Source organism: Trachurus trachurus (genome assembly GCF_905171665.1).
Source record: "Trachurus trachurus genome assembly, chromosome: 9".
In the NCBI taxonomy this organism is placed as follows: Eukaryota; Metazoa; Chordata; class Actinopteri; order Carangiformes; family Carangidae; genus Trachurus; species Trachurus trachurus.
In genome coordinates, this window is record NC_139895.1 from 5920130 (window position 1) to 6064308 (window position 144179).

At 42.0% G+C, this 144179-nt stretch overlaps 1 protein-coding gene across 1 annotated transcript; it reads right to left on the bottom strand.

Annotated features, from left to right (window-relative positions):
• Nucleotides 1-39203: 39203 nt before the first annotated feature.
• Nucleotides 39204-82397, bottom strand: LOC310991896 (spermatid perinuclear RNA-binding protein-like; the record flags this gene model as incomplete). Its single annotated transcript, XM_083979827.1, has 17 exons — nt 39204-40835; nt 41678-41728; nt 42561-42684; nt 43720-43860; nt 44837-44971; nt 45897-46046; nt 46938-47146; nt 52210-52278; nt 54121-54214; nt 57370-57467; nt 64160-64271; nt 64361-64456; nt 65171-65340; nt 72233-72377; nt 77806-78007; nt 81300-81568; nt 82368-82397. 17 exons carry the CDS (start codon nt 82395-82397, stop codon nt 40750-40752), a joined length of 2181 nt encoding a protein of 726 aa, XP_083835953.1. The 3' UTR covers nt 39204-40749.
• Nucleotides 82398-144179: the final 61782 nt, after the last annotated feature.

A 144179-nucleotide genomic window follows, 5' to 3' on the forward strand; every position in this document is an offset into this window, starting at 1 on the left:
AAAACTTTGTGCTCTCCTCCTCACACACACACCGGAGGCCAATTACACCCTCACCTATATCACCTTCACCCAACACAATACCCCCCCTGGTGGTCAAACAGAGTACAGGCAAAATGGCTCCTACATTCTGTATGGAGCTTTAATTTGAAATATAAAACTCTTGGCTTCCTGTTGTGTTTAAGCAATTAAGTATTGAACGCACTGTGCAAAAAGGTATGGAAAGCCAAGAAAGCAGCCGGAGTCTGTCAGTATTTAGAAAGTAATATCAGCTGCTTTGACGCCTTAAAAAAGGTTTCTCATCACCAAGTTGTCACACAAGAGACATCTCATAATGGGTAAAAGCAAAGAGCTTCTCCAGACCTTGAGAAACTGTACACAAACATCTACCTTTATACTGTATGGAGCTTTAACACAAACATCTACCTTTATACTGTATGGAGCTTTAACACAAACATCTACCTTTATACTGTATGGAGCTTTAACACAAACATCTACCTTTATACTGTATGGAGCTTTAATACAAACATCTACCTTTATACCGTATGGAGCTTTAACACAAACATCTACCTTTATACTGTATGGAGCTTTAATATAATCATAATTGAACAGACGTCTGTTGTATGGTGCTGTATTGTGGTCACACTGATCCAGGCAGCATCTGATCACAAGTTCACAAGCCCACTGGAGTCTCCTGTTTGTCTCACCACACACATGAACACACAAACACATGAGTTGCGTCATCATTATTATTGTTGTTGATGTTGTTGAACGAGCCGACGAATAAACCTTAATTGGCCACCAACCTCCACCAACCTTAGCATCCTGCCAGATGCTGTCCATCAAACAAAGACGCAGAGACAGGAAGACAAAGACCCGTCTCTTCCTAATCTAGATAATAAAAAGTCCATGTAGATTTGGACTTTTTTTTTTTTTTTTTACGACAGAGAAGGACGACGAAACAAGATCTCACTTGGTCTCAAATTAGCTGCTAATAAAACGTTAACAGTCTGGACAAACGAGTCTCTGTCCAAGTGTCGTCCATCGGAGACAGTGTCAGACTTGAGATCATATAACTGGTCCTGTTTCTGGTAAAACATCCAGAGTCTCTACGATCCCGTCAAAACCAAATCAACCCGTTTATCTCTCCTCGTTAGTTTCTATGAGCTGTGGATGACTGGCCTTGATTAATATATGTTAGTCAATGTTAAGTAATATTGTGTAACAGCGGTCATGTGCTCCTTCCACATGTCTCGGACTTTACTGCCAAAGATTGTTAAAAAAGTGAAGAGACGCTTCACTCTGACTTTATTTGGTGGTTTTATAGAGGAAGGATCAGCTGATTGGATGGGATGTCCTACAAAGGAGAGTTTGTCCCGATCGGATCAATAATCTGAGCTCGTTAACATCATCAGTGGTCATCTGTCATAACAATTAAAGGATAATTACCGTTTTTTTTTTTTTACATTCTGGGCCTTATTTCTAGCATAAAATACAATAATTTACTCACCCAGATAACTTTGGTGTCATTACAAGTCATACAAATCTTTATTGGAAGTTCAACATTTTACTGTTTTGTAATCAATAACTTAGATTATTGATCATGTCGTCAGTGCAGCTCTGCAGTAAACTCTGAATCAAATTGATATAATTCAACCAATGACAGGACAGCATTTCTACATGACACCAGACAGATTGGAGTTCACCGGCTTTTGCAGTTTGATAAGAGATTCAGTCACTGGATCAATACTGGATTCAATAAAACACCAATGAACCCCAAGAGAGTTCAGGTTTCTTTTAACCACCGAACTGAGTCTAAACGCTGAAGAACTGAGGACCAGAATAAATGTCCTCACTTTGTGTGGCAGTCAGACCTACAGCGGACAGAAACAGAGGTTATTATAGCAGCATGATGTAATCCCTCAGTGTGTGTGTGTGTGTGTGTGTGTGTGTGTGAGAGACCCTGATAACCAGAAATAGAGACAATGTAAACACTGATGACTATCGCTGCCAAAGAACACACCGCTGCAAAAAATATCTGCCGCCAATGTGAACGTTTCTCCTCAACGTCAATAAATCATAAATCACATGACGTCAGACATCAGAGACGGCGTTAACCATCACCGTGAACCAACAACAACAATAACAATGACAACAACAACATCACACTGACTCATGTGGGTCCAGACTAAATACAGGTGACGCTGCTCGACCGGATGCATCCCATCTAAGTTCAACGAGTTCAAATGAGTTTGAACCTGTTGAGAAAGTTTTAACGTTCTGGCTTATTTTACTCTCTACAAATACAAATGAAACAGTGTGAAGGATCAATTAAATGTTGTGTTTTAATCTGTGATCTGTAAACAAAGTGCTTTAAATCAAAGTAAAATATATCTCAACATTATAGCTGCAATGGAAAACAAATCATTATCTCCAGACGTAACAGGAAGAAGACCAACAGAGATCACATTGATTTAAAAACTACTAAAAATTGGTAAAATACAAAGGATTTACGTAAATTTACGACTTTATTCTCGTAATGTTATGACTTTTTTCTTGTAGGAAATGTACGACTTTATTCTTTTAAATTTCCGACTTTATTCTCGTAAATTTAGCCGAAGTCTTTGTTTTTTTTTCTCAATGTGACCCTAATACTTTGTCGTAGTAATGTCAGTATCAACAGCTGCTTAGCCTTCCAGTCTTGTAGAAATGTTGTAAGATGTTCATCTTCAAACTTCAAAATAGCAGGTACCAGGTACCAGGTACTAGTGGAAAAGCAAAAAAACGAGCCATGCCGTACCGTAATGCACTAGTGGAAAAGCGCCATAACCTCCGCTAACATTAGCATGCTAACCAGCTAGCCCTGGCTCCCCGTCCATCTCCTCACTCCACTCAGATAACTTTTGCGTGTCTTTTTGTGACTCCGCCTGTTTGTAGCTCATGAACAATATATATCGATTATGGGATCAAATAAGGGTCGATAAGATTTTGCGCTTGTCTTGTACACTGATGTTAGCATGTTGTATCATGGTTGTTAGAGCCAGCAGAAGTTGCTGCTCCTTGATTTGATGGTAGGTTGGCACATGGGTGGGCAACGTGCTGATTGGCTGTTCACTCAGGCGTCAAAACAGGGTCAAAATTCATACTTTCAACTTGAGTTTTGTAAACTTGTAACCTCAGGGTCGCACTTGAAGTTAATTGGGAGATCTGTGTGTCCATCAATTATTTTTTTTTGCACGTGCACAAAATATTCCCAAAGATACCAAACGTTTTTACGAATTTACCAAATACTTTTACAACTACAAAACTTTATTATATATACATGTGAATATCATTGTGGCTACAAGTGCAAAATCTTATTGACCCTTATTTGATCCCATAATCGATCAATAATCTTTAAGGAATTGCATTGATCATTGATGGTTATGATGATCATGTTTTGGGCGAAGTGCAAAGGGAAGCGACACAGATTTGTTTGTGGACAGTTTTATGAGTTTAACGTTCAAACATTTTTTGTGTGTTTCTTTGATCTGACTTTATTCCCATGCATTTTTTTTTTTTGTGGAGGCATCAGGTCAACTTCCTGAACTCCCTCTCTGCTCATGAGTCTCACTTCCTGTCATTCTTCTCCACCTCTCTCTCTCTCTCTGTGTGTTTCTTATTTTGCAGTAAATATTAAAGTGCAGTAAACAGCTCCACTCAACCTAAACAACGTCTTTCGTATCCTGTTTAGTTCTTGTTGTTTGTTTTTAATATGAAACTATTTAATTCAGTGTTTTAATCACCTGTTTGTTTTGTTTTGAAGATAAACTCCCATGATCCTTCACTTCATCTCCAGAAAACTGACTTCATTTATTTGTCTTCACTGACAGGAGGTTGATGGATGTCGTGTTGCTCCACCACCTCTCTGCTGGTTTGGACCTGAATGGTTTCATGTTGTGGTTTCACATGTGCACGGGCGGACGTGACCTGATGTCATGTGACTTCATGATGGCGGCGGCGGCGGCGGCTCAGCGACAGGAGCTGAGGAGGGACTTTCTGAAGGAGATTACATTAGTGATCAATTTACAATGAATGAAAGGAATCCATGTAAACACACACACACACACACACACACACACACTGCACTACGCCACTCATGAGGACTGGCAGCAGTAAAGCAAAGTCTTAAAGTGACAGGAACCTCAGATTGAAACTGATGAATGTCACAATTATCATGTGACGTGGGAGGCGGTGCCATGGTGGACGGTAGAAAGTGTTGAGTGATACAGAAGACGAGAGAGATTCTACAGCGAACAACAAAAAACAAACAAATTATTGCAACAGATGAGTAGATATTCTAAGCATTTCTATTGAATGCTGCTCTCTGATTGATCAGTCGATACGATCTACGGCCATTTCTAGGGACGTCGCTCTGATCAAGGAGCACAGAAAAGAGAAACTATGCAGGATTTTTACTTTATGTTCCATTTTTACCTTCATTAAAGGGATAGTTCACCCAAAATTGAAATTTCACTCACTATCTACTCACCCTCATGTGGACTAAGGGCTGGGAGAAGTTTCAGAGTCCTCCGTGGCTTCTCTGAGTTACAGGGGGTCTCGGCGTAGCAGTGCATGTCCATATAACGGTTGCAAATGGATACCAACTGTCTTTGTAACAAAAAGACACACCAAAAAACATCCAAATACCTCCATGCTGCTCGTATGTAATGTCCGTCTCAGAGAAGCCACGGAGGACTCTGAAACTTCTCCCAGCCCTTAGTCCACATGAGGGTGAGTAGATAATGAGTGAAATTTCAATTTTGGGTGAACTATCCCTTTAACATTATGTTTCAAATGAATTATTTATTTATTTATTTTAAGTATATTTTTGGGGCTTTTTTGCCTTTACTTGATAGTACATAGTGAGATAGACAGGAAGGGGGGAGGCAGAGAGGGGGAATGACATGCAGGATTCGAACCGCGGACGCCTGCGTTGAGGACTGTAGCCTCTACATGGGGCGGCCGCCTTAACCACTGCGCCACGCACCGCCCCCAAATGAATTATTTAACACGTTTATTTCTCCATAACAAACTCCAAACTATACATGACCCCTTACTTAAATTGACGTCCACTGTTCTTCTGCCGTCCAGCGTCATGGCGTTCAAATTTTGCGAGTGGAACGTGACGTCACGTGCAAAGGGTCAATAAAATGAGAAAAAAAAGTCAGTGATGTAATCAGTGTACCTCCTCTGTTTGTTGAAACAGCCACAACATTGATGAAGCAGCAACGTTCAGAGCTGCAGTTCCTCTCCTGACCACTAGAGTGAGTCTCCAACAGTGAGCCAGTCTCCATAGACTCCCATGTTAACTCATTGAGTGCCAACCACGTAATTTCTCGTTTTTCGTTCCCATGCGTTGAGTGCCGAAAACGTAATTTTACGTTTTTTGCTTTTTTTTTAAATTATGAAAATAGACACTTTAATACACATTATATGTAAATTTGGGGACTCTACGACGAGGAGAACTGAAATAGATGACGATCAAAGTCACATGACAGCTCATGATCTGGAAGTTTTTATCATAACTCGGCTTCTGCAAACGAGTTCTGCATGCAGATGCAGCGCAGCTGCTCTGCTCTCACCCGCGCTGCTGCTCCAGCTGCTCGAGCTGCTCGGAGCTGAACCAGGAAGCTCTCAGCCGACAGTCCGCCCGGTCTTCATCTGGAGCAACACCGTGTCCTCCCCAAAGTCCTCCCGCGGTAAAATCTGATGGTCTCTGGACCAAAGCAGACCGGCATCACCGACCCGTACCACAGAAGGACCGCGACCACCGGCGGGACCGGTCTTCCCGAGCCGCGGTGGCCGACTGACCCTCACGCTCCGCGGGGAGAAGCTCTGACACGGCACGGTGCGTCTGTGTTATTGTTGTTTAGTGGCGCCCCCCCCGCCCCCGATGGTGGTTTTGTGAATAGAACAACAATTGTTGTATATATTTATCTTATACGAGCCCTTTGATCCAGAAATGCGAGTGTCAGAAGAGCGACAGACACAAACAGCGCACCTTTCATAAAAGACGCTCTATCTCCTTTTCTAGAAAAAAAGGAGGGATTTTGGTGAAACCCAGCCATGTTTAGCTTGACTTTTCTCAGGAACGGAGGCACGTAGAAACAAACGGTTTGTGGCCACTTGAAGCATTAAGGTAAACCTTTCAATTGAGCCACAGTATGTGTTGGTGGCAATAATATAGAATACACTGTGGCTCTACATAAAAAGTCAAAAATGGTCTAAATTGCCGGTACACTTGACTAAAACTTTGGAAAGGAGCGCGGCACTCAATGAGTTAAAATGTCCTTTAAAGGTACATTGTGTAGGAATTACTCCCATCTAGCGTTGTGGTTGTATATCACAAGCAACTCAATCGTATTTCCGTGGTTTCCTACCGTCACGCTGCCACTGAATGTAAAAACATGGCGACACCACATGGCAGCAGCACCAAGCTTACCCGCTCCATGGAGATATGAATGATATGAACGGCTCATTCAGAGCTGAAAGGAACACTTCAGTTTGTTGATGGGGGGATTACTGGTTAATGAAAAACAGACTTTTGAACCAAATAATAGATAGATAGATAGATAGATAGATAGATAGATAGATAGATAGATAGATAGATAGATAGATAGATAGATAGATAGATAGATAGATAGATAGATAGATAGATAGGTAACAGGAGAAGTTACACAATGTCCCTTTAACTTTACAGCAGATATCAACATGTTTACAGCCTGAAACAAGACAGTTTTGGTCCAAACAGATAATTTTATCATTAAAGTTAACAGTAATCAAAATAGACGTGAGCAACCAAGCGACAGATCAGAATAAATTATATTCAATATAAAAATTCATGTCAGTGCTGATTTAGTTATTTAGTTTCATGATGAGGTTATTAATCAAACAGCTGCTCTGTTGTTTCTATGTTTATGTTGCTCCGTCCACATAAATGTTAATGCAGCAAGGAATTGTGGGACGCAAGGTCCGGTTTGAGAGGAGATCAGACAGGAAACGGTGAAGTTTGTTTCCTTGTCACCTTTTAAAGCTAAAAAAAGCACTTTTCAACCACAGCTCAGGTGCTGCACATCTCTGTGAACATCTGGCCCAGGCCTGGTGTTATATCTGCACCGCCATGAGCTCCGTCTCACTTCATCACAGCTCCTCGTCTGCAGGTTCTTTCATCTCTGGCTAGAAGAAATGAGATTTATCTGAACAGCTTCAGGTGTGTGAGTCAACATCTGAGGAGAAGAAGAAGAAGAAGAAGAAGGAGTTTGAGGTGTTGTTCTACAGCAGCGTCTCCATCCGTTTCCCTGTCAGACCCTGTTAGCATTCTTCACATTCAGCAGCAGCAGCAGCAACATCTGGCTGCGGCTCCCAGCTTCACTGAGGCGCGTTAACGACGCTAACAAACCATTTTAGGAAAACTGAAGCATGAACGCAGAAACTTTTAAAGTTAACGTGTCATAAAAACATTCCAAACATCTGCGTTCACTGGATTTACAGTTCAGACCGACGGACTGAGAGCGCTCAACACACACGGCTGGTTTCTCCTTCGACGACATCACCTCTTATCTGCAGGAAAAAACAAACAAACACTTCCTGGTTCCATCTTCTATCTGCCTCGTGTAAACGATTGGAGTTGGAGGAGTTTTATCAGTGGGACAGAAGAAACATGAGCGCTGGTCCTGGGTCAGTCCAGGATGCAGACTGAGGACCGGTCAGAGTCTATCGCTGATTTACGACACTACGGTTTACGGTTACAGAGAGAGTGTGTGTGTTTGTGTGTGTGTGAGAGAGAGAGAGAAAGAGAGAGTGTGTGTGATGGGTGTTTCCTTAGATCAGAGCTGCTCACACAGACACCATTGGATTTTGGACATTTAGACGTTTTATTACAGAAACAGTTTGAAACCCATGATGACCAGACTGAAGATGAATGATCCCCCCCCCCCCTTTTTTCTTTCTTTTTGCTGGGGAGACCATCGAGGCCCCCGGGGGCCACACACATAAACACAAATATAGACATGGGCCTTTTTTTGCTTTATTGTTTTTTTTTATGTCGCTGTGCGTTCATGTGGTTCTGTTTTATGAATCTCTCTGACTGTGAGAAGCCGAACCATGAACATGAGCATCGTTTCAAATCCCACAATCAGCCATTAAAGGAGACATATTCTGCCCCTTTTCCACAAATTAAAATAGTTCCCAGGTGTCTTAAAGACATGTCTGTGACATGCTTCGGTCAAAATACCACAAGGATCAAACATCACAGCTCTGTTCATCCTCTCTAAACAGCCCTGTTCAGAACGGCTGGTTTCAGTGTCTGTCCCTTTAAATGCAAATGAACCACTGCTTGCTCCGCCCCCTTCTACTGGTACCAGGTAGGGGTGGGATTATGCAAATTTGAATCCTAGTTACATCACTGAAAGACAACTGAGGGAACAGCTCGTAAAACCACATGGATTTCAACCTAGGGAGCCTGAAAATTACAGATTTCTTTTGTCAATTCTCACATTTTGGGGCCAGAAGACAAAACAAACACCTAAATATATGTTAAAGAGCCTTTAAAAGGTGATATTTCCATAATATGTCCCCTTTATCAATCAATCAATCAATCAATCAATCAATCAATCAATCAATCAATCAATCAATCAATCAATCAATCAATCAATCAATCAATCAATCAATCAATCAATCAATCAATCTTCCTTAGTAAATCAGATTGACGAAGAGGAAACAATAATTTCATGGAAGCAGAAACACATCAGTGTTGTTTTACTCCTGACAGACTTGAACACTGTGATGAGTGAATATTAAAACAGTAAACCAGTTAACAATAACAATTTAATATACAATCCTAAATAATAATAATTAAATAAACATTTTATTTGTATAGCGCTTTTCAAAGACCCAAAGATGCTTACAGTACAATGACGGCGACTTACAGTAAAAACAAGAAAGCACAACAGTGAACAAAGCAATGGTGGAATGTAACATAGATAATATTAGCACAGACAAAGAGGTGGTGGAGAGCTCTGAAAGTGAGGAGGAGTGTTGTGAAATTGATGTGTTGTTTGACGGGAAGCCAGTGGAGTGAAGAACGGGAGTGATGTGTTCACGGGAGTAAGGAGGCGGGAAGCAGAGAGAGTTTTGGACCGTTTGGAGTCTATGAGGGAATGGGAGGTGATGCCAGAGGAGGGGAGTTGTAGTTGGCGATGAAGGTGAAATAATACAGATTAACATTTTTAGTTATTTTCCAGTTTTAAAATGTCTAGGGATGTCATGATTATAGATTTTCTTAGTACGATTATTGTCAGAGAAATAATCACGGTGTTATGATTATCACAATTATTATGCATCAATACATTTCACAACACTATGAATGTGTAAAATTAAAGCAGATATCAGCTTCACGGCCGTTTCGGCTAATGCTGCGTTCAAGGCAGGCTTTTGAAACCGTAAGTTACAGCTTCAAGTCACAACTACGACTTGGTAGCGTTCCAGGTAACCCGTAGCTCGTGTTTTTACCATCCTGTTGTCTGTGAAAGTTCCCTATAACGGCCACGCGTAACTTCCGACCCGTGAACTCGTACCAGATTGAACTGCTGACTTCACAGGAAGGAAAAACACAAAGTACGAGTTTCTTTGAACGCACCATGAGTTAGCAGCCCCCGCCCTTGTCAGGCATCAATTGGTCCTCGTGCTACGTCACCACATTCACGCGCATCCCTTGGCTGCACACACAGCCCTTCATGCCGTTCTCTCTCCTCATTGGATAACACTTGTATCCCACAAGGAAAATTTTCTCCTCGGGTTACAGCAGAGCAGAGTGACGGAGAGACTCGTGTTTAGGCTGAAATACTTCATGTAAGTGATTGCTGACGGAAAATAGGACTATTTAGGACTTATATTAACAAAAACATTCCACTGATATCTGCTTTAAATATAGTCAAAATATAATTACATTACTAATCTCTTAATATAGGACCAGTTATTAATCCGCCAGGGGGAAGTGTTTGAAATATTTAAGTCATTAATTGTCATCTATACCAAATGTTTAAAGGTGTACAGAAAAGAAAATTGAATTTAAGCCCACCCTGGATCATAAAATTAATGTAATAACTCATCTTTCAGACGTTGTAGGTCAAACTTTGTGCAAAATTCTATTTTTGAGTAAATCCGGGATGAAAGTGTATTTTTTTTTTCCGCATTGGATAATGCAGGCGCACGGATTATACGTCAGCCTGTACACGATTCACCAGCCACTGATATTGGATCCGTCATCCGTCATTCAAACGTCTGACACACGCACACACACACGGAGCTCGGGCTCGCCCCAAGCTTTGAATATCCCGCCCGCTCGATAACGACCAATCAAATTCGTTTTCCTTACTCGGGTAAACTCGTGTTGCAGCTCGTGACAACTCGGCGCGACAAACAGGACAAACGGCCATTTCTGTACACCTTTAAGTTTATTTTATTAATTTCTTTACAATTCAAATGACACACTAACATTTAACTTCCTACCAATTCAGTGTTACGTTAATGATAAATGGACCAGCATCTGTGCATGTACCTTTACTTTGATGTTTCCAACATAATCTTTTTCGGAAAGTGACGGTATTTAGGAATCATTACGATTAATTAATTGTGGCGTTTAATACCGCGATTAATTGTGAAAACAAGAAATCCTGACATCCCTAGTCTGAAGACGCTCCGGCCTGCAGTCGACTATACGCTGTACTGCGCGTGTTAATGATTTGTGATTTCTAACATCATCCCAGATGTTTCCAGTTCCCAGAATGACGATGGCAAAGGAAACGTTGAACACACACCAAGTTATTTCCCTGAGTGTAAAGTTAATATGTGTTGCATCTTGGTTTTGTTTTTTCACTTCACTTCACTGTAACTTTAGAAAACACATGAAATCTGTCTGAGAAAGTTCAAGTGTTGGTGGAAGTGAGTGAGTAGGTATCAAACCTACGTATCCAGATGTTTCAGACAAACTGCTCATGAACAGTAATAATAATATGATATGATAATAATTTTATGTGTTTTTTTTTTTTTAACTAAGTGATAAAGTACTTCCCATAATATCATCAGTGATGATAAATATAAAATAACAGAAGTTCATTAACCGCTGGTGATAAAAAACAATGTGACGCTTGAATGTTTTTCTTTAAAGAAGTCTGATCTGTGTGTCTGTTCTCTGACTGTGATGGATCATAATCCTGTTTCTCTCTCTGTGACTCAGAAACAACTTCACAGTCGCTGTAATTTGATTTTTATTGAAATAACTTTATTGCTATGATAACTCACTGTCAGACCTTTTCATCTGACGCCAATATTATCAGGTCACAATCTCTTGGCTTGTCTAAACTCTAAACTGATGATGAACTAACGCCCCCAGGCCAATCGGGTAGGTGGTTTAAACCTGCCAGACGGCCCTTCAGAATAAAAGCCCCGTCCCCCCACCACCACCACCACCACCACCACCACCCGGGGTATGAAGCTGTATTAAATTTAAATTCCAGCCGGAGCGGGCACGGCCCTCGGCGGACACGCTCTGCTGTTCACAGGCTATTTGGGTCCGACCAAACAAGGGATGAATGGACACAGCAATGAAGTAAATTACACAACAACGTCACCAACTAATTCCTGGAATGTAATGAAAATCTGGAACTGATGATAATGAATAATTTAAGAGAAACTGAGGGGAGAAAGGGGTGGGGGGGGTGGGGGGTCGGTCTTTTCCAAGGAGGTTTGGACTTTATTCAACACTCAAGTGGGAACTGTAGGGTATTTGGATGATTACCAAATACTGTAACTCCCACTGTGTTTTTCCCAAAGATCGTAAAAAGAATGGACGTAGCAGCCATTGGTTTGGGGAGAGTCTGTTTTGTGCCTCTACTACTGGGCATTTGAACTGCGCCATCTTGCATTTTAGTGGGAGTCTACTTTCCATATTTGGGGAGGTGCGGCGGTTTGTCGGCCGAGAACCCGCCCACTGAACTCGAAGCAACCAATTAATGGCCGGTAACTGTCTGCAAATCTGTCACTCAACGTAACCACGCCCCCATTTCTGTACGAATTTGAAGCCTAAACTAGCCTAGAAATCTAGACGCACCCTAGCGGCTCCGTCGGTGGGTCTAGAAACGAGCCATAGGAACTTTTTGAGTCTCGAACACCGTTTGTGTTGACCAATCACAGCGCTCTATCTGTTTAGAGAGTCGTTGGGCGGCTTAACGCCATGACGACATACATTTTAATTGGCTTGTCAGGCTAACGTCATCCTGCTCTTTGCTCTGATTGGTCGTAGCGCTACCCTATTGGTGCAGAGGCAGTTTGAAAGACAGTCTTCATCCCGCCCCCTGGATTGAGCCGAGGTCTACCGCTCGTTGCCAGACTAGACATGTTAATGATATAGTCTGGCTTGTCAGGCTAAGCCTAAACAACACTAAAACAGTGGTACAACCCCCCACAGTGTTCACGGAGGTGGAAACTATCGATAGAGACCAAAAAAATAAAATGTACCAGGCTGTAAATATGTTTTTTTAAGCTGTAAAGTCAGGTATTTTAACATGGGGGTCAATGGAGAGTTGCTCACTTCTGGTACCAACCCCCAGAGAGATGAACTGCAGCTTTTTTAACGCGGAAGTGGTCTTCACTTGTAGAACCCACAACTCCCCCCTTGGTTTTTCCTGCTGAGGTCGTCTGGACTAAACACTGGAAATAGCAGAGGTGTTATCTTTGGGTGAGCAACAACAAAAATGTAAAATTTTTGATTTCATGATGAGCATTTGTGTGATGAACTTCACATCTCTACACATTTCCTTCAATATGGCAGATAGGAAAGTCGTACATTTCTTGATGAGCAATACAGAAAACTATGAACGCACAAAAAAATAGCTTTAACAGTGATTCCTCTGGGTGGTGCCCACCCCATCCCACCTGTAGACACACCCCTGGCTGGGTAATGAATTTGGAGCTTTTGGAAATTGGTGTTGTTGAGGCATTTTGTCCATGATAGTAGGATGGAAGATGTGAAAACATTACAGCCTCCAGCTCTGAGTGACTTCAGACCTGTAACTGGAAAAAAAACTAAACACAAACCGAGTCTGGCCTCAGCGCTAACGAGAAGACAACATGCAGCTTCTTGATGGATGAGGCTGTTGTGTGGCTTTGGCAGACTGCAGCTGCCACGGTAACGGTAACAAAACTGTTTTCACTTTGAATTAATTTGAATAAAAGTCGTAATAACATCATCGTCGCAGAAGAATCACAACCACTCCCTCCCTGTTGTGTGTTTTCTCTCCTCCGTCTCTCTGGCTCAGACTTTTCACATCAGGATGTGATGTGATGATGCTGCTCTGAGAGTTTCAAGGACCCTGGGAGATTCAGACGTTCGTAAGCGTAGTGTAACAGATAGGCCTTGTTTCCACCAACACACTGAACCATCAGCTGCTCGTCTGCTGCAGATATAAATAAACCCAAATAAAACACAAACATTTTTTGTTTTACCGTCATCGTTGCAGAAGACATAAATAGTCAAATTGCCCAGAACATGAAGCAAAAATAGAATTCAGCAGAATAATTAATGTCACAGACTGAAGTTCATCTTCAGGTAGGGGAGAGTGGGGTAAGATGAGCCAGTGGGTAAGTTGACCCACCCCTTGTTTCTAGGAAACTATAGGAAAAAGTTAGCATGTGACCAAATATTTGGGAGGCAGGCATCATTTCATGGAGTCTGTGAAGGTTAGAACCACGTGAGTAAATTGGTTTAATATTTATGACCCAAAAATCTTTTTTCACTCTCGCAAGTGAATTTTGTCGATCATAAGTTTTATGAGAATTGTATTTAGACTAAAAGAGATTATTGTAAATTTGTTTTATACATGGGTTGTGGTATCTATGAGCTACAACATGAGGTAGTAAACCTAGCATGAAACTGCACCATTTTAGCTGTGGGAGCAATGAACCCAAGCTAAGGTAGCTGTGGGGTAAGTTGGTCCATTTGGCCAGGGGTAAGTTGAGCCACCTATCCTATACACTTAATGAATGTATTTTGGCTGTATATGTCCAAATGATTAAATCAAGATTCTGTATGTTTGTGATAACAGTAAGTATGTTCCTATAAACAGGAAAAGTTGTTTATAGTGTGCCAAACTTTACTTTCAAAGAAAAATATCTGGGATTCTTCCCAAGATGCCATGTAATTCCAAAAATCCCCAAATCTCAGTGAGTTGGTGGCTCAGCAGGAGGTAGGTAGTTCGGAGGTTGTTATGGAGAAATAAACCCCGACAGGTTGTATGGTATGGTTTCATACAACCTGAAGGGGTTTATTTCTCCATAACAACCGACCAACTATACATTATCCCGCTTAGAACACGGCTTACAACTAAATCATTCAATAATGTAACACAAAATAATTATTAAAATATATTTTATTTGTGTAAAATTATGCCGTTGCTAGGGACGCCACTCTGACCAGCGCAGCACAGAAAAGAGAAAGTATGCAGGATATTTACCTTATGTTTCATTTTTACCGTCATTAAACAGCTTCGGACTAATTGTGATGTTAGATAAACGACTTGTAACCTGTTACAGGGAGAGTGGAGGCTCCTTATTTCCACATCGTGGCTGAAAAGTAAACTTGTCGTGTCACAGCTCCTCTCCTCTCTGTAGCTCCGCGACACAAACGCACCCCATAATCTCTTGTTTATGACAGGTACGACTACACAAAACACATCGTAACGTGTATGGTAATCCATCGATCCACTGATTGATTATCAAAGGCTTCAAATGCACGAACGGGAGGAGGCTCAGCAAAACAGCGGCCGTGACCGGACATGCAGAGTCGGCCGTTGCTATGGAGTCCCTAGCAACGGTCCGCTCAGCGGTGGTCTATCGAGAAATAAACACCGCAGAATATTGGTGATTGACCAATCAGAATCGAGTATTCAAGAGAGCCGTGTTCTAAATAAATATAAATAAATAAAACACATGGACTATATATATATACTGTATATATAGGATATATTATCATTGATAAAAAAAAATGCATTTGTGTTCAAAAGCATTTTCTACCGGGTGGAATTGAACCCGTGGCGTGCCGGCCAGCCCCAACCTGCGATTCTTTTTTTTTGCGGCCGCATCATTAAAGCAGAAGTAGGCGGAATATTTGTGTTAATATAAGTCTTAAATAGTTCTATCTTCTGACAGCAATCACTTATATAGAGTGTTTGGTCTGAAACACGGGTCTGTCAGTCCCTCTGCTCTGCTGTAAGCCGAGGAGAAAACTTCTTGTATACTTCCTTGTATCCTACAACCTTTATCCAATGAGGAGAGAGAACGGCATAAAGGGGCGGTCCTCTCTGTCTGTGCAGCCAAGGGATGCGCATGAATGTGGTGACGTAGGGACGAGGACCAATAGATCCATGATGAGGGCGGGGGCTGCTAACTCCATCGGCTGACAAGAAGTTAGCCAAAACGACCGGATCGCTTACTTCTGCTTTAAGTGGCCTTGGTGGCGTTTGTCCATATTGCCCTATGGTCAGTCTGTCAGTGTCTGCAACCTGTGCACGCATTCGGAGCATTCATGTGCATTTATAGGACGCATGCTTACAGCACTGTGGAAACCCAGACCTCACAAGAAATACTATTGTTAGGTCGCTGATTCAATTTCACCCTGACAAAGTCCTCTATGTTGGTCGAAACGTTGGTTTTTAAACCTTGAATAAATATATTTTTGCATCCGAGGCTACGGAGTGTGCCACATTCTCCTCTTTTTCCTATAGGTCGCTGATTCAAAACAGCTGTATGGATGGACTTAACAGAGCAATTTACCTTACCCATCCATAGCTTAGCCTACTAAGTACACGTATGTGCGGCAATTTTTTTCACTTCTCAGCATGAGAGATGTCATGTGTGGCGTGTGAGCGTGTAAATTGATTGACATGTGTGTGTCTCATGCTCAGTGTGTGAGACTCAGACTTCAGACCCCTGGTGTCATGTATTTGTGTTTTTGCTGTTTTGGGGGAATGCGTCATGAGGCTCCTTGTTTTGTTACGGAACATTATAACGATTATCCTAGAAAGGACGAATAAACTAAATGTCAAAGGTCACGACTTCTTAAAATAGAGTTTGGCCATAAAATCTTTCTGTAAAGTGAAACAGGACGAGTCAGCTGAGTTATACAACCATGAGGTGGTGATTATATAATGAAAACTAATTTGAGCAAAAATACTAACATTAGCATGTGAGTGAATTTAATCCCATTTAGCCCGGATTTAATTAGTTTAAGACATAAAAAATGTGAGTGTGATTCAGTTTAAACATTTGTCTTCATTTTAAACTTTACCTTCTTGTCTCGTCTTGTTCAAAAACTGATTTTCTATCGTCTTGGTAATTGTCTTTTCATTTGCCCACATCACTCGTTACTCAGACGTCTCTGTCAGACTCAACTCGGTGTTGATGAAGATCCTCCCTCATCTGTTCCTGGAAATATGAGATGGGAACTGTTGAAGGAGCTGAACTGTTCCTCCACTTTAACGCTCCGAGTGTTTCCTCGGGCCTCGTGTTCAGATAGGATCGCAGCCGTTAACCTCCAGAGCTGACCATACACAAAAATACAAAACAGGTTCATTTACTGAAGGAGAACAAAGATCCTTTGTGCAGATAAGAGCAGTTATCTAACTCTGAGTAATGTGTCCACACTGTTACATGTCTCCTGGATTTATCAGTGACACACACATTTCATCTTTACAAACAAGTTTACGATTGTAAATATGATAATAATGAACTTTATTAATAGAGCATCTTCCATACAGTTTGTAGTTCAAAGTGCTTTACAGTAAAACATTGTATATTAGAATGATTTAAGAGCCAATGGAAACAGATAATAGAACTGCAGGAGGTTATCAAATATGTACATTTAAATAAAAACTGGAATCATAAAAATGGAAAATACGAAAAAATGAATTAAAAGATAAATAATTAAGATGAAAAAAGTTCACTGAGCACAGCTCACACCTCCCATTCACAGGGACTGAAAGATGAACTGATTTGATTTTAGGAGTTGTTGAGATGTTCTCCAGGAAATCCTTTTCTCATTTGGCAGAAACATCCATGTGAAATCAAGGATGAACTGTATCAAAGGTCACAGTGACTCAAGACTTCACAAGAAAAAATGACAAATTTCCACATAAATGGTTCAAACTGTCATTCTGAATAAACAGGGATATGAACTGGAACTAGTTTGCGTGGCAGAGGGATTTGTGTGGCGATGTAGTCGGTCCATAAACTGAAAGTGTGTGTCTATGACATTTAAACAAAGGAGAAGAGCTGTTGTGTAATCAGTTAATTTCTTATTTAGAGCATAACTTTACCTTTGAAATGTGTTGGTGGAAAACAAGTTAAAATAATAAAACCTCAGAGTCGGAGGCCGTAAATAACTAATCGGATCATGTTGAGAGAAAACTGACCTTTATCTATAATCAAGAAGCGTGTCTAGAGATTTAAACAAAGTGAATCACGTCACAGTTACACAAACCTACAGATTTAATATTCAAAGAATTCTGAGGAACAAGAAGAAGAGAACAGGAATCTAACGTTCTTCCTTGAATTTCCTTTCCTATGTCCTTCCTAATTTGTTTCCTACCTCCCTTGTTCTCTCTCTCTGTCCCCCCTTAAAGCAGCAGAGTTGGATTCAATCTATTATTCAGCTTCAGTGCTGCTGCTCACAACCTCAGCATCAATAATGAAACCAGCAGCTAATTAATCATTGAAAACAGCAGCAGCGTAAACTGTGGACCGCTATGGAGAATAAGCTCTGTGTGTGTTATGTGGGAGGCAGACATCTTTGAAGCTTTATCTCCTGCTGTTACAGTATATTAGTCATATCAGTGTCTCTGCTTCTCTGCAGCTGTAAAGAGATGTAACAGTTGTGTTAAAGGTCAAAGGTCAGAGCTATTGTCACAGGGTGACTATGCCCATGTGTGGGACCAGTGGGGGGCGCTGTTTGTTGATTTGTCTTCACAGGCTTTTGGCGTCAGGACTGCCCCGGAAGAGGTCCGGGAGACTGCTGGTGTGCGGTTGGCGGAGGAACAGAGGAGGCGGGGTCTGGACAGGTGAAAGGGGAGCGACGGGAAGAACACGGCAGAGACGAGACGGGACAGGAGCAGACAAAGAGCGCGACGCGACTCACGGAGCAGGACGACGGAAAGAGAGCGGGATCCAGCCTACGGCCGGACGACAGAGAACGCAGCGGCGGAGCGAGCCACAGACGGCACTGGTCGGCTGCAGGATACAGGGGAGACGCAACGCGGGAAACGTGGAGGGGTACAAGTGAGCTTTGCCCCTCCTCCGAGCTAAGTACCGCTTTTATTCCACTCCCCTCATCACTTGTTATAGCCTACAGACGGGAAGACAGAGAAACCCCTTGATTTTGTTTATGATTGTTTGTTTTGGACTTTACTTTCCATGTAGCCCATTGTTTTGGTTTGACTTTGATTTATTTAATTATGGCTACATGTTGATTTAGTTTATTATTTTCAAAAGGGGTTTCTCCGGTTTTTTACCCAGAGTGTTGACTGGTTATTCTCTGTACTACATGATAGTTGGAGGTGACGCCGGGACTGGGCCCACGCACCTGAAGAGGAGAGGACACGAGCTTGGAGTTGAATCGTAACTGGACTGCGCTCTGCCACCACCTGCTCCCTCTCGTCATAGAGACTCCATGGACTCCTTTTTATTGTGTTTTTATCGTAGTCTCAGCTTGCTTCTAATATAGCCCTGTTTTAATAAATATCTTCCATTGTAACTACAGCCCGTGCTTGTTTGTGGCCAGTGGCTCCCCAGAAGAGACCACATTTATTCAGTTTTTATCCTTATTCTTTATTCACAACTTACAACTCACACCCGTTACAATTTGGCGTTGTTGGCAGGATCTCTTCTGGGTTGAGTAGCTGGCCCATCCAGCATGCAGGGTGAAGCACAGGCCGCAGGGCCTCATATGATGATGCCGTTTTTTATGGGGGGCCCTTGGATACAAAAGTTTAATGGTGAAGGCTCAGAAGTTAAATTAGGACAATGGAGACAACAAGTGGAGACTATGGTAAATTTACAGCCCATCAGTGACTCACAGAAAGCAGATTTTATACTGGGCTTGTTAGATGGAGAAGCAAGAAGAGAAATTCTGACTCTAGAGAGGGCATGTAGAGACACACCAAGGAAGATATTTGATGTATTGACTGTGTTGTATGGTGATAACACTCATGTCTCCACCCTCCGCACACAGTTTTTTAACTGTAGGCAAGAACCTCAACAGACCCTGAGATCATTCTCCCTACGTTTGAGAGAACTTTTCTCCAGACTGAGGCAGAGGGAAGATGTCGGCCTTGGGGAAGGAGATATTCTGTTGAGGGATCAGTTTATCATGGGGTTGAGAGAAGGCCCCATTCGACAAGAGCTACGCCGTCAAGTGAGGAAGAAGCCGAGACTCTCCTTTGATGAAGTAAAAATGGAGGCAATGGCACTGGAGGAGGAACGGGACGAACAATGGCTGCCGACCACCTGCTTAGCAGTACACAAACAGGTACCCCACACTTCATCCCCTACAGTGGACTGGAAGCAAGAGCTGCGGAACGAGATCCTCCAAGAGGTAAAAGAACACATGTCAGAGATGACAAAGACAATTTTGGCAGAACTCAAAGACAATGTCAAACCGACCATACACACACCACCACTTCCACACTCTGACACACACACACCCAATCCTAACCGGGATGGGTACAGAGCTAGAGCTGTAGCTGGCCCTTCAAAATATAGATGGGACTCCCAAGGGCGTCCGATTTGTAATTACTGCAATGAACCTGGGCATTTCAGCCGCAATTGCTCATCTAGACCTACTTCTCGGGGTTTTTAGCTTCTCCGGCCGCCGTGGGTCAGGTATCCGGATCCCCCAAAGCTGACCCTTCCAATCATGATGTTAAAATCTCGGGAATCTGCCCACAAGTGACTGTTAAAGTAGATGATGTAGACGTACAATGTTTAGTTGATACGGGGTCCCAAGTTACCCTCTTCAGTGAGAGCTTATGTGATAAACTCTTTAAAGGTAAAAAACAGAGAGGAGCACTGTCCTGGCTCAAACTCAGGGCAGCAAACGGATTAAGCATTCCCTACACCGGTTACATTGTTGCAGACTTTCAGGTTGGGGGAGTCCAAGTCCCAGCCCGCGGTGTAGTTGTAGTTCAAGATTCCTTCATTGGTGACAAAAAGGCCATTTTAGGCATGAATGTGATTGGCGACTGTTGGGAAGAACTTTTTAATAGACAACACCCAAACTCACACCAAACTAACTACACTTCTTTAGAGAAAAGTTGGAATGAGGTTTTTGTTGATTGTCAACGTGTCCAAGCTGCCTCGACCAGAGAAAATTGGCAGGGTACTGCTCGATTGGCCTATCGTTCTCGCATAACGATCCCTGCACAAAGTGAAGTGATGTTGTGGGCAAAAGTGCCATCCCATCCCTACAGACGACAGTGTGCATTGGTAGAACCCTTAGAGGGAGCAGAGGGCATTGAGGTAGCAAGGACTTTAGTTACTCTAAGGAAGGGTAGGTTCCCTATTAGGGTAAGAAACATCAACCCATTTCCCACAGTCCTACACAAATTTCAGAAAGTGGCTAATGTCTGCTCTGTACACCCCGAACAGGTTAGGACAGATACAGAAGTATCCCTCATCGAAGTGTGTCCAGGAATTCTTGAAGTTAACCTTGTAAATGTTGAAGATGAGGTCACGCAAGCTAAGGTAGAAAACACTGAGTCCCCATCTCTTAAGAGTGATTGTTTGACTGCAGAACAACAGCTTCAGTTGGATCAGCTAATCCAAAAGTGGGACCATGTCTTTTCTAAACATGAGGAGGACTATGGCCGCACTAATGTAGTGAAGCATAGGATCCCCACAGGTAATGCAGAACCTATTAAGGAGAGGTATAGGCCTATACCACCTACACTCTACAAAGAGATTCGGGGGTTGCTACAAGGCATGCTCACAGCAGGTGTGGTGCGAGAGAGTAGTAGTCCCTGGGCTGCCCCAATAGTACTAGTGCAGAAAAAGTGCGGAGCATGGCGCTTTTGTGTAGACTACCGCAAACTCAACAACATAACACACAAAGATGCCTTCCCCCTCCCCCGCATTGAAGACTCTCTTACCAGCCTCACACAAGCTGAATGGTACTCAACTCTTGACCTAGCCAGTGGGTATTGGCAAGTCGAAGTCGAAGATAATGACAGAGAGAAAACAGCATTCACCACCCCTTTTGGACTTTTTGAGTTTGAGAGGATGCCGTTTGGCCTTTGCAATGCCCCCGCTACTTTCCAGAGACTCATGCAACGCTGCCTAGGTGACCACTTGACTGAATCCGCCCTTGTGTATTTGGACGATGTAATTGTGTACTCTAAAGACTTTCCAGCTCACCTGAAACATCTAGAGGAGGTCTTCAGGGCTCTCAGTCGCTACGGCCTCAAACTCCGCCCCAGCAAGTGTCAACTATTCCAAAAAGAAGTCAAGTTCCTAGGCCACCAAGTTTGCAGCCAGGGAGTTGCGCCTGACCCAGAGAAGACCGCAGCAGTCCAGAACTGGGCTACCCCTGCCACCATCAAACAGGTGAGATCATTCTTGGGATTTGTTGGCTATTATAGACGTTTTATTAAAGATTTCTCAAAGATTGCCAAGCCACTAAACGAACTGCTGAGGGGAACAGGCCGGGGCAGGGGGCGACAATCCCATTCAATCCATTGGACTGAGGACTGTGAAATGGCTTTCAAACAGCTAAAACAAGAACTTTTGCAATCCCCCATTTTAGCTTATGCAGACTACACCCAGCCATTTATCCTCTACACAGATGCCAGCAACCTTGGGTTGGGTGCTGTTTTGGCACAAGAACAAGAGGGGATGGAAAGAGTCATTGCATATGCTAGTCGAAGCCTCCACCCAACAGAACGTAATGACGCTAACTATAGCTCTTTTAAACTTGAGTTGTTAGCACTGAAGTGGGCAATGGGGGACAAATTTAAAGATTACTTGTGGGGTGCTAAAGTGACTGTTGTGACAGATAATAACCCACTGGTACATCTACAGACAGCAAAATTGGGGGCTGTAGAACAAAGGTGGGTCGCTCAGCTTGCCAATTTTGATTACACTATTAAACATCGTCCTGGGAGGGATCATACTAATGCTGATGCCTTGTCTAGACTTTCAACTGCCCCGCCAGGTCCAACGGAAACTCATAATGGGTGTGAAGAGAACCTGCAGGTGAGAGTGGTACAAGCCCCAAGCAGAGAGGAGGACTGCTTTACAAGCTGGGGGTGGGATCCTGATCGCTGGAGGACAGCACAAAGAGACGACCCCACTCTCCGTCAGATTGGTGACTATTTGGAACAGGGTGAGTTACCTGCCACAGCACAAAGACTGCTTCTCACACAACCTGTAAAGAAACTATTGAGTCAGTGGAGGCGCTTGGCGCTGTTTGAAGGAGTTGTGTGTAGGAAGATTCATGATCCATCAACTCTCGAGACTTTGAAACAGGTGCTAGTCCCGGAGTCCAAGATCCAGACCCTACTGGACACATGTCATAAACAAGCAGGACACCCAGGAACGGAACGTATGCTGTCACTACTGCGGAGGAACTTCTATTGGCCCCAGATGGAACAGGTTGTACAACATTACACACAAAACTGTCCCCGCTGCACTCTTCATAAAGCTAGAGCCAATGTTAGAGCCCCCCTCGTCCCTTTAACCCCAAAAGCCCCCATGCATATCGTTGCCATGGACTTCCTTACACTCAGTCGCCCCACAGATAGATACCAGAACATCCTTGTTATTACTGATTTATTCACCAAATATGCATGGGCAATTCCAACCCCTGATCAGACTGCACTGACTACAGCCCGTGCTTTGTGGACACATGTGATACAGCCCTTTGGCTGCCCTGAGACTTTCCATTCAGACCAAGGCCCTAATTTTGAGTCTAAACTGGTGAAAGAGTTGTGTCAAGTGTATGGTTGCCACAAAACCCACACAACTCCCTATCACCCTCAGGGAAATGGGGCTTGTGAGCGTTTCAACCAAACGCTCCTGTCGCTACTAGGGACCCTAGAAGCAGAACAGCACAGTAATTGGGTGGAATATTTGCCGGGTCTGATTCAATCTTACAACAATACCATCCATAGCTCCACCAGCTACGCCCCGTCTTTCCTCATGTTTGGCCGTCACTTCAGAACCCCGATAGACATGATAACAGGAGCACCGGGCCCAACTAACACAGTCACCACAGCGGAATGGGTGGAGAGGCATCACACACAACTTCATTATGCCTACAACAAGGTCACAGCCCACCTTCACAAAGCAGCTGCAAAGAACAAGAGACTTTATGATAGGACTGCTCAAGATGCCCCATTGCTCCCAGGAGAGCGTGTCTTGGTCTTAGACCAGAGGAGACGAGGAAAAGGAAAACTGAGTGACAGGTGGGAAAACCAACCCCATGTAGTAGTAACACGACCCTACCCCGACCGCCCAGTCTACACAGTACGGCCTGAAGGCAAGGCCGGCCCAGAACGTGTCCTCCACCGGAACAGTCTACGCCCCTGCCTCCCTGCATTAGTTCCAAGAACAGAGGAAAATGCAGAACCCAGGACCCAAGGTTCCCATGAAGACAGGCCCCTTTGGGGATTTGTACTCCCCCTCCCTTTAAACCCTGTCGGTGCTGCCCAAGAAGCAGAGAGACCCGCATTAAGAAGATCTCAGAGGGAACATAGACGTATGCCTGCAAGGTATCAAAATTGAGTCGTTCTAGGGGACTAGAACTGTTTAAGATGGGGGGAGTGTCACAGGGTGACTATGCCCATGTGTGGGACCAGTGGGGGGCGCTGTTTGTTGATTTGTCTTCACAGGCTTTTGGCGTCAGGACTGCCCCGGAAGAGGTCCGGGAGACTGCTGGTGTGCGGTTGGCGGAGGAACAGAGGAGGCGGGGTCTGGACAGGTGAAAGGGGAGCGACGGGAAGAACACGGCAGAGACGAGACGGGACAGGAGCAGACAAAGAGCGCGACGCGACTCACGGAGCAGGACGACGGAAAGAGAGCGGGATCCAGCCTACGGCCGGACGACAGAGAACGCAGCGGCGGAGCGAGCCACAGACGGCACTGGTCGGCTGCAGGATACAGGGGAGACGCAACGCGGGAAACGTGGAGGGGTACAAGTGAGCTTTGCCCCTCCTCCGAGCTAAGTACCGCTTTTATTCCACTCCCCTCATCACTTGTTATAGCCTACAGACGGGAAGACAGAGAAACCCCTTGATTTTGTTTATGATTGTTTGTTTTGGACTTTACTTTCCATGTAGCCCATTGTTTTGGTTTGACTTTGATTTATTTAATTATGGCTACATGTTGATTTAGTTTATTATTTTCAAAAGGGGTTTCTCCGGTTTTTTACCCAGAGTGTTGACTGGTTATTCTCTGTACTACATGATAGTTGGAGGTGACGCCGGGACTGGGCCCACGCACCTGAAGAGGAGAGGACACGAGCTTGGAGTTGAATCGTAACTGGACTGCGCTCTGCCACCACCTGCTCCCTCTCGTCATAGAGACTCCATGGACTCCTTTTTATTGTGTTTTTATCGTAGTCTCAGCTTGCTTCTAATATAGCCCTGTTTTAATAAATATCTTCCATTGTAACTACAGCCCGTGCTTGTTTGTGGCCAGTGGCTCCCCAGAAGAGACCACATTTATTCAGTTTTTATCCTTATTCTTTATTCACAACTTACAACTCACACCCGTTACACTATCACCCAAACAACCAACCAACCAAAGAGCCAACCTGCCAACCAAACAGTCTGAAACAATCAATATGTTTTCAAAATGGCTGAATAGTTTTCTCTGTAATAGAGCTGATGCAGAATAACATTGTTCCAACACACCAAAGTGTTGAGTTGATAAATGATGCAACTTTAAATTAGCCAACCAACCAATCAAACAGCCAACCTGCCGATCCAGTCTGCCATCCAGTCATCCCATTAAGCTGGCCTGCTCTCCCACCAGAAGCTGACTTCATCAGCCCTTAACGTAACCCACATTCTGTGTTATAAACCGTTTTCTTGTCTGTATACAACATCTATTGCACATCTGTCCATCCTGGGTGAGGGATCCTTCCTTTCCTTCCTTTGAGTTTTTCCTCAGTCCATGTGAGGGTCTAAGGACAGAGGATGTTGTTACGATGCCATGTAAAGCCCTTTGAGACAAACTGTTTGTAAAAACGGGCTATACAAATAAAATTGCCTTGCCTTAATCAAACAGCCAACCTGCCAATCAAACAGCCAGCCTGCCAGCCAACCAACCAACCAACCAACCAACCAACCAACCAACCAGAGACCAGCCAAAGAGCCAACCCGCCAATCAAACAGCCAACCAACCAATCAACCAACCAGCCAGCCAAAGAACCAATCCGCCAATCAAACAGCCAGCCAGTCAATCAAACAGCCAGCCAGTCAATCAATCAACCAACCAACCAACCAACCAACCAACCAACCAACCAACCAACCAACCAACCAACCAGAGAGCCAACCCGCCAATCAAACAGCCATCCAACCAACCAAAGAGCCAACCCGCCAATCAAACATCCAACCAGTCAGCCAAAGAACCAATCCGCCAATAAAACAGCCAACCAACCAATCAAACAGCCAACCAACCGGCCAACCAACCAACCAACCAACCAACCAACCAACCAACCAACCAACCAGAGACCAGCCAAAGAGCCAACCCGCCAATCAAACAACCAACCAACCAATCAACCAACCAGCCAAAGAACCAATCCGCCAATCAAACAGCCAACCAACCAATCAACCAACCAGCCAGCCAAAGAACCAATCCGCCAATCAAACAGCCAACCAACCAATCAACCAACCAACCAGCCAAAGAGCCAACCCGCCAATCAAACAGCCAACCAACCAATCAACCAACCAACCAGCCAAAGAGCCAACCCGCCAATCAAACAGCCAACCAACCAGCCAAAGAGCCAACCCGCCAATCAAACAGCCAACCAACTGACTAACTAACCAACCAATCAAACAGCCAGTTCAGCAGAGAGCTTTGTGTTCAGACTGATCAGGATTAAACATGAAGTTCCTCTGTTCAAACGTCTGAAACAATCAATATGTTTTCAAAATGGCTGAATAGTTTTCTCCTGTTTAACAGAGCTGATGCAGAATAACATTGTTCCAACACACCGAAGTGTTGAGTTGATAAATGATGCAACTTTAAATTATTGTCTCTTTTTGGACTTTTACTTGGAAACTGTAACACAACACAGACACCAACATAATATATTAAATTTGAATGAACTGATTGTGATGTTCAGACGAGGAAGAAGAAACACCAATAGAATAGAATTATTGATAAAAACAAAGAACAAACAGCAGACAGAAGGACATGATTAACAGCAGAGGTAATTAGACTGAACCTGGAGCTGCTCTGGTTTGTTGTTGGAGATAATTAGATTTGAGTTTGTGACGTGAAGTGAAATTCAATCTACAGTGTTGTAGATCTGTAACCGTGGCTCCAAATTAATTACTGGACTGATTGTTCAAACTTCAGAGTCACTTGACTCAAATATAAAATCGTGGAGCCCAGAGACTCAGTTACATAGTTTTATGGTCCTCCTGCCTGAGGAAGAGCCTCCGTCCTCATCCTCACTGAGGAGTCTCAGTCCGAACAAACTCAACATACACAGCGTTTTGAAGTTTACGACTCTGTTAAAAACTTTTTTAAAAACTCAATACAAACTATATAATGGATGATTTCCCCCTCTTTTTGTCCGTGACCGTCTTGTTTCCACTGCCAAGACGGGGGGTGGGGGATGGGGGGGTCGGGATGATTTTGGGCTCCGGCTGGATCGAGCGGCCTGCGGCTGCTGCACCACAAACGGCCCAGTGTTGGGGGCAGAGACAGCCGCTCTGTTATCGGCCCGTCTCATGATCTGCAGGTGCAGCAGCAAAAACACCAACGGTCGAACCGCAGCGTGCGCTCACGCTGCAGCGCTGACGATCTGATGATCTGCAGCATCACATGCGACTCCGATCTGAGTCTGAGCTCCGTCTGCTGCTCGGTTTTTCCACTAACTCCTCTATAAAACCTCACTTTTAGCTTTAAAGGCTGCAGCGGCGTGGTGGAGAACAGATAGCGTTTCATCTTTACACTCTGTAAATCTGATCCAAACACAGGCCCTTCAAACCAGGACACATTTCCCAGAATGCACCGGGATAGGAGCTAGATGGTTAGATGTCAGTATTTTCACTGGTAATGACTTCATGTCTGGTTCAGTTTTGTGTCGCTGATTCACACAACGGTTGAATATTTTACATTGTTTCATGTTGACTATTTATTCACTACACACTAAAAAATGTTGGGTTATCTCTGTAACCCAATTTCTGAGTTATTGGTGTTGAGTTAAATTTTTGGGTTATTTTTCCAGAGTGCAACCCATTTTCAGGGTTATAGGGCTATGAATTTAACCCAATTCCAGGGTTGTTCAAGTAATTGGGTTATTTTTCAGTGAGTAACCCATTTGTTGGGTTAAGGGTTGGGCAATTCTGTGTGTCTCCGCCCGCCACCACAGCTACCTGTGAATATTCATTAGATTCACATGACGTCACTGTGTTTCTGCGCCGCCATATTTGTGTCCGAATCAGGGCAATCTGGGCACAGATTACTGCATGTCACGTTACCAGAACAAGTGGAGTAGTAGGAGGAAATCAGCAAGAGACCGAAAATTGACGTTATTTGAAAGATGCCAGGATTATTGTGCTGTTGACTGTGATAGCAGTCGCCAAAAAAAACCCCGGACTGCAGTTTTATTCCATCCCAAAAGACGTAAAGTTATAGACGGAATAAATAGTTGACTGCAGGCAGTCTGTGGCAGCATGGGCTGTGACAAGTCTCACAAAGAGAGGGGATTCACTTTTTTTTTTAATAACATGGATATATTGAATTCTGCATTTTGATTACTTTCTTATTAATTCCTCACTGATTCTGCATTTAGGGTCTTTTATTTCTGTATAACAGACCGTTGCTAAGTAAAACGGGCCGTTGCTAGGGACGCCGCTCTGATCAGCGGAGCAGGGCAGAAGAACTATCAAGGATTTTTACCTTGTGTTTCATTTTTACCAGCTTCAGACTAATTGTGATGTTAGAGAAATGACTTGTAGCTGGTTAGAGGGAGAGTGGAGGCTCTCTGCCTCCCTCACCGCTGCTGGAACCAAACCTGCGATCAGAGTGGACGGGCCAGCGCAGTGTCACAGCTGTGACCAGCTGTGTCTGTGCCACCGCGAGTCCGTGACACAAACGCGTCCCGTGACCGTCATCTCTTATGACAGACAGGTCTACATAAATGCGCACATCGTAACATTTACATGATAATTCGTCAATCTACTGATTGATTATCAAAAGCTCGTTGAAAACAACTACACAGGAGTCGACCGAGAGGAGGGGGAGGAGCAAACAGCGGAGAAGTGACCGGACTAAGGACTTTGATCAACATTACGTCTCAAATTAATTAATTAATTCATAAACTGTGTAAAAGTGGGATAATATAGAGTTTGTCTGTTGTTATAGAGATATAAACCCAGACAGGATGTATGAAACCCTGTCATTTTGTCAAGAAACTGACATTTCCATCCTGCGGTTTGATGCTGTCATATGAGGAGACCTGTCAAATCGGACACAAATATGGCGGCGGTCCCTTCGACGTGACGTCACTGCAACCCATGAATACTGGGTCGAGCAAGCGCTTTATACACGACCCAATAGTTGGGTTAAAAATAACCCATCGTTGTAGTTAGCATAACCCAACTCTTGGATTGAATATTCAACCCAAAAGTTGGGTCAAAAAACAATAACCTAACCTGTTGGGTCTTTATTTGAACCAGCAGTTGGGTTAAAATTGGGTTATTTTTTAACCCAACTGTTTTTAGTGTGTATGATACTTATGATGGTAATGTGTGTGTGTCTGTCTGTCTGTGTGTGTGTGTGTGTGTGTGTGTGTGGGGGGGGGGGGGGGGTTCATGTCATTGTGTTGTGTCGTCCTTTTTTGTGTTGTGTTGTTGTTTCTTGTCATGTCATTGTGTCTTGTTGTCTCCTGTTGTGTTGTGTTGTGTCATTGTGTTGTATTGTGTTGCTGTGGTGTGTTGTAATGTCGTCGTGTCGTTGTTATGTCATTGTGTTGTGTCATATCATGTTGTTGTGTTGTGACATGGTGTTGTCTTATGTTGTTTTGATGTATTGTCATGCTGTGTCGTGTCACTGTGTTGTGTTGTGTCATTGCATTGTGTTATGTTATGTTGTTGTGTTGTGTTGTGTCATTGCATTGTGTTACTGTATGTTGTTGCCTTGTGTGTCTTGATGTGTGGTTTAGTTTTATTGGAGCAGAGGATTCAGGAGTTTCCTCGTGATGAAGATGTTTTCAGCTGAAACTCTGTGAACCTTCGCTCCATTCACTGAGGCGCTGAGCAGAATAAGTGTGTGTGTGTGTGTGTGTGTGTGTGTGTGTGTGTGTGTGTGTGTGTGTGTGTGTGTGTGTGTGTGTGTGTGTGTGTGTGTCTGTGTGTCTGATGCAGCAGACAAAGCAGCCAGTGTGTTTTGCTGCTGCAGCTGATCTCAGTTCAGTTCACAGAGTCGTGTGCTGCCACCTAGTGGTTCAGTCCGACACCTGCAGACATCTCCTCCTCCTCCTTCATCCCTCTGTTTTCTACCTTTGGTTTCTTTTTCAGCTTCCTCCCTCCTTTTTTTTTTAGACATTTCTATTTTTCCTCCTCTTTTTTCTTTGTGTTTTCTTCAGTTTCTCTCTTTCTGTCACCTTTTCTGTTCTTGTTTTGTTTCCTCTCTTCCTGTCTTTACTCATCTGTTCTTCCTGTTCTCTGATGCTGCTTATTCAACATGTCAGAAGAGGAGAAGCTACAGGAGACAAAGAGAAAGGGGGAAAAGAAAAACAAGTATCTAACTTTAATAAGATCATTATAACTCTACTGATGTTAATAATTGAGATAAATATTAAAAATAATAGTAATATTAACTGATGATGTCACTGTTTTTACATGAGTTTGTCCACCAGCAGAGGAGGCTGTGGTCTCACTGCAGAACCTCAGCTGCTCCTCTTCACTTCCTGTTTGTGGAGCCAGAATCAGAACCAGAAACTTTACTGAAATGAGTTGAAGGGTAAATTAGTTTAGTTACATCTCCCCCATTTTAGTAAAGAATAGAGAATATGAATTTGATGAACAAATACAGATAATTATACAATTATACGATGAATATGAATAATATTAAAACAGTGTCCTTGTACTATGATATGTGAGAAAAAGAAAGAATATGTAATGAAATATATGAGGATATGAGTTATAAATAGTTAGTTACCTTTAATCTCTCTGCTTGACCTTTGACCCCTTAGACCAGCTTTGATGTTGTTTTGTTTTCTTCTTTTTACTATTTTTTATGATTGTTTTAATTGTTATTTATTGTTTATATTTATATTTGAAATAAACATTTTGAATTAATTCAATTAAAAACGTAATATTTCATTTAATTATTCCACCAGAAATAAACTTTATTAAAAAAAATCATAACTTTATTTCAGCTTCAGGAGAAAAAACATCTCTTACTCAGATAAAATCACGTGTTTAAGATGGAAAAAAGGTTAAATATCAACGTTATTTAGCAAAAGTAAAGTAAAATAAAATCTCAAGTGAGTCGTCTTTAAAACATGATAAAGTTTAGTTTGACTCAGATCGATAAAAACATGTGTAAACTTTAATTACATAAATGTATCCTCATGAGCTTCAGTGTGAACACGTGTCTGGGCGTCATGGCCGCCACACGTCTCCACCTCAGAGTGAAGTGAAGAGAGTGTGTCTGCGCTGCAATGCATCATGGTCCGGACGGAGCGCTGATGTAAGATGACAAACTGCCATCAGTGAGGGTGGCAGGCAGCATGTGCCCACGTTGCGTAATCCAACACCTTCTGGCTTCGCTGCCGAGACTAAAAATACTGAGAGGATCTGGAGGCTCCATCTGATCCTTCTCACAAAAAAAAAACAAAAAACCAACAACAACAAACACACAAAAAAAACCATCCTTATCACCGTCTGATCTGACTGTGGCGTCCGACCGGCTCTGGGTTTATCTGAACGGGCTCAGACGACTCTGGGCTGGTTGGTTGGTTTTTGCTGACTCATGTTTTGAGGTGTCGCCACGCTGCCGGGGTCACCAGAGGTCACAGCAGGGGCAGTTCTCTTAGCACTGGGGGTAAACAGCAGCTCATTAACCCTCTGCTGTTTGCTTTTGTCACAATTCTATTCTGAATATATAATAATACATACAAATCTATTATATACTGTATATATAGATATAAAGTAAATATTAAAGCCCCAGTATGTAACTTATTTGTCTTTTTATTAGCATAAATCAAATCTGTCTTTCATAAATACGTATTTCACTGAAGTGGAATCACAGCCGCATACAAATGAAAGCTTTCTGGTACCTTAGAATGAGTTGTTACAAGTCGTTACAAATACATAAGTGGGCGACGCACCGAACCGAGGCGGCCATGTTGCATCGCCATTTTTTTACGTTCAGTGGCAGCGTGACCGTAGGTAACCACCGAAACTCAGCAGAGCTGTCACAGCGCTAACTAACTGAAACATCGACTCAACTAGCTGTTTTATTATTATTATATTATTATTATTTTGATGTCAAGTTTCTTATTGGCCGATTGACCCCTCTGACCTCTGACCCCTGAGGTTAAAGGACAATTCCGGGCAAATTTAACTCGGGGCTGTATTTTCCTAACATTTTAGGTCTAAAAGAATGAAGGAAATGTTAGGAAAATACAATGAATTTGCCCGTAATTGTCCTTTAACATGGAAGCTGTAGCTAATAATAATAATAATAATAATAATAATAATAATAATAACAGTAATATTAATAAAAGTCAAAGTTTTGTAATTCACCAAATGTTTTCACTGAAATTCAAACTTTTTCTTCGTCATTTCTTCCCTCAGAGTGAGATTTCGTCACCTGACAGCTGTGATGTGTTCACAGACGACACACACACACACACACACACACACACACACACACACACACACACACACACACACACACACACACACACACACACACACACACACACACACACACACACACACACACACACACACACACACACACACACACACACACTCTAACACAGGAGGCTGCAGGAGAAGTGAAGGTTTATTTCAGACAGAAATTAAAAATCAATATTCCAGTCATGAAGCAACAGATGAAACATCATCATCATCATCATCATCATCATCATCATCATCACCCTCTGACTGACGGACGGTTTGGATGCTTCTTGTTGTTGTGCTGCAGGAGAATGAAAATGTGAAGTGTGTGTTTTTGTCTCCAGGTTAAGATGAGGCGTTCAGGGAACATCAGAGACAAAAAGAAAACCGAGCGTCCTGCAGAGTCACAAACAGCTGCTGGGAAAGGTTGTGTGTGTTCGGGGCCGTTATTTGATTCTCACTGTGTAATCACACATCTTCTCTCTCTCTCTGTGTGTGTGTGTGTATGTGTGTGTGCATGTGTGTGTGTTTTAGCTCAGATGTGATTAGCGCTGCAGCAGCCGAGCGTGACTGGGAGACATCGGGCCGGATGAAGGAAGACCGACGAGCTCAGGAACAAACATCACACACACGATTCTCAAACTCGTCCTCTGACTTCAGTTCAGTTTACACATTCAGTTTTTTCATTTTTTATTTTTTCTGTTACTGATCTGATTTCACACGGGCAAAGACTAAAATCCTGTTTTTTTCTACACAGAGCAGCAAACTGACGAAGCTGGAAGTTCAGAAAGGACAAAACCTGAGAGTGAGAACAACAACAAGAAAAGAAATTGTACGGAAGCCCGAAGCAGCCAAACATTCATACGTTTTATAACATTTTTTTTAATGGTTTTTCCAAGACAACGCAAAAAATATTCTCAACATAAAAAACGAAACTTTATTTTCCTATCAACGATTTGAGTGAAGCAGAGTCAGCGGGAAATACTGATCAGATTACAGTAAAAACCACCTGGTGGAGAGTGACGGTACTGCATGTCGGCTTCAACAGTTTGTTTACAACATGAGTTAGAAATGAATTGCAAATATTTATAGCAATGCATTTACATTAAAAAGTGATAGAACAGGTTCATTAGTAACATTTACTGTTTGTTTGAGGTGGATTTTAATTTGTTATGATATAATGCATGTGTTTTATAACCAGGCAAACGGAGAGGACGAGGATTCAACAGCTCATTATTCACATTTATCACGTTAAGGTTGTTCTGTGTCACCGTATATGAATAAATTATATTATAATATATTATCATGGTATATTTATGGACTGGTGAAAGTCACAGATTTTACATTCAAACATCCCAGCTGCTTCATAATGTCCAAGTTTTCTCTTTTTGTGTATGTGTATGGTTTATTGATAGTTACACACTGTGTAGTTAATGATCAGAACAACTGACACTTAAAGGGACAACGAGGAGTTTCTGAAAGCAAAGTGTTTTCACACTACAGTACATTTCCCATGAGAAATTTTTGGACCGGTACAAGATGGACGAAAGCCAAAATATTTGCCAAAAATGTTTTCATTGATCAAGAACGAAAGTCGGAGGTTGGAAGACGATCAGTAGTTCCGACCATAAACTGTGATTCGGTGGCGTTATTCCCATGACCCGCCGGGCAGTGTCCAGGAAACCGAAAGTAGGAAATGCTGGGGGAATCGATCACTAAATAATAATAAAATAACGATAAAGACAAAATGATATATTTATTGAAAATGGATCCATTAACAAGTGGGTAACGTAGTTTCATCCACATTAATATGAGACTCTTTAAGAACCAAATACAAACTCCTTGTTGTCCCTTTAAAGAAGCTGAAATTTGTCCAGACTAAAAAAACTCAAAACAAACTGAAATTGAAAACTGAATAAAATCTAAATATCTAAAAAATACAATTTTGTTTTGTTTTTGTTTGTCTGTTTGTTTTTCTTGTTTCCTGTTTTCAATCATTGTGTATTATCTTTAAATTTATGAATTTGCATTATTTAATTCCTTTGGGGAAAAAAATGTCATGCACTATGAGCAGCAAACTGAGCATATGAACCTGTCCCATTTCAACTGTGAAAGTGTAATAATAAAGAAAAAAAAATCTAAATATCGTTCTCAGAATCTTTTTTTTATTATCATTATTTTGTGCTTCACCCTCACTTTTGTCTTTATTGAACTTCCCTCCAGTCAAAGGTTAGAGCCACACACATGTAAATTTCCAGGTTGAAGTTTTACATTCAATCAGAGACATTCATCAACATTTCAACAGAGTGAGACGTGTGTGTGTGTGTCTGTGTGTGATCAGTGGTCGTCATAGCGATGTGGTTTCATTCTCTCTGAAGGTTCCTGAGTTGAATATTTCTTCAGACACTCGTTGGACTGAAACATCTGGACCCGGCGTTAAACCTGCTTCTGATTCCTTTAAACTTTACAATTAAAATCGTTTCTCACAGATCTGCTTATCTTTTTTATCTCCTTAAAAATCACATTGACCATCAGTCGTCGCGTCTCTTCAGCCCTGAACCTCGTCTCACAGGAACGTTTAAAACCTGCCGCTCCAAACTGAACAGCAACTTTTATTTTATTGTTGATAAAATGATTCAGTAAAAAACAAAACAGAAAACAAAACAACACTGTAACAAAGTGTGAAAACTGATTTCATGCAGCAGAAACATTCAGTTGGATTTGACCTGATGTTAAACAGCAAAGAACAGATGACGACAAACTTCATTTTTAAGACGATTTAAAATCATTTATAAATATTTTTTTTTTGTTTATTAATTTGTTTTTTTGTGTGTGTGTGTGTCTCGGTGCTTTGGATTGTAAAAGTTCTACTTCAGTCTACTATATGCAGTCATGTTTAATTTGGGATTAAATACCATCAACATACCAATACAGTGTAGTAGACGCTGTTAAAGACAATTTGTAAAATGTATTGATCTCTTAATATTTATAGATTATCATATTATCTGAGAGTGGCGTCGATACAAAGCTACTTCAGTCACTACTGTATTTACATAGATAAGAGATAATTATATTATAAATACGTTTTCTTTCTCCCTCGCTGCAGGGTTTTACATAATCAAACATATTAACATGTTTTTTTATTTTATATATATATATATATATTTATATTTATATATATTTAAAACTCACAAACATCCATATATATATACACAGTGTAGTAAATGTTTGTATTTACATACAGTATAGCGTTCAGTCACGTTGTCGTGTGATCGTCTGGAGTTTTTTCCCGAAGGCAGAGGAAGTATTGCTTTTGAGTTTTATTGGCGTTTTCTGAGCGAGCTGGATGAGACTCCTCCTCCTCCTCCTCCTCCTCCTCCTTCATCCTCCTCTTCCTCCTCACCCAGACTTCGCCCCGAGCCGCTCTCTCCTCCTCCATATTGCTTTCAATATTGCTGCTTTGTCTGAAGTGGAGGGAGGAACGCGGGCGGTGTTGGTGTTGGTGTTGGTGTTGCTTGTGTCTGTGTTGCTGTTGGTGGTGTTGGTGGAGGATAATTGAGAGGCGCTGACAGAGTTTAATAAGGGGCGAGGGATTAAACAGGAGGTCGGGTCCGTTGCTGGATGCACGGTCTCGCGGTACATGATGGGGGGTCAGAAAAGATCCTGAGGGCCCAGGTGGATGATTATCGGCGTGGCGATGGTCTGCGGCTGGTAATAGGCACTGTCGATGTACAGGCCACCTGCAGACGGGGAGACAGCAGCAGGTTAACACACCGGCTCACATCATTAGCAGAGAGTTCACACACCACCTCCTCTTTCTTTACTGTGTGTGTGCGTCACTTCCTCCATTGTGCAGGTCTATAGACCAGAGCGGCATCTGAGAATGACTGAGGCATTCTGGGTAATTTAGGGGCAGCGCCCGGGATCCCTCCATTGAAAAGTTCAGCCTAACTGGCTTAACAAACTAACTAACAAAACGTTGGCTATTAACAGGCTATTTACAGACAACACTCTCAATCAACCTACCCGGGGATTCGACCAAATACGTGTAGATGTCTGGGTAAGACATTTCTGGCCACTGTGTGGAGTCATTGATCATTGTGGGAGGCTAAATGGGCATATATCGGTAGATTAACTGTAGTTTTTCAAGATAGCATGAACGGTTGGTTTCAAGGAGGGTGTCAAAAATAATTATGAGACATAGTGCTACAAAAGAAACAAAAAATAAAACATTAAAATTGATTGTTAGTTAGTCTACGCTCCATCAAAACACAAAAAGCCACTGAGTGCAATTTAAAAATGCCGGGTGCTGCCCCTAAATTACCCAGAATGCCTCAGTCATTCTCAGATGCAGCTCTGGTCTATCCACCACTTTCCGGAGAATGACGCTGGGTGTCGCCATGACACTCCATTCCACCATTACTGTATTGTTGATAGCATAGACTGGTTGATAGACAATGGCCGTGATGACTTTATTTATAATCATCACGTAGGCTAATTTTAATGAGAACAATACGGACGAGGTTTTAGCTATATGTCACATTTTCACGTCACTATATCACCGTTGCGATTACTCTGTTTATAAAGTCTATAAAACGAATTGTTGAACAAACATTTTAGATTAGCTGCGCTAACCGTTAGCTGTTAGCCATTAGCAGTGTCAATAAACAATAACTCAATAAACGGCCCATGAAAAAAATATGTTTTCCAACGGATATCCTAGTTACAACATGACTGAGCTAACTGGAGTAGTTTCATGTCGTGTCCCACAACGGGAGGGTTTTGACAGCTGACGTCCTGATGTTAGCTTAGCTGCTGCTGTTAACTTAGCTGTCAGCAGCAGCAAAGCTAACAACTACGATAACCATGACTAATTACAAAAACGTGCACACAGAAATAGTAATGTTTGTTCAATAATTCGTTTTATAGACTTAACAAACATCAAATTTAGTCAAAACGGTTTTGGCAGCCCGGAGCCCCGACATTTGTTGCCTACACCGGTGGCTAACGCTACCAGTTAGCCGCTCGCTAGAATGCTACTTCCGTTGTGGTGTGTGACGCAATGGATCATGGGAAAATAAAGTGGTGGATAAGAGCTTCCAGGATTCCTCCATCGCCACAGGAACGCTCAGATTACAGCACATCAATAATCACACTTTCATGGAGTCGTTCGTGGCTCATTGGTTACTGATACTGATAGTGCTGCTGCTGCTTCTCCCTTCCTGTTATTGTTTTCGTGTTTGTGCAGAACAGCGATCAATAACCTGACTACCTGAGCGTGATGCAGCTTTAAACAGCTTCAGTAACAAGAAATAATCAATAAACAGAAGATGTGATTTGATTAGAAAAGGTTACAACAGTCACAGTATAAAAACTGTGATGTGAGCTTCATCTTCCTGCCTTCACTGCCCGGGTGTCTGGACTCGATATCTTCAGATCTGCAGCGTTTGGCTCGGGGATTTATAAAGTTATTACACCTATCAATAAAAATAATGATCAACACTTTGAGAGTTGGATTTAACTTCATAAATAAAAACAGATTTTTCCTTAAAGAGCTTCTCAGAGAGAATCTTTGATACGTCTCTGATGTCCGACCGTGTTATGGATCAGGACTGAAACTGATTTACATTAAAAATTAACGGTAAAATGAAAAAGTAGAAGGAATTTCACACAGTCGTCATTCTGTTGATATCACTGATCAATTATTATGAACAGAATTCAAAGGGGCCGTTGGTTTGGATTCTCCCCAGCAGTGTGTGGTGGAGATAAGACGTTGGACATTTACAAAACCAAAAGGCTATAATAGTAAAGTGGAAATTGCAGCAAACAGCCTGCAGCTAGATGGTGAGCATGCTAACTTAAGTAGAAGACGTTGTGATGGAGATTGAGTTAACATGGACATGCTAACATTAGCTATGTAGCGGTAGCAATAATAGACAAATAAATCACTTTAAAATGTCCACAAAAAAACAAAACAAACAAAAGTAAAAGAAAGGACAAAGGAGAGGTGAATAATCTGCAGTAAAAAAAACAAAGAAACAAAAAGCACATGAAAACATTACGAAAAACAAGTTACTCAGCTATTGACAAAAATATCAGTTTATTCAATTAAAAAGAATATTACCTACAAACAGGTCAAAATAAAATCTCTTTGAGGAAAACAAAACAAACAAAAAAAGAAAAGGTTATTTCAACTCAACACAAAATGGCTCATACTCAACAAAAAACTGTAAACTCGGACATTCAATATCCAAACAGAAAAAGGAAAAAGGTCTCAGTGCAACCGATTATTGTAAACCTGGTTTTTTTTTATGTATTTGTTTTTTGTCCTTTTTTTTTTTACTTTAACTTAAAACATTGTTAGAAAACAGAAAGAAAAAAAAGATATAAAACAATGTTCACATCCATGAGTGATCGAGGAATAATTAACTGTTTGTCAAAGAAGCTCTGATCAGTGACATGTTTAGCTCCCTGAACAGGTTCAATTACGTAGTTCCCTAAACAGGTTTTACAGCAGGCGGTGTGTTTAGTTCCCTACACTGGTTTTACAGCACTTGTTCTACAGCAGGTGGTGTGTTTAGTTCCCTGAACAGGTTCTATTACGTAGTTCCCTACACTGGTTTTACAGCAGGCGGTGTGTTTAGTTCCCTGAACAGGTTTTATAGTAGGTCATGTTTTTTAGTTCCCTACACAGGTTCTATTACGTAGTTCCCTACACTGGTTTTACAGCAGGCGGTGTGTTTAGTTCCCTGAACAGGTTTTATAGTAGGTCATGTTTTTTAGTTCCCTACACAGGTTCTATTATTTAGTTCCCTACACTGGTTTTACAGCAGGTGGTGTGTTTAGTTCCCTGAACAGGGTTTAAAGTAGGTCATGTTTTTTAGTTCCCTACACAGGTTCTATTACGTAGTTCCCTACACTGGTTTTACAGCAGGCGGTGTGTTTAGTTCCCTGAACAGGTTTTATAGTAGGTCATGTTTTTTAGTTCCCTACACAGGTTCTATTATTTAGTTCCCTACACTAGTTTTACAGCAGGTGGTGTGTTTAGTTCCCTACACAGGTTCTGCAGCACTTGTTCTACAGCAGGTGGTGTGTTTAGTTCCCTGAACAGGTTTTATAGTAGGTCATGTTTTTTAGTTCCCTACACAGGTTCTACAGCAGGTCGTGTGTTTAGTTCCCTGAACAGGTTTTATAGTAGGTCATATTTTGTAGTTCCCTACACAGGTTCTATTACGTAGCTCCCTACACTGGTTTTACAGCAGGTCGTGTGTTTAGTTCCCTGAACAGATTTAACAGCAGATCATGTTTTTTAGTTCCCTACACTGGTTTTACAGCAGGTCGTGTGTTTAGTTCCCTGAACAGGTTTTACAGCAGATCATGTTTTTTAGTTCCCTACACGGGTTCTATAGCAGGTGGTGTGTTTAGTTCCCTGTACTCGTTCTACAGCAGGTCATGTTGTTAAGTTCCCTACGCAGGGTCTATTAGTTCTCTACACAGAGTCCATTAGTTCCCTACACAGGTTCTGTAGCAGGTGTTGTTGTTTAGTTCCCTACACAGGTTCTATAGCAGATCATGTTGTTTAGTTCCCTGAACAGGTTCTATAGGAGGTGGTATGTTTAGTTCCCTGTAGCATAAGGATTTATTTCTCTGGTGGTTTAGAAGTTGGTTTCCTATCTGGTTATTTCTTTAGTTCCCTGAGTTCCTCCTTCTCTGCAACTGTTCAATTGACTTTGGTTCCCTTACAAACCACTTTTTTTTTAGCTCCTTGTTTATTTACTTCCATACAGTGGTTATATACGAGATGTTTGTTTTTTTGTTTTTGTTTATTCCCTTCAGTAGCTGCTCACTTTTTTGTTTCAGATTTAGTAACTAGGGAACTTTCCAGCTGTGTGTCCAATGTTTAGTTCCCTCATTTTCCTTTAGTTCCCTACTTTCAATGGTTTTATTCCCTATTATGGTCCTGATGTTTTGATTTTCACATTTTATCTTCTGCATTTAACACGTTGTACCTTCTTTTGTGTGTCAGTTTCTTGTCTTTGTTCCCTGTAGGTAACATTTAGCCATGTGTGTGTGTGTGTGGTTGCTGTCTTAATGTGTTTAGTTTACTTTTTCAGTGGATTTGTGTTTAGTTCCCTGGAGTTAACATTGTTCAGGAGGTTTCCTGTCGTAGGAGGTTAATTAGTTCCCTGTAGTCGACAGCAGAGTTCATCAACCTGGAGCAGATGTTTAACTCCCTGCTGTGTAATATTTACCTGACCCGTCTTTTCTGTTTCAGTGAACTCAGTTTTTTTTTCTTGTGTGTGTGTGTGTGTGTGTGTTGCATAATAGTTTTGATGATCAAAGAGCTTATTTGTCAAAGTAAATTAATAACGCTGATGCACAACTTTCTAATGGCCAATTTAATCCGGCTGGTTTGCTGCTGCTGCTGCTGCTGCTGCTGGAGGAGCCCGGAGGGAACAAGCTGCTGATGAAACGTCTGTAAGAGTCAGTGTTGGAGTGTGAACTCAAAAGTCAAAGTCAGGGGGGTTTCCTGTGAGGGAGGGGGCAGGTGGAGGTGGAGGAGTGGGGGGTGGAGGTCCTAATAGGGGTAGATGTTGGTGATGGGGTAAGCTGTGGGGTATCTGATGACTGGGACAACTACTGAGGGCAATCTGGAGGGGAAACCTGAAGAAGAGGAAAGGAAAAGGAAGAACAAAACAAAAAGAAAATAACTCAAATGGGGATGATGATGATGGCGACTTAATGGATGGATTATTGATCAGTTATTTATTATAGACCGAATCGCCTTGTTGTTTACAACTACTTCCGGGTAGAAAACCAGCATGTAATTTGAACAGTCCTAGCAATGAACGAGAGTTTAGCTAGGCTATAGGCTATATAGGCTATCATATTTTTCACGCCCTATCACTGTTTAGACAAATCTGAAATGATTGAAGAAACATTACTATTTCTGTGTGTGTGTTTTGTGTTGCTATGTGTGGTATTTATTCAGTTTGGGGGAATCACAGTGTCTGGAAAGCATCAGTGGCTCAGCTGACAGGGACAGCTAACGGTAGCAGCTAAGCTAACGGCGGTAGCTAAGCTAACAGCAGGACGTCAGCTGTTAAAACCCTCCCGTTGTCGGACACGACATGAAACTACTCCAGTTAGCTCAGTCATGTTGTAACTAAGATATCCGCTGGAAAAAATATTTTTTCATGGACCGTTTATTGAGTCACTGAGTTATTAAAGTTAGCTAACGGTAGCTAACGGTTAGCCCGGCTAATCTATGATAACCATGGCTAATTACAAAAATATGCACACATAAATAGTATGTTTGTCCAATCATTGGTTTTATAAACTTTACAAACATCAGATTAGTCTAAACGGCGATATAGTGACATGAAAAATTAGATAAATATAGCTAAACTCTCGTCCATCACTATTGTTCTCATGCTGGTTTTCTACTAAGTAGTTGTAAACAACAAGGCGATTCATTCTATAGGTTCATCATCAGGATACTGTACCGTAGGCGGGGAGCGCGCCGGCAGGGCTGTAGCCGTAGGGAGCTCCGAAACCTGGAGGGGAGGAGAGAGACACGAGGGATGGATCAGTCTAACCGCTGCAGCAGTGTTAGTCTGATGATCAATACACAACAACTCATCATCTGCAGCTCCATGTGATCAGTTATCAGTTAGATGTGGTGTGTTTAAGCTGCAGCTTGTTAACGGTCAGTGACAACAGACACAGGGACGGTGATGATGCGTTCAGGAGCAGGTGACGACACGTCAACCACCAAATTAAAACTGTAATCAGTAATTGTGATGATGTCGGATAATTAATACAGCTCCTCCTCTTCCCCCCCCCCCTCTTTCTCCCCCTTCTCTTCCTCTCTCCTCCTCCTCTCTCTTCCTTCTCCTCCTCCTCTACCACCCTTCCTCCTCCTCTTCTTCCTCCTGCTATTCCTCTTCTTCCTCTTCCTCCCCCTCCTCCTCTTCTCTGTTCCACCTCCTCTCCTTTTCCCCCCTCTACCTCCTACCACCTCCTCTTTTTTCTCCCCCTTCTCCTCCTCTCTCTTACTCCTCCTCCCCTCTACCCCCCACTTCTTCCTCCTCCTCCTCCTCCCCCTCCTCCTCTTCTCTCTTCCTCCTCCTCTTTCTCCCCCTCTACCCTCTTCCTTCTCCTCTTCCTCCTCCTCCTCTCTCTTCCACCTCCTCTCCTTTTCTCCCTCTTCCCCCTCCACCTCCGCTTCCTCCTCCCCCTCCTCACTCTTCCTCCTCTTCTTTCTCCCCTCTTCCTCCTCCTCTTCTCTCTTCCTCTTTCTCCCCCTCTACCCCCTTCCACCTCCTCCTCCTCTCTCTTCCTCCACTTCCTCCTCTCTCTTCCTCCTCCTCTTCCTCCTCGTCTCACCTGGGGGGATGTATCCATGTGTGGGGGGGCTGCTGATGTACGGAGCTCTGGGGATGACGGGGACCCGCGGAGGTCGGGCAGCGAGGGCCGGGAGGGTCAGCACCGAGGTCACAGGTCGCTTTGGCTGCACACACACACACACACACACAAAACACAAACACAAACACAAACACACACAGTCATTGATTTGTGAAAATTGTTGTTTTGCTAAAAGAAGCTTCTTTTTTCAGAAAATTCAAACTGGAACAAACACCAAACCGGTGTGTTTAGGTATAAATATGTTTATCTGACTCACAGCCAGACTTTAAAAAAAAAGTTTCCTCAGACAGTCACTCGTTCCCTCAATCGATACACATTAAAACACAAACGCATCTGAAAGTATCATTCATTATATCAATTAAAACGTGAAGCTCTTTATTGGATCTGTGAATTGCTCATTTTTCTTTATACAGTCATGGTCGAAATTATTGGCACCCTGCACTTTCTTCTTTTTTCGGATAATGGTCCAAAATTTCTCCCTGAAAATCGCTCCAACTACAAATGTTTTGGTTTTTCAGTCGTGTATTTTCTTTGGTTTGCAATGAACCAACACAAAAAAACCCCGCTAACTGCCACAAGTGAGTTAAAAAAACAATTAAAGGAGCATCACATGCTGGAAATGTGGTTATTTCTTCCAGTTTTGAAAAGATGCCAATTATTTTGTCCAGTTCATTTTTGGAGTAAAATGTCAGTTTTGACATTCTCTACTCAGTTTTTTGTGTTTATTCATTGCAAACCAAAGAAAATACACGTCTGAAAAACCAAAACATTTGTAGCTGCAATGATTTTCAGGGAGAAATTTGGGCGTTATCCAACAAAAAAAAAAGTGCAGGATGCCAATATTCTTGACCATGATTGTCTCAGTTTGTGTGTCATCATTTAATCCTAACACACAGGTTTCTTTATCATCAGTCTCGTTTCTCTTCCAACTGCTGCTGCAAAGTGTTTAAACTGACTTTTATTGTCATTGTTCATAAATAATGTGAAAATAAAATGAACTTAACGATCTATGAAGGTTTGATCGTTCTGAAATCACTGTTGCTGCATAATGTCTTATAGACTCGTATAGGACGCTTCAATCAATCGATCGATCGATCAATCACCCCGTGTGTTCACTCACTGGAGGGTTCGGCCGTTTCTTCTTGTTGCTGGTCGACTTGCAGCCGGAGAACAGGCTGTTGAGAGCGGCCAGCGCCGCGCTCGCTTTGGCCACTTTCTTATTGGGACCCGTTCCCCGGAAAACCTGTTTGTCCACCTCCACCTGTCACACACACAAACACATGGAGACTTAAAGGGATAGTTCAACATTTTGGCAAATTGGCCCATTGCCATAATCCCTATAGTCATAGCAGTAGGTTCGTTGAAGGAGAGGCTTTGCATCTTTTCCCTGTTCAGGTATGGTGGTCAGCTCCCCAGAGGCCGAGGGAACAACTGTTGATGTGTTACCTGTTAAAGTAAAACTAGGGGGAGGAGTTGTCTGGTCGGTGCAAGCTATTTTTAGAACGGCGGAGCAGAGCCGCGAGCTGCTCAGAGCTACGCTACAGAGGTTGATGGGATTTCTTGGTTTCCCGCATCAAACTCATCAAATACACAATCCAACAACTCCACAACGCTCTGGTGGACAAGTTGTGACCTGCACATTCACCACGCTATGAGATAATAACAGAACGTTACCAGACAGAGTTGTTTTAGAGGCAAATTCATGCAAAACTGCTGATGTGCAGTTTTTCATCAAGCAGTCTCTGCATTTCCCTCTAAAACAACTCTGTCTGGTAACGTTGTGTTTTTATCCCATAGCATGGTGAAGAAAAGAAGAAGAAGAAAGAAAGAAATCCCATGAGCCTCCGTAGTGTAGCTCTGAGCAGCTCACGGCTCTTCTCCGCCATTCTAAAACAGCTTGCACCGACAATTAAGGTAACAAACCTACACCTAAACCTACAAACGTTCCTTGGTCAAAGATTTCAGTTAAAACATTTTCCCTTTTTTTCCCCTCCTGCTCGTGTTGTTGTGAAGAACTCAGACTGATCATCAGAGAAAACCTGAGATCCAGCCGTAAAAACTAAAATAAACTGAGTGTTTGTGATTTTTCTGGGATGAAACTGTTTCATGTTCGTTGATCTCTTCAAGTGAAGACGTTTTAAAAGAAGCAAGAACATCAAACACACTCCTCCCTCATCAAGACCCTCTGACTGTGTGTGTGTGTGTGTGTGTGTGTGTGTGTGTGTGTGTGTTTGCACCTCGATGATGAAGCGTTTGTCGTAGCTGCTGCCGCTCTCTGAGATCAGCTCGTACTTGAGGCCGCGGCGTTTCTCGTTCAGCTCCATCACCGGGTTTTTACCTCCGGCCGTCAGGATCGGACCCGGAGCTCTGGACTGAGGACGGACGGACGGACGGACAGGGAATCAAACTCACAGACTGGACATCACAACATCACACATCATAACTCATCTCTTCATGTTACATTGAATGAACCACTGATGATCTGCAGTTTGTTGTTGCCTCCATTCAGACGCCTTTAGCCTCCTGTGTGACATCACAAGCATTTGGCCACAGCGACTTGTCATCAGTCCATTAACCCTCCTGTTGTCCTTCTGGGTCAAGGAAGGAAGGAAGGAAGGAAAGATAAAGGGAAAGATGGGAGGAAAGAAGGAAGGGAAAAAGAAAGGAAAGCTAGGAGGAGGGAGGGAACAGATTGGGTCAATTGGGTCAAAAAGGAAGGAAGAAGTAGGGACAAAGGGAAGGAAGGAAGGAAGGAAGGAAGGAAGGAAGGAAGGAAGGAAGGAAGGGAATAGATTTGTTCAAGGAAGGAAGAAGGGAAAGAAGGAAGGAAAAAAGGAAAGGAAAAGGGAAGAAGAGAAAGATGGAGGGATAGAAACAGATCAGGTCAGTTGGATCAAAACAGGTAGGAATAGAAGAAATAGAAATAGAAGAAGAAGTAAGGAAGGAAGGAAAAAAGGACTGTGGAAGGAAGGAAGGAAGGAAGGAAGGAAGGAAGGAAGGAAGGAAGGAAGGAAGGAAGGAAGGAAGGAAGGAAGGAAGGAAGGAAGGAAGGAAGGGAACAGACTGGGCCGACAGGAGGGTTAAACTGATGAGTGAAGGAGCCAAGTGTCCAGTCATCACCTTGGTGATGTGTTCAAGTGCTGCTGTGACGCGTGGGAATCTCCAACACTTCACAGGTTTGTACCAGCGGCCACTGCCTGTTAATGATCCCAGTGTGTGTGTGTCTGTGTGTGTGTGTCTGTGTGTGTCACCTCCTGTGTGTGTGTGTGTGTGTGTGTGTGTGTGTGTGTGTGTCACCTCCTGTGTGTCCGTGGACGAGGTGATGGAGGTGGAGCTGGAGCTCGTCGACATCCTGTCGTTCTTCCCTTCGCCGTCCGACTTCTCGTCGGCGCTCAGAGAGTCCACGTCTCCGTCGCTGCTGAGCACGAAGCCCAGAGCCTGCAGCGCCTACACACACACACACACACACACACACACTGATTACCTGTGTCAATCTTTCTGATTAGAAATCTAAACTTGATAAACAGGAAGTAAATCACAGTTAATGTGTGTGCGCGACACCTTCAGGGCTACATGTGAACAAATATCCAACCGGTGTGTTTAGCTATAAATATGTCGGTAGCACTTCATAATAAGTGCACGCTATTAAGCATTAGTTAAGTATAAATAAATTCTGAATTCTTCATTTATAACACATTAATACTCATTGGTATGTAGTTTATAAATACATTTAGTGCTTATCAATGATGAGTAAAACATTTTACATACAATACATACATAGCCTACTAATGAGTATTCATGTGTTATAAATGATGAATTCTATATTTAAAGCTTAACTAATGCTTATAGTGTGTATTTATTATAAAGTGTTACCAATCTGTTTATCTGACTCAAGACCAGAGTTTTTCCCAGAACGTCAGTCGTATTTCAAAGGACTTAACCTCAATCGATGAGACACATGAAAACACAAACACTGTTAACAAAACATCTGGAAGTATCATTCATTATATTAATTAAAATGTGTAGCACTTTATTTGATCTGTGAATTGCTCATTTGGTCCAAATTATTGGCACCCTGCACTTTGAATGAATGAATGAATGAAAGATAACACTCCAATATCTCCCTGAAAAATCGCTGCAACTACAAATGTTTTGGTGTGTATTTTCTTTGATTTGCAATGAAACAACACAAAAATAAATGTTAATTGTCACAGGTGAGTTAAAATGCAAATTAAAGAAGCATCACACAATGATTTCTTCCAGTTTTGTGTGTGTGTGTGTGTGTGTGTGTGTGTGTGTGTGTGTGTGTGTGTGTGTGTGTGTGTGTGTGTGTGTTACCTTCAGGGCCACCTGCAGCTTGGCCGTCCTCTTGGAGTTGCCCGTGGCCTGGTACGTGGTTCCCTGGATCTCCACGGACATGGTGAAGACCGGCGCGTGCACCGGGCCGGACTGGGACAGCAGGCGGTACTGGAGGCCCGGGTGGATCTGGTTCAGACGCATCAGAGCGTTCATGGGATGGTTCGGGTCGGTCATCCTCCAGTCCAGGACTGAGGGACGGAGAGAGAGACTTTATTCATCCATAAAGGGACTTGTAGCAGCATCTCATACAGACAGACACAAAAGAAAACAACAACCATTAAAGGGATAGTTCAACATTTTGGCAAATCCCCTATAGTCATAGCAGTAGGTTCGTTACCTTCAATTGTCGGTGCAAGCTATTTTTAGAACGGCGGAGCAGAGCCATGAGCTGCTCAGAGCTACGCTACGGAGGCTCATGGGATTTCTTGGTTTCCCTCATCAAACTCATCACATACACAATCCAACAACTCCACAACGCTCTGGTGGACAAGTTGTGACCTGCACATTCACCACGCTATGAGATAATAACACAACGTTACCAGACAGAGTTGTTTTAGAGGGAAATACAGAGACTGATTGATGAAAAACTGTCCCTGAAGGCAACGTGCATCAGCGGTTTTGCATGAATTTCCCTCTAAAACAACTCTGTCTGGTAACGTTGTGTTATTATCTCATAGCGTGGTGAATGTGCAGGTCACAACTTGTCCACCAGAGCGTTGCGGAGTTGTTGGATTGTGTATTTGATGAGTTTTAATGAGGGAAACCAAGAAATCCCATGAGCCTCCGTAGCGTAGCTCTGAGCAGCTCACGGCTCTGCTCCGCCGTTCTAAAAACAGCTTGCACCGACAATTAAAGGTAACAAACCTACTGCTATGACTATAGGAATTATGGCAATGGGCCTATGGGCCAAAATGTTGAACTATCCCTTTAAATAAAACAGATTTAACCTGTTCACGCAGGCCCCCTAGTGGTTGGGACGCCGGCGTCCCAAATCAATAACACACGAACGGCGTCCTTAATATAACGAAAAGTAGGCATGCTGTAATGAAAACTCCACCACAGACCTTTTAAGGACACTTTCAGCAACAGGTAGAAAAAAAAACGAAGCTTCTAGGTGCTACGGTTTTTTCACAGTCACTGAAAATGTCTCAAACAATATCAGACTACGGCAGCCCGCAAGCGACGTCACGTCAACAACGAAGGTGATTAAAACATATATGTACCATCTGTACACCTCTTCTTTCACCACCAAAAAATCATAAACTGTCATATAAACAAAAGCAAAGCACAAAAATGCAGTTTTTACCCCATCAAAGGTTTAAACCAGCCTGCTCACTCAGCACACACAAACCCGGAAGTCATTTTCGAGTGCCGAAAAAGACGGACAATAATCAATAATAGACCCACTAAAACACTGAATAAAATTACAAGCTTACCCTTTTTTAAAAGCTGAACATGTGCTCGAAAATAATCCATTGATTGATTTTATCCATCGTGACCAGATATTCCTCGGCGTTTTACGTAACTCCGCAGTTCTAATACTACTCGCATTCTCCGGCAGACTGCGCACCCGGTTTTGCGAGTCTCTCGTCGCCTGTCAATCAAAGTCACGGGGGTGAAAACTTTTTGGTCCAATAGCAGAGACTCTAAGGTGTGACCTGATATATAATGATCCCTGATTGGGCAAAGCTTAAGCCTGCACCCAGCTGGTTCATGTGGTTCCCTCTCCCCCTAGTGTCAACATGTAAGCAATACAAGTCGACACAAAAAGTGTGTTTTTACTGCCCCAAGTTTAATTAAAAATAATAATAAAAGACAAAATGAACTATTTCAAATGTCCTTGTTAATTTAAGCCATCACTGATGGTTGTGGGATGTTTACTTCTGGAGTTTTAAAGGAAAATAACAATATAATACAGGCGAAAATAGGTAAATTCATGTTTGGATGGGTTTTGGACACTAAATATTCATCCCCAGAAATAAAATTTTCAAATGGCATTTTACTTATGTAACTGGTGTTCCTAAAACCCATCAAGTGTGTGATTGGCCCCAATAGGTTATCTGTTGGAAAAAAAAAAATCTCACTAAACCCTAATAATTAAAAACTGAGATAAGAACAACATATTTATTTTTCCATGGCAGCAGAACATCTGAGAGGTCCAGACTCAGACATGATTAAAAAGTGATGGATTCTTCAGGTTTGTTCAGATGAACTTTTTCTTTTCTGACATGATGAGATTTTTGTTTCAGGAAACGAGATGAAAACACTTTTTTTTTCTTTTTTCTTCTTGTTCTTGTTTTTTAACTGAATATTATTTCCTTTATTTCCTGGTGTGCAATGAACCCTGGGAAACGTCGCCTTCATCGCTCATGGAGACGAAGAACTGAATGGGAGGAGCCACTGAAACCGCTGAGCTGCACGTTTACATCCCAGGCAAAAACAATGATGCAGGCTTCAAAAATTGTTATCTCCTCCATATCCACAACCAATCGTAAACGTATGATTTACATTAACAATCTATGGAATTTTACAGTACAAGTCTTTAAAGGCCGTTTTCTCAATATGAGTTTTTCCTCAGACTCTGAACCCGAAATCTCCACTTCAGCAGCACTTACAGACACCAAACCTTCCAGTTTTATTCCTGTCTATATTCTGAAGGTTTTTACAGAGGGGATTGTTGATATATCATTCACAGCCTGATTCATACAACATTTTATTTCTAAAAACATGGCGAAATTTGATTTTTTTTTTAGGGCTGGTGACAGTATTTTCTCATTTACAAAGTAATAAAAAAAGATATCCAAAATCCCCTCTGTAAAAACTTCTGACTTTAATATGTCAACAAAATGAAACAAGAATTTTGAAAGAGGCTTTATCCATTTTTCAGATTTCGGGTCAGGAAATATATGCAAATTAGCGCATATTTCATCAGATATTGCCTAATTTACATATTTAAACATAAAATTTGACAAAACTTGTAATACAAAAAATATTTGTCTTAATGTGAGTGATAAACTTGGGAAGTTTCATGGTGATATCTGTTATTTAAATTTGTTACCCTATTCACCTGGGGTGTCTCGATCCCCTTAACTTTTCAACACTGTGATATTATAACCGCGGCACGTGGTCGAGGTTTTGAGTGTTTCCTGCTGCGGTCTCCACGGCGACGGCGGCTTGAGGAGCTTCTGTCAATCAACCGGCAGCGAACGGCCGCTCGTGAATCATCCGACAGCTTTTTTTTTCTTCCTCACACTCACTCTCCGTCTTTTTGTGTTGGATGGATCCTCCGGCGGCGTAACGACCGCGGTTCAGCGTGGTGAATATGTGAAGGTGCTGATGGACAGGTGGAGGAGAGGGGGAGGTGTCGACGCTCTGTATGAACACGTGTGTGTGTGTGTGTGTGTCGGGGTGTGTGTGTGTGTGTGTGTGTGGGAGGCAGTGATAATTGCAGTGTGCAGTATTAATCCCTCTCTATCTCTGCCTCTCTCCTTTGAACTGGAAGCAGATGAGAGTTGCCCGAGACGATCGTCCCACCGAGGCTCAATTTAATTACTGTGACATCCACAGACAGGAGGGGGAGGGGGGTGGAGGGGTGTGTGTGTGTGTGTGTGGGAGTGTGTGTGTGTGTGTGTGTGTGTGTGTGTGTGTGTGTGTGTGTGTGTGTGGGAGTGTGTGTGTGTGTGTGTGGGAGTGGGGGGGGGTCAGCTGAGTTGTGTTTTAGGGGATTTTCAAACATGTATCTTTGAGTTCAGACTAGGGCTGCCACGATTATTCGACTAGTCACGATTATGTCGACTATTAAAATCGTTGACAACTAATTTAAAGGGATAGTTCACCCAAAATTTAAATTTCACTCATTATCTACTCACCCTCATGTGGACTAAGGGCTGGGAGAAGTTTCAGAGTCCTCCGTGGCTTCTCTGAGTTACAGGGGGTCTCGGCGTAGCAGTGCATGTCCATATAACGGTTGCAAACTGTCTTTGTAACAAAAAGACACACCAAAAAACATCCAAATACCTCCATGCTGCTCGTATGTAATGTCCGTCTTGTATTGAAGCCCCGAAATAAGAAATTGTCCTGAAAAAAAATTAAATAAGTCTATATTTCAAGCTTGTTTTGTAGCGTAAGCTCCTCGAAGCTCCTCTTCCCAGTTCATCAAATTTGGACGAACTGGGAAGAGGAGCTTCTGCTACAAACAAGCTTGAAAAATAGACTTATTTAATGTTTTTCGGGACAATTTCTCATGTTGGGGCTTCAACACAAGACGGACATTACATACGAGCAGCATGGAGGTATTTGGATGTTTTTTGGTGTGTCTTTTTGTTACGAAGACAGTTGGTATCCATTTGCAACCGTTATATGGACATGCACTGCTACGCCGAGACCCCCTGTAACTCAGAGAAGCCACAGAGGACTCTCAAACTTCTCACAGCCCTTAGTCCACATGAGGGGGAGGAGATAATGAGTGAAATTTCAATTTTGGGTGAACTATCCCTTTAATAGTCAACGTTGTTTTTTTAACTTTGTTTTTCTCTCAAAACTGCTGCGGCACCTTCCACACGCACCCGCCGCTGCAGCTGCCCAACACACACACACACACACACACACCTGCACTCACTCAAGGCCCCCACATACTCAGGCGTAGCCTACTTGACTCCACGTACGTGTTCTCTCTCTTTTCTCTCTCTATCTCTCGTCCGTCATCAAGCGGCACCGGTGTTTTACTCAGCTGTTTGCACTTTATGCTACAGTTAAAGAATTGTTTGTTGCTACAAGCTGCATATTTCATTAAAGGTTTAATGAACTATCATCTTAATTGTCTTTATTTTTAGTTAGCATATACGTACCTTAAACACTTCAAGCTGAAAGCTAATGATGGATATATAGGAGCAGCTGCATGCTGGTGCGATAAGCTGTATGTTTTACATTCAATTTACGTATTGTATGATCCGATTAGTCGACTAATCGAAAAAAATAATTGGTGACTAGTCGACTTGCAAAATAATGGTTTGTGGCAGCTCTAGTTCAGACTCTGGTTTGTTTTCTCTTCAGTACAAGTACAAGTCTGATCTGATTTAAAAATGCAGGATGGTTGAAAAAGCTTGAATGTTTGCAGTGAACACATCCTGAGGCAGTGAACGCATCGCACATGTGATGATGTCAAACTTGATGTCAAAGATGTGTTTTTTTCTGCACAAATCAAAGCAACAACAACTGTCTGATTGTCTGTGTGTAATGTTGTGTCTGTCACCTTTCATCCTCTTGATGAAGTCTCTGTCGTCCAGTCCCACGTCGTCCCGCAGCCTCTTCTGACACGAGCCTGCAGAGGAATCACAGGTCACGTCACATCATCACAGATCATACGTAGATGAGAGCAGCAAGTGAGGCCACGCCCCCACTCCGGTGAAAACAAACTGCTGGTTTTGACTGGCGGTAAATACAAATCCCGCCGTAGTCCGTCTTGATTTGGCCTGGAAACCTCCTGCAATAGCTGACGTTTGTCAGGCAGACAGCTATATCACGTCGTTTTACTGAAAAAAATAAAGATTTAGGGAATGTATGTTCATAAATCCTACCGGAAAATGAGCCCACTCAGCGGTGAGAGGTGCGGTATATAAAGCTGAGTGAGACCTGTCACTCAACTGCCACTGTAGTGTAGTGGGTAGAACTGTTACCTTGGGTGCAGACGGCCAGAGTTCAAACCCTGTAACATGTGACATTTTTTTTTTCCTTAGCCCATTCATTATGTACGATTTTAGAACGGACCTTCGGAAAATTTTGGAATAGCGGACCTTCGGAATGGCGGTTAGGTTCTTTTAAAGCAGTACTAAAGAACTTTCAGTTTTGGTTGAGTTTGGCGGCGCCTGTGGACCAAAGCGGTAGTGTTTTGCCTGAAGGAAGACTCCATTTCCCATGAACACTAGCGTGAAGCCCTGTAAATATCCTGCATTAAAATTAACAGAAGACATCAAAACTAAGTTTCTGTTTCCAGTGGATCATTTCAAAGTGAAAACACAAACATAATCCATTGCTAAAGTGCTGTTTTGCCTGTTCCCTCCTTGTTGTGACTCGCAAAAGTGAAAGTGAAAGTAAAGTGAGAGCCGGGTTCCTACCATGCTCCTAAAGCTGCTTAGTGCCAGAGAAAGAGATACAGACCCCCTCAGACCACGACAGAGGTGTCATTCAACTTGTTGTAAGTCGATGTATCATCACAAAAGTTATGAAAATATTTTATGAAGGTTGAAAAGTTACTTAGTGCTGCTTTAAAGGGATAGTAGCATTTTCTTTTTTAAGTAGGGTTGTATGATCTACAAATAGCCCCTAAGTACTTCAATTGCAGTAGAAGACTCTCTGCACTCCTCCCGTTAACCAAATGCTGATCGGCGGGCGCTAACCCTGGGCGGAGGGATACGTGAGTTGGTTAGGTCCAAATAAAAACTGTGTTTTTCCTGCACTTTGAAGGGCTGGAAAAAATTATATTATAGCGAACAATGGAACTGTGTATTTTTTTTCACGTAAAACTTCTTTTAGGCCACGAAAATAGGCCGTTTCTTTGGGTCTGTTCACAACACTGTATGTTGTAAATCTCTGGGCAGGGCTATTATGGGCTGGCGTTGCTAACGGGAGGAGTGCAGAGAGTCTTCTACTGCAATTAAAGTACTCAGGGGCTATTTGTAGATCATACAACCCCACTTTAAAAAAAATGCTACTATCCCTTTAAGTTGTTGAATGAACAATATACCACACAACAACTCTTTGGCATTGTGGTTTTTTGTATTAGCGCCTATGGAACACACTGAGGACTTCTCCTTTGTTTTCACCGACGAGGGGGCGTGGCCTTTCACGTGACGTAGGGTTACTGTCTTCTATATCAATCATCACAGGTCACATCACAGGGTTTAACACATCAGTACTTCATCATTACACTTAACACATTCATCCTTCTCCAGATGAAGTCAAGACAGAGGAGAGTGGATGCAGGAAAGGGGGAATAAAGTGTGAGGAGATAAAAATAGAAAACCAGACACACACGTACACAAACTCACTCACAGATGAAAACACACACACACACACACACACACACACACATACAGAGAGACAGACAGACTGTCACACTCACACAGATCCACATGAAGATGAGACAATATGAATAAACACACACCTTCTAACAGCCTCGCTGAGGGTTTGCTGGCAGGGAGAGGATCCATATTCAAGACCTTGTAAAGCTGTCCAAAGGCTAGGAGGCGTAACGCATGCTGAAAGACACACACACACACACACACACACAGCAGACAGAATAAGGGCACATCACTACAGAGCACAGAGAGAAGCCCGTGTGTGCACTCACAGGAGATCAGAGAAATAAACAGGCTGCAAAGATACCATTTATTCTGCGATCAATACGCTTTAATTATCTGGGAAGCTCTCGGCCCCACGTTGCCGAGGAGCACCTGAGTCCTCTGGGAGAAAAGACTCCAAGAGGACGGATAAACACTCGCTGGGCACAAATTAGGAAGGAAGAAGGAGAAGGAGGAGAAGAGGAGGAGGAGGGAAAAAAACAAAAAACAGAAAGAAAAATATTCCCAGATTTTCATTTCAGGACGTTTCATCCGACTCCAGAGAGAGAGAGGGAGAGGAAGCTGCTCTGTGTCTCCGCCCGGGGGGAGACTTTGTTGTGCAGCAGCAGCAGCAGCAGCGGTTATGATGGTGGTGGTGGTGGTGGTGGTGGTGGTGTGGGTGTAAACGAGGAAGAGAGTTCCCACGCTCATTATGTGGCTAATTAGGCTGCCAGTTCGTCAAGCCTCCGCGGCTGCTGCTGCTGCTGCTGCTGATCTGGGGTCAGAGTCTGGGGCTTCTGAGGCCACTCTCCATATCTATTTATAGCAGCGCTGGTGCTGACGTGAGCGTGGGGCTTCTTCTTCTTCGCCGGGCCGGGGCGAGGCGGGGAGGCCGAGGGGACTCGCCGCTTTAAAGGGGGATAGTTCACCCAAAATTCAAATTTCTCTCATTATCTACTCACTAGGGCTGGGACGATACGCTTTTCTCCAGATTCGATTCTTCTACGATTTTTTGGATGGCGATTCGATTTAAATTGCGATTCTACGATATTGCCGATTCTCTCGATTTTTAGTCTTTAGCATTTTTAACATTTATCTGCACACAAATGCTGTAGGAGCCTGTAAATTAACATACTCCATTATAAAGTGAACTTAAACCCTTTTCAAAAACCTGTACTCTCTGTATGTAAAAAAGGCTAACAAATGCACATTGCACAATATAAAAAAAAAATAATAATTCAAATTAAAAAAAAAATAATAATTGATTTTTGAAAAAAAAAAATCGTCAAAAAAGATATTGCAATATTTATGTGAATCGATTTTTCTCCCACCCCTACTACTCACCCTCATGTCGACTAAGGGCTGTGAGAATTCACAGAGTCCTCCGTTCCTTCTCTGAGTTACGGGGGGGTCCGCGCAGCAGTATTTGTCCATATAATGGTTGTGAATGGATACCAACTTTCTTCGTAACAAAAAGACACACCAAAAAACATCCAAATACCTCCATAGTGCTCGTCTGTAATGTCCCTCTTGTATTGAAGCCCCGACATGAGAAATTGTTCCGCCGGTGACACAGGAAGAGCAGTGAACTGAGACACTTGGAGCTTCCGCTACAAACAAGCTTAAAATATAGACTTATTTAATTTTTTCGGAACAATTTCTCATGTCGGGGCTTCAATACAAGAGGGACATTACAGACGAGCACTATGGAGGTATTTGGATGTTTTTTGGTGTGTCTTTTTGTTACGAAGACAGTTGGTATCCATTGACAACCATTATATGGACAACTACTGCTGCGCGGCCCCCCCCCCCCCCCCCCCGTAACTCAGAGAAGGAACGGAGGACTCTGAAACTTCTCACAGCTCTTAGTTGATATGAGGGTGAGTAGATAATGAGTGAAATTTGAATTTTGGGTGAACTATCCCTTTAAATAACCCTCCTTCAATCACTCAGTGGAACGTTAATCGTCTGATTTTCTAGAATAAACGCTGACGAACGCCGGTGGTGCAGCATCGCAGAGACAGAGACACAGAGACAGAGAGAGACGTGTCCAGGCCTCAGGAGGAGTAGGAGGTTTAAGTCTGCAGCAGGTTTTATAGCAGGAAAAAACAGGAAGTGGAAGTTTTATGAGGCTCTGAGGGCTGCGTGTCGAGACCACAGTGAGCGAGCAGCAGCAGCAGCAGCAGCAGCAGCTCCAATTAAAGACTCTCCTCAGATCTGTGAAAAAAAAAGACTTCAGCGCTCCCAGTTTGTCTTGAACCCTCAGAGAAAGTTCTTGTGAGGTTTTGAGTTTTAAATCCAAACACGGCGAGGCGAGACGAGAGTAAGAGAGGCCGGTTAATGGAGGCTGTTAATGTTCAGATGGGAGGATGTAGGCGGGGGGAAAAAGAGCTCCTACAGTCTGTAACGGCTCCTGCCCGAGTGCCTTTGAGCCGAGCGTTAAACCTCCAAACTGCCCCAGTGGGACAGCAGCTAATAAACCAAGGTTATCATCACAGCTTTATTTCTAAGTTGTTAAATGTTCAGCTGCTTCTGAAGAAGAACTGGATCCAAGTCTGTGCAGATTTAAATAAAAAACAAACGTTTATGTCAGAAAGTTTCTCAGCTCAGTGAATATTTAATAGTTGTGTTTCTGTCTGAAATCCAAACATCCCAACACGTGATATTACTATTTCGGGTGTAATAGTAAATTGCAAATTTGATCATCTTCAACAAGAGAACTTTCAGTTTTTCCTCAAACCCACAGATCCCAGATGAAGAAGCGACGTTTCACCAGTTTGGCTCTGGCTGGAGTTCCTCAGGGTTCTGTTCTCGGCCCAGTTGCATTTTCTATCTATACTGGTCTTTTTGGACTGATATAGTCATTAGAGCTCATTAACATTAAAACTATGCCTATTTTTTTTAGTTAAAAGGTACATTGTGTAGGAATTACTCCCATCTAGCGTTGCGGTTGTATATCACAAGCAACTCAATTGTATTTTTCATTTTTCATTCTATCTATACTGGTCTTTTGGGACTGTTATAGTCATTCGTATAGACAACACATGCAATTAATCTGAATTAAACTCAGAGAAATAGTAGAAATATTTAGAATTCATTACATTTAGATTTGAAATAATGGTGAGAAGCCACGTGTGATATTGTGAGGCAAGTAATTCAGATATTTCAAAACCAGATTTCTGATGTGAAAATATTTAGAAATGGATTAAATTTGACTCTTGAGAAACGATCGAGCAGCTAAAATGGAAACTAACCAACAGTTGAAGCAATAACAAAGACTTTACATTGAAAATCTCGTCTCTGCAGAGCAGGAAGTGGCCGATGAAGTGGCTGATGGGTAAACGTGTACTGACCTGGGCGCTGTGAGTGATGGCGTTGGCCTGCTGGGCACCGAGGTGGGACAGGACGTCTGTAGGTTCCCTCTCACACGGGTCGTGAACTCCTGGACCTCCTGCAGACAAACCAGACCTCAGTGTCTCCACATCCACATCCACATCCACACTGATGCTCTAAGGTCAAAGGTCAAAGGTTTCCCAGGTCAAGATCAAACACCGCTCCATGTTTATTTTTATGTGTGACCCCAGGAGATGAATGTTTAGTTTATACACAGAGTGATATTAGTTTAAAATCCCTGCACCAACTTCCTCTGAATGAAACCAAAGTTAAACTTGAGCGTCTTTCATGTTGCTGCGAGGCCTCGGGGGGTCTCCGTCCTAATATGGAGCAGCAGTTACTACACTGCACACACACACACATATACGCACACACTGGTTTATCATAAAACACACTCATTAAAGATTTTTCTTCATCCTCCTGCGAGTGAGAATCTGTTTTCTGTGCTCGTCGGATTCTTAGTTTATTTACTTACTCACTTTAAAACCTTGTTTTCAGTCTCTGGGCTGATTTTTCTTCTAAAAACATAACATCAGATTTTTATTTGTCACCGTGGGGGGAAAGTGGAGCAGAGAGACGCCCGACTCGACGCCTCCTTCAAGTGACAGACAGACAGTTAGTTTCTGTATTTTTACACTCAGATGGCTGTGAGACTGTGGCTCCATCTCAAACCTAACAGCAGCGTTATGTAACGGGATGTCAGGGAGCGGCTCACACGTTTCAAAATGTTTTCAGAAAAACAGAGGAAATGGTTGAAAATCCACTAACGAGACGCTGATATCCAGGAGGTTTAATGTTTACTGTGTTGGAGCGGCGGCTGCACATAATCTGTCCGTTTTTAGTTTTAGTTGATGTGTATGTTAGCATGTTGGTTTAGGGATTTTCAACCCTGTGACAACGACTCAGTCCTCTAACAGTGTTATTTGTCAGATGTTGAAGATTTTGTCTAAAAGTGGCCAAGGTAGCATCACATGACGTTAGGAAATCATTAAATTATAATATTTTTTCCATATGATTGAAAACAGTTGTTACCTGTCATTTGTTTTACAGTATAATGGAGTTGAAAGGTTCAGCTTAAAGGTGTCAATCTCACAATAGAAACAATTGAATAAAGGTCTATGTAAGAAAAGATGTGAACACGTTCTTCTCTTTACAGTAGCCTATGTTCTTCTAAAGACTTCAGTGATGTCACTTCCTCAATGCTGAGGATGTTGAACTGAGCATTTCTTTTGTAATCAGGGGGAATTGGTAGCTATGTTGTTACGGGGTTGAATAACATTGGGGGACATGATAAAATATTGCTATTTCATAAATAATTGATATATGTTTTTCTTATTATGCATTGGTTTGGTTAAAGTAGTCAGGAATATTATTATATTCACAAAAACTAGTTAATTGCACGGAGATGCTGTGGAATTTTTGCTTGAGTAGAAAATGTTTTATATCTTTTAGTTTCCACATTTATGTTTCAAATAAAAAAAATTCAATTTGAATAGCTTGTCTGCATGATTATCATGCAGTTGACAGATATCAGCATTGGTATCAGTAAACAAGGTGGCACGGCCTCTATACTCACTGTACATGTACACGTTTAGAAAAACATTAATATATGAACCTGTTGAATAGCTTAGTATTGATATTTTTATGTGTTTGTCTCTTATCTATCTATCTATCTATCTATCTATCTATCTATCTATCTATCTATCTATTGCAGAATAACAAGCTGGCACTAGGCCTAGTTTGATATAAAACATTTTATATAATATAGTGGGGATCTCTGCTCCATCCCTCCCTCCTTGGCCTGAAAAACGTTGAAGACACCCGTTTTAAATTAAATGAAAAAGTGATTCTGGTCAATGAGGCCTATAAATTTGGCTATCATCTACTCCTTAGCAACCCCATTAAAAAAAGATCTAAACAAGATTTCTATTGTTTTTTGTGTTTTATAATCCAAAGACACATGGATCCATCAATTTATGGCTTGAAAAAGGCAAAAAAAAAAAAGTTAAAGGTAAACCTGAGGGATGTAAAATGCACCAAATTCAGGAAACAAGTCTGATGTTAATATCAGATTAAGCCCATGTGAGCATCATAAAGGAAACGTTCAGGACACAGTGGAAGCTGCTGCTGCTGGTGAAGTCGTATGTTGAGTTTAATCATGGATGATTCAGTCTTTGATCACAAACGGTGGATCATCATTCTAATTGCTGCATGTGGTCAAACACCAACCTCCAGTTTCTGCTCCTTCACATTCAACAACACATTTTCTTTTCCCAGCTCAACAGAAGGTTCCTCCTCCTCGTTCCTCCGAGTGTCTTTTTAATTTCGGTGCCAAACTTAATGATTTCATTTCTCTGCTCTGAGCTCAGAGTCGTTCCTTCTCTCTCTCACTGACGCCTCAAATATATTAATTTCTGTCAGCGCGACTTTCATCGTCTTCTACTAGATTAAAAACGGTTTAATGTGTTGAACAGAGCGACTATCAGAGCGACGACCTCATTCATGAGACACAGTAATAGAAAAACTAAAGACTGACATTGTCCTGTCAACATAAAAGATCTTTTTTCTATTTCACCTCTGAGTTTTAGTTATTGGAGAAAACTGTTGAATATATAATTTCTCTGTCAGCTGAACCGACCAGATCAGTACGTGTGATTAAACTCTCTTGTTCCCTCCGTGTTCCTGACAGAAGGAAGTAAACAACGTGACGCTCCAACCAGGACTCAGTCCACACAGCTGCTCCTGACTCCTCACTGGGGTTTTTTTTTGTTTTGTTTTTTTCCCAGCATGCTCGGCGCTGTGACAACTGAAGGACACCTGTCTGGTTTTACACCACGGCCGTCTCCTCTCCAAGGCTCCTTCCATTGCTTGATTCAATGCACTCGGGTAATTCAGACCCAGAGAGTCAGAGGAAGACACACCTATAAAAATATACACTTAAAGGAATAGTTCACCAAAAATTTAAATTAATTGTTGACTCAGCCTCATGCTGATGAATACTCCGGAGTAGTTTTTTAATCCTCAAAGTGCATCTGGAGACCCGGGAGGCCGGTTCGTAGTCCAACGAAAACTATATATGAGAGTAATAGCGCCCGACACAAAAATGCCCATAAAACTACAAAAAAACCATTTAATATTATATTTTTGTGTAGTTTTATTGACCTTTTTGTGTCCTCCCGGGTCTCCAGATGCACTTTGAGGAATAAAAAACTACTTCAGAGTATTCATCAGCATGAGGGTGGGTCAACAATGACTGAATTTCATTTTTTGGTGAACTATTCCTTTAAGCCCAAAATTATTCATAGCCCTGTCAAATACAAGGAATTTCTTAATTTTTTCAGTTACAGATGAGTACTTCAACTCAGATTTGACATAAATAGGAAATGGAGGCAAGTCTGGAGCCATGATCAATTAATTTAAGTAAAGTTACATTGTTAAAGGTTTTTATTTTAACGTTGAACAAAAATCACCACGTCCAAAATTTTTCATCCTACCCCAGTGATACCAAGACAAATAGACCTCGGATGTTTGAACAAACCGCCCCCTTAAGGGTCTGAAGTGTTCAACATTTTGGCAAATTGGCCCATTGCCATAATCCCTATAGTTTTAGCAGTAATTAATTGTCGGTGCAAGCTATTTTTGGAACGGCGGGGCAGAGCCGTGAGCTGCTCAGAGCTACGCTACGGAGGCTCATGGGATTTCTTGGTTTCCCTCATCAAACTCATCAAATACACAATCCAACAACTCCAAAACGCTCTGGTGGACAAGTTGTGACCTGCACATTCACCACGCTATGAGATAATAACACAACGTTACCAGACAGAGTTGTTTTAGAGGGAAATTCATGCAAAACCGCTGATGCGCGTTGCCTTCAGGGACAGTTTTTCATCAAGCAGTCTCTGTATTTCCCTCTAAAACAACTCTGTCTGGTAACGTTGTGTTATTATCTCATAGCGTGGTGAATGTGCAGGTCAGCCTGCGTCGTCATCCCGGGGGAGACCTCGAGCCGTTTAACTCACCCGCAGGTTTTTAGAGGTTTACCACCGGCTGGTTAAATTATTTTTAGGTGATAAATGTTGGTCTCATTGATGAAATCTAATCTAACTGTGGCAGCCACATTAGCTTGTGTGAATGAAAAGTGAAGCTTCAGGTGTGTGCTGCTGCCTCGGGGCTACGTATGCACAGAAATCACCACATTTACATCAATAAATAAATGTTTTACAATGAACCGATCTGTCTACATTAAATTTAATTTATTAATACAGCTGATACCAAAGAACGTCTGTGTCGATACATCTCTGGGTAGAGCAGAGCAGGCTGGCACGGAGTCAGCCGTACAGTGAAGATGATGACTCCCTGTGGAAAAAGAACGTTTTTAAACGTCATTTTGCAGTAAAGTCGATATTTTTTTTGTTTTGATATGTATTTAATTTCACTGGTGATCATGTATATGTTTTTTCTGTCCTGCTCCCACGTTAAAGCGTGGATTTGACCATGTCCCCATTCATTTAGATAGGGGTCGGTCTTCTTGGGCTTTTGGAGGCGTTGCCAAGATGGCCGCCAAGTGGTACGACCTCGGCCGGTCAGAAAGATCAAGCGAGATGTTGAAAACGATCCAAGGACTTCTACTTCTAGTCTCTACTTCTATTCTACGACTTCTGTGTTGAAGGACCTGAGAGCCGTGAAACCTCAAGCTTTTTTATGGAAGAACAAATGAGTTATGAGTTGTCAAGGTTGCTAGGCAACAGACGCAGCGCTTTTGACACAACGGTACAAGCTGGTGACACAAAGCTGAGAAAAAAAATCATCATCTGTAGTGCAGACGTCTTCATCTACATATACTATTATGCACTTGCACTTTCCACTACAATCCTGCATTTTTATTACCATGGGTTATTTATTTATTCTATTCTCAATGCACTAATTTTTACTATTTTATGTCTTGCTGTTGAATTTCCTTTGGGATAAATAAAGTATCTATCTATCTATCTATCTATCTATCTATCTATCTATCTATCTATCTATCTATCTATCTATCTATCTATCTATCTATCTATCTATCTATCTGTTGTTCCATCTATGTATCTATCTATCTATCTATCTATCTATCTATCTATCTACGTATCTATCTATCTATCTAGTCGCTGAACTGAACTGGGACTCAGCTCATAGGTATCTCACACACACACACACACACACACACACACACACACACACACACAGGCTTGGACACAGGAAGTCGAGGTCAGTGAGCAGCAGAGCGACGTGACACTTTGAGGCTGATCCCAGACCAGGCGATCGGAGCCGAGGCCTGGACAGAGTCGGTCAGACCTCAGGCAGCTTTTTCTGAAAAACATTTTCAACTCCGACATATTTTAAAGAGTCGGCGTCGAGTTCTGCTCCGGTGACGCTCAGCAGAGCCGCTCCGGGTCGGAGTTCACCTCGGCTGCTCTCTGTGGTCCGAGCCGAGCCGAGCCGAGCCGAGCCGAGCCTCTTCTCCCTGAGTCATCTGACAGGTCGCCAGTTTCTCTCTGAGGTCGACCGGTCGTCTGCAAAACTCAGAGAGGAGACGAGGAGCTGGACGGACTCTGAGCTAAACTTGAACTGGTGAAAACATCTGTTCACTACCGTCCATGTGCAGCCTCGAGGTTTAACACATTAACCCTCTATTCAGAGTCTTTGGCGTTTTCTCCTGTATTTAATTCTTCTCTCCTGCTCTCCTTGTGTATTAATGTTTGTAAAACTTCAGCCCTGTGATGCACATCCTTTTGTTTCAGGACAACCTGGGCTTTCAGAAAATATTCATTATGTAGTGGTTTTATATGAACGTAGAAAAAGCTTTATGATCAGAAAAAGGAAGGAAAGATAAAAAACGGAAAATAAATCTCACCTATATTTGTTGGGAACACACAGATAATTATTATAAACTTGTTTTTAGACACTATATAACTGTTCTTTGAGGTCATGGGGATTAGAGGGGAAATAGAATAAAGGGCTCTAACTATGATACAAAATATATTATTTATGTTATTTACAAAAATGCCCCACTGGTCTGACATGAAAACAGTGTGTGTCTGCAACGGGGCAGAGAGACACATCACAGACATTTCCATTGGCTGCACTCACTGGCTTTTTTTGTCTTGTTTTCTGCAGTGAAGAAAACTTTCTCCTTCCATATGTGGGTCATCTCTTGGTCTTAGCTTGTGTAAATGGTAAATCTACGCATTATTTATTGCATTTACGGCTGATTTTTCCAATAATCGTTCTATTTTTAGATAATCAGCTGATAACGTGGAAAACCAATAAAATATCTTTTTTTTTTCTTTTGCTAATTTCAAAGAAATGACATTCAAAAACAATCTTCCAGAGTTTCATAGTCCAGATAATTGAGAAAAGGCAAGTAAATGAGCAGCAATGAGTAAAGAGCATCTGAACTGTTAGATTCTCTGCTTTCCGAGGGTCATTGAATGGTGCCTAAATGACAACAAGGAGTGGGACCATATAGGGTGCGTGTAATCACGTGTGAGTCCGCTGGCCTTTAAACTAGAGACGTACTAAATTGAACATAGTTTTCTCTGGTTTTCAATCAGATAAAAAGAGTGGAAGACCATAATTCAAATGAAACTAGGGTATCATTTTAAAGCTTATTTTCTCTTTTTTTACATTGATGACAAAATCATTTTGAAATTTAGGTCACTTTGACTCATTCTGCAGGAGCAGGTCACATACTGTATTTGTAAAGCGACTGACCTGGCAGCAGAATCCCTGAGGCGATGCACTCCACGACGCGGCGCAGAGCTTCACCCGGACCCAGCGGCCGGTTGCAGGTGGCGATGGCCTTTTCACAGATCAGCTCCAGAGGCTGCAGAACGGACAGGAGGGAAAAACTCCATCAACTTAACGTCCTGGATGCTCCTGTCATTCCTGCTCTGAAGTGTCGTTGTCACCTACCCATCCTTTGAGCGGCTGCCACACCGGCAGTCTGTTGCACATGTCTCTGAGGACCCTCAGGACCACCACGCAGGACTTGAGATCCGTGACTCTGGCCTGAGGAGACACACAGAGCAGCACACCGTCCTGAAAATTCACTGTTCACTGCTGATATCAGTGTCAGAGGGGGAATCGAACACGGTTCACTGGATCTAATTCAGTTTCTTTGAAGAAAATGATCTGACGGGCCGGCGGAGAATTGGTTTTGGTTTGTTTTAGTTCTGGACAGATGTTACAGATGTTACAGTGTCACCATGAAGACTGCAAGACTGGACATTTCCCTTCATGTGTCGAATAAAGTAATATTGTATCTTATTTTAGCGTAACGTATCATATTGCATCCTATCCTAATGCATCGTATCCTATCATATCTTATTTATTGTATTGTATATCTTATCGTACCACATCTTATTTTAACGCATCTTATCTTATTGTATCGTATTGCATCTTATCTTATCATACCATATCTTATTGTAACGTATCTTATCTTATTGTATTGTATCTTATCTTATCATACCTTATCTTATCTTACCGTTTCTTTTTGCATTGTATCGTACCGTATTTTATTGTAATGTATTTTATCTTATTGTATCATATCGTATCTTAGGTAATTGTACCATATCGTATCTTATTGTATCGTACTGTATCTCATCTTATTGTATCATATCGTATCTTATCATATCTTTAACATGAATGAAGTGACCCGTTTGCTGTTGCACGTGAAAGCGCAGGGCATTCTGGGTAACAGCGACACGTTGCGGCCTTGCTCACCTGGAACCACTTGGCGTGTCGGAGCGAAGCCAGCGCCGCCCGGCACTGAAGTCTGTCCAAGACGTCATCATCCTCCTCCTCCTCCTTCTCCTGCTCCTGCTGCTCCTCCTGCTGCTCCTCCTTGTCCTGCACCTCCTCGTCCTCTTCGCCCTGCTTCTCCTTGTCGTCCTCTGGAGACAGGATGAGACCACACAGACTGAGCGTGACCTCTGACAAACAGACACACAGGCAGGTCGACATCTAATCATTATTATTATTATTATTAGGTAAAACCCACTGATCTGACTGAGAGAGGTGTTTTTCTGGGAGAAGGAGGTTTCTCATGCACAAGGCAGGTTTTATCCATCATAACACTGGACAAGGAGTAAAAAAAAAACCGGAGTAGACGTGAGCGCATGCGTCTCGCTGTTTGTTTCCGGCCGGAGCCTCGCTCCAGATGCAGATCAGTGGCTGAAGGCGATGGAGCACGCCACATTAGTGTGTTATCAATTACAACGCAGGACGAAAATGAAGAGCATGGCGACGAGTCGGCACCAAAAGGCCAAATCACAGATTCAGATCAGACACACGCACTCATTACATCACATTATGCTGCTTGAAGACAGGAAGTGGTTCTGGTTTTAAAGGGATAGTTCAACATTTTTGGCAAATTCTCCTCACGCCACAATCCCTATAGTCATAGCAGTAGGTTCGTTACCTTTAATTATCGGTGCAAGCTGTTTTTAGAACGGCGGAGCAGAGCCGTGAGCTGCTCAGAGCTACGCTACGGAGGCTCATGGGATTTCTTGGTTTCCCTCATCAAACTCATCAAATACACAATCCAACAACTCCACAACGCTCTGGTGGACAAGTTGTGACCTGCACATTCACCACGCTATGAGATAATCATTTGTTGTTGTCTTAGAGGCAAATGCAGCCAGAACAGGAGTGATTTCAAAAAAGTGCAGCCAGTTTACTCAAGAAAGTAGTTCCGAGCGCTTCATGTGTCGTTATCTCTGGGCAACAAATTAAATCGAAGGCAACTGGACTTGTATTTGTCTAGGATGACGTTTTTTGCCTCTTATCCAAGAGGCTTCATCAGTTTGCAATGTTTTCCTAGACAAATACAAGTCCAGTTGCCTTCGATTCAATTTGTTGCTCAGAGATATCGATGACCTGGATGAATGAGAATATTATCCATAGACATGTGTCATAATGTTAGGCTACATGATTATCTCATAGCGTGGTGAATGTGCAGGTCACAACTTGTCCACCAGAGCGTTGTGGAGTTGTTGGATTGTGTATTTGATGAGTTTGATGAGAGAAACCAAGAAATCCCATGAGCCTCCGTAGCGTAGCTCTGAGCAGCTCACGTCTCTGCCCCGCCGTTCTAAAAACAACATGCACCGATAAGTAAAGGTGATGAACCTACTGCTATGACTATAGGGATTATGGTGAGAGGAGAATCTGACTAAATGTTGAACTATCTCTTTAAAAAGGCAACTGGCGCCATGCTAGTATTTTCACTCTTGCGGAGGAGGAGGAGGGATGGGGGGGTCGGTCAGATGTTTATGTCTCTCCACACCGGGTTCCTGTGGGGAGGAGGAGGAGGAGGAGGAGGAGGAGGAGGAGGAGCAGACTGCTGCCATGACTGGAGGCGCAGGCCGAGCCATGGGAGAACGACAGCAGAAGAAGAGTGACTGACAGCAGATGACAAGGACAACATAAACATCTGAGAGTGAGAACGCCACCCTGGAAAGAAAGTGAAGGCTGATCGGTCTGGGGAGCAGCTAGAGGAGGAGGAGGAGGAGGAGGTGTTGAACGGTCAGGCAGGACGGACACGAGGGTGCAACAGACTGCGGACCAGAGCCAAGATGGCCGCCTCTCTGCAGCTGGAAACATTGGCTGTTTTCGAAACCGCATACTACCGTACTGCCTACTGCGTTAGTATGTACGGTATACTGCAGACTGAATGTGGGATTCAGTATGCTACTTCAGCAGACCGACGCCATTCACACCGCAGTATAAGTTTCCCAGAATGCATTTCGCATCAACCGGCGAAAAGCTGTTTTATTTCCCGCTTTAGCGCGGTTATTATGTAACTTTATTAAGTTTTAATATTTTTCCATGCGAGAAAGTAACCGTTAAGATCCCAAATATACGGTTAGTTTATCCAAATGACGGCTGTTTAGAAGTTTGCTCCGATGTTTTTCGGAGAAGTGAAGCTCCGCAACGACCGTGACATCACAGAGGCAGTAGCCAATCTGGAGACCTGGTCCGTCCGGCCAACCTTCATCGTCATCCCGGGGGGAGAAAACGATCAATATTTTTCCATGCGAGAAAGTAACTGTTTAGATCCCAAATATACAGCCAGTTTATCCAAATGACAGCTGTTTAGAAATTTGCAGGTCTGCAGAGTTGGTGGGCCGGCCAACCTTCGTCGTCATCCCGGGGGGAGAAAGCGATCACTAATGAACTTATCCGCAGGTTTCTAGAGGTTTACCACCGGCTGGTTAAATTATTTTTAGGAGATAAATGTTGGTCTCATTGATGAAATCTAACAATTGTGGCAGTAGCATTAGTTTATTTGAATGAAAAGTGAAGCTTCATGTGTGTATTGGACAGAAGAGCAGCACTGCCTCGGGGCTCTGTATGTACAGAAATCACCACATTTACATCAATAAATAAATGTTTTACAATGAACCGATCGGTCTGCATTAAGTTTTATTTTATTAAGCTACTATATAACATGGTTACAGTACACGGCAAAGATACTTCACTATACTCTAAACCGTCTTTGGTTACGGTTAGATGTCAGGGGCGCATTGCATTGTGGGATACACTACGCAAACTAGACTGGTCAGATGCATAGGCCTACTGGAGATAATTTCCGAATCGGTACGACATCCGGGAATTTTTTGCATACTGTAGATTTTGCTTTTGTTTGCATACTGCAGTAGCTACAGTATGCGGTTTCGAATAGAGCTATTATCTTTATATCACTCCTCAGCTGCGTCCCAGAGTTTTCCTCTGCTGACAGAACGCTTACACCGAGGGTTCTTTGTTTTGTTTTTTAAAAAGGAAGATCAAGAGGCTTCGGTGGCGACGGCGGTGGCGTGGTGCAGCAGTCTGTTGCCGTAGAGACCGTAGTGAAAAGCTGAACAGGATGGAAGAGGTGGAAGACAAACGGAGGAGCCGACGAGAGACACGGGGGTTTCGTTCCTCCTCCCCCGTGTCGCTCCTCCTCCTCCACGACCAGGAGCGAGGGACCTCCTGCGTCCTGCCCCTGGGGATTCTGGGTAATGAGCTGCACGCTGCTGGAGGAGGAGGAGGAGGAGTAAACTTTTTTTTTTTTTTTATCTTGCACTCTTTGCTGCTCTCTGAGTTGTGTTTAACTTTGGAGGGAAACTGAGAGCTGGAAAACAAATCAAACTGGGAACTGAAGTGAAACTGAACAAAAAGACGTGAGACGACTCAGAAGTAAAAAGAAAAAGAAAATGTTTTTTTAGGATCCTCAACCTGGACTCAACATTTTAAAAACTGTCAGTAATGATATTAAATGTAATCCTCAGAGGAGTCTAGGAATATTCAAATAAGCCTACAATATGGATAATATTTACATTCTCCATTATTAGGGCATTTAAAATTCAATTCAAATGTCAATTAAATTTTATCTTATTACTTCTGTATCAACGATAAAGTCTGTGACGTGCAGACTAGTGTTGTGAAAACACTAATGATCTATTAGGATACTCTAATTTCAAAATAAAAATGTACCACTATTTTCTAGAACTTTTAAAAAACTTTTTTTGGAGAAATTGTACCACTATTTTCCAGAGATTTCTCTACAATTTTTCCAGAAATTCACGCCATTGGCCCTCATTTGAACGTAGATTGACTAAAAAAGTAATGTTCTTCAATCTCAGAACAAATATGTGTATTTCTGGTGTTTGCATCAAAAAAAAAATTCTCTCTTTAATTTAAACAAATAAAAAAAAATAAAAAATTATACATTAGATCCAATTTATGCTGACTACAATTTTTTTTTAACAAATTAAAAATGTAAAATTGTAAATTAGATCCAATTTACATCAATAACAGACTCCGTAGGAGTGATAAGAATCAGATTAAAATATATGAATTTATATTGTTTTTAAAAACTATTCACTCCAGATGATCCAGATGTGCAGATGTTGGGCGTCTCCCAGGGGCAGGGTCATGACGGAGGCTCCCCACTGAGGTCTCCTTGACATCATCATCATCATCGTCGTCATCATCGTGAGACTTTTGATTAGCGACCAGAACATCAGATCAATTCAATTAACACCTTGTTTGTTTTACAACATGAAATTATGGGATGTCACTCTGGGCCCCAATAGAAATTGACTGATCGACTGATATTGACGAGTAATTAAACACTAACAGAGCACAGAGGCATCAGATGTGGAGCAAAGGGGCTTCTGGGTAATGTAGTCTTTTTGTCAGTGCAGTGCAGACATGGACCAGAATTTCATGGTGACCAGACAGAGAGGAGGAGAGGGGGAGGAGGAGGAGGAGGAGGAGGAGGAGGAGGAGGAGGAGGAGGAGGAGGAGGATTAGCCCCTTGTACCCAGGGTCTCCTGCTGCTGGGTGTGTACAGGTTGGGGGGGTCAGGTGGTCGAGGTGTCGGTCCCCACGGCGACGCCCACCTGTGGAGCTATACGGCAACAAAACCAAGAGTTAAAAAAAATGATGTATAAAGTAAATAATAATAATCTGCTTCCAAACGGTGTCCAGAGGATGTTTCAGACTTGAACCAGTAGATATGAACTAAGAGGGACTTACGTATGTGTATACAAAAGTAAAAGTATGAACAAATAATGTGAAACAAAGATGTATAACGATTAAAGGAGTCAATCAATGGAATAATCTAGAATTAGAAATCAAACTGTGTAACACACTTAACAGATTCAAAACGTTATTAAAAAATACTATTATTAATAAATATAAAACTGATTTATAAATTACAGTGTGCTGTATGTAACTGCTGTATGTAGAATATGCAGGTTTTCTTTTTGTTGTTCTGTAAAAAAAATTTAAAATGAGTGAACGGAAAATGTTAATTTAAGAGTAGAAGGGTAGGCAAAATAAGATGATGCTTCAGCCTACACCTTTTCGGTCAAAGTGAATTGTATTGCTTGTTGTGTTTTTGTTCTGATTTGTTTTGTTTTGTTTCGTATTTATACCTTTATATTTGTCTATTGTATTTGTTTTTATAAGACCGAAATAAACCCACTAAACTAAACTAAGAGTGAGTGAGCAGAGGCCACGACAGGAAGTAGTAGTACATGTTAAAAAGAAAGGAAAAAAAAAAAAAACAGGGAGGGGAGGGGGGAGGAGAAGGGAAAGGGGGGGGGGGGGTCATCTGAGAACATGTTCAAATAGGACTCACATGTCAGACGGTCAGTGAAGTAGCACAAATATTATGGTCTGGGCTGAGCTTTTATGGAAACAAGATGGTTTTTCTTACCTAAACAGAAAATGGAACAATCCACTGGAGCCTGACCCCCCCCCCCTTCCCCTCCTCCCCCTCCCCCCGCTGTAAACCCAGAGTGGTTTGGCCTGAATAAGCTACTTAAACGTTTTGCTCGGAGCTTTTTGTGTAAACAGCAGCAGACGAGCAGCGATTGTTATTCTTCATGGGATTTTACGGTGTAAAAAAAAACCTATCGTAAACAAAAAAAGGATGAGACTGTGTGTCCTCAATCACATCAAAACACAAATACGTGAGATTTCCCATCAGCCAATGCCTCATTATCTTCACCCCCTCCTGGTTGGAGAGTGAGGGAGCTTCTGTGGAAACTCTTTTTAAACGTGGCACAAAAAAGAAAAAAGAAAAAAACTTGTCGGGTTTCAGGTTAAACACTCAAAAATTCAAGATGGCTGCCATGTCTGGTAAGGAAAATATTATTTTTTCCCCTATTTTTTGATGCAACTGTGAAATCGGACTGTGAAAAGTGAAACTAAAGAATATTTCAGCAGTGACTAAACTAGCCTAACGAGTGATCTGTCGACTTTTAAAGACATTTGTTTATTTACTTGAATTATAACCAACCTGTGAAAAGTTAAAATTAAAGAATATTTTAGAAAAACTATTAGTTATGACTAAAAAGAAACGTTCTCACAACCAGGCTAACAAACTAGCCCGCGCACTAACGTCTAAAGTCTAAAGAGATCGAAGTTAAGACAAGTAATTAATTCAAATATCGACTTTTAAATGAGTTTGTTTACTTACTTTCATTATAATAAAACTAGGACAAGTTTAAATTAAAGAATATTTTAGAAAAATTATGACTCAACGACAAAATAACATACCTATAATGACTAGCAAACTCACTGAGCGCTAATGACTTAATCTAAAAGTTTAGACACAAACTTCCGGTTCATTGTTGAGCTGTTTTTTTCTAATTTAATGTGTTTTAATCATCAGATTCAGTAGAAACTGCACTAATTAAACTCTAAAAAAATAAAATAAAAACGGAAATTAAACCGCAATGAATCCGACGTCTTTATCTTTCTGAGGTTTAATCTGCTTTTGAAACCAGAAATGGTCATATCATGTGTCTTGATGTGTCTGGTTTTTCAAAATAAAAGCCACAGAGAGTTAAAACAGACACTTCTATGTGTTTGTGTTTGTTCTCTTCAATCTGAACCAGGATCAGTGAATCGTTCCTCGCCACTGATGCAGGATGATACATGACGACACCTGAGACTCCTTGTCCCTCTGTGGAAATCAACCCTGTCCGTCCATCTGCTCTTTCCACCCCACCTCTCTCTCTCTCTCTCTCTCTCTCTCTCTCTCTTAGATCCGTATCGTCCCCGTTCTCCTCTCAGCTTTCACTCCTTCACCGTGAATCATCTGTTTTCCCATTTCCCCCTGAACGCCTCCCAGTTCCAGCTCAGGTTTCTCAACACTTTAATACCTTTATACATTCCTGAACCCACTCTGTTGTCATGAATAGGAAGAGAGGGATGGTTAGATGGAGGAAGAGGAGGAGGAGGAAGAAGAAGAAGAAGAAGAGGAGGAGGAGGAGGAGTCAGTACCTTCCTCTGAGCTGCTGTGCTCCTCCCTCATGGTTAAGGACGACAGCGTGATCTTCAGAGACAGTTGAGGGTTTTTGACGCTGCAGACTCGGATCGCCGCCTCGGGAACACACGACCGGACCTCGTACTTGTCCTCGGTCATCGTCTGCAAAGAAATAAGAATAATTTTTAAAATAAAAAATGCTGCAGTAAAAGAAAAACAATAAATCAATCAATCAAATCACATTTTATTTGTATAGCACTTTACAATAGCCAGACGGTAGCCAAAGTGCTTTACATCAAAGCAATAAAACAATACATAAAAACACAAGAAAGTGCCACAGTGCTGCAGGGTGTTAAAGGTCCTCTAAAAGTGCATACAGTAAAACAGGCAAAATAAGTACACCTAAGAGCAGGACTTCCCTATAGTCAGAGTTAAATGCTAATCTAAAAAAGTGCGTCTTTAACTTAGATTTTTTTTGAATAAAATGAAATAAAAATGAACTTTCACAGTGGAAACAGTGACTGTGGACAACGAGCTAAATCAAATCAAATGTTCACAGTCATTCATACATTTATCTATCTAAATCAGACTCATATTAAACCAATAAACAAATATAAACACAGTTTCATCTGAGATGTAAATATTGTCTCTTTTACTTATAAAGTCATCAAACACAGAGAAGGAACCAGACATAATATACAGTATATAATATAATAATACACAGACATATTTATTCATATTTATAATGAATTTATTATTTATTTCATTTCACTGCTGTGACCGCCCACTGACCACTTTCATTCCACCGGCCACTTTATTTAACTATATGTGTATTATGTGTATATGGTATCATTGCTCAGTTGTTGTTGTTGTTTTCTCCGTTCTGTATTTTATATGTAGTACTGTAGTACAAGTGAGTAACAAAAAAGTCGTAGTCAAATTCCTTGTATGTGTGTGTGCTGCATGTACTTGACCAATAAATCTTAATGAGACCTAAAGTGTCAAATCTTTAATCTGATTGAAACAGTTTGATTTGATTTGATTTAGGGTCAATGTGCACTTTTAAAATAAAATTTTTAAAAAGAAAAATACCTGAAAAGATGGGTGCACCACATTTACAGCGAAGCTAATTACCATCAGTTTATTATGAGAAGAAAAAAACGCTGGATTATCACTTCAAAATGATAATCTTTAAGATTTTAAAGCAGTTCTAACACATGTTTATGTTGTATTCTTATATTTGTGCATCTTATTCTGCAACCGTGATTTACCATCTCAACAGCACTGTTATTTAATCCGGAACAGCATTGAGTTTATGTTGTGTGTTTTTGTTTTATATTTCATTGAGGAAGTCTTTTAATTGCCTTGTAATTTGCTGCACCACAGTGACAATAAAGTTTGTTCGGTTCAGTAACTTTAAAATGAGATCTACAGAAAGTTACTGGATGAAAACTTACTGCATGAAAATGAAAACTAGAATAAAAACATTTTAGTAAAACTCTGTTCAGGTGCAGCTCTTCCTCTGTGTGTTGTTGTTTTTCCTCAGGACTGGTGTTGCCTTCACTGACACGTTTTTTTTTTTTTTTTTTTCGTCTCCCTCCATCACCCTCCGCCCGTCACTCTCTCTCTCCTTCTCTCTGAGCTCGGGCCAGGAGATGAGAGCTTCAGACAGTTTCCTTCCTCGGTGATGAGGCGACGCCGGCAGCTAATTAACAGGAAGCTCGTTCAGGATCGCCGTGATGTTGCGCTGCGTTTACAGACGAGGCAGCGAGGGAGTGAAGTCTTTCAGTCCTCAGACCACTTCCTGTTCCCATCAGCCCCTGGAACTGATCCTTGATTCATGTGAAGCAACGTTTCATCTCTTCAGTTGTTTCGCTGCAGTCGAGCTCAGACTCTTCTTCCTCTCCTCCACTCGTCTCTTCATCGAAGCATCACTTTAATCGGCTTGAATTAAAACGTCAATAAATAAAGTGATATTTTTCAGATGAAGGCTTCACCGTCTCTGCAGGTGTTCACACAGCTGCTTCAGTATTTTCATTTTAATTGACTGAGCTGTTGTGTTTGTGTTGTGTTCAGGTCCAATGTGGAAAATCCTCCTGTTCATGTCATGAACTTTTTAATTAGAAGCTGATTATCTGATTTCAGTCTCCTCATCTCAGTGTGAAGACGTCGCCCACAATCTTTTATATTAACATGTCTATTACAGTAGCTATTCTTTCTGCTATCCACCTTTTTCCAAACGTCAAAAACGTGTGCCGGTTTTGCTCTTCCGGTGGAATTTTATGTTTATGTTTCCATGGTTTCGGTAGTCGCGGTAAATGCATGGATTTTTTTTTTTTTTCAATGAAAATCTGTAAAAACGCATGGATCATCACACCAGCTTTTAACAATGGATATCACACAAATAGACATCCGTTTTTAAAAAGCCAACGTTAATAGGTCCATGCGTTTACCGCAACTATGACAATGACTGAAAACCATGGAAACGGAAACGTACAATTCCACCGGAAATGCAAAACCGGCTTCCTTCGGTTTTGACCATAGATGACGTTCGGAAACTTGTGGATAAATCTCTTAAACACAGGCCCCGCCCCTTTTAGGCAAGACACTATAGGCAAGAACACAGTTTTTTTCATGCACTGATCAATTTTGAGATTTTGGGCTATTTTTCTTCCTCAACACGCATTCTTTCAGAAAAATAGAAAGGAATGGTAGAAAATCCACATTAAGGTGGTTATTTCACTTCATTTTGTCTCTTCCGTCTCCTAAATTGTCGAATTTGGTTGCGGATACGGAGGAAATGACAATTTCCTCCGTATCCGCAACCAAATTCGACAATTTAGGAGATCGTAAAAGTACAATTTACATTAACAATCTATGGAATTTTAGAGTACAAGTCTTTAAAGGCCGTTTTCTCAGAAAGAGTTTTTCAGACTCAGACTCTGAGCTAGAAATCTCCACTTCAGCAGCAACAAACCTTCCAGTTTGATCCCTTTCTATATTCTGAAGGTTTTTACAGAGGGGATTGTTGATATATCATTCACAGCCTGATTTATACAACATTTTATTACTAAAAACATGGAGACATTTGATTTTTTTTAGGGCTGGTGACCTATTTTCTCATTTACAGAGTGATAAAAAGAGATATCCAGAATCCCCTCTGTAAAAACTTCTGACTCTAATATGTCAACAAAATAAAACAACACTGATTACTCAGAACGACCTCAGAGCAGCTCTGCAGTGAACAGACAGTGAATTGTCAATAAAATAAATAGAAATCAGTAACAAACATTATTTTCCTCTGGTGGATCGACCAACGCAGGGACGGCGTCTTCTAAATTAAAAAAAACGTCTTCACTTGGTTTGTTATCGACCCACAGAGACGACGACAATGAAACCACTGCTTCTGCTTTCTGTGGTTTATGTGTTTCTTAAAACTGTGTCTCTCTCCCCGCAGGACGATGCCTTCACTGTGCACCGTCCATGTTTCACCCTGTCATTATCCTTTGGTTTTTCTTCATGTGTGCCGTCTGTTGTTTTTCATGTGAGGACAAATAAAGTTTCTTGAATTGAACTGAAACTTGTTGAATCACAGAGACATGTGTGGGTTTCTACAGTGGCCCAGAGCGGACAAACCAAACACTGGCTCCAGAGAGTGTTTTACATAGACCGGTGGTTCTCAAACTTTTTCATATCAAGGACCCTAAAATTGTCACAAATTTGACCACGGACCCCCATTGGACAAAATTTTGAAGCAAACACCAGAAATACACAAACAATCAATGTACGTTTAAATTAGGCGTACATTTTTGAAAGATTATAGAGAGATTTCTGGAAAAAAGTGGTACAATTTCTTCTATAAAGTTGAAACATTTTTAGAAAAATAATGGGTAAAAATTCTCACAAAATAAATGTAAAAAAAATAAAAAAAATAAAAAAATTAATTTTTTTTTGAAGAAACTGGTAAAATTTCTCAAAGAAATTCTAGTAAAAGTGGTAAATTAAAAACAAAAAATCAAACAATAATAAAAAGAAAAAGTGGTAAAAGTAAAAATAGTATAGTAAATACGTAGTAAAAAGTTTTTTTTTTAAATGGAGAAGAAACTGTTAAATTTACTCAAGAATTCTAGAAAAAGTGGTAAAATTTCAGAAAAGAAAAGAAAAGAAAAAAAATTTAAACAATAATCAAAAAAGTGAAAACTTTCTAGGAAAAATTGGTAAAATTTCAAAAAAGAAAAGAAAAGAAAAAAAAATTAAAACAATAAAAAAAAAAAGGGAAAACAGTCTAGGAAAAATTGGTAAAATTTCAAGAAAAAGTTGAACCTTGTCAACCCTCCCACTTTGAGAACCATTGACATGTAGTTTTGTTGTACAAACTGGGTATACTGAAATATTTATGCATTTTCAGTGGCTATACTGAGTGAGTATCACACAGCATCATCACATAGACTACACCACTGGTTTGCACTATATATTTTTTTATTATTTCCATGACGATCACGTCTTTGTCTCTTTTTCTTCTTTTTCTGCTGTTTTATCTTCACATGAAGACGTTCGTCCTCTGTGGACAGAAGTTTTCACTCAAACACGTCTTTTTTTTTTTTTAAAACAAGGTCGTGTCCTCTGTTGTGCTTTGGTGTCGTCACGTCAGATGCACCGCAGCGCTGCAGAGGTGTGTGTGTGTGTGTGTGTGTGTGTGTTCTTGTACATGCTACGTTGTGAGGACTGGAACGAGTTTTCAACCAACAGACTGAGGACATTTTTGGGAAGTGAGGACATTTTGGCCAGTCCTCACTTTTTCAAAGGGCTGTTTGAGGGTTAAGACGTTAGGTTTAAATTAGGTTTAAATTAGGTTTAGAGTAACGGTTAAAGCAGAAGTAAGTGATATATTTGTGTTAATATAAGTCTTAAATAGTTATATCTTCCGACAGCAATCACTTACATAGAGTGTTTGGACTGAAACACGGGTCTGTCAGTCACTCTACTCTGCTCTGAGTCGAGGAGAAAACATTTATCGTATCCTACAGTTTTTATCCAATGAGGAGAGAGAACGGCATGCAGGGCTGTGTGTGCAGCCAAGGAACGCCGTGAATGTGGCGACGTTGGGACGAGGACTGTTATGGTGCGTTCAAGGAAACTCGTATTTTTCCGACCGTGAAGTGGTACCAGTTCGATCTGGTACGAGTTCACCGGTCGGAAGTTACGAGTGGCCGTTATAGTGACTTTCACCGGTAAAACAGGTCGGAAAAACACGAGTGGGTTGCCTGGAACGCTACAAAGTCGTAAGTTGTGACTTGAAGCTGTAATTTACGATTTCAAAAGCCTGCCTGGAACGCAGCATTAGCGAAAACGACCGGACCACTCACTTCTGCTTTAAGTTTAGGCATTTGTTTTGGATGGTTAAGGTTAGGGTAAGGGGCTAGGGAAAACATTATGTCAATGACATGTCCTCACAAAGATAGATTTACGAGGATGTGTGTGTGTGTGTGTGTGTGTGTGTGTGTGTGTGTGTGTGTGTGTGTGTGTGTGTGTGTGTGTGTGTGTGTGTGTGTGTGTGTGTGTGTGTGTGTGTGTGTGTGTGTGTGTGTACCTGGATCTGCAGCGGTAGGTTGGCGCTGACGGTGAACAGCAGCAGTTTGGTTGGTTTGTCTCTGCACATCAGCACCAGCTGCAGGTCCATGTCTCCTCTGACCAGCAGGCCTTTGGCCACCAGGCCGACCCGCGTCACGCCGCACAGCACCGACAGCGCCGCCGCCGCCGGGGCAGACGCCGGCGTCCCCGCTGCCTCGGGCCTGAGGACACGTGGAGGACGGCCAGCGTCAGACAGGTGACAGGTGACAACACACAAACACACACATACACACAAACAGCTCTGGAAAAACTTCAAAATGATCCATTTCTCTGGTTTTACTATTTGTAGGTAGAGGTCTGCATAACGATACGGTTCGATATGATGCATGTTGATGCATCATATCCACGGTTTTCTATAGACCAGAGCAGCTTTTTTATGCAAATGAGAATGACCGATGCATTCTGGGTAATTTAGGGGCAGCTACCGGCATTTTTACATTGCACTCAGTGGCTTTTTGTGTTTTGATGGAGCGTAGACTAACTAACAATTAATCTGAATGTTTTATTTTTTGTTTCTTTTGTAGCACTATGTCTCATAATTATTTTGACACCCTCTTTGAAACCCACCGTTCACGCTATCTTGAAAAATTACAATTAATGAATCTGCCGGTATGCTCCTTTAGCCTCCCACAATGATCAATGACCCCACACAGTGGCCAGAAATGTCTGACCCAGACATCTACACGTATTTGGTCGAATCACCGGGGAGGTTTTGGCTCAGTGTTGTCTGTTAATAACCTGTTAAGAGCCAACTTATTGTTAGATAGTTTGTCAAGCCAGTTAGGCTGAACTTTTCAATGGAGGGATGCTGGTAGCTGCCCCTAAATTACCCCGAATGCATCGGTCATTCTCATTTGCATAAAAAAGCTGCTCTGGTCTATGTTGCCACATTTTCATTTCTTTTTCATTATTTAACCCTCTGTTGTCCTTCTGGGTCAAATTGACCCAATCTGTTCCCTTCCTCCATCCTTCCCTTTTTCCTTCCTTTCCCCCTTCCTTCTTTCAACAATCCTTTTCCCTTCCTTCCTTCCTTCCTTCCTTCCTTCCTTCCTTCCTTCCTTCCTTCCTTCCTTCCTTCCTTCCTTCCTTCCTTCCTTCCTTCCTTCCTTCCTTCCTTCCTTCCTACCTTCCTTCCCTTCTTCTTCCTCCCTCTTTTGATCCAATTGACCTGATCTGTTCCCTATCCCTCCATCTTTCTTTCCTTCCTTTTTCCCCATCGCACTTTCGTCCCTTCTTTCCCTTTTTTCTTCCCTCTTTTTCCTTTCTTGAACGAATCTGTTCCCTCCCTCCATATTTCTTTCCTTCCTTCCTTCCTTCCTCTTTTGATCCAATTGACCTGATCTGTTTCCTCCCTCTATCTTTCTTTCCTTCCCTTTTTCCCTTCCTTCTTTCGTCCCTTCTTTCCCTTCTTCCTTCCTTGAACGAATCTGTTCCCTCCCTCCATCTTTCCTTCCTTTTTCCCTTCCTTTTTCCCTTCCCACTTTAGTCCCTTCTTGAAAAACAAAATGTAAATCTTGGCATTCTGCTTTAAAATTAAAATAAATCACTGTCTCTGTATGTGAACAACATCATCAAACTTGAAGGGATTATTTGACTTTAAAAATTGATTATGTGACATAACTGCATCAATCCCATTAAGAATCTTGATGCATCTTTGAAATTATTAATTTCGGCACCACTATCTATGTATGTTTTGTTTTATTCTATAAACTAATGACAACATTTCTCCCGAATTTGAAATAAAAATATTGTCAACTGGTCAAAATAACAAAAAACGTTCCAGTGTTTTCAGACCTTGAATAATAATAATAATGCAAAAACAACACATTCATATTCATTTTTAAACAAAACAACAATCATTTTTAACTCAGGAAGAGTTCAGAAATCAACATTGGTGGAATAACCTCATTTTTTAATCACAGCAGTGGTTTTTATAATCTTCATTAAACATGATTTGGTTCAGGTATCACCTCATCACTGCCTCATTAAGCAGAGTGAGTTGTGCTTGTGTCGAAATTCAATAAACAAGAAGAGAAGCTGATTTATTAAAAACAGTTTTGGAGTGTTCTCTTCATTTTTTTTCAACGTAACGCTGAATGAATGAATTGGAAAGATTGGGAAACATTTATTTTTGATTCATTCCTAAAGTATATATTTTGCACTATTGTTGTCAAATGCTGGTGAACATGCTTTACCATTGTCCATTTAACTGTTTACTGAGATATTTGTAAGATAATCGGCCATTCCAATGGACTCGGAAGAAACGTCATCTAGAATTAGTTTAGGGCACAAAGTCCTGTTACACTGATGCTGCATTCACCTGCAGTCGGGCAGACGGCCGTCGGTAACAAACCAGTTGTCATTTTAGTCACAAAAGTCCAGAGAAAGACGGTAAAACAATACGACATCGCCATGACAACATATTGTCACATGTATTGTTTTGCCTCGTGCTGACGGACCACTTGTTTACATAGAGGCTTGTTTATGCCGTTACGTGCAGCGGCTGTCGTCCGTCTGCTGTCTGCCCAATTTCACGTGAATGCAGCATGAAAAATACGACTGAGTTGCTTGCGATATACAACCACAACGCTAGATGGGAGGAATTCCTACACAATGTACCTTTAAAGAAATTGTTTGACTTTGAAAATCGATTATGTGACACAATGCTAGGGCTGTTCGATTAATCGATTTAAAATCGTAATCGCGATTATTTGGAATTGTAAAAATTGATTTTTTGAAATCGTAAAAATTGATTTTTTACTCCAACTAGGGTAATTACGGTAAGCCCCCGTTCATGAATCTGGGCTGTGCTGAATTATGGTAATGACTGCTGCCTCCTTCCTCCCATCACGCTCTCCCACTGCTCTCCCCACACACTGTAAACAAGCATGTCGGCATTTTGCTAAGACCAGCGAGGATTTCGTTGGCAAAAAGACCAACAGCCCTTTTCCACTACACAGTTACAGCTCTCACGTTTATAGATATAGATATAGATAGATAGATAGATAGATAGATAGATAGATAGATAGATAGATAGATAGATAGATAGATAGATAGATAGATAGATAGATAGATAGATAGATAGATAGATAGATAGATAGATAGATAGATAGATATTTTTTATTTATTTTATTTAACCTTTATTTAACCAGGCGAAAAATCATTAAGAACAGGTTCTTATTTGCAATGATGATGAATAGATAGATAGATAGATAGATAGATAGATAGATAGATAGATAGATAGATAGATAGATAGATAGATAGATAGATAGATAGATAGATAGATAGATAGATAGATAGATAGATAGATAGATAGATAGATAGATAGTAAATCAGAATCGAAAATCGATTTTTCAGAGAATAAAATTGAGATTTTATTTTTGGGCAAAATCGAACAGCCCTACATGATGCCAAGATTTACGATTCTTTTTTTGAGAAATGAATGCAACCTACTTCGTCTCGGCAGCATCTTCTTCCTCCTCCTTCTCCTCCGTTGCCGTCGTCGTCGTTGTTACCGTGGTGGCGTCTGCGGCCTCGTTACTGGTGGACGTCTTCCCTGAGGACGAGTGGAGGCCGTCCATCCAATCAGAGACCTTCTTCAGAGCTCCCTCCACCGTGGACACCAGCGTCTGCACCGCCTCCAGCTCCTCCGGCGCCGGGTACACGCTGGCGTGCTTGGCCATGACGTGGCGGTCGTCGTTCGCAAACGATCGGAACGACCTCTGAGAAGGGGAGAGAGAGAGAGAAATCATTTTTATTTGATGTCGCTGTTAAAGGGATAGTTCACCCAAAATTCAAATTTCACTCATTATCTACTCACCCTCATGTCGACTAAGAGCTGTGAGAATTTTCAGAGTCCTCTCTCTGTCCTTTCTCTGAGTTACGGGGGGGCGGGGGGGGGGGGGGTCCACGCAGCAGTATTTGTCCATATAATGGTTGTGAATGGATACCAACTTTCTTCATCCAAAAAGACACACCAAAAAACATCCAAATACCTCCATGCTGCTCGTCTGTAATGTCCCTCTTGTATTGAACCCCGGACATGAGAGCAGTGAACCGAGACACTGGGAGCTTCCACTACAAACAAGCTTAAAATATAGACTTATTTAATTTTTTTCAGAACAATTTCTCATGTCGGGGCTTCAATACAAGAGGGACATTACAGACGAGCACTATGGAGGTATTTGGATGTTTTTTGGTGTGTTTTTTTGGACGAAGAAAGTTGGTATCCATTGACAACCATTATATGGACAAATACTGCTGCGCGGACCCCCCCCCCCCTAACTCAGAGAAGCCACGGAGGACTCTGAAAATTCTCACAGCTCTTAGTCGACATGAGGGTGAGTAGATAATGAGTGAAATTTGAATTTTGGGTGAACTATCCCTTTAAGTGGATGACGGTGATGAACAGAGAAGCAGCAGGTTTCAGGCTTCAGGTTCAGAGTGAAGCTCAAGGACGTTCACGTTCACGCTGACGGACTTCAATGGGAATCAAACCTGTGGCCTTCGCGGCGCCCTGACCCTCGCCGCATCGTTACCGCTCATCAGCATAAACGCAGATGATTGACAGCCAGAGAGAGAGGGGACGTGAAGCGACTTAATGAGAGAAGAGGAACCGAGCCGGAGAGGAGGTTGTTTCTTTTTTTTTTAAATAAAGTTTTTCTTTCTGCTCAGGTGTAAAATCCTGAAGCTGCTTCACCTGGACTGTGGCTAGGCTTTGATCATGTTTGACAGCTGTGATGACACTGACAGTCAGGATTTATAATCACATTCAGTCCACAGACTTCTGAATATGACGCCTGAATATTGTTAAAGTTTTTTGGTAACCCTTTAATTAAATTTAATTAAACCCTGGACCCAGAAATAGCCCAGAAATAACAAATTAATTGTGTCATAATGCCCAGAAATAGCCTAGAAATATCGGTCAATTGCAGGAAGACTTGGTGGAGAAAGATTCTGTCCTTTCCCAAAAGTATGAAAAGCGTAAGGGGAACCTTTAACCTTTATGGAAAACATGATGTTACTATGAAATTGACCGTTATTTCTGGGCTGTTTCTTGACATTATCACGTAATTTATTGTTAGTTTAGACCAGTTTTGCTCTCATCTCTAGTGTTGTGGTACTAGTGATAAAAAGACTATTATTAGGATTAATTAAACCTCTATCGATCTGGACGGGCTCTTTGTTTACATTAATTATAGTTTAGATTTTAGATCAAATCATCTTTTCCTTTTTATCTGAGGAGGAATAATGTAAATATCAAGACACATCGATATTATGAGGACTGGTACTGAATACAGTGATGGTCTCGCATCGGTTTGGTCTCGGCCTTGGACGCGGTCTCGTAATATAATAATAATAATCCCACAGAAATGAACCTGAAACTTCTTTGAACTTAAACGCTGACGTCTTTTTTTTTTAAAGCATGACCCAGTTCAAAAAGCCTTTAACAGTCCTGTGTTTTCATAAATGATTTATGTATCTCTTTATTTATTTTCTATTTTTTGTAAATATATATTATGTAAATATGTACAGTATGTTTCAGGGTTCCCACTCTTTTCTTGAAATTGTTTTCCAGGACATTTTCAACTGCTACAGTCTGACAGACATTAGTTTTTACGCCGTACACTGATTTATCCCCTGTCCCATTCATGCTTTGGAGAAGTGTTCTTTTCGACAATGGTACCTTATTTTGTAAATTTAATCAGTGTGTTTCTATGTTTATTCTTCTCGCATTCTCTCTCCCAGAAGTCTGATTTAAAGATGTGCAGTCTATGGCTCTAATTTATGAAATAATCTCTTAAATGCTTAGAGATTATGACAAATTTATCATAGAACAGCACAAACATGTTTTTTTTGGTGGGGAAGCGATATCCTTAGCAGGGTCTGAAAAAGTCAAATAGAGCTCTGGTAGCTGTGATAAATTATTTTCCAGGACAACTCAAGCTTTTCCAGGACATTTGACTTTTTTTTCTCATTTTCCATGTGTTCTCCATGACTGGAAAATTGGTCAACCATTTTCCAGGTTTTCCAGATTTTCCAGGACGCGTGAGAACCCTGAGGAGAGATTGTTAATTGACTAGTGGAGAAGGGGTAGGGGTTTAAATGAACGCTCCACCCTACTCCTTTTCACACATGTTGGGTTCACATTATTATTGTTGTTTTGAATATTCTCATTGGTTTTGTTTGTTTCTCAGATGACTTTATTGTGTTACGTCTCATACATGTGCGAAATAAAGCAAAGCAAAGCAAATCCTGCAGCAGCTCGTCACAGTCGGACCTGAGTCTGCTCGACGACGCGTTGTCAGGGAAGGAGCTCATCTCTCCGAGGGGGGGAGGAGGAGGAGGAGGAGGAGGAGGAGGAGAGAATGAGCTCAGTGAGCGCTGCGTTTTACCGGCCTGTGAATGCATCGCACCAGGCGTCCAAGTCCAAGGTCAAACTGTCATTCCTCTCAATCATGGCTTCCTCTCCAGCTCCTCTCCCTCCCCCCTCTCTCCCCCCCCCCTTCCCCGCCTGCAGCCTGCGAGCTCCCCTCATTACGGTGAGTTATTTATGACGGCGCTTTAATAATTCATGGCCGTGAGTCTTGGGGGCTCGTGCTGGAGCTGTGAGGGTCATTCATCACGACCTGGCTAATCTCTGGCTCAACTGGCCGGGGGGGCCGAGCCGAGCCGAGCAGAGCAGAGCAGCCAGCGAGCGAGTGTGGGCAGCGGCATCAACAACCGACACACACACAGAGCAACGTTAACAAGATTTTTTTTTTTTTTTTTAAAGAAAGATTAAGACTTTCTGCATCTTGCTTTTTATTTTATTTGTTACCTGCTACGAGACAGCTGGGAGTTTCAGCTGGGAGCGCTGCGGTTACAAGATAAATTACAGACGTTCACTGCTTTAATTCATCTGCATCGTTGGGGTTCGTCGGTCGGTGGATGTAACAATTTTGTTTTAGGCGAGACACTAACAAGCAAAAACACTGATCAATTTTGAGATTTTTCTTCCTTAACATGTATTCTCTCTCAGAAAAGTCAAAAGAAACGGTAGAAAATCCACATTAAGGTTTTTATTTTACTTCATTTTGTCTCTTTCATCAGTAGATTTCTACTAAATTCACCAAAAGTTAGTCTGACCCATGTCATGTTAGGTCTCGTTGTAAAGCTGAACAATGATGTGGCTCCAAAAACTGTCATTTTCTCCGTATCAGCAACCAATCGTAAAAGTATGACTTACAATAACAATCTATGGAATTTTACAGTACAAGTCTTTAAAGGCCGTTTTCTCAGAAAGAGTTTTTCAGACTCAGACTCTGAGCTAGAAATCTCCACTTCAGCAGCACTTACAGACACCAAACCTTCCACTTTGACCCCTTTCTATTTTCTGAAGGTTTTTACAGAGGGGATTGTTGATATATCATTCACAGCCTGATTTATACAACATTTTATTCCTAAAAACATGGAGAAATTAGATTTTTTTTTTTAGGGCTGGTGACAGTATTTTCTCATTTACAGAGTGATAAAGAGAGAAATCCAAAATCCACTCTGTATAAACAAGAATTTTGAAAGAGGCTTTATCCATTTTTCAGATTTCGGTTCTGGAAATGTATGCAAATTAGCGCACATTTCATCAGCGATTGCCTCATTTACATATTTAAACATAAAATTTGACAAAACTTGTAATATAAAAAATGTTTGTCTTAATGTAAGTGATAAACTTGGGAAGTTTCATGGTGATATCTGTTAGTTAATTTTTTTTACCCTATTCACCTGTAGTGTCTCCCCTTAAACCTAAACCTGACACACACACAGACACACATGAGAAAGGATGATTCTTCCTCCTGTTGTAACGCCGCTCGGGGAGGACGAGAGGCCTGACACATTCAGGTCTGTGAAGGCAGCACAGACAGAGACTTCAGAGTGAAGCAGTTCTCAGATTATTAATGAACATTATAATAAAAACACGTGGAGGACGATTTTGTTTAGAGGAACCGATGGCTCATACTGAGGGAGGAGGTTATTGATACTTTGATTATCAGCTTCTTTAACACATGTTCTCCAAACATCTGGACAGACACGAGCTCTAAGAGTTTAAGAGTTGAACTCCATTAAGGACATCGTTATATAGGCTAAATGAAAGAGCTAAACAACACATGTGCTAAATAACTAATAAATAACAACACAGCAGCAGCAGAAACAGAAACTCGCAGTAAGTAGAGCAGGTGACAGGATGTGTTTCCAGGGGACATGAAAAAGTGATGAACAGACGGGAACAGGTACGGGAACGGGAACAGTCGGGTTTTTTCAGCGCTTTGTGATTTCAGAAGCTTTGAACGACACGAGGGAAAATATGTTTTCATATTCTTCATGTGTTTCTTAAAGCTTCACATTTTCTTTTTCTACTTCTCCTGTGTTTGATTTTAATCTCAGTGTAGTTTTTCATCTCCTCTCTCACTCAGCTTCTCTCTGGAGATCAAATAACAACAGGTCGGTGTCAGCCAATCAGAAGAGAGGAGGAAACTCTGAGCCTCTCTTCTGATTGGCTGACTGTTTTCTGCCTGATCCAACAAAAACAATAGAGCAGATATCAGAATAAAACACCCAGAGAAACCAAATCCTGCAAAGTTGTTGGATGGTGGGTCCAGGTGGTGAGGGGGCGGGGCTTAGTTGTGACATCACAAAGTGACAGGAAGTCCTGACGGCTGGTTTTAAGGCTCAGTTTCTGAATACAGGCTGTGTGCATTTCTCTGTGGACTGAGGCTTTGATACTTTCACAGTATTAATATAGAACCTAGAGCTGCTTTATAATCACACTACACATGGACATCTACCTTTATACTGTATGGAGCTTTAACACAAACATCTACCTTTATACTGTATGGAGCTTTAACACAAACATCTACCTTTATACTGTATGGAGCTTTAATATAAACATCTACCTTTATACTGTATGGAGCTTTAATACAAACATCTACCTTTATACTGTATGGAGCTTTAACACAAACATCTACCTTTATACTGTATGGAGCTTTAACACAAACATCTACCTTTATACTGTATGGAGCTTTAACACAAACATCTACCTTTATACTGTATGGAGCTTTAATACAAACATCTACCTTTATACTGTATGGAGCTTTAACACAAACATCTACCTTTATACCGTATGGAGCTTTAACACAAACATCTACCTTTATACCGTATGGAGCTTTAACACAAACATCTACCTTTATACCGTATGGAGCTTTAACACAAACATCTACCTTTATACTGTATGGAGCTTTAATACAAACATCTACCTGACCACTAAATGACATTAAATAACATCACTGACCCAGCAGCAGCAGCAGCAGCAGCAGCAGCAGCAGCAGATGTGTACATGTACAGGAAACTCACCATGTCCAGGCCGTGGGGGGAGGGAGGGGAGGGGGTTGTGGGTCTAGGTCCCGTCACTCGGCCTCTTCATGCAGTCCGGTGTCTCTCAGCTGTCGGCCTCTTCGTCAGATTCACTGTGGGAAGACAAAGTAAAAACAAACAGGGTTTAGGTTTAGGTTTAGGCGTCGTCTTGGTGATGCAGCTTTAACCTTTGTATCGTTTGTTACTTATAATGCGAGTGATCCAGGATTTACAGCTTATTCTAATCTGCTCTGAATGAGCATCGGCTAAATGCTTCAAATAAAATGCAGAGCTGCATCATCGAGGGTGAAATAATAATAATAGTGATAATAGTGATAAAAATGATCCTAAACGTCAGACGTCGTCCACTCTGCTTCACTTTCCACAACAACTAGAACACAAACGTCTCCGCAGCAACATGACGATACATAAATTAAAAAACCCATCAAAGCTTGTTTTGGTTATTTCAGCTTCATGGAGGAAAAAGCAGCAGCAGATCTACACTGACGGACGCTCCCTTTTCCAGACACACCTGAACATTACACCAACATGTGGGTTTGTGCTTCAATAAATTAAAAAAGCAGCTTTTTATTCATTTTTTTTAACCTTTAATTGAATATATTTGACTTTTTGAGCTGTTGGATGAATTAATAAAGATCGTTAAATTGATAAAGAACAGAAAATGTATTATGTATGTATGAATTAGTATCACACATTAACACACACACAGTGTTACTAGCCTTTGTGTTGAGTCTGGAGGGGAATAGGCCGATTAGCCCAGAGCTAACGGTGATATTCTCTGTTTTTATTGTCTTTTATTATGTCAATTTCAATGTCAATGTGTGTGTAATAACAAGACGTTTTTCTGTTTCTGTTCTGTGTCTATTTCACTTCATTCACTGACATTGTATATGTCTTTATATGTATATGTACTATACATTAGATTAGTGATAATATTAGAATAAATCCAGCTAGATAAACTCATAAATTAACTTATTGTATAGATTATAATGACAAGGAAGCGTGATAGCTAATTAATTTATGAATAAGAGGCGGGAGTAAATAAGTTTTACTTCTTCCCACTCCTTTTCGGATATGAAAAAAAAAACAAAAACAAATTATCTTTATTTTCTATTATTTTATTTTTGTTCATGTGTTGTCTTTGCAAAGTATTTATTTGTTATGTCTGTCCATCACTGTATTATGTTTTATTTCTTTTAACATGTCCGAAATAAACGTAACTAACTACTATGTGTAAAGATGGCTGCTCATCTTCTCCTTCCTCTCACATTAATAAGTTTGATGCTTCATGATGGAAAAACTCATTTCTTTTATGATGAAAAAAAAAAAAAAGATAAAAGAAATAAATGAACCTTTAACAACGCGACTCTGTGTGATGCTGCTGCTGCGGTGGCGGTGTCATACGGTTTCATGTTTTCTGCCACACAGACTGAATTTAATTAATGAATCCTCATGATTAAATACGTTAAGACGAAGGTGCAGCTTCGCCCACGCGGTCACATGCTAATGAGCTGCGAGCCGTGTGACCGTGGAGGTGGGATATCCCAGGAGCCTCTGCTCTGCGGGGTCGAGCGGAGTGTCAATTAGATTCTCCGTCACCTTGACCTTGTTTTTTTTTTCTTTTCTTTTCAATGACGCCGCAGCCGCTCTGCCTCCTCGTTCCCCACAATCCTCCTCTCTGCTCTGCCCAACATTAAACACACCGAGTAAAAGTGTTTGCAGAGTTGAGTTATCATCAGGAATTTAGCTTTTTCTTAAAAAAAGGATGTTGATCAGAGCGAGGCGACGATTTACCGAGCCATCTGCTGAGACTTCTGCCTCTCAGAGCCGCCGCCGCGCTCTTATTTTGGAGGGAACAGCAGAACTTCAAAGCTTTTACAACTGCTCAATAATGGAGGATGCTGCTGCTGCTGCTGCTGCTGCAAGAGGCCATGAACGCAACACAAGAATGCTAACGAGCCTGATTCAGACTCAGACAGACCACAGGACTCTCTCTCTGTGTGTGTGTGTTATTATCACTTCTTCACTTCACATCTCTGCTTCACCAGGAGAAAATTAGTCTTAATTGACTGTTAATGACAGATTACTGCTGAGGAGGAGGAGGAGGAGGAGGAGGGGATGAAGGTGGCAGACAGGTCAGGGATTAACGTTAACTTTAAATCTCTAAGCTTTAATTTTCACTCATTGTTACCAAATGTTGAAAATATTCATCTTTGTAGCTGCAGACAGAATAAATAAACCCAACGTCAGTTATTTTGCATGTGAGGAAGTTGACGTTTTAGAGATGTGCACATGAGATGAGGCAGATCCTGAGACATGCTGTAAATCTAATTATATTTACTATAAACATGGAAGCATCAGCTGTCACGAAGAGAAGAGAAGAGAAGAGAAGAGAAGAGAAGAGAAGCAAAAAATACAAATAATAATATATTTTCGGCTCATTTTCTGTTTCATTTCAGTAATCTATGGTGAATAAAGGTAGATTTAGATTTATGCCTTCACCCAAGACGATCTTTTTCTTGTTTATTTTGAAAAAAAATCATCTCTGTAAACGCGGCATCGTTTCAAGAAATATCTGCGTACACACAGATCCACTGAAAACGACTCTAAACGCTGTAGTACATCCTCCAGGCCTGTGTGTGGCGCTGTGACACTGCTACACAGGAAAGACGGAAAGCTTCCCCTGAAACAATTGAAAAAGAAACATATAGATTCATTAATTCTGTATTAAATTTTTTTAATAAATGCACACAGCCTGTATTCAGAAACTGAGCCTTAAAACCAGCCGTCAGGACTTCCTGTCACTTTGTGATGTCACAACTAAGCCCCGCCCCCCCACCACCTGGGCCCAAACATCCATCCAACAACAACTTTGCAGGATTTGGTTTCTCTGAGTGTTTTGTTCTGAAATCTGCTCTATGTTTGAATTGGATCACTTCAGAAAACCAGTCAACCAATCAGAAGAGAGGCTCATAGCTTCCTCCTCTCTTCTGATTGGCTGATACCGACCTGTTGTTACTAGAGCTCCAGAGAGAAGCTGGAAAACTACACTGAGATGGTTTTTAGATGAACTCTTCAAAACAAAACGCAGGAAAAGAAGAAGTAAAAGAAGAACAAAACACAGAGCTTTAAAAGCTGAGATGAAGCTGAACTCCCAGGTGAGTCCAGACCTGCAGTGAGCAGGAAACTCAGCCAAAATCGCATTAAAAAAAAAGCATCAAACGGTGAAGCACACGGCACAAGGACAACGGGACGTACAGTACCGTCCCGCTCTGTACAGTATTCTGCTGCACTTTTAATAAAATTCCCCATGTGGGCTCATTTTCTAATAACCTTTCATCTCCCTGAAGAGGGGGAGGCGATTAAACCAAGATAATTAAGAATACAGCAATGACTTTTTAAGGACGTTGACGGTGCGGCGGTACAGTGGCAGATGGCGAGCTCAGCGTGTGACGGAGAGACAATGCTGCTTTAAAAAGAGAGAGGAAAAAAAACAGGCGAGAGTGTGAGAGTGAGAACAAATGAGCAAACGCTTTTCTTTTTTTTTTGTTGTTAGTTTTTTTTTTTCTTCCTCTGAACAAAAATAGATTTTTTTCCTACATGAAAAGCCGGTACAGTGGAGCAGATAAACACTGGGTGCATCTTTCTCCTTTGCTGTGAGTCAAGTGTATTTGCATAGCCCTTAATCACAGAGGTCCTCACGACGCCCACACCAGCAGACAACAACTGAAAATGACACACTCCAACCTCAGATCTTCAACAGAGAGAAGAAAGAAAAAAAAGGAGCTTTTTTTTCATTTGTTCCACCCAAACAGCAATTAACGCCATTAAACTCCAAGTCCAAGACAAATGTTTACAACAATTAAGCAATGAAAGCACAATTAGTATGTTCACCACAGCACAGCGGAGCCGTGACACGGTGCAGATGTAGAGAACAAATAAATCACCACAAAGACCAGAGAGGACGGAGTCGGAGCGAATGTGAACGAGACCTAATAGTCATGGCCAAAAATACTGTTTTTTTTTGTTTTTTTTAGATAATGCCCCAATTTCTCCCTGAAAATTGTTGCAACTACACATGTTTTTGGTGTTCAGGTGAATTTTACAGGAACTCTAAAGCCTGTCCACATGGATACAGGTTTCAAGTCAGTTGAAAAAACCCCAATTATGGCCTTAATCCGTCTGGAACTGGACGACTAAAGTTCTTGTAAACGCGTTGGTCCGACTCAGACTGGGCTTCTCCAAATGTATTCGGCCTTAAAGGGATAGTTCAACATTTTGGCAAATTGGCCCATTGGCATAATCCCTATAGTCATAGCAGTAGGTTCATTGCCTTTAATTGTCGGTGCAAGGTGTGTTTTTAGAACGGCGGAGCAGAGCCGTGAGCTGCTCAGAGCCACACTACGGAGACTCATGGGATTTCTTGGTTTCCCTCATCAAACTCATCAAATACACAATCCAACAACTCCAAAACGCTCTGGTGGACAAGTTGTGACCTGCACATTCACCACGCTATGAGATAATAACGGAACGTTACCAGACAGAGTTGTTTTAGAGGGAAATGCAGAGACTGCTTGCTGAAAAACTGTCCCTGAAGGCAACGTGCATCAGCGGTTTTGCATGAATTTGCCTCTAAAACAACTCTGTCTGGTAACGTTCTGTTGTTATCTCATAGCGTGGTGAATGTGCAGGTCACAACTGGTCCACCAGAGCGTTGTGGAGTTGTTGGATTGTGTATTTGATGAGTTTGATGAAGAGAAACCAAGAAATCCCATAATGAGCCTCCGTAGCGTAGCTCTGAGCAGCTCACGGCTCTGCTCTGCCTTTCTAAAAATAGCTTGCACCGACAATTAAAGGTAACAAACCTACTGCTAAGTCAATAGGGATTATGGCAATGGGCCAATTTGCCAAAATGTTGAACTATCCCTTTAAAAGGAGAATTCTGGCCATTTTTGAACGCTAAATCGTTTTCCTGATGGTCACCCAGTGTTGGGGGGAGAAAAAATTGATGCAGGCAAACCGGAGTTACACCATGGCTACCCGGCGCTCGGGATAGCGACAACACTAACCTATGGGGGCAATTCTTTCAATCACAACAAACACTCAAAAAACTTGAATCCTTACACCAATGCACCAATGTCTGGGGGAAACTGCACAGAGGGAAGCAAATCTGGGTGGCACAACCAGAAAAACGGAATTTGGGAAAAATAAAATGGATTTTATTTTAGGGCCCTACATCCTCATAGCGTTGTCTCTCTTCTCCACTTGCACCGGTACAGTCGGCTGCCCAAACCTTCCTGCATGGTGATTGGATGTTTACATAGGACAAGGCGTTTCCTTACCCCAATGCAAGTGAGCAAACAGAGACAGAGAAATATAACGCATGGAAACTATAAATCATATGTAAAACTGAAAATATTGCGATTCACATGCACGTATTGATCCGTGGATGCCGTACCAAACACTTCAATGATAGATAGATAGATAGATAGATAGATAGATAGATAGATAGATAGATAGATAGATAGATAGATAGATAGATAGATAGATAGATAGATAGATAGATAGATAGATAGATAGATAGATAGATAGATAGATAGATACCAATGTAATTGAGTATTGTTGCATCCCTCCTGTTTTAATGCTGTAGCTGAACTACAAGACTCTAAGAGACTGAGAAGGTTATTGGATGATAAATAGCATCATGATTAAATAAAGAATTTGTTCTTTCTGCTCTTGTGTTTCACTATTTTCGTTTTAAAACATGGTTGTACAGCATGAATATGAATGAATCAATAAAACTGATTTATCAGCAGCTTCTACGTTGAGTGATATTAATTAACTGACCGAGCAGAGTGAGGCTGAACCACTACGAGGGGTCAAAGGTCACGCTGCAGCCCCCCCCTCCCCCCTCCCTCTCTCTCTCACCGGACAGAGAACAGGTTTTTATCTCACTAACAGCTCCTCTTCCTGTCGCCGGCTCCATTTTGCAGAAGGAGGGTCTGTGTTTATGTAGGTCGTTTTCACAGCGGGGAACTTTTATGTTCATACAAGACTTCAAATAACGATGCTGAGAGCCTGCACCATGCAGCCTGCAGCAGGACAGGATGGAAGTCATAAAAATAAAATAAAATAAAAAATGTTTAAAAAAAAAAAAAAAGAAAAGAAAAGAAAAAAGCCTTGTTCTCTGTAACAAAGCGTCTGTGAATAACATTTGATCTGACAACAAAAGCCGACGCAAACTCTGTGGTAATAATCCAAGAGCCGGGATCAGACTCTCAGACTCAGACAGCGACAGCACAAACCATCCAAACTGCAAAACTAATTAAAAACCAAATCATGACACTCTGACACAGAGAAGTCAGAACTGTGGATGTGTGTCACTTCTCTTCTGCAGAGAGAGAGAGAGAGTGTGTGTGTGTGTGTGTTTTTAGTTCAGCTGAAACAAAACATGTAGTTTTCTTCACATCGTATCTGTTCTACATTTTAAGAATATTAACAATATTATTAATCAAATGCCAATAAACAACATTGGGATATCTATACTTTTACATTAACTTTGCATTTTATGGAATAATAATAATAAAGATCAACATATAAAGTGTCTTACAGTTTGATCAACAGTGTCACAGTGACTGCAACACCACCATCACCATCATCCCGTGGGTTTGTGTGAATCAATGATGAATTTTTCCAGAAAAACTAACAGAAATGTCATAGGTTTCATCACTATTTCCTTTGACTGGTCCTCTTTTAATGACATTATCACGTTACGCTGCCTCCTTCTTCTTCTTCTTATGGTTTAATTGTACATGAGTGTAGAATTAGCATCTCAAACTGTTTATCTTCAGGAGCTTCTTTTCTAATATTCGATGACCACGTGTCGGTGAGCATCTGTTGACATTAGCATCAAGCTAAACATTGTGGTCAAAATTAAAGAGGAACTATGCCAGTCTGGTCGCTTTTCTGCTGTTTTGCTAACCCTCCTCCTAGCCATGTGCATTTGTCTACGACGTAGCCGGCAAAAAAATCAATACATGGGGCGGTGGATAACGTTACATAACATATACAATGTTACAATGTGTATGTTTTTGTAGTCTTATCTGTCATAAACAAAAGTTTACGGGTTACGGAGCGCGTTTGTGCAGAGACAAGAGCTGGGACACCGGGGCGGCAACCGAGTAACTACACTGATGTTGAAGGTTGGTTTTCAGCCATGATACGCCAGGTGAAGACAGAGAGCCTCCGTTCTCACTGTAACAAGTCACAACAAGTCATAAAATTAACTATCACAATTACTCCGGAGCTTTTTAATTAAGGTAAAAAAAAATGTAGCATAGCCACGGGAGAAATCCTGCATAGTTTCTCTTTGAGCCAAATGAAAAAGGAGCCCAATAACTTGGAGGAAGCCATTTCTCAGATATGCAGCAAAAAACTGGTGGTCGAAGCACTGATACCAAACATTAAAAAACAAACAAACAACAGGTCCACCACTCCACCCAATTCACAGAACTTGGAAAGACAGCAGCAGCCGCAGTTTCATCCTGACAATTCTCTATTCCTGAAGCTTTCAGACGAGTGTCTAAATATAAACATGACAGCACCAGATGGCGCTCATTTATAGACGCGGTGTATAGACAATGACATGAATTCTGCAGCATTTCAAGAAATGCTGCAAAAGCTCGACAAGTAGTACAGAATACCAGGACAAACGTACATCCACAAAACTGGAATCCCCAACACCTCTTGTCATAATCCCAATGGTTTTAGGACTATAGGTTCATTACCTTTAATTATCAAACTCATCAAATCAAGTTGTGACCTGCACATTCACCACGCTATGAGATAATAACAGAACGTTACCAGACAGAGTTGTTTTAGAGGTAAATGCAGCCGGAACTACATTACAGACACGGCTGCTGGGCGGAGGGATTTCAAAAGCGCAAGTAGTTCTGAGTTTTTGCTTCATGTGTTGTAATGTTACATAATTATACATAATTATCTCATAGCGTGGTGAATGTGCAGGTCACAACTTGTCCACCAGAGCGTTTTGGAGTTGTTGGGTTGTGTATTTGATGAGGGAAACCATATAGCTTGCACTGACAATTAAAGGTAACAAACCTACTGCTATGACTATAGGGATTATGGTGAGAGGAGAATTTGCCAAAATGTTGAACTATCCCTGTAACGCCGCATTATGTAATAATGCCGCATTATGTAATAATGTAATAAATCTTCACGTCATTATGTAATAACGCCGCATTTTGTAATAATCTGCCGCATTTTGTAATAAAAATCTTGAACGCAATATGTAATAAACTTTGCCGCATTTTGTAATAAGTTGTTACATTTTGCATCACTTATTACATATTACGGGTGTTACACTTTTTATGAAGAAAATGTAATAATTTGGTGCATTATGTAATAAACCACCAAAATTGATGTCTTAATTAGAAAAAACAAACATTAGGACCATCAGAACAACACTGACTTTAAGCATACCAGCATGCATGAATCATGAATTAATTTCTAAAACCAGTAGGACGGTCAAATCTAAATCAAATATAAGTGTATTAATTATAATAGGCTACCGCTTTCAGGGCAGGGCATCAAACAAATCGCTGCAGAGCGCGGGCCTGGCACAGAGGTGCGCGGTGATCCCAGCCGCCCCTGCCGCTGCTGGAGCAGAACTGGACCCGGCCTGGAGCTCCAGTCGGACTGTGGTCCATGTCATCCCTCCACAGACGAACATGACTCGGGCGTATTATTGTCGGTGGGCGGGGGGGGTTACCATCCGCTGTCGGAGGAGGAGCAGCGTGACACGGGAGACTCTGGTGACAAGATGTCACCAGAGTCTGTTTTTTTCTAATTAAGACATCCATTTTGGTGGTTTATTACATAATGCACCAAATTATTACATTTTCTTCATAAAAAAGTGCAACACCCGCAATATGTAATAAGTGATGCCAAATGTAACAACTTATTACAAAATGCGGCAAAGTTTATTACATATTGCGTTCAAGATTTTTATTACAAAATGCGGCAGATTATTACAAAATGCGGCGTTTTTACATAATGACGTGAAGATTTATTACATTATTACATAATGCGGCATTATTACATAATGCGGCGTTACAATCCCTTTAATAATTGCAATTATTTATAATGTAAATTGATCATCAACTAAACCACTTGAAACCACAAGACTGGTCCTGACAGCACCGGGGTTTGTGGTTCTGAACTACATGTGGTGGACTTTATCTGAGGAGAACCACAAGGTCTGACCTCTGACCTCTGACCTCAGAGCAGCTCTCCTCCTCTCGTGCTCCGGACTCAGCAGCACTGCAGAACAAAAAAAAAAAGAAACAGCCAGGAGCTCATGTATTTCAGTGCAGGTGCTGTAACCCTGGACGCTCTGACTCCTCACAGCGGAGGGAACATATTTCACTCGCTGCACAGATTCTGTGTGATCTCCTGGCAGAGCTGCAGACGTCCGACTCTGCTGCAGAGCCAATAAAACCCACTACAAACGTTCTACCAGTGAGTCACGGCCAGCGGGGAGGGGGCTGCAGAGGAAACAGCACTCAGAAACACCAACATGTATATAGAGGTTGTGTTTACCTTTAGGAAGGCTCAGTAATAATAATCTCCCATCATGCTTTGCTTTGAGGTTGAAGGGATAGATCACCCAAAATTCAAATTTCACACATTATCTACCCACCCTCATGTGGACTAAGGGCTGGGAGAAGTTTCAGAGTCCTCCGTGACTTCTCTGAGTTACAGCGGGGCTCCGTGCAGCACTGCATGTCCATATGACGGTAGCGAACGGAGCTCACTTTTCTTCGTCCAAAAAGACACACCAAAAAACATCCAAATACCTTCATAGTGCTCGTCTGTAATGTCCCTCTTGTTTTGAAGCCCCGACATGAGAAATTGTTCCGAAAAAAATGAAAGCAGAAGTAAGCGATCCGGTGGTTTTGGCTAACTTCTTGTCAGCAGATGGAGTTAGCAGTCCCCGCCCTCGTCCCTACGTCACCACATTCACGCGCATCCCTTGGCTGCACACACAGAGAGGACCGCCCCTTTATGCCGTTCTCTCTCCTCATTGGATAAAGGTTGTAGGATACAAGGAAAGTTTTCTCCTCGGCTTACAGCAGAGCAGAGTGACTGACAGACCCGTGTTTCAGACCAAACACTCTATGTAAGTGATTGCTGTCGGAAGATATAACTATTTAACTCATTGAGTGCCGCGCTCCTTTCCAAAGTTTTAGTCAAGTGTACCGGCAATTTAGACCATTTTTGACTTTTTATGTAGAGCCACAGTGTATTCTATATTATTGCCACCAACACATACTGTAGCTCAATTGAAAGGTTTACCTTAATGCTTCAAGTGGCCACAAACCGTTTGTTTCTACGTGCCTCTGTTCCTGAGAAAAGTCAAGCTAAACATGGCTGGGTTTCACCAAAATCCCTCCTTTTTTTCTAGAAAAGGAGATACAGCGTCTTTTATGAAAGGTGCGCTGTTTGTGTCTGTCGCTCTTCTCACACTCGCATTTCTGGATCAAAGGGCTCGTATAAGATAAATATATACAACAGTTGTTGTTCTATTCACAAAACCACCATCGGGGGCGGGGGGGGCGCCACTAAACAACAATAACACAGACGCACCGTGCCGTGTCACAGCTTCTCCCCGCGGAGCGTGAGGGTCTGTCGGCCACCGCGGCTCGGGAAGACCGGTCCCGCCGGTGGTCGCGGTCCTTCTGTGGTACGGGTCGGTGCCGCCGGTCTGCTTTGGCCCAGAGACCATCAGATTTTACCGCGGGAGGACTTTGGGGAGGACACGGTGTTGCTCCAGCTGAAGACCGGGCGGACTGTCGGCTGAGAGCTTCCTGGTTCAGCTCCGAGCAGCTCGAGCAGCTGGAGCAGCAGCGCGGGTGAGAGCAGAGCAGCGCTGCATCTGCATGCAGAACTCGTTTGCAGAAGCCGAGTTATGATAAAAACTTCCAGATCATGAGCTGTCATGTGACTTTGATCGTCATCTATTTCAGTTCTCCTCGTCGTAGAGTCCCCAAATTTACATATAATGTGTATTAAAGTGTCTATTTTCATAATTTAAAAAAAAAGCAAAAAACGTAAAATTACGTTTTCGGCACTCAACGCATGGGAACGAAAAACGAGAAATTACGTGGTTGGCACTCAATGAGTTAAGACTTATATTAACACAAATATTCTGCTTACTTCTGCTTTAAATAAGTCTATGTTTTAAGCTTGTTTGTAGCGGAAGCTCCCAGCACTGCTCTTCCTGGTCCGTCCAAATCTTGCGTGATTTGCATCGACACCCAGTTCACGGCTCCGCAAATCGCACGAGATTCCGACAGCGCAACACTGGGAGCTTCCACTACAAACAAGCTTAAAACATAGACTTATTTAATTTTTTTCTGAACAGTTTCTCATGTTGGGGCTTCAATACAAGAGGGACATTACAGACGAGCACTATGGAGGTATTTGGATGTTTTTTGGTGTGTCTTTTTGGACGAAGAAAAGTGAGCTCCGTTCGCAACCGTCATATGGACATGCAGTGCTGCACGGAGCCCCGCTGTAACTCAGAGAAGCCACTGAGGACTCTGAAACTTCTCCCAGCCCTTAGTCGACATGAGGGTGAGTAGATAATGAGTTTTAATTGAATTTTGGGTGAACTATCCCTTTAAAGCCTGAATGTGAGCAGGAGGTGAAGAGCAGATGTGCAAAAAGTGAATGTAATAAATCCTCTGTGTGTGTCAGCCGCTGCCTCAAAAAATGATTATCGGCAAGTCAAGCAGCACTCAGACAAGAGGTGAGAGGTCAGAGCCACATGAGCCAGATAAGAGAAAGAGAAGAAGGAGAAGAAGAATAGAAGAAAAGTGTTTGAAAGGAGGAGAGAAAACTGTGTGACCGTGTTGAAGGAAGAAGTCTAAAAAAAGCTCCAACAGCTGCAGGAAGTGAAAATAACGTGTGAAATATCATCAAAATATGTTAGAATCTTAATTAACACCCGCTCGTCTGAAGGAAGGAGCGCCGTTCGTTCGTTCCTTCGTTCGTTAGGAGGACGCTCTCCTCCGCCTCAGACCGACAGCTGCACATTTTCACACACGAGACGAGAAACAGGATCAAGATCTGGTGCTTTTTTTTTTTTCAGGAAAAGTGATAATTGGGAGACTGACAGCTCCGAACATCAGGCGCCGTCACAGGAGAAGCTAAAAAAAAATGTTTGGTGCCATTTCATCAAGTTTACCCAGCTGAAATAAACCAGCAGAACATTCAGTTATTAATTCCCACAAAAGTTCATTTTAATTGATGATCCATATTCATGTTCTGTTTTGTTCTAACTCGAATTGAATTTAATAAACTTTATCAATCCTGAAGGAAATTCTTGAACTTCGGCTCCTCACATAAACTGTGCAGATAATGTGAAATGTAAATAAACAGTGAGTCAACAGTGTTTGTTTTCTTTGAGCTCCTGAGGTTTTGTCCTACAACTCCCAGCATGCTCTGGGTGAAGTAAACAGGAGGTTTAATGAGCCTGTAGTTTATGAGCATGTTAAAAGGAAACAAACCAGGTCTTCAGGGGGAGAGAGGCCAAAACATGTGGCTGTTAAAAACTTAATGAGACAAACAAGACAAATGAAAATCACAGCCTTCCTCCAAACATTTCATCAGGTTCTTGAGTATTTTCCCTGAGTTACATCCAATGTTACTGATAATTTCTAACCTTCAGTTTCTTTGCACAAATCTGATTCTTAAACCTTGAAGCTGAGACCTGACGGAGCCGACGTGTCTGAACTCGATCCGACGTCTCAGGTTTTATCTTCATCTGTGTTTATTCGCTCACATCAACAACAACAACAACAACAGCAGCAGCAGCAGCTGACCTGAGAGCAGTCAGGAGCCGACCTAGAACCTGGTCCTGTGGTCCAACAGAACATCACGTAGGGACAGACACACACACACACACACACACACACACACACACACACTGCAGGTACAAACACACACACACACACACACACTGCAGGTACAAACACACACACACACACACACTGCAGGTACAAACACACACACACACACACACACACACACACTGCAGGTACAAACACACTGCAATAAACTCAGCTTCAACACGGCTGCTTCTCATCAATAAATCAACTGATGCATCAAAACAACAAACTGTACAAACAGTTGCCACACGAAATGTGGTCTGAACCATCACAACCTGGTCTGGAACCATTAGGACCAGGACTGAACCAGCAGCACATTCTCTTGAACCATTAGGACCTGGTCTGGAACCATTAAAACCTGGTCTGAACCAGTAGGACCTGGGTCTGGTACCATAAGGACCTAGTCTGGAATCATTAAAACCTGGTCTGGAACCATTAAGACCTGGTACGGACCACCAGGACCTGGTCTGGAACCATTAACTCATTGAGTGCCATTGACGTCTATGGACGTCAATAGGCCTGGGACGATAATCAATTAATCAATTAATCGCACGATAAATGAAAATTAACTCGGTCATTTTTCCGGCCTCGATAAATCGCCATGTGCGCACGTATTTGTTTTCCTGGTCTCTCGCCTCCAACCCTAATACATCCATGCTCCAACCAGGCTGGATGACAAGAGGCTTCACTCTGCATCGGTCTCAGCACCTGGGCCGTTTGTTTTGCAGAATGAAAGGAGTGAACCCTCTTTTCAGTCATCCAGGATCTTTGTTTCCCAGAATGCATTTCTCAGCAACCGGCAGCGCTAGCTGTAAAGCTAAGCAGCTAAAAGCTATTTTACTGTAATTCTCGCTGCAGCGCTGTTAACTCATTGAGTGCCGCGCTCCTTTCCAAAGTTTTAGTCAAGTGTACCGGCAATTTAGACCATTTTTGACTTTTTATGTAGAGCCACAGTGTATTCTATATTATTGCCACCAACACATACTGTGGCTCAATTGAAAGGTTTAACTTAATGCTTCAAGTGGCCACAAACCGTTTGTTTCTACGTGCCTCCGTTCCTGAGAAAAGTCAAGCTAAACATGGCTGGGTTTCACCAAAATCCCTCCTTTTTTTCTAGAAAAGGAGATAGAGCGTCTTTTATGAAAGGTGCTCTGTTTGTGTCTGTCGCTCTTCTCACACTCGCATTTCTGGATCAAAGGGCTCGTATAAGATAAATATATACAACAATGGTTGTTCTATTCACAAAACCACCATCGGGGGCGGGGGGGGCGCCACTAAACAACAATAACACAGACGCACCGTGCCGTGTCACAGCTTCTCGCCGCGGAGCGTGAGGGTCAGTCGGCCACCGCGGCTCGGGAAGACCGGTCCCGCCGGTGGTCGCGGTCCTTCTGTGGTACGGGTCGGTGATGCCGGTCTGCTTTGGCCCAGAGACCATCAGATTTTACCGCGGGGGGACTTTGGGGAGGACACGGTGTTGCTCCAGCTGAAGACCGGGCGGACTGTCGGCTGAGAGCTTCCTGGTTCAGCTCCGAGCAGCTCGAGCAGCTGCTGCAGCCTCGCGGGTGAGAGCAGAGCAGCAGCGGAGCAGCTGCGCTGCATCTGCATGCAGAACTCGTTTGCAGAAGCCGAGTTATGATAAAAACTTCCAGATCATGAGCTGTCATGTGACTTTGATCGTCATCTATTTCAGTTCTCCTCATCGTAGAGTCCCCAAATTTACATATAATGTGTATTAAAGTGTCTATTTTCATAATTTAAAAAAAAAGCAAAAAACGTAAAATTACGTTGTTGGCACTCAACGCATGGGAACGAAAAACGAGAAATTACGTGGTTGGCACTCAATGAGTTAACACGTCACTTTTTAAAGTTTTAATATTTTTTCTTGCCAGAAAGTCACAGTTTAGATCCCAGTCTGTGGTCAGTTTATCCACATATCTCCTGTTGGGAGATTTTCTCCGACGTTTTTGGAGCTAATGTGGTAGCAGCGAGCAGGAGGAGCGGGGCTTCCCACAGTCTGCAGCCGTCTGCAGCAGCTCACGGGCCGGTCAACCTGGGGGAGAAAACGACTAAGAAAACTTATCAGCAGGTTTTAGAGGTTTACCGCCGGCTGGTTTAATACTTTATAGGAGATAAATGCTGGTCTCATTGATGAAATCGTACATCTGTGGAAGTCATATTAGTTTGTTTGAATGAAAAGTGGAGCTTCAGGTGTGTAACGTTATTGGACAGAAGAGCTGCACTGTTTATTATGTTTTGTTTATTTTATTTATTTAGGATAGTAGCTATATAAGTTCTTGTCATTCCAATTACAATGGTTAAAAAGAAATACTCAAGAGAAATAAAAGTGTATCGCATTTAAAAGGGTCTACTTGCATTATTATGAAATACTATTATTATATTAGTGGTTAATTTGTTCTCAAAAAAATGTGTCAATAATATCGTTTATCGTCAATAATTTATGGGACAATATATCGTCCAGCAAAATTTATTATCGTCCCAGGCCTAGACGTCAATCAAAATCCAACGCTTGAGTGCCATTGACGTCCATAGACGTCAAATGCACTTTTCTGCGGCTGGTAAATGGGGACGCTCTTGCGCACGCTGTGAGTAATTTTGGGGCTTCTGGGATGTGTAGAACAAAGAAGACTGTAGATCAGAGCAAGAAGTGAAGAAGGAGGAGAAGACGAGCGCGATCGGTACAGAGATAACAAAGTCGGAAAAAGTTTCTATTTCTAGAGAAAAACGACGTGCAGAGCCTGGAACAAGTGTAACGTGGAGCTGGAGGAAAGCTTAGCCACGGATGCTATTAGCATAGCTCCAGCATGAAGTGATCGGAGGAGGCAGGAAAGGTAAACTCATCTAGATGATCAGCACCAAAATGCCGAAGCGAAAGTGGATCGCAGAGTTTCAGCTGTAAACCGACATGACGACGAACCGAGAGATCAGCGCGGTGGCACATGGCACTGACCATTTTATAAAAGGTCTGGCACTCAATGAGTTAAGACCTAGTCTGGAACCATTAAGACCTCGTCTGGACCACCAGGACCTGGTCTGAACCATCTGGACCTAGTCTGGAACCATTAAAACCTAGTCTGGAACCATTAAAACCTGGTCTGGAACCATTAAAACCTAGTCTGGAACCATTAAAACCTGGTCTGGAACCATTAAAACCCGGTCTGGAACCATTAAGACCTGGTCTGGACCACCAGGACCTAGTCTGGAACCATTAAAACCTAGTCTGGAACCATTAAAACCTAGTCTGGAACCATTAAGACCTGGTCTGGACCACCAGGACCTGGTCTGAACCATTAAAACCTGGTCTGGACCATCAAGACCTGGTCTGAACCATTAAAACCTGGTCCGGACCATTAAGACCTGGTCTAGTCAGTGAACCCTACTCTCTGGCTGTTTGTGTGTTTGTGCCGTTGCCATGGATACGCTGACATCAGAGGTCCAGGCAGGCATCACAATACGACGTGACTCTGTGAATCAAGGTGATTCACTGATTTTATTATAAAACCCAGATGCTCGTGTCATCAGTGGAACAAAAAAACAAAAAAAACAAAAGTTGTGTGTAACGTGCGCGTTTTTTGTGATGGATGATGGAGACAGGAAGTGAAACGGGGATGCAATATCTGATGCAACGTGTGTCACGGTGGGTTTTTCAGCAGGAGACACACAGGAGCCCGCGTCGGTGAAGAAATTCAATTTTTTCCAGTTTCAGACACACAAAAAAAAACGTCTGTGAGATAAGAGCAGCAGACAAACGGCCAAATCTACACACACAAAAGGCTCTTGGCTGGCGACTCGTTGTGCGTTTTTCCACCCGATTCCGACTGTGCGGCGCCGTGGCCTCGCTGGTGGTGAAGCTGCAGCCTCACCTGCAGCCAGGGCTCCCTGGAGAGGTAAAGGTTGAGCAGAGCCTGGGGTTTAGTTTACATAGAGCCCAGCTGAGCAACGCACACACACACACACACACAGACACAGACGAGGAACCACAGCTGCTTTGTTATGAAACAGCAGCTTCAGTGTTTTTATTTTTTCAGACGAGGATTAGAGCTTCATTAATGCATTAATGGATCAGTGCTGCGCTGTGAGCCTGAAAACATCCAAGTAAGCACAACACTCTCATCCCTGTCTGGTGCTAAAAGCAGCAGCGGCAGCATTGTGTATGTGTGTGTGTGTATGTGTGTGTCCGTCGGCCTGTCAGCTTTGTGTGGACCAAAGTGGTGCTTCAACGTTTGTTTGAGGGCTAAGGCTTCTCTTCGTTTGGGAGTCAGAGCTTTCAGCTTTCGGTTTGAGTCTGGGGGCTAAGTAATGTATTATTTCAATTATGGGTCCCCACAATTGTAGAAAGACAAGGACGTGTGTGTATGTGTGTGACTAAAAACCAGCTAACTGGGGACCACTCGACCAACTGGGGACGAAAGTCAAGCACCCTTGTGATTTTTTTGGGTCAGTGCTGCTTGAGTGGTTATTTTAAGAAAACTAAATGGTCCCTTCCATTAAAATTTCCATTGGAAGTCGTTTTCCAAACTCCCCATCGCTACGTCAACAGAACCCAGAGCTAACAATCCAAGATGGCCGCCACATTGTGAATAAAACGTAAACATTAGCTACTCTGTTTATCAGACACTTAGTTTTGTTTTTGTGTCATTATATTTGTCATACCAACAGTACTGTGCAGCTTTCTACCTGTCGACATGTTATGTTGCTTTCACGCAATAACTATCAGGTAGCGTGTCGCTATCTCCTGGTGTTAGCTAACAATGCTAACAACAATAACAGCTAACTAAAGGGGTTGTTTTTCTGACTTGTTACCAACTCCTGAGTGGAACATGGTTAGTTTGGATTTTTCGTTAAGTTGTCAACATGTAATTTCTGAGCAGACTGGTTGAATTTGTGTGACTTTATTGACTTTTTATAGGTGGTAGCCTATAGCTGATCGTGTTTGACCCAAGGGCCTTTATAGTCTCCACGCAGCAGATGTTTCAGTGATTCCAGTGGTTGTGGTGTTGTGTTAAACACCAGCCATTTTCCGGGTTGGACAAACATTTGATCCAATCAGCGCTTTGTAGGTGGGATGAGAGACAAGTTTGTGTTTGTCTTCCTGCACAAGAGCCAAAAACCAGTGAGACGGAAAACAGCCGATGCCAATCTGAGACGGACGACTGTTTACAGGTTGTTGTGAGCCGACTCGCACTGACATTTAAAACATCAACAGCTGCACATAGCTTCCTCCACAGAGCGTCTTCCTGCGCCGCTGCACAGACACAACATGAAGATAACATCTAGGACGATATGGGGGTCTTCAAGTCCTGGATACAAGTTAGTGTCTGTCGTGTTGTTCAGCTTGTAGCTCCTGGGACGTTCACATGTGTGTGTGTGTGTGTGTGTTGTTGATGTCCTAGTTCAGTTATCTGTTCAAACGTGTAGCAGCTCTGTGCACAACAGGCACTTCACTTGTTTAGATTCCCATCCATCGGGAGGCGCCATCCAAAAGAAGGGCCCCTCCCCCACAGAGACCCGACCTCAGCATCATGGAGTCGAGACCAGTGATAGTTTATTAGACAGGAAACATCACTGGGCCAGTTTTTTGGCTGGTTTGGTTCAAATGTTTGTGAGCAGAACTTTGTCACCGCCACTCGTTTGTTTGCTGCACTTTATCTTAAAGTAACTGATAGATAACGACTATTCATTGCTTTATATTTAAAACACCTAACTTAAATGTTAGCTAGTGCCTGAAACATCTGGATGGCTCTCAGGGGTGAGAGTCACCAGAGGTCCCACCAATGATACGATGATCATACTGTGGATGCCAATCATCATGTCCATAATTAGGCTATGTCAAACATCTGTTTTATCTAATAAGACAATAAGTCCTCAGCTTGTTCATTGCTCTTAAATCATTTTTAATCTTGCAAAATATAATTGTCAGTGAGAAAAAGCACTCTGGTATTCTACTTCTAAAAACTCCACAGAGATCAATACTTGGCGTCCAATACAGAATTAACACATAAAATACTACGATTGGCTCTGTGTTGGGTTAATGTAAAATTTAAAACACAATGTAAATGGTGAGATAAGTCTTCACATTGTCAATAAGCAACAATGCAGCTATATGACAGCTGTGAACAAACCCTTTAAAAAGGTAAAAATCAACCCTCTGTTGATCAGTCGGTGAATCACAATCTGCTGCCAAAACTTTTCCAAAACGTGTGTGTGAGGAAGCAGAGCTGTGAAAGTCAGGATTAGATAATGTCATGAAGCGAAAAGCGTCTCAGATAAAACCACCTCTGTATCCGCACAGACTGAGAGGAGGATGATGATGATGATGAGGAGGAGGAAGAGGGTTGGTGCCAGGAGATGATGAGCTGAGAGCTGCTGAATTCCTCCAGTTCACAGAAACTAGCTTGCCTTGCATTTTTATTGCTTGCCATATACGATCTCCTTTATTATCCTTATATTGTTTGTAAAGCACTTTCTGCTCTGCCCCAGGAAAGTTTTATATACAGCAGATTAAGTTTACATTTCATGCACGTGGGTGTGTTTCTGTTTACAAGTGTGTGTCCGTGGAAAATGAAGCGGAGCCATTTTTATGACCGTCTCTGCACCGCTGGGACTTCTGCTGTTTTAACAAAACTACACATTTCTCCTGCTGCATGGAAATGAATGGAAACTAAAGCTGCACGACTAATTAAGAATAAATGCAATCAAAACCACAATCTGACTAAATTTAACATCAAATCAAATCACAGAGACTACAGTTACATTTTTGCTAAAGGTAAGGAGAAGGAGACGCCCTGAATGTAAACAGACTTGACTGTTTGGTACAACAACCAATGATCATCGCGTTTTTAGTTTTATATAAATGTAAATGTGAGGCATCTGCTGATATAACAACAATATGATCAGGCGTCGATTTCACTGGAAAGTGCAGATTTGAAACTCCTCTACCAGTTTTTTCTTTGGCATTGATAGACCATTTAAATGACTGAGGAGTTTCGGAAAGCGGAAGTACTTTCACACGACATTTCCCATGAGCCTCCGGGTGCACGGTGAAATTCTTCGACAGATGAAAGCGAAAACATTTGCCAAGAATGTTTTCATTGATCAAGAATGAAAGTCGGAGGTTGGAAGACGATCAGATACCGTCGTAGTTCCGACCATAAACGATGCCAACTAGCGATCCGGCTTCGTTATTCCCATGACCCGCCGGGCAGCGTCCGGGAAACGGAACTAGGAAATGCTGGACGAGTCCACCACTAAATAATAATATCAAAATAACAATAAAGACAAGACGATATATTTATTGAAAATTGACCCGTTGAAAAGTGTGGGTAACGTAGATTCATCCACATTAATATGATCATTTTAATTTGATAATACAAAATATGTTGTGGTGGACATGTGTTGCATTTCTTTGCATATATTCATTTTTTTTTTTGTCATTTTACAGAATAGATTAAGACTAAGAAGTTTATCTTACTGGAAAAATAAGAGATGTCAACAATGTTTTCATTGGGAGACGCCATTTGTATTTGAAAAAAGCGAAAAAAAATATTGCAAATACTTTTAATGTTGCAATAATATCTTATTGAGACAAATGTATCATGATAATATCATGCGATTCCCACCCATACAAATCATAAAGGTGAAGTTGTGCTAAAAAAAAGAAGATTTTTAAAGTGGTATATACAGGTAAAAATCAAAAGTATTCAAAAAGGGCCAGCACAGGCTCAGACCCCAAAAGGTTAATAAAGTGATGTTAAGTTTACTCATCTATGAAAAATGAATCAACCCAAACACTAATTATTTCATAATAATTCCTCAAAGACAAACATGACTGACGGCTCCGTTTCCTGTTGTTTTGTGGAATCACAGTTCATCTCTGCTTCATTATTAGAAACTTTATTCTGTCCGTTTCTGCACGTTCACGTTGAAATTCTGAGCACGGACTGAGACTTTAACTCACGACTGTTTATCAGTTAATTGGACTGAAGTGGGCACCACCTGTGTTTAATCCATAATTAACCACAGTTAATTAACAAAGCTCTTTGAAGGAAAACTTAATAGGAAATTATTAAGAATTTACAAACCAGTGAAATTGTGTTGAGGAAAAATATCAATAAGATTATTCCTTTTCTTTTAAAGAGCTTTGTAGAACCTCAGGTTTGATTTGTGATTTACTTTACTTTAGTTTGTTTTTTTTAAATTGGAGGGTAAACAACATCAAAACAGGAAGTCGATTCATTCACCGAGGAACCAGAGGAAGGAGCTGCTTGGTTCATTAACTTCACCGTGTTAGGACTCAGATTTAAGATCCAACCGGCTGCCGAATAAAACTGATGATGGAGGAAACACAATCAGTTCCAACAGACCTCCAGCGGAGACCGTCACAAACACGGAGCTGAGGAGCGTCTCATATCTGTGGCTGCACATCACATCATGTGAAACGAGCTCTCTGTAATGCTGTAGTGTGTGTGTGTGTGTGTGTGTGTGTGATAGTAATAGAGACATCATACGTCTCCACCTGTGTGTGGTGGTCTGACGTCACGCTGCTCTTCACTCCTAACAGAGATGAGGGGTTTTTAGATGAAGAGTTCTTCCTCATGGCAGAATCAACATCACAAAGATTTTTACTGACCGACGACTGGACATTTTCTTTCTGTATCAGATACATTTAGTTCCAGTTGAGAGAAACAGGAAATTCAGGTCGAACTGGTCGGGAATCAAACCATGGACCGCACTATACTCTGTAGGTTGTTTTCAATAATAACATACATACACACCAGATCGTTTGCATAATACACAAACCTGGATTAATACACTGTTGAGTCTATCAGATCTCATGGTAAACCAATCTGATGTCACATACGGTGACGTTCAGAAACCAAAAGCTTATTTTTTCTTTTTTTTCCCCAAATCTCTAAAACTGTCTTTGGTCTTAGTTTTCAGAAATAGTCATTTTGAGAGACTAAACTTTCTTAACCCTCCTTTCTTGACCCAATCTGTTCCCTTCCTCCATCATTCCTTCTTTCCTTCCTTTCTCCCTTCCTTCTTTCCACAATCCCTTTTCCCTTGCTTTTTCCTTCCTTCCTTCTCTTCGTCCTTACTCCTTCTTCCTTCCTCTTTTGATCCAGTTTTCTCACCCTCCATCTTTCTTTCCTTCCTTTTCCCTTCCTTGAACAAATCTGTCCTCTTCCTCCATCTTTCTTTCTTTCCACAATCCTTTTTGCCTCCCTCCCTTCCTTCCTTCCCTTTGTCCTTACTTCTTCCTTCTTTTTTGACCCAATCTGTTCCCTCCATATCTTTCCTCCCATCATTCTCTTTGTCCTTCCTTCCTTCCTTCCTTCCTTCCTTCCTTCCTTCCTTCCTTCCTTCCTTCCTTCCTTCCTTCCTTCCTTCCTTCCTTCCTTCACTTTGTTCTTCCTGCCTTCCTTCCTTCCTTTCATCTATCCCTTCGTCCTTACTTCCTTCCTTCCTTCCTTGACCCAGGAGGACAACAGGAGGGATAAACTGATTATTAATGTGGATAAAAAGAGAAAACACATTAGAAGATAAATATTTTCCTCAGATCCCTGACTACACGTGTACTCGGGATGCAACGATACTCAAAATATATTATTTACCCATTCGGTACAGCATCCATGGATCAATGCGTGCACGTGAATCACAATGTTTTCAGTTTTTCATATGACTTACAGTTTCCATGCATTATATTTCTCTGTGTGTGTGTGTGTCTGTGCCTGTGAGTCCCTGCACTGGGATAAGGAAACGTAACATCCAATCACCACGCGCGAAGGTTTGGGGGGGAGCCGACTGTACTGGTGTCAGATTTCACACGGCAACAGTGCGAGGATGCACCGCCATCTTTTAAATCTGTGGTGTGGAGACATTTTGGGTTTGGTGTTGAATATAATGCAGAGGGAGAGAAGAAAAACCCTCTGAGAGCCCCGACACGCTAAACTATGACAAGTAAAGCACGTATCGAACCGGGGACCGACTGTGGTGTCAAGGTCAAGGTTATCTTTATTATCCCCTAGGGGAAACTAGTTCTGCAGCTAGCAGCAGCAAAGAAAAGAAAAAAACAAAGACAAACAACAGACAGAGATAACGACAATACCAACAACAGATAAAAAGTGCAAGCAAGGACAAGTGCAACAGTCGCTCCACTGAGTGTTGCATCCCTAATGTGTACATGAGCCGACGTCTCAGCTGTCAGGTCGACCCATGATGACAAACAAGAGGAGAAGTGCATTGTGGGATGGTGATTGTCTGTCACTTACAAGCGATTGGTAAACTGACACTTCTCTAGTCTTTAACTCAAAGTGCACAACACAACACACACATTCACACACACATATTCATACTTGGACTTGTCGAGAATTTGTGTTCAACATGACGATGTGATATGAGTTATGTAACAAAACGTATTTTCTTGGCTGTTGGACATGTACGGTATTGGACATCACTGTCTGAGGGTCAAAGCTTAGAGACGTCACGCTACGTCTACATCATCAACCAACTCTCCTTAAAGGGATAGTTCAACATTTTGGCAAATTGGCCCATTGCCATAATCCCTATAGTCATAGCAGTAGGTTCGTTACCTTTAATTGTCGGTGCAAGCTATTCTTAGAACGGCGGAGCAGAGCCGTGAGCTGCTCAGAGCTACGCTACGGAGGCTAATGGGATTTCTTGGTTTCCCTCATCAAACTCATCAAATACACAATCCAACAACTCCACAACGCTCTTGTGGACAAGTTGTGACCTGCACATTCACCACGCTATGAGATAATAACACAACGTTACCACACAGAGTTGTTTTAGAGGGAAATTCATGCAAAACCGCTGATGCGTGTTGCCTTCAGGGGCAGTTTTTCATCAAGCAGAGTTGTTTTAGAGGTAAATACAGAGTCTGTCTGGTAACGTTCTGTGCATTTATTTAAGCAGGTGTGTTAATTACTGTCTTCATGTCTGATGAAGGGCTGAGATGCCTGAAACATTACCACTTGGTGTGTGCCAATAAATTGTCACGGGAGCAAAAACTAGTGTGCGGTCTTCTTCTTCTTTCTCTACCTGTATCTCCTTTTGTGGACCTGCACCTAGCCTCACGTTTTTGGGATGTGCGTGTTTTTGTTCTTACTACAACGTTCTGTTATCTCATAGCGTAGCTCTGAGCAGCTCGCGGCTCTGCTCCGCCGTTCTAAAAATAGCTTGCACCGACAATTATCAATCATTATAGCTCCTCCCACTTCCACAGATACAAAACAGACTGAAACAACCACAACAATCATATAAACAACATCAACTGTCCTTTGGAGAAACCTGGTAGGAGAACTTCTGTCCATCTTATCTAATGACGCATCGACCACCGACTTCCTGATTGACTGGACAAACAAATTTCTCTGATACGTGAACAACTGTGATTTAGTTTTATCAGCCTGGTTGTTGCAGGAGATACAGTGGAATATTTCTGCAGAAGTCGACCTTTGACTATTTGGATATTTAATGCCGTCACATGGAACTGTGTCATAATTTGCGAATCATGTTTGAAAGAGAGACAAAAGTAAAGATGGACGACGGCCCGGAGACAACGTGTCCATCACAAATTGTTTACACGGCGTGGAAAACAGTGAGTATTTGTTCAATCATGTCTCCGACCTAATCCTGTTTCACTGTAATGACCTACTTTTCCCCCCCGACACATTTTTTTTATTCTCTCTCCTTCTTCCATAGGATTCCTCTTCACTGCTGTTGAATGTATTTTCTGTGGACGTGGACAGAATCAAATTCCTTTCCCAGACTTTCCTATGAGCCTAAAAAAGAGAAAAAAAAAAAAAAAAGCCCTCCCACTCTAAGAAGCTAATTATAATATCCAGCAGCGTAGTATTGGGCAGCGGTCCAGGCAGGCTTCATGGGCCGAGGCCAATTCACTACATCCATTCACCTCGTAGCTACAATCCACAGCCTGTGAGACTTTATCTCCGCACCAGGCTTTTCACCTCCTGCAGCCGCGACGCCTCAGGTGTCACATAAAGCTGTGAGTCGCACTTCAAATCCACTTTACAAAGTTCTTGCAGGAGCCGGAGCAGCGACGGAGGCAGAGAGGAGGAAGAACCAGCTGGTTTGACTCTTTATACAGTATAGGCGACTAGAAGCCTGATTCATCATTATGTATTAATTCTGCCATAGAAAATGACACTGTACTGTAGCATCACATCACCATGACAGAGCAGCTCCCAGCAGGGAAACCTTTTCACTCAACAGGCAGTTTGAGTGTTTTGTTTTTAACCCTTACAGCCCCGATTCCACTCAGGAAGTTCCCGGTAATATTTATGAGGTAGAGTCGGACCAGCTGAACCACTGAGGCGACATAATCATCGTGCAACAGTTCCAATTTTGTCGTGTAGGAATGTCCCGATGGGTCCATGCCTATGTTCCCACAGCCCTATGTTCCCACAGTTCTAAGATTTTTCTCAAAATTAGGCCCTATGTTCCCACTGGACTCTCTCTACCTATCTGGACTCTATCTATCTGGCCTGTCTAGCCTCTACCTGGTCTTTATACTAAACTTAACCAACTCCTTTCTTCATTGCCTAAACCCAACCAATGGTGGGACCAAAGGGCTGTGGGAACATAGGGCCTTATTTTCAGTGACGACAAAAGTTAGAAATGTGGGAACATAAGGCTGTGGGAACATAGGAATGACCCCGTCCCGATCACCTTTTTTTGCCACCGAGACCGAGTCATTTGATTTTGAGTCCCGATCCGATACTTTGGCAATGCAGTAAAGAAAAGAAAGAAAGAACACATCCAAGTTGTCCCTTTAGGACAAGAAAGTGCGGTTTCCTAGCCGACCAGCGACCAGCTGACGGCTCAGCTGCCACTCACACTGTCTGAACAGTACGTCGCCCACTCATAGAAATATACTCATTGACATTGAATATGCGCCATAAAACCTTAAAAGGATAGTTCAACATTTTGTCAAATTGGCCCATTGCCATAATCCCTATAGTCATAGCAGTAGGTTCGTTACCTTTAATTGTCGGTGCAAGCTGTTTTTAGAACGGCGGAGCAGAGCCGTGAGCTGCTCAGAGCTACGCTACGGAGGCTGATGGGATTTCTTGGTTTCCCTCATCAAACTCATCAAATACACAATCCAATAACTCCACAATGCTCTGGTGGACAAGTTGTGACCTGCACATTCACCACGCTATGAGATAATAACACAACGTTACCAGACAGAGTGGTTTTAGAGGGAAATTCAGAGACTGCTTGCTGAAAAACTGTCCCTGAAGGCAACCACAATCAGTGGTTTTGCATGAATTCTTCAGTTTGCGCTTTCTGTTGGCATCACATCCCATCTGAGTACATCCAATCAGCACGTGGTGCGTTCCAGTTTTGCTCGGAAGACAGAATTTGAGGGTGTTTTCACACATACTGATGTGGACCAAGTGCAGAACCCGATGCAAAAATGATGATGAATCGTTTCATTTTTCAGCTTGTGCGGTTCACATTCACACACATTTGTTTTCGCTAGTGTGTAATGATTCCATGGCGACTGACCGGAAAAAGATGCATGGTACATCTTGTTTACATGAGTCCGTTTTGTATAAATGAAACTCTGAAAAGTAACACTAAACTTTAACAACAGAGACACAAGTACACAGGTTATTTTGTAGCGCTAGTCATTTAATTTTATATTGTTTGCATTTACCACTCGGCAATGATAATAGATTTTGAAAGTGAAGCGCGGCTACGGAAGCTCAAACTTGTGTGAATCCACGGCTGTTGGGCTGAAACTAAAGTGATTTTTTCTTTAATAAATTTCATTTTTTCGAAGAAGCTGTTTTTCGTTGTAACAAGAGAACAAACTTTGGTTGTAAAACACCAAACACATATGAACATAAATCGATTTTCATTCTACGGTCCAACAGAGCTCGGCTGCCTTTCTGCCGCTCTGAAACCTTTTCAGCTCACGCACAAAAGAGTCACCACAACTCACACAAACAAGTGTGTTGTGATGTTGTCACTGAATACACACTAACACACATACACACACACACACAGGCAGCTTATTAGTTCATGAGTCAGCACACGCTCTGCAGTTCAACCGCCACTACACATAAAAGCTGCTAATTTTCCTTCATAGATTATCTCTGGGACTTTCAGCCTTTTACTCAGCAGCCGACAACACGGCTAGAAAACAGACGAGACTTTGAAGCAGCTCCGCTCTCCAGAGCCTCAAATTACATCAAACAGACTTTTTTTTCTTCTTTTAACTGATATTGCCAGGAATTAATTGTACAAAGCAGTAAAAAAAAAAAAAAAAGTGTCTCCCTGAGTGTCACCGCGGATGTCGAGTCCCTCCTGGCTCATCACAAGAAGGAAGTCAAGGAGCCTTTTCAGTTAAAGAGGAACTAGGAGGAGGAGGAGGTCCACATCTGGCCACATCTGGATGAGATGCTGGGTATCAGCTTCAAGAGATCTTAAACCGCTTTGTTTTTCCTCTTTATGAAGTTGGTCTTTCAACATTCACATCCAGACAGAACTTCCTCTAATTTGGCTTCATGTTGACACGTTTTTGTCACGAAGAAAACAGCTAAATCTGTAGGTGACAATCACATCTGTAACTATGGTAACTGATGACTGGAAATACGAAAGTTTTTAGCATCAACAGAAACTAGACAACAGATCGAAGCCACAAAGGTTGTTCTCCTAGTTAGCATGTAGCTTCTATTACAATCTGTTACTAACCTTAATCAATTACGTTCATGGAGAAAATGAATAATGTTATAGAATAGAATAGAATAGAATAGAATAGAATAGAATAGAATAGAATAGAATAGAATAGAATAAACTTTATTGTCCCACAGGGGAAATTTGTTGTGGACTCAAGTGCATAGTAATAGCTGCCTTAATATGTACATAAAATACATAAATGACAGTTTGAAACATACATATACACACACACACACACACACACTCATGACACACCCAGTTAGGGGTTAAAAGATTAAAAAGTAACAAAGAAACAAACAAGCATCAGTTATTGCACATCTCCCAGATAAAAAATAAAATAGAACAGAGTTATTGCACACCTCCCGGGCCTCAGCGTACACCATCTACAGAGCTGTTTAAAAGTTTGATGGAGGTGGGTACGAAAGAGAATTTAAAACGATTCAGTCTGCATGGATGGATCTGCAGAGCTACAAAGAACTCAAGTAATTGATTAAAAAAAATTACTGATGAGAATATTTTCTTAACTAATTATTATCCTTTTTAAAACTATGATTGAAAACACCACACACGATCTTAAATAACTATATTCTATACTTTCAGTTTCTCAAATATAAATCAAGTTCAAATAAAATGCGGTATATAAAAATATCACGTGGTCGCGGGCTCGCCAGGAATTTGTGGTGTCAGAATGGGGTCACGAGCCAAAAAAGGTTGGGAACCACTGACTTTATTAGTTATTGTTTGTTTATTTCCCAGAATGATGCCATGGTTAATATTTTACCCAATAGAAAACTTTATCATTTTAATTATAAAATCTTTACGCAAATTAAATACGCTTGATATTTCAAATAAAAGATGAGCTGAAGACATTTTCAATCAAAGCACTTAAGCCAAATGTGCCTCGTTGAACTTAAAGGGATAGTTCAACATTTTTGAAAATTGGCCCATCGCCATGATCCCCCTAGTAATAGCAGTAGGTTCGTTACCTTTGATTGTTGGTCCAAGCTGCTTTTAGATCGGGGGAGAAGAATACCGAGCGGCGCAGCTACACTACGGAGGCTAATGGAATTTCTTGGTTTTGCTCATCAAACTCAGCAAATACACAACCAAAAAACTCAAAAACGCTGTGGTGGACAAGTTGTGACCTGCACATTCACCACGCTATGAGATAATAGCGGAAAGTTGCGAGATGGAGTTGTTTTAGAGGCAAAGTCGGACTTTACACTCTAGACGGCTGCTCGGCGGAGTGATTTCAAAAGCGCCTGTTTACTGCAGATACGGCTACGGCTACGGCACTGGCTGAGGTGCGCACACTGTGTCCCTCCGACCAGTGGTTCACTGAAGAAAGTAGTTCCGAGTATTTGCTTCACTTCTCTTAACTTTCCGCTATTATCTCATAGCGTGGTAAATGTGCAGGTCACAACTTGTCCACCACAGCGTTTTTGAGTTTTTTGGTTGTGTATTTGCTGAGTTTGATGAGCAAAACCAAGAAATTCCATTAGCCTCCGTAGTGTAGCTGCGCCGCTCGGTATTCTTCTCCCCCGATCTAAAAGCAGCTTGGACCAACAATTAAAGGTAACGAACCTACTGCTATTACTAGGGGGATCATGGCGATGGGCCAATTTTCAAAAATGTTGAACTATCCCTTTAAACATGTCAATATCAATATACTAAACATAAATTACTGTGAAATACTGAAAATCTGACTCGATTCTACTTAAAATGAAGTTCAAAAGACACATGGCATCATTCAACCTGTTAAAGTCTATTTCTGGATCCTTGCTTAATCTTCTCACCTACTTTCGGATATTTTGTGTTTATTCATCTTCCTCCACAGATTTTGTTTTTGACAGCACACCAGCCTGTTATCATTTCCCCCATTGTTATTGAATGTTATTCCTTTCTTTCTTTCTTTCCTTCTCTGTCTTGTCTTGTATTAGTGAATAAATAGATAAAACCTCTTTTGCTTGCTTTCAAATCATGTGCTTGTTCAAGAAACTAATATATTTGTCACGTCCATGAGATCGATTAATTGTGAGGTTTGCTTCAGCTGAGGTAACAGCATTTAGGAGCTGTCAGAGCTGTCAGCTGGAGGAGACGACAACGACGACAAGATGCCGTCTCCATACACAATCCTGTTGTTTGTCGGCCGACAGAACAGGAAGAAAGAGGGATTTCCCTGTGTTGTGTGTTGTGTGTTGGGTCTGACATCTTTAGTGTAATGACCTAAATAAAATAAAAAGAAAAGCTGCTGGTTGTAATGTGGACTGGATGCACCGACACGTGTCCTGTGAAGAGCCGCTTCAGATTTAGCCGGCTTTGTATGTGGCTGCGTAATCTCAGGCAGCTGAGCCACCGACATGTCCCTCGGTGTCACAATCTGAAGAGCGCACAAATAAAGTTCAGCTTTTATCTCCTCGCCTCAAAAAACCAGCATCCCTCCTCCCCCTCTCCCTCTCCCTCTCCCTCTCCCCCTTCCTTTCCTCACCCCTCCAGCTTTTGTGGGTCATGACGCAATATTTATTCCCAGCTCAGGTGAAGCTGCAGGAGTCTCGTCGTCTCCACTAATGGCTTTCATTAGCGCGGCTGTGGATGCACGGCGCCGCTGGAAAAGAGAGTAACGACACGCATTGGTCCAATGGAAGCGCCTCCTGATGGTGGAATATGGGTATTACATTGCAAAAGCGCCCAAGAACTGACATCTCTGCATTGTTGGTGAATGAGCAAGTGTGGTGTTTTCAATCATTTAAGGACATTTATAGATCACCTACGTTAATAGCATCATTGAGGGACCCCTTACAGATAAACATTAAAGGGATAGTTCAACATTTTGGCAAATTGGCCCATTGCCATAATCGCTATAGTCATAGCAGTAGGTTTGTTACCTTTAATTGTCGGTGTAAGCTGTTTTTAGAACGGCGGAGCAGAGCCGCGAGCTGCTCAGAGCTATGCTACGGAAGCTAAAGGAATTTCTTGGTTTCCCTCATCAAACTCATCAAATACACAATCCAACAACTCCACAACGCTCTGGTGGACAAGTTGTGACCTGCACATTCACCACGCTATGAGATAATAACACAACGTTACCAGACAGAGTTGTTTTAGAGGTAAATTCATGCAAAACCGCTGATGCGCGTTGCGTTCAGGGACAGTTTTTCATCAAGCAGTCTCTGAATTTCCCTCTAAAACAACTCTGTCTGGTAACGTTGTGTTATTATCTCATAGCGTGGTGAATGTGCAGGTCACAACTTGTCCACCAGAGCGTTGTGGAGTTGTTGGATTGTGTATTTGATGAGGGAAACCAAGAAATTCCATTAGCCTCCATAGTGTAGCTCTGAGCAGCTCACGGCTCTGCTCCGCCGTTCTAAAAGTAGCTTGCACCGACAATTAAAGGTAATAAACCTACTGCTATGACTATAGGGATTATGGCAATGGGCCAATTTGCCAAAATGTTGAACTATCCCTTTAACACATAGGCGAGTAAAAAAAAACAGTTGTCATTAATGTTTCAATCTACATTTTGTAATAAACAAATTATAAGTATAATTTGATATGACCAAGACACCTAAAAACAAAAACACGGCCGTTTTCATCAATTTACAAGCAAGTAGGCAACACACATATGAGTTTTCTGGGCGCTTCTGCAATACCCATATCCTGCCACTCGGGGCGCAAAACCCTTACCACGGGAGTCAATGGTGGTGTCGTTACTCTCTTTTCCAGTGCTCTAGGCGCCACTAGCTCCACTCCTCGGCTCCACCTCATCGCGCTCTCAGCTCACGTAGCAGTTTTACAGCAGCAGTCCTGTTTCCCTCCACACAGCTTCACCTCCTGACCTGAAGCTTCCCCCACCGCCGGTGCTGACTTCCTCTACATGTCCACAGCCACAGCCACAGGTCAATTTGATGGTGCAGTAAAAAGACCTGGGGCCGAGTCCTTATAGGAGCAACAGTAGCTCCAATGGAGGTGATATTTTTAGATTTAACAGCTCACTGGGGTTTTTCTGACGACGACTGGGAATACGGCAGCATGAGGAAAATGTCAACGCTCACAGATTCTTTAAGACCATGTAGGGTCGACAGGACGCAGAGAGGGTCGTCTACTGATCAGTGTGTGTGTGTGTGTGTGTGTGTGTGTGTGTGTGTGTGTGTGTGTGTGTGTGTGTGTGTGTGTGTGTGAACCAAAGCACTTTGAACAGTGGTTAAGACTACTAGAAGAGCATGATATATAAATGCAGCCCATTCACAATTTAAGCTGAGGTGTGCACCACTGTACTGTTCCTGAATGCATCCAATTCAGTACTCCAAGTACAAATAGAGAAGTACAAATATAGAAATCAATATGGATAGTAGATGCTGTTAAAAGCTCCATACAGTATAAAGGTAGATGTTTGTGTTAAAGCTCCATACGGTATAAAGGTAGATGTTTGTGTTAAAGCTCCATACAGTATAAAGGTAGATGTCCATGTGTAGTGTGATTATAAAGCAGCTCTAGGTTCTATATTAATACTGTGAAAGTATCAAAGCCTCAGTCCACAGAGAAATGCACACGGCCTGTATTCAGAAACTGAGCCTTAAAACCAGCCGTCAGGACTTCCTGTCACTTTGTGATGTCACAACAACGCAGTCACAACTAAGCCCCGCCCCCTCACCACCTGGACCCACCATCCATCCAACAACAAGTTGCAGGATTTTGGTTGTTTAACTGGAAGCTCCACTGAGATGAGTTTTGGCTCTTGAAAACACAAACACTTCTTCTTATGAATCAACAGTTCAAATAAAAAACACACAGCTCTTTTGAATTTAAAACAGGAATTTCCCTTTTTTTTCTCCTTTCGAACTGATTTTCCAATTTCCCCTTTCAGACAGATGCCAGGATCAATATTTGAGTCTTTAAAGCTTCATTATAAAATACTGACAGATTCTGCTCTTTAAACACATAACAGAAAAATTTCATCAGCTTTTTAAACACCAACAGCAGCTGATCCAGGTATCTTAAAATGATCTCTGGTCCAATAACAACAGTCTCTGTAGCTCTCTAGCTGACTGCATCGCCTCATTCTCTAATTAAACTTTTATTCATATTATCTCAGTGGTTTAAACTTATGATCGTTACATTTTTTTTTTAGTTAAGATGTCTAGCGTTTGGATCACGGAGGATCGTGAAGAATAAGGTGCGATGAGTTTACTCCCTTACAGCCGCCACCAGATAAATATTTAATTCTGATAATATCTAATCAGAAGCAGAGTTTGTCTTTGACCCCTCCACTCATGAGGAGTGAAACTCTTACATCTTCCTCTTAAAGGGATAGTTCACCCAAAATTCAAATTTCACTCATTATCTACTCACCCTCATGTGGACTAAGGGCTGGGAGAAGTTTCAGAGTCCTCCGTGCCTTCTCTGAGCTACGGGGGGTCGGCGCAGCAGTATTTGTCCATATAATGGTTGTGAATGGATACCACTTTTCTTGGTCCAAAAAGACACACCAAAAAACACCCAAATACCTCCATAGTGCTCGTCTGTAATGTCCCTCTTGTATTGAAGCCCCGACATGAGAAATTGTTCCGAAAAAAATTAAATAAGTCTATATTTTAAGCTTGTTTGTAGCGGAAGCTCCTCTTGTCTCAGTTCACTGCTCTTCCTGTGTCGGAACAATTTCTCATGTCGGGGCTTCAATACAAGAGGGACATTACAGACGAGCAGTATGGAGGTATTTGGATGTTTTTTGGTGTGTCTTTTTGGACCAAGAAAAGTGGTACCCATTCACAACCATTATATGGACAAATGGACTCAAAGAAGGCACGGAGGACTCTGAAACTTCTCACAGCCCTTAGTCGACATGAGGGTGAGTAGATAATGAGTGAAATTTGAATTTTGGGTGAACTATCCCTTTAAAATCGATGGCTAATTGACCATGCACATTGCCAAGCAGTGAGAAATTATCAGGAAAATTCTTCGTGTTGGGTTCGGAGGGGGAGAACTGGCAGCCGACTACGTGATTCAGAGAAAAAAGACAAGAATATAAAAAGACCAAATTTGACTCAGTGTATGAGTCTAACCCTGAAATCCATTCTGAATGCTTATTCAGACTTGAGAGATTTGTGTACGAGCTCCGTCCTTCACCTGGGGGAGGATGTGAAGAGCGTCCTTTCATGCTGCCGGAGCAGAAATGCCTCTGTGAATATTTCAGTCGTCAGTAGTGAATTTGCTGGCAAAGTGCTCTGCTTCTCTGTGGGTCTTTCTTTTTTTCTTTTTTTTTCCCAGGAGCCGCGCCGAGCCGAGCCGCGCCGCGCTCAGCCTCCACGAGCCGAGCAGCACTTAAAAAAGGTACACGATGGGATGTAAAGGTGGTTGACAACAATCAGAAGGGTCGGATCATCTCCTAACAGCGTGGACGACTGACACCTCAGTTTTAACCTCCTGTTGACCTTCTGGGTCAAACTGACCCCAATCTGTTCCCTTCCTCCATCCTTCCTTCTTTCAACAATCCTTTTTCCCTTCCTTCTTTCCTTCCCTTTGTCCTTACTTCTTCCTTCCTTCCTCTTTTGATCCAATTGACCTGATCTGTTCCCTATCCCTCCATCTTTCTTTCCTTCCCTTTGCCCTTCCTTCTTCCTTCCTTTTTGACCCAACTGACCCAATCTGTTCCCTCCCTCCTTCTAGCTTTCCTTCCTTTCTCCCTTCCTTCAACAATCCTTTTCCCCCTTCTTCTTTCCTTCCTTCCTTCATTTCGTCCTTACTTCTTCTTCCTTCCTCTTTTGACCCAATTGACCTGATCTGTTCCCTATCCCTCCATCTTTCTTTCCTCCCCTTTGCCCTTCCCTTTCTTTCTTCCTTCTTCTTCCTTTGTTGAACAAATCCGTTTCTTCCCTCCATCTTTCCTTCCTTCTTTCCACAGTCCTTTATTCCCTTCCTTTCCTCCATCCTTACTTCTTCCTTCCTTTTTGACCCAACTGACCCAATCTGTTCCCTCCCTCCTTCTAGCTTTCCTTCCTTCTTTCAACAATCCTTTCTCCCTTCCTTCTTTCCTTCTCTTCGTCCTTACTTCTTCCTTCTTCTTTTGATGCAATTCACCTGATCTGTTCGCTATCCCTCCATCTTTCTTTCCTTCCTTCCCTTCTTCCTTCCGTCTTCTTCCTTCCTTGAACAAATCTGTTCCCTCCCTCCAGCTTTCTTTCTTTCATTTTTCCCTTCCTTCTTTCCACAATCCTTTTCCCTAATTCCTTCCTTCCTTCCTTTTTGACCCAATTGAGCCAATCTGTTCCCTCCCTCCATCTAGCTTTCCTTCCTTTCTCCCTTCCTTCTTTCCACAATCCTTTTTCCCTTCCTTCCTTCCTTCTTTCCTTCCCTCCCTTCATCCTTCCTTTTTGACCCAATTGGCCCAATCTGTTCCCTCCCTCCTTCTAGCTTTCCTTCCTTTTCCCCTTCCTTCTTTCCTCCCATCTTTCCCTTCGTCCTTCCTTCCTTCCTTCCTTGACCCAGGAGGACAACAGGAGGGTTTTAAAGCCATACCAATGTTTCATATATACGTAAACACTCAAATCGAGAATGTTAAAAGGGATATTCCGCCGTTAGTTTAACCCCATGGTGAAACAACACCTCAAGAGATGAAGTTTGCCGACCGCAAACTTCTCTAGTTGTAGCGACTTCAATCGAACATGGACAAAAAAAGCCACTCACAGCCACAGATAATGCTCAGAACTGCACCAGACTGCGTCAATAGTACAAACAGGGTCCCAGCCCATAATACGAGGAATCAAACGCCTGCTAGCTTTGGTTTCTATTGAAAAGAGACTAAGTATGGTGCCTTCTCGGTATTTTATGAGAAACCCACAACAATAATTCCTTTTCTTTCTTTATCCTCATGTATTTTTTTCTCTGTCATTGTTCATTCATGCTGCACCTATTTATATTTTCTAAGCATGGCTGTTCATTTTTATTTTGTCTAACCACATGTTTTTCAGTGGTTGTATGTGTTTGTTTGGGCAGGGCTATGTGTTGCGTCATGGGTGAATGTCTTTCAGAAAATCAAAAAATGATCTTTACTCTAGAGTGACGGTCTTATTCATGTTCTGTCATCAATAAAGAGACCTTTGAAAGAAAGAAAAGAGACGAAAACAGAACTCACACACTCTCCTCCAGCTGCTTCCTACTGATGCAGAAGCCCTGACGAGTCGATTACCGAGTGCAGGGATGTTTAGGTCCAAAAATCCACACATGCTTTGCTGACTTTGAGCAACTCAACTCTGTTCATTTCTCTGTCCCAACACTCGCTAGTTATTGTTAGAAACAGAGGGAAGACAGATAGGAACACTGATGCATTCGGTAATCGATTTGTCAGGGCTTTCCCACGACTAGCAAACCAGGCAAAGCTAGCAGGTGTTTGATGCCTCGTATTATGGGCTGGGACCCTGTTTGTACTGTTGATGAAGTTTGGTGCTGTTCTGAGCATTATTTGTGGCTCTGAGTGGCTTTTTGGATCGTGTTTGATCGGGGGGGGGGGGGGGGGGGGGGGGGGGGGGGGGGGGGGGGGGGGGGGGGTTGTACTCGACGTGGGTTAAACTTACACCAGACTATCCCTTTAACCAAGCTCCTGTCTTCCAGTTCCAGCTTTATCTGTCTGGGTGCTTCTGTTTTTTTTTGGTTTGGTTTCCAGTCTCTGCTGCACCAACCTCTGTCTGAAAATTTTATTTGCCCTAAATGTTTCATTGGACCTTCCACCAGCCATCACCTGATTTTTTAACTGAGCAGTAAACACATCGTTTTGACTCATGTTAACCTCTTTGAACCACTCGCTAGTCGCTACTCACTGCACGGACCAGGAAGCAGCAGCACACAACACACCACGTACATGCTGGTGTGTTTGGTGTGTGTGCAGCATCAGCACATGCTGAGTTTAAAACAACTGACCTGAACTCACACGCCCTCATTTATTATTGAAACACAACATTAGGAGCATAGAGCCTCCTGCCCCGCTGCTGCCGCCGCTGAGTCTTAAAGCTGCACTTGTCAATATCTTTATATCACAGACGAGTCAATGTGGAATATAAGAGGTGAACGGGGTCGCTGGTTGTTTCATTTTAGCCTCTTTCAGCTCAGTGTTTTGGTGTTTTACCTTTTTAAGCACACGGCAAAGACAGATAAGAAGAGGCAAGTGTATTTCAAGAGGTGACCAAACCAGAGCTAAAGGTAGGATCAATAGTGAATGTCACATTAATGGAGTTTCTCCTACACGGTTCTGAAGAGAGGTTTTGAAGCTCAGAGTGAGTTGCTCCACTGACTTTGCCCCCTTAACTTCCAGCTGAAAGTTCGAAATATTCCTCGAACTTTTAGTTTGGGTGTTTTTATGGACTATTGTTGTCTGTGTTTCCACTATGGACTAAACTGCTGGTAAGTTTCTGCAAATCAGACTGATGATAAATGGAAAAACAAAAGAGGTAACTGCACCACAGCTCCAGGCCAGTAGGTTTTCATTGGGTGACACCAATTCCAATTCTATCATCGGTCCATCTGTCATAGGCCTTCTTCTAGACTTGACCAAAAAAACAATCGATCACGGACTTCATGATCGATTACCATGGCAACGAGCGAAGCTTCGATTTTTTTGGGTCAGCCCTACCAATGATGTAAAACAGTCAGTTAATCAACGTTTATAGGGTACTATACCAGGCCATTATGAGTTTCTCCTATACACGGTTCTGAAGAGAGGTTTCGAAGCTCAGAGTGAGCTGCTCCACTGACTTTGCCCCCTTAACTTCCAGCTGAAAGTTCAAAATGTTCCTCAAACTTTTAGTTTGGGTGTTTTTCTGGCCTATTGTTGTCTGTGTTTCCACTATGGACTAGAGTACTGGGAGGTTTCTGCAAATCAGACTGAGGATAAATGGAAAAACAAAAGAGGTAACTGCACCACACCTTCAGGCCAGTAGGTTTTCGTTGGGTGGACACCAATTCTAATTCCTACTGCAGCATTTACACATCATCTATCCGTCTAAATGCTGAGTGAAGCCTTCACCTCATCATCAGCCCATCTGTCATAGGCGTTCTTCTAGACTTGACCAATGATGTAAAACAGTCAGTTAATCGACCTGTATAAAGTACTACCCCCGCAATCAAGGATAAATCCGCACCCATCCCCACTATCCTTAGCAGTCTGAAGAACCCGTCTCCACATCCAGCTGATCTGCTTGAAAACATTAAGACTGCACTAACTCAAAGGAAATGTTATAATAACATACAGTATTTCATCATGTTTCCAGAACCCAGAGCAACAAATCCTGTTTAGTTTTTTTTATGCAAAATGTTTTCTGGTCTGAATCTTCAATCTAAACAGCCGATCGATTGAAACGCAGTGATCCAAATTCTTTGACCGGCGCAAGACAGACTCATGTTTTCATTCATCAAGAATTAAAGTCAGAGGTTCGAAGACGATCACATACCGTCGTAGTTCCGACCGTAAACGGCGATTCGGCGGCGTTATTCTCATGACTCGCCTCGAAACCGAAAGTAAAGAAATGCTGGTCGGCTCGCCCAACATTTCCACCACCACTAATAATAACAAAATAACTAGAGACAAAACTATATATTTATCGAAAATGGGCCCATTAACAAGTGTGGGTAGCGTAGATTCATCCACATTAACGTGAGACTTTTTTATAACCAAATAGAAACTCCTCGTTGTCCCTTTAAGTGTGTTGGAACATACGTGTTTCCTGAACGTACATTAAACAGTGCATGTAACATGTGAGCAGGTGCCCCTGTGATGGAGCTCCATGTGGGATTTGGTAAATGAGTCCCGGTGCTGCCGGGAGCAGCCGACTGGCAGCTACCGCAATTCAAACACTGCCGAGTGCTGCAGGGTTTGTGTTTTCAGAGCACATCAAACGGCTCAGGAGAAGAGACGTCCTCAGGGACCCTCATAATAAAAAAAATAAAAAAATAAAACAGTGTGCCCCGGATGATGTGGTATTTATTTCAGTCAGAGAGAGACAGAGAGAGCTGGCTGCTTCAGATCAGATGGACTCATCAGGGCTCTAAAACACGGCTGCTGCTTTATAGCGCAGGGCCGAGCTCTCCGGGTCCATGTGACGGTGAAACGCAGAGGGAAAGACGAGCTGAAAGGAGAGGAGATGGAGCTGATGGCAGCAGGAACCTCTCAGCTCAGGTTTCACAGGTTTCACCTCAGCAGACCTGCTCGGTTTCAGGATGCAGCCGAGTAAACAATATGCTGACGTAGCTATCACTAAATATTAATATCAATCCATAATTAATGCGGGGTATGCGATCGTATTGTGCAGCGATGGTGACTGCACTCTGCACACATGAGCATTTCTGCATGTATAGTGATTGGCTGGCTTGTTTATACTTGGACATTTTCTAGATCACACTGTGTTGTTTTATATCAACTATAATCACCACCTCACAGTCACCTGTCTAATGCACTGAGAGTGGTTTCATGTTACATCCTTTTTATCCAGAATCATAGAAAATGTAAACCATGAGTAAAATTCTGTCATGATTGGGAACTGAAGTGTTTTGTGGGAGGTCACATTGACTTTTGAGCTCTGAACTTTCACTACCAAATTCTAATCAGTCTGTCCTCGAGTACAAGGGGGTGTTGGTGCCATATTCTGTCCATACCATGTCCAAAAGAATGAGACAGATAGACGTATGGGCGGACAATTCAGAAACAAAATTATCCAAACTACAAGAAAATCACATTATTTTGGCATCAAACCTTGGGTATGGTATGCAAATATGATGACTTCATTCTGCTAAAGACAAAGAAAAAGATCAACAAACAAACCTGCTGCAGAATCTAAAACAGGCTATAATTTATTTACACTGGTATCAGATCAGATTTTAGACATCTGCTCTGAACACAGAGCATCAGTACTCATCATCATCGTCGGCAGCGAAGTAACTTAAAGAGTTAACTGATTATCAGAGATGTCACAAATTAACCGTCCAATTATTTCAGCCCCGTTGGACACGGTGTGTTTGTCTCTTTCCTGTTTCAACATGACGACGGCCCCGAGCACAAACCACAAACCAGCAGCTTCTGACTCAAATGGTTTTCACTTTTCACAGTTTGCCGTGGAGGAAATTGGCTCGTCTGCACCGAGCTCCGGCTTCAACCCCGTCCAGCAGCTCTGGGCCGGACCTCATCATCACCCAGCATCAGTGTTGGACCTCACTAATGCTGCTGCAGCCAGGTTCACTCATGGGAGGGATGGATGGATGGATGGATGGATGGATGGATGGATGGATGGATGGATGGATGGATGGATGGATGGATGGATGGATGGATGGATGGATGGATGGATGGATGGATGGATGGATGGATGGATGGATGGATGGATGGATGGATGGATGGATGGATGGATGGATGGATGGATGGATGGATATTGAGGCAGCAGCAGCACAGGAAAAAAAAAACACATTTGTGATTGTGACCACAGACTCACAATCACAACAACCTAATATAAGATGTGTTGCAGGAGATCACATTGCAGGTGCACTGAAGACTGGTGAACTTGTCCTACAGTCTGGTTGCCATGGAGAAGTTTGAAGTTTTCAGACGTGTTTTTCCACCATAAAAATTTAAGAGCATCAACAGAGAATATCTAACACCCTGAGATATTCACTGTGTGTGATGCACCACAGAGACACAACGGCTCCACAACTACGGACATGTAGGGAAACATTTAAGTTTATAACAACAAGCAGAGAAACATCACAGACTGGTTCTGCAGAACAATATCCTGCAGCTGCAAACACACACATCAGCCTGGTAGCATGTTCACAACAGCTACAAACTACAAATAAAAACAGTAAAAGAAACATATAAATTCAAAAGAACTGTCACATACTGAACACATTCATTATGTCTTTGGGATTAACAGGAGTTCTTGTTGGTTTATCACTGACAATTAAGGTTCAAGATGGATGACAGCCGTAGAAACTTGTGAAGGTAAAAAAAAAGAAAACCTTAATTGTCTGTGATAAACAAACAAGAACTCTTGAACTCTCCTGAAAATTGTCACACGGAATGTAAACAGTCTCATCAGGTGTTTTTCAGACTATTGAACAAAGCAATATATCACAAAAGTGAAATACAATCACTCCATCTGTGTCTATGTCAAGACATCCACCAAGCTTCTAGCTTCTTTTGTGCAGAAGACGACAATGAAAACGCAGCTAACGGCGATGCTAACGTGTCAATCCGCAGCAGGTGTAATGTTGAGTGAAGTCAAAGTGAAGCTGAGGATTATGGGAATGTTGTTCGTACAAAATATCAGGGTTGAGTTCATCCTCTGAGGACCATGAGTATTTTTATTATTGATTAAGTTGTGGATTGTTTTATTGAATGACAGATTGATCGTTTGATCCTTATATGTCAACAAAGAAAAAAAAGCTTCAAACTAGGGATCCCTTTTATTGGTTATTGGGGAAAAAATGGATGCCAATTGTGGTAAAAATGCTGAATATTGGCCGATATTATTGGACATGCCAACAATTGGTTGACCCCATTGGTCAAACAGCTGTAAAGTTGACAAACAAGCAATATTTTTTCACTTTTAAGGAGACGGAGCATGAGATTTTTAAAATTTGGTGCTTTAACTTGGCAATGAAAATGGAAATCAATTGTTCCATTTGACGATGGACTGAATTGGTAAAGAACTATTCCAGTGAAAGTGCAGAAGAGGACCTCGTGGAGAGTTCATCCTCTGAGAGCTCAAAGTGCCATAAAACTATTATTTCTGAGCAGAAATGTTTTCATTGATTTCTGCTGATAAATTATGAGCCGATCCGGTCAGACTCTGCTCCTTCCACCAAAAAAAAGTTCCCTGCTTTCAGGCCAAGACAAAACTTTTGGGTGAGTTTGATAAATCTACAGTAACAACAACAACGAGAGCGCTGATGTGTGTGTAGGCTGAGGAATGGCCTCTGATCTGCATCTAACAGCCTGATCAATAACCCACACCCAGCCTGCTCCTGCTCCGGCTCCATGCGCCAGATATAGATCACAGCCCGGTGATGAAATTAAGTTTTCACTGTCCACCTGTCGTTGGCTTTCACCTCGCACAGCTGCCAAACATCTGTTGCCCCCTCCGTCCCAATCATCAAAATAGCCATTGATTAATTTTCTGTCCGGTGACGAGATAGATTAATCAAGTTAAGTGCTGCAGTGCTACAGTTATCAGCATGGACTGCTGTGGGTATCACATTGTAAAGATGTTCATTTTGAAAACTTGTTTGGTACAAGACCAACAACAAACGCAGGAAATGCAAAATCCGTTATCGTACATCAGGGTTTCCGCTACATGAAAAAAATACGAGCGCAGTCAAGCTGGATAGAACGAGCGCGTACCAGACAGGAAGTCGGGCACAGAATAGGCGAGAGAATCCGGTCAATTTTCAAAATAAAATAAATGATGATTAAGTTTGCTTGTCCGTCTATAAATATTTGTCAGTTGCGTCTGCACACAGACACACATCCATAGGCTACATACAGCGCTAGAGACAGAGCTGTGTGTGTGGAAAACCGAGTAGCTACAGACAGGTCGATGTTTGACCGGCGCGGAGAGAGAGAGAGCAGGAGAAACTGCCGCTTCCGCGGCCAGTGTGTCCGGGCTGCCGGCAATTAAAAAAAACAAAAAAAAAACTCCGCTCATATCGACAGCTTTACGTCGCGCACAACAACAACAGCAGCAGTAACCAACCAGGAAAAACAAAAACTGTGAGTGAAACTGTGACTGAGCAGGACTGTGATGGTGACGAGGCCTGTGTGTCGTTTTCCTCCCTACTTGTTTAATGAACAGTAGCTACAGTATTTTCTTTTGCACCTGTAGGCTATATGTTACAAAAAAACAAACTGATTTACAGCTTGTTGTTTATAAAGCTGCTGTTCTGTGGACTAATTTCTGTGCATGAGCTGTCAGTCAGTGAAACAGATTGTTGCAGAGCATTTCCCTCCTCCTGGGATTTTAGTTATGATGGGAAAAATATGAATGATGTCATCAGCGACTAGTCGACGATCCGGTCGCGCGCACCCCCCCCCCCCCCCCCCCCCCCCCCCCCCCCCCGTCGATCAGCCCACCCTCGCCGCCACTCTTTAAAAAAATCCTGGCGGAAACACTGTACATGTTAAAATTATCATAATACGTTTTTTCTGTATATTGTTCAGTCCAATATTACATGATTTGGAAACATCTGGAATGTAAAATACAATAATATAATCATGTATTATTAAAATAAATATAGACTGTGTCACATTTTGGTGTTCTCTTCTCAATGTCTCAGCTTTATGAAAACTGTCAGATAAACAGAAACATATTTATTCGGGGTGGGGGAAAATCATCATACAGCAAAGTATCGCATTGTTTTGCAAGGCGATATTGTATCGAGTTTATCTTATTAGAAAAAACAGATGTTAAAGTTTTCATTTGGAGACAGGTGATTGCATTTGGAAAAAAGCTAATAAATCATGATGTATTGAAGCATATTGCTATATTTTTAATATAATATAATTTCATATCAAGACACAAGTATTATGATAATATCATATTGCTTTGGTGATTCCCATCCCTAATAAGTACTGCAGTTAATTTTCACTCTGTAATATTACGATGATGAATAAAGTGACTCTAATCTGGCCATTTCAGTCGAAAGCGACAATTTATTAAAAAATAATTGTGATTCAATTCACTTTTAACTAAACAAACACATTTGTTGTTATTTAATTTAATGAGACCACTACTTGGTGTTTAAGGTTTAATTTTCTGCCAGGCTGATAATAGACAGATTGTTTCAGCTCTGGATAAAAAAAAACATTTTCCATTTTTAATGTGCAGTCGTAAAAAAAAAAAAAAAAAAAAGACGATCAGCTGACTGAAGCTGATTCAGAGGAATGGAGCAGAAAACTGGAATTTAAAAACACAACAACAGCAAACTCCTGAGCCACGCCGATCTGATAGGACGACTTATCCTGGATATCAACTGATATGTAATTGTTGTATTGTGATTCAAAGACCAAGACAAACAAAGACACTAGAGGCAAAAAAGGACTGAAGACGGTGAAGGGAACTGTATCACTGCTTTATGGGATTATCCTGTTATCCAACATTAGCTGGAAGAAAGAAGTATTTCATTTTTCTGATATTATTAATTATGATCTTGTTTTTCTTTTGCATCTAACTGTATGTTACATGTGATGAAAACATCTTCATGCATCTGCACAACGGCTGTGTTCAGGAAAAATACATTAAAAACACTGTTTCTTAGCCAGCGGCTCTCTGACTTTCATCCTTCATTAAAAAAGGGGAAATCAAAAGACTTTGAAAAGATGTGGCAGCAGTTTAAAGACGATGGAGGAGTTCATTCATCTTAAAGTGTGAAATTATGTCTTTAAAAAAGTTTGGTACATTTAGTTGGCTTAGATTTTTTTTATGTCATTTTATTCCCACTCATTAGCCACTTCATTAGGAACATCTCTTTGACGGGTCAATGGAGGAGACAATCTGCTCTAGTTCAAACGGTGATAAAAACCAACTTTGTATGTGGCCTCGTAGTTGTTGTTGGTGTCAGGAGAGTTGGACTGAGTGCTGATCTTCTGGGATTTCCAAGCACGTAGGATTTACAGAAAACGGTCTCAAAAAAGAGAAAATTAAATGTCCTGTTGATGCCAGAAGAGGAAACTGAGACCGGATGATACAAGAATGGGGGAAAAAACGTTGCGCAGTCTGGTGATTTATAGATTTCTGCAGATGGTCAGGTCAGAATTGGGCATTAGCCACATTAAAGCACAGATCCATCCTTCCTTATATCAACGGTTCAGGCTGGAGGTGGTGGTGGTGGTGGTGGTGTACTTCAGGCTCCTTAGCACCGACTTAGCATTGTTTAAACTCCACAGCTGCTGCTGACCATCTCCATCCCTTGGTGACCACAATGGACCATCTTCTTCTCAACGCTCTTTGTCACAAACCGGTCACAACATCTCAGTCTGGTTTCTTGAACATGACGATGTGTTCGCTGGACTCAATCGGCCTCTACAGCCTCCAGATCAAGAGATGTGCAGCAATCCTTGATGCCCTCATGTAGATATGGATCAAAACCTCTGACACTCCATTTACTCCTGGCATTAACATGCGGCTTCAGTGATCGGACAGTGCTTGATCTCATGAAAGTACAGATGTTAACGCACCCAAGACACATTGAAGACGGACTGTGATCCAATCGGCCAAACCACCTCCGAAGGCGGTCAGGGACGCATTGTGACCTCATTGAAGTGTAAACGGTAATGTGTCCTGCATCCGCATACAACTACACAGGCAGAAATAACCCCTCTACTACTAAGCTTGTTTATGCCGTTACGTGCAGCGGCTGTCGTCCGTCTGCCGCCTGCCCAATTTTACGTGAATGCATCATGAGTTGCTTGCGATATACAACCGCAACGCTAGATGGGAGCAATTCCTACACAATGTACCTTTAGAAAAAAAAAAAAAGTAAACGCACCCAATTATAGCCAAAGAGCTAATTTCCATGTTGATACCAGGGGTGAATGGGGTGTGAGGAACAGGGCAAGTTCTAAGGACAAAAGGGCCCAACCTGGTTCTACCAAGGGACACCTCAGTGAAGTGGTACCACAGCCCCTAAAAGCTCCTGCTGAGGGTTCAGCTGGCCGGTCCTGACCGGTCCTGACCGGTCCTGACCGGTCCAACCTCTGTCAGTGTCCGTGCTCAGGATTTACTGTCGGGACAACATTTGTGTATTCCTTACACACAGCACAGGACAACTCTAATTGAAAACAAAATGTCACACACACACTTGATCCTTCTTTACTAGAGCGGTGCCGCATCCTCGTCAACACTTTTAGCTGCTGCTGCACCACCAACCCCCACCACCCCCAACCCCACCCCCCACGAGGATCCTGCACTCCTCAACACTAAGCTCCGGTTACCGGTTTCTATTTACATTCCTCACACTTGGAGGGGCCACCTGCTCCGGCCGGTGCTCGCTGCCCCGCGCTGTGCTTACCGACGCTCATACCGGCTTCCTGGCTGAAACCCGAACCGGTGACGTACGTCCAGGCAGAGCAGAGTGTTTATCAGATCCAGGCAAATGTGGGAAATGCAAATGGAGACGCAACGTTCAACATCAGCCACAGAGCTGCTCTTTGTTTCCACAGAGATACAGGTGATGGAGGAGGAGAGGGAGGGAGGGGGGTCTTGATGACCAGTGGTGGACAGTAACGGAGTAAATTTACTTGAGTACTGTACTTAAGTACGTATCAAGAGGATTTATACTTTACTTGAGTATTAGATTTCTTTGGTACTTATTACTCTTACTTGAATACATTTCCAAGACAAATATTTTTACTTTTACTTGAGTTAATTTCTAGGAAGGCTGAAAAGTACTCGTTACTTTCAGGTCTGCTCTTTTTTTCTTTTCTTTTTTTCTAAAATCCTATTGGACACAAGCTGTGTTTGTCAAAGAAGGAAACCCTAACCCCTAAAAGCAGCACATCAGTGCAGGTGGATTCAAAGAGTTAATTCTCAGAAACAAGAGTTAAAAGGTCCTGAAATGCATTTAGAAAAAATTATAATAATTCATTGATGTGAAAAATAAGAAATTTACTCTTACTCTTACTTAAAGTAAATTTAAAAGCATGTACTTTTGGATACTTACTGTAAATACCTTTAGAAGCAAGTACTTTTTTACTCTTACTAGAGTAACATGTCGACTGAGCTACTTTTACTTGTAACGGAGTAAATTTTGACCAGAAGTATTCGTACTCTTAATCAAGTACTGGGGTCGAGTACTCTGTCCATCTCTGTTGATGACACACTTAAGCAGGAGGGGACAGTTATGTTATGGGTCAGTGTCCTGTTTGCCAACCGGCCCATGGAGCCATAAAACCCGAGCAGCCGAGCCTCCAAAGTTGCTTCACCCCCCTCACATTTAACCCTCGTTAATAAACTCGACCCGTCACGTAAACACAGAGGGGACATCAAACCTGAGACTTCAGTCGTTACCGGCCGCTTTCGAAAATCAAACCGAAACCACCGATCGTTTAGAGATTGGTACTGATCGGCATCGGTGGTGTCCAAAACCTCTGGAGGTTGCCACGGAAATAATGTGTTGCAGTGCCGAGTGTGGATGGGATTGACGCAGCTGGACGAGCTGCTGGGAGTCCACTTACAGAAACAACAACTGTTATCAGGGACAGTTAACAGGCCACAGTGTCGACTGAGCATCAGCAGCAGCAATCACTCACTACCAAGTGGTTAGGGCGAAATAAACCAAACACCACCAACCCCCTCCCTCGGCTGAGACGGGAAACAGCTGATGTGAACAAACCGTCAGGCTCAAATAAAACTAAGTGTTTTTCTCTTATCTCACTTTGAATTCGACCAAATCTCCCTTCAACACCCTATTCCAACTAAAGCATACAGTATTAAAGCTGCATAGAGTATACAAGTAAATGTAAATATTAAAGATGCATACAACCTAAAACCGGCCGTCAGGACTTCCTGTAACTTTGTGATGTCACAACAAAGCAGCCGCCAAGCCCCGCCCACCACCTGGACCCTCCAAGCAACTTTGCCGGATTTGGAGTGTTTTTATTCTGAAATCTGCTCTGATTTCTTTTCTTCTTCTTTTTTTTTATATGGGATCACTCATTAAACATTCAGCCAATCAGAAGAGAGTTCTCAAATTTTAAATATACTGTATAATCACTTTGTCTTAAGAAATTAAATCTTTCCATTTTTGGTTAGAGTTAAAGACTATGAGGAAGTTCAGATGAAGCCAATTTTGGAAATTTTAAAGTCAAAACAAAAAACCAACCAAACTATTCATAAGCAGAAATGATTGATCAATGAGACGGCCAACAGAAAATGTATTCAGACAATAATATTTTATGTTTTAATAAAAACATTTTAAAGAAATATTATCAGAATATGTCTAATTCCATTTAACAAAATGTGAATATTTGCCATTTTCTCATCACTGGTTTGACTGCTGGGCTTCAGGGAATAATGATCCTGAGAATGACTTTTTCCTGGCATTTCATGCCGTGAACGATCAATGGACGGATTAATGAAGAGGACGTTTGTCAGATACACAATGATGATGATGATGATGAAATAATCGTTGGCTGCAGCCTCACAGCTCTCCTGAGACAAAATAATTACAACCTTACCAGCAGTTTTCAGACAGAAACACTTCAAACAATTCAATTTTTTTTTAAATAAAACAGAACAAACTTTAATATATTAAATAAAAACGATCTAAAAACTGGGAGGATAAAGGAGACCTGAGAGTTGATATTCTGCAACGGTAAATTTGCCATTGATCCAATTATATAGATACAAATGTGTCTGCATTTCAAGGTGGTAAAATATAAAAGATTATAGGCTATAATATCATAAAACACCATGTTCCTGGTGGTTTCTTCCTTTTGTGCAAAACTCCATTCAAGAAATAACCAATTTTAGAGGGTATTCACCCAAAATACTTTATATCAGTCCACAGCCACAGTGTGGTCACATTCACAACCAGCACAAGCATCACAACCATCTGATCCTGCAGCATGAAAAAGGCTGAAAACCACTTTTGTCACACTTAAATTTAAAATACATCTTTAAAAAAACAGTATTTTGTGGGGTATTTTCTGACATTTCTGGTGTGTAAATGTCTTTTATGTAACAACATCTATGTCACGTCTGTCCGTCCTGGGTGAGGGATCCCTCCTCTGTTGCTCACCCTGAGGTTTCTCCAATGTTTCCCTGTTAAAAGGGTTTTCCATGGAGTTTTTCCTCAGTCGATCTGAGGGTCTAAGGGCAGAGGATGTTGTTGTGATGCCATGTAGAGCCCTTTGAGACATTCTGTTTGTAAAAACGGGCTATAGCCTACAAATAAAATTGCCTTGCCTTTTAAAAACAACATTAGGCTAAATCCAATCAAACTGTGTTTAAATGTAGAAATATACAAAGTGTTTCTAAGTTAACTGAATCCAGGTGAGTTAGAGAGGGGTAAAAGATGTAAAACTAGTTAAATGCAAACACGTGATCCATGCATTGTACAGGTGCAGCAGCAGCAGCAGCAGCAGCAGCACACCTGGGCCCACCTGGACCAGCAGACCACAAACAAACATGCAGGACCAACCAGGACAAAGGAAACGTGGTGGTTTGATGGTGGTACAGTAGCGGCAGGCTGACTGACCTCACCAGGAAGTCCCTCCACCTGCACCAGGTGAGTGGCTCCAGCCTGAGGGGGACAGGTGACGTGTTGGGGGACACAAAAGTGTTTTCCCTCGCTGCTGCGTTCAGGACGGTCGGTACGGTCGGTACCCCGGTCGGTCGGTCGGACGGATGGACGGACGGCCCCGCGGGGGGGAAACTTACCCCGGCCGCCCGCCGGACACTTTGAATGAAACCGTGTCGCATGGCTCAAGTTAACCGAGCCGAGCCGAGCCGAGCGGGACAGAAGCAGCAGCAGCTTCTCGCTCCCTACACACCGAAAAACTGTCACAAAAAGCGGACACTTACCTCCACCGACTGTCCGTTAGAGGAAGAGAGGAGGAGGAGAAGGAGGAGAGGAGAGGAGGCTCAGCGGTCAGCGTGTCCACAGCCTCCAGAGAAACACTTTACTGTTGTTTGTCTTTATGTCCCGTGGCAGAAATGATTACGGTAAGTCCCGTTCCGCGGTGTCGCTGTGTATCCGGACAGACAGCAGCAGCAGCTCACGGCAGCTCGCAGCGTGGAGAGGAAACAGCAACAACAGCAGCAGTAACAGAGAGACAGGAGCAGCAGCAGCGGGTCTCCTCTCCGGTCGCTCTCCGGTCGGTTCGCTGTCAGCGCTCAGCGCAGCGGAGGATGCGGCCGCGCCTGCGCACACGGACCAATACTGCGAAACAAAGATCGTCGAGAGACAAGATGATCCACTCTGTTCCACAAAGTCCAGAGAAATTAGTCTGGGAGATTATAGTATATTACATTATGTTTTTTATTTCATTATGGAAAGCCTCCATGGGATGGATGGATGGATGGATGGATGGATGGATGGATGGATGGATGGATGGATGGATGGATGGATGGATGGATGGATGGATGGATGGATGGATGGATGGATGGATGGATGGATGGATGGATAGATAGATAGATAGATAGATAGATAGATAGATAGATAGATAGATAGATAGATAGATAGATAGATAGATGAAAATAAAAAGAGACAGAGAGAGGTGGTTGGATGGATAGAAAGAGGTACATAGATAGCGATCGAGAGGGGTAGAAAGAAAGAAAGCAATAAGTAAAAAGATGCAGAGAGGGTAGAAAGAAAGAAAGAAAGAAAGAAAGAAAGAAAGAAAGAAAGAAAGAAAGAGAGAGAGAGAAAGAAAGAAAGAAAGAAAGAAAGAAAGAAAGAAAGAAAGAAAGAAGTAATAACACAGAGAAATGGGGTAGAAAGAAAGAAAAAAGACAGAGACGGGGTAGATAGAAAAAATACAGAAAAAGAGAAAGAAAGACGGAGAGAGAGGGATGGATAGATAGAAAAAAGGCAGAGATGGAGAGAGGGGTCAAAAGAAAGAAAGAAAGAAAGAAAGAAAGAAAGAAAGAAAAATACAAAGAGAAGAGGTAGATAGAAAGAGAAAAAGAAGGAAAGAGACAGATAGATAGATAGACTGACTGACAGACAGACAGAACGATAGATAGATAGATAGATAGATAGATAGATAGATAGATAGATAGATAGATAGATAGATAGATAGATAGATAGATAGATAGATAGATAGATAGATAGATAGATGAAAATAAAAAGAGACAGAGAGAGGTGGTTGGATGGATAGAAAGAGGTACATAGATAGCGATCGAGAGGGGTAGAAAGAAAGAAAGCAATAAGTAAAAAGATGCAGAGAGGGTAGAAAGAAAGAAAGAAAGAAAGAAAGAGAGAGAGAGAAAGAAAGAAAGAAAGAAAGAAAGAAAGAAAGAAAGAAAGAAAGAAAGAAAGAAAGAAGTAATAACACAGAGAAATGGGGTAGAAAGAAAGAAAAAAGACAGAGACGGGGTAGATAGAAAAAATACAGAAAAAGAGAAAGAAAGACGGAGAGAGAGGGATGGATAGATAGAAAAAAGGCAGAGATGGAGAGAGGGGTCAAAAGAAAGAAAGAAAGAAAGAAAGAAAGAAAGAAAAATACAAAGAAAAATACAAAGAGAAGAGGTAGATAGAAAGAGAAAAAGAAGGAAAGAGACAGATAGATAGATAGACTGACTGACAGACAGACAGAACGATAGATAGATAGATAGATAGATAGATAGATAGATAGATAGATAGATAGATAGATAGATAGATAGATAGATAGATAGATAGATAGATAGATGTTATCTAAAGAGCATATAAGGCAAAAATATGTTTAAAAAATCTCAAAAGTTGAATATCCATAATAAAATGAGTATATCTCTGCAACCACAAGGTCTATTTGAATACTTCAGGTGTCATAGTAAAGGGGGAAAAAATGAGAAATTGCTGATAAGAGTAAATGAAGATGACACACAGCAAAAATTAAATAAATTTAATGTTCGCCTAAAAAAAAACCTCGCGGAAGCTTCTTGAAGCTCCTCTTCCCAGTTCGTCCAAATTTGAAGAACCGGGAAGAGGAGCTTCAAGAAGCTTCCGCTACAAAACAAGCTTGAAATATAGACTTATTTAATTTTTCTTGGGACAGTGTCGCATTTCGGGGCTTCAATACAAGACGGACATTACATACGAGCAGCATGGAGGCATTTGGATGTTTTTTGGTGTGTCTTTTTGTTACAAAGACAGTTGGTATCCATTTGCAACCGTTATATGGACATGCACTGCTACGCCGAGACCCCCTGTAACTCAGAGAAGCCCCGGAGGACTCTGAAACTTCTCCCAGCCCTTAGTCCACATGAGGGTGAGTAGATAATGAGTGAAATTTCAATCTTGGTTGAACTATCGCTTTAAGCTTAACTGTCCCAGTTTACCTATATTCACCCCTGGACCAGAGAGGTGAAGCATCTGTGTGAATCGACTGTTTCTTGTTTTTGAGAATCATGAAGTTCACAACATGCGTGTAAGAAAAATAATGACCACAAAGAAATGTTGAAGCGGTCCGCGCGTCCGAGCCCAATTTCTCATAATCCATCCGTGATATCAGGAAACACGGTGAAGTCTGAGCTGAGCTCAAGATTACCCACAACAATCTTTTTTTTCCAGCCTGGTTCGGCCTCGATGGACTAAATCCCTGCTGCACGAACACACACGTGTTTGTTCCATCTACAGCCTCTAATTTGAAAAAAGAAAAAAAAACAACTGCTGTGCAATTACACGGTGTCTTTTTGTGCTTCCTGTAACCGCTCCAGAAGCAGGACGCTGCCCAGGCCCACGGCGTGCAGCACCTCAGCCTGGTCGCTTTAACCCAGAGAGCCACAACAAGAAGAACAAAGTCAACCACTGCCATATAATCAGCGTGTGGAGTTAAAATATGCAAGATGAGCCGCAGAAAATGTGACGTTCCACTTCTGAACAGACTGAAAATCAAACGTTAAAAAGCCACGTCATTACTCTCATAATGGCAGCGCTGCTCGTTTACACGTCGGTGCTTTGAACCTCAGACAGAAACATTATTTGTCCTATTTTTTCCCACCATGAGAAGACTTTTTTTTTTTTTTGTAGCGTCCCACTGTGTCGGCCACGTCTGATTAAAATACATGAGGTCAGTGATGTGGCAGCCGTGTCGGCTGGAAATGAAGTTATGTTCCTCCAACATGTGACTCAGATACAGATCAGTGTCAGTTGTAAAGTTTAAACGCGTCCTCTGATGACTTAATCAATGTGTAAAGTAAAACAACAGATAAAACGTCAGTAACTTAATCCTTGACCTTAATCACAAGCTCATTATGCTCATTATGCTTCAGCTGTTTATAAAGTTTAAACTTTTGTTTCTTTGCAGGTGGTTTTTAGAACATTAGAAAGCCTTTATTGTCATTATATATCAGTACAACAAAATGATGTTGCTACTCCACTGAGTACTCAATATACAATCAATAAATAGTAAAATAGTAAAATAAATCATAATAATTTTAACGTGTTTACATGGATGACATGCTATTGTCTTTTTCTATTTGTTGCTTTACCTTTTGGGGATCAATTAAGTGATATCTACGGTGGCCCAGAGGGCTCAACTCATCGCAACACATGCAAAAACACAAACAGGGAACAAATGCAGAAATCAACTTCATCAGTTTGACACAACAGGAAGTGTTTCTGGAGGACACAAAAGATTGATGTACCAGACTAAATGCTAATGCTAAGCTAACAGTCCATGTGATCAATAACATGTGAATCATGTGATATTGACGTTCTGATAAACCAAACAAACTCAGCTTATTGTCAAACCCACTAACAGGAAGCTGTCTGCACAACTTCTAGAGTCAAAGGCCCCAGACCGGTCCCTCACTTTAATGTGTCCCCAGAAACACTTCCTGTGCATGTTCCTTGTTCATGTAGGCCTACACCGCCCGTCCAAAAATAAAGTCACACACTCTGATATTTCGTTGGACCGCCTTTAGCTTTGATTACAGCATGTATTCGCTGTGGCATCATTTCAATAAGCTTCTGCAACATCACAACATTTATTTCCGTCCAGAGTTGCATTAACTTTTCAAAGATTCTCAGTGGGGTTCAGGTCTGGACTCTGTCTCACATTGGACCATGTTTCTTCCTTGAAGATGATGGTTCCCCACTCTCCTTCCAGTTTTAATAATGTGTTGGACAGTTCTTAACCCAGTTTTAGTCTCAGCAATCTCCTTAGATGTTTTACTTGCTTGATGCCAATAATGTGACCCTTCTGAAACAGATTAGCCTAACATCTTCTCCATGACAACAGGATGTGTCTTCAACATGGTTGTTTAAGAAATGAGACTGCATCAGTTAGAGTTACAGTAGATAAGTTGTTGCCAGCTGAAACATAATCATCCATGCAGTAATTATCCAATGGGAGGGTGGTGACTTTTCTTTTGGACAGGCAGTGTATTTGCCACTGTACTTTTTAAGGAATGTAATAAAAACCAATCAGGGCAGATTGTCGGTGTTCAGACAAATTGTTTTTCATATTGTATCATGTATGTATTTATCTTTTTTACATTATTTATTATGTACATTGGATTTTATTCTATTTCCTATCAAAAATGTAGCCTGGCTAACACCAGACCTCGTCTCAATGTAGATTGAGATTCAATCTGGGAACCGTCTGTTAATTTTTTCGTATTTGAGGCGTGGTTTACAAAAGCCCAGAGCTGTTTATTGGGTGCTACGAATGTCTATCAAATGCGTCTGTACGTAGCTTATAGCCAATCGTATCAATCATACCCAATGACGTATGTAGAGCGACAGAAATCCAATGAGGAACAAAACACTAAATACATTTTGCTCTTTATTCAAAATAAACTTGCGGTCTAAACTACTTAAAACACTTTTTTAACGCTGCATCAAAAGGTAAAGCATCTGCCGCCATGTTGGATCGACAAGCTATCAACAAAGTCGCTTCGGTGTGTCGTCATCGTCTTGCTGCCCCCTCCCCTGTTCTGTGATTGGCTCCCTTGTTGAGGGAAAAATTGGGTCCATGGTTTCCAGGCTGACTTATCCCAGGATAATCTAAATGTAATATGTTTTTTCCTTTTAGAGACACAGAATCATGATTGGCTGAGAGGATAATTTCCCATTTATAGTAATACATCGGTCTTGTTTGGTGCATAATTCGATGTGTGTGAGCTTGGTTCCCTTCAGTGACCTCACAGCTCCTGTGGAGTTTTATAAATAGGCGTCTATGCCGTACAGTGTGTAGGTTTTAGGGTCAGTGTGTGTGCGGTCAGTATCCGGTTTCTCTGGAGTGCTTCACATGCACTTCCACTGTGAGTGTGTGTGCAGAGTTTATTAGATATCACATCACTTACAGTACTACATCCATCATAAACAAGGAGTCTTCTATCCACAGTGAGACGGAGCTTTGCCTCACAGCGAGCGGCGGCTGCATGTTGGAGCATCGCAGTAATAATTGAAGAGCTCCAGCTCAGGTTTCCCTCTGTGCTGCAGCGACTGACTGACTGGTCGGAGATCTGCTGGAGGAGGAACTTCTCTGGTGTTCACTTCTCTGTGACGTGACTGAGGCTCATTTGAATGGAGGAAAAGCACAGCAGCGAAGGAGTGTGTGAAGATTCACAGCGAAGGTGTGAACGCCGGCTCGAGTTTTATTTCCACAGTGAGAGAAACGCCCACTGCGTCTCTTTTGTTGATGAAGCTGCTGCTATATAAATCTGAGCATCATGTCACGGTCGTTCATCATGAGGTCACCGTGTGTGTATGTGTGTGTATTTGTGTGTGTGTGTTCTGTTTTTATCATGTCTTTCACAGCAGATTGAGGTCGGTATGTGTGAAGATGAAAATTGATTCTTGATTTGCAGTTTCTCGGGTCATAAAGGGACAAATGAGTCATTTTTATTCTCTGCGGAAAACCACAAGACTCGAAAATATGACGACCTCGAAGTTACTGCTTCCTCCAACATCATGGACAAACATTCACCTGCTGTAGATGAAATATATGTAAATGTTATATCACAGCTCCATATAAAGGTAGATGTTTGTGTTAAAGCTCCATACAGTATAAAGGTAGATGTTTGTGTTAAAGCTCCATACAGTATAAAGGTAGATGTCCATGTGTAGTGTGATTATAAAGCAGCTCCAGGTTCTATATTAATACTGTGAAAGTATCAAAGCCTCAGTCCACAGAGAAATGCACACAGCCTGTATTCAGAAACTGAGCCTTAAAACCAGCCGTCAGGACTTCCTGTCACTTTGTGATGTCACAACTAATCCCCGCCCCCTCACCACCTGGACCCACCATCCAACAACAACTTGCAGGATTTGGTTTCTCTGAGTGTTTTATTCTGAAATCTGCTTTTTTTTTTTTTTTTTATCGGAACCACTCAGAAAACAGTCAGCCAATCAGAAGAGAGGCTCCTCCTCTCTTCTGATTGGCTGACACCGGCCTGTTGTTCCTGAGCTCCAGGGATAAACTTTAAATCCAAATAATGCGTTAAAAAAAAAGTTCATTAAAGACACTAAACAGAGGCTGTGAACTGTTTTTGGTTCTAAGAATCAGCAGCAGAGTGATACCTCTTACTTTTTTTTTTCTTTCTCTTAAAAGAAAAGTCCTCTAAGGTGCAAAAACGTAGAAGCTGTCCCCCAGCAGAGAGCAAGGCAGCTCAGGTAACACTGAGTGAAGCTGCTGCTGGTGACTCACCTGCACCTGCAGCACCGCTCTGCACTGGAGGAGGAGGAGAAGGAGAAGCGCTCGTATTCGTCAGACGAGTTTGGCTCTGATGAGTTCGTGTCCCGTCATGTCAAAAAATTACAGTAATTGCAGCGATCTCCACGCTCAGCTGACTCTTCTTGTTAATTAAACAGCCTGATGCTGATGAAGACGATGTGACAGCTGATCATTCAGGCTCCATGGCGTCTGAGCTCCTTCATCATCATCTTCATCACCATGTTCTTCCTGTGTATAAACAAACTCTCTCAGGCTTTCCTTGCTTTTTTTTTTATTCCTTTGCCTTCTTTTTTTCTTTAATGGAAACAGGCAATAGCATACACAATGTATACACTGGCAATACACTAACCAAAACAGACAAACAGAAAACAAAGGACAGAAAACAAAGGACAGAACAAACCTGACGACATAATAAAACAACAGGACAGAAAAGTAAAAAAACAAACAAAAAAACAACAACAACAAAAAGGGATGTAAAACTACTAAAATTAAATTAACAGTAACTACTTAAAGCAGAAGTAAGTGATATATTTGTGTTAATATAAGTCTTAAATAGTTATATCTTCCGACAGCAATCACTTACATAGAGTGTTTGGACTGAAACACGGGTCTGTCAGTCACTCTGCTCTGCTCTGAGCCGAGGAGAAAACATTTCTCGTATCCTACAGTTTTTATCCAATGAGGAGAGAGAACGGCATGCAGGGCTGTGTGTGCAGCCAAGGGACGCCGTGAATGTGGTGACGTAGGGACGAGGACTGTTATGGTGCGTTCAAGGCAGCCCGTAACTCGTGTTTTTCCGACCTGTGAACTCGTACCAGTTTGATCTGGTACGAGTTCACAGGTCGGAAGTTA